The 121,896-nt window shown below is 45.7% G+C and overlaps 2 protein-coding genes across 18 annotated transcripts; both read right to left on the reverse strand.

Annotated features, from left to right (window-relative positions):
• Positions 1 to 21,520: 21,520 nt before the first annotated feature.
• LOC140845888 (uncharacterized) lies at positions 21,521 to 100,676 on the reverse strand. 17 transcript variants are annotated; one of them, XM_073221058.1, is made up of 14 exons: positions 83,582 to 84,800; positions 79,241 to 79,339; positions 73,689 to 73,911; positions 68,098 to 68,118; positions 63,239 to 63,325; positions 60,516 to 60,590; positions 59,336 to 59,447; positions 51,446 to 51,519; positions 50,286 to 50,397; positions 42,374 to 42,447; positions 41,214 to 41,325; positions 33,292 to 33,441; positions 32,208 to 32,319; positions 21,521 to 22,806 (listed from the first exon to the last, which is right to left on the reverse strand). In XM_073221058.1, the coding sequence occupies exons 8-14, from the start codon at positions 51,477 to 51,479 to the stop codon at positions 22,705 to 22,707; spliced, it is 696 nt and encodes a 231-aa protein (XP_073077159.1). In that variant the 5' UTR covers positions 51,480 to 51,519; positions 59,336 to 59,447; positions 60,516 to 60,590; positions 63,239 to 63,325; positions 68,098 to 68,118; positions 73,689 to 73,911; positions 79,241 to 79,339; positions 83,582 to 84,800; the 3' UTR covers positions 21,521 to 22,704. The 17 variants fall into 17 exon arrangements, 16 of the variants coding, with proteins under 16 accessions (XP_073077159.1, XP_073077158.1, XP_073077152.1 ...); XM_073221057.1 differs by lacking the exon at positions 63,239 to 63,325 and adding an exon at positions 69,141 to 69,234; XM_073221051.1 differs by lacking the exons at positions 59,336 to 59,447; positions 60,516 to 60,590; positions 63,239 to 63,325 and adding exons at positions 99,730 to 99,838; positions 100,659 to 100,676 and having other exon boundaries at positions 83,582 to 83,747.
• A 187-nt stretch (positions 100,677 to 100,863) lies between these two features.
• LOC140845374 (uncharacterized) lies at positions 100,864 to 119,943 on the reverse strand. The gene is made up of 5 exons (XM_073219454.1): positions 119,600 to 119,943; positions 116,064 to 116,236; positions 114,669 to 114,796; positions 114,178 to 114,539; positions 100,864 to 101,647 (listed from the first exon to the last, which is right to left on the reverse strand). The coding sequence occupies exons 1-5, from the start codon at positions 119,941 to 119,943 to the stop codon at positions 100,864 to 100,866; spliced, it is 1,791 nt and encodes a 596-aa protein (XP_073075555.1).
• Between the last annotated feature and the right edge of the window lie 1,953 nt (positions 119,944 to 121,896).

A 121,896-nucleotide genomic window follows, 5' to 3' on the forward strand; every position in this document is an offset into this window, starting at 1 on the left:
AGAAAGCCCTTAACAAAAGGAACCCAAGGAAGACAATGCCAAGATATAGTAATATTTAATATGACAAAGAGTAAGAATAATAAAAGGTTATTGAAAGCAGCCAGGGAGAAAAAGGGATTACTTATAAGGGAAACCCCATCAGGCTATCAGCAGATTTCTCAGCAAAAAACTTTACAGACCAGAAGGGAGTGGAATGAAATATTTAATGTACTGAAACAAAGGATCTTCAACCAATAATCCTCTACCCAGCATGATTATCATTCAAATTTGAAGTACAGTTAAATAATTCCCAGATAAATGAAGGTTCAAGGAATTTATAACCACTAAACCAACATTATAGAATATGTTAGGGGAACTTCTGTAGATGGAAATGTTCTTAAGCCAAATTTATTTCATCAGTGAAAATAAACCCACAGTAAAGGTAAAAGACCAATTACACACCAAGCAAATACAAAATTAAAACAAAACAAAACTTAGTAAAACCAACTACACACAAAATCATTTAAGGGATACACCAAAAAAAATACAGATTATGATTATATAATAACATAAAGTGTGGAAGAGAAAGAAGAAAAAAGTACTTTTAGATTGTGTTTTAAACAGAGCAATCATCAACTTAATGCAGACTTATGTAGTTAGGAAGTTATCCTTAAACCTTATGCTAAGCACAAACCTAAAGCCTGTAATAGATAAAAAAAAAAAAGTCAAAAAAGAGTAATCCAACCACAACACTAAGAATTACCATCAAGTAACAAGAGAAAAGTATAATAACAGAATGAAGGAACAGAGAGGAACTACAAAAACAACCAGAAAACAATTAATAAAATGACAATAAGTACATACCATCTATGGTTACCTTAAATGTAAATGGATTGAATGCAACAATCAAAATATGTAGAGTGGCAGAATGGATAAAGAAACAAGACCTGTCTATATGTTGCCTACAAGACACACATTTCAGAACCAAAGACATACTCAGATTGAAGGTGAAGGGATGGAAAAAGATATTTCATGCAAACAATATGGAGAAAAAAGCATGAGTAACAGTACTTGTATCAGACACAACAGACTTCAAAACAAAGTAACAAGAGACAAAGAAAGACATTCCATAATAATTAAGGGATCAGCCCAACAAGATGATATAACCATTATTAATATCTATGTACTCAACATAGAAGCACCTAAATATGTAAAACAAATACTAACAGAATTAAATAGAGAAATAGATTGCAACACATTCATTTTAGGAGATGTAAACATACCGCTCACACCAATAGAGCAACCTAACAGAAAATAAATAAGGAAAAAGAGGCACTGAACAACACATTACATCAGATGAACTTACCAGATAACTACAGAACATTCCACCCAAAAGCAGCAGGGTACACATTTTTCTCAAGTGTACATTACTATTTTTCAGAATAAATCACATTCTAGGCAACAAAAAGAGCCTCAATAAATTAAAAAAGATTAAAATTGTATCAAGCAACTTCTCAGACCACATGGTATGAAGCTACAAATAAATTACACAAAGAAAACAAGAAAGCCAACAACACATGGAGCCTAAACAACATGCTTCTAAATAATCAATCAAACAATGAGCAAATCAACATGGAAACTAATGACAAATGAAACAAAAATACAATGGTCCAAAATGTGGAGAATGCCACGAAAGCAGTTCCAAGAGAGAAGTACATAATAACACAGGCCTACCTGAAGAAACAAAAACAATCCCAAATAAAGTCTGAACTCACAATTAAAGAAACAAGAAAATGAAGAACAAATGAAATTCAAAGTTAGAAAGAGGAACATAGTAAAGATCTGAGTTGAATAATAAAATAAAGAAGAAAACAATAGAAAAAAATTAATGAAACCAGGAACTGGTTCTTTGAGGAAATGAACAAAATAGAATAACCCCTAGCCAGACTTATCAAGAAATAAAGAGGGAGTATACTAATAAACTAAATCAGAAATGAAAAAGGAATAGTCACAATGGATACCACCAAAATAAAGAGAATTATTAGAGATTTCTATGGAACATGATATGCCAATACATTGGACAACCTGGAAGAAATGGACAAATTCCTAGTGAAGTACAACCTTCCAAGACTGACCCAGGAAGAAACAGAAAATCTGAACAGGCCAATTACCAGTAACAAAATTGAATTGATAATCAAAAAACTCCTGAAAAACAAAATACCATGACCAGAGAGCTTGACAGCTGAATTCTACCAAACATTTAAAAAAGACTTAATATCCATCTTTCTTAAAGTATTTGAAAAAGTAGGAGGGAATACTTCCAAACTCATTCTGAAGTAGCATCCCTCTAATAACAAAACCAGACAAAGACACTACAAAAAAAAGAGAGAAAAATCCAAGACCAATATCCCTGATGAACACAGATGCCAAAATCCTCAACAAAATATTAGCAAAGTGGATTCAAAAATACAAAAGGATCATCTATCATGACCAGGTGGTATTTATTCCAGGGATGCAAGGATGGTATAATATTTGTAAATCAATCAACATCATGCACCACATTAACTAAAAGAAGATAAAAAAACCACATGATCATATAGATGCTGAAAAGACATTTGATAAAATTCAATATCCTTTCATGATAAAAATTGTCAATTTTTGATCTCACTGATTCCACAGTGAACTTTCCCAGGGCTGAAACCCAGAGGCTAGACAAATGTGATCCCTATCAAAATACCAACAGCATTTTTCAATGAACTAGATCCTAAAATTCATACAGAACCACAAAAGACCCCCCAAAACCAAAGCCATCCTGAAAAAGAAGAACAAAGCTGAGGGTATTACATGCTCTGAGTTCAAGCTATACTACAAAACTACAGTAATCAAAACTAATTGGTACTGACACAAGAACAGACCCATAGATCATTGGAACAGAATAGAGTGCTCAGATATAAACACACACATATATTGTCAGTTAATGTATGATAATGGAGCCATAAGTAGACAATGGAGAGAAGACAGGAATTAATATTGGAAGACCGGAATTAATAGGAAGAATTAATATTGTCAAAATGGCCATCCTACCTAAAGCAATCTACAGATTCAGTGCAATTCCTGTGAAAATACTGATGGCATTCTTCAACAAACTAGAACAAATAGTTCTAAAATTCATATGGAACCACAACAGCCCCTGAATAGCCAAAGTAATTCTGAGAAGGAAGAATAAAGCTGGGGGGATTACACTTCCTGACTTCAAGTTCTACTACAAAGCCACAGTAATCAAGACAATTTGGTACTGGCACAAGAATAGACCCATAGAGGAATGGATCAGAATAGAGAACCCAGATAAAAACCCAAACATATATGGTCAATTAATATACAATAAAGCAGCCAGGGACATACAATGGGGAAATAACAGCCTCTTCAACAATTGGTGTTGGCAAAACTGGACAGCTTCAAGCAAGAGAATGAAACTGGATTATTGTCCAACTCCATACACAAAAATAAACTCAAAATGGATAAAACACCTGAATGCAAGACAAGAAACCATAAAACTCTTAGAAGAAAACATAAGCAAAAATATATGGAACATAAGCATGAACAATTTTTTCCTGGCCACCTCTCCTTGGACAAGGGAAACAAAATAAAAAAAAAATGAACAAGTTGGACTACATCAAACTAAAAAGTGTTTGAACAGCAAAGGACACCAACAGCAGAACAAAAAGCCACTTATAGTATGGGAGAATGTATTCATAAATGATTCATTCAATAAGGAGTTAATTTCCAAAATATATAAAGAAGTCATATGCTCAACACCCAAAAAACAAATAACCTGATTAAAAAAATGGGTGCAGGACCTGAATAGACATTTCTCCAAAGAAGACATACAGATGGCCAATAGGCACATGAAAAGGTGCTCCAGATTACTAATCATCAGGGAAGTGCAAATCAAAACCACAGTGAGGTATCACTTCACACCAGTCAGAATGGCCACTATATACAAAAGACAAGAAACAGCAAGTGTTGGCAAGGATGTGGAGAAACTTGAACTCGCCTACACTGTTGGGGATGTGCAGTGGTACATCCTGCTGCTACAAAATTGGTACAACTGCTATGGAAAGCAGTATGGAGGTTCCTCAGAAAACAAAAAATAGAAATACCACATGACCCAGTCATTCTACTTCTAGGAATTACCCAAAGAAAACAAAATCCTTGATTCAAAAAGATATATGCACCCCTATGTTTGATCACCTCATATTTACGATAACAAAGATATGCACACAACTTAAGTGTCCATTAATAGATGAATGGATAATGAACAGGTGGTACCTAAACACAATAAAATATTACTCAGCCATAAAAAAAAAAAGAGAAATCCTGCCATTTGTAACATGGATGGATCTAGAGGATATTATGCTCAGTGAAATAAGCCAAGTGGAGAACAACACTGCCATATGATTTCACTTATTTGTGGAATATAAAAACAAAGCAAAAAAGAATTAACAAAACAGCAGTAGACTCATAGATACTGGGAAGTGACTAGTGGTTACCATGGGGGAGGGTTTGGGGTGGGTGAGTAGGGAGTGTGAGGAGGATAAAGGGGCACAAAAATTCTCATAATATAATTTAGTCACAGGGAGGAAAGTGCGGCATGGAGAATATAGCCAATGATTCTGTAACATCTTTCTATGTTGACAGATAGTAACTGCAGTAGTGGGAGGTGAACATTTAATAATATGGGTTAACTGTTGAGCCATTGTGTTGTATATTTTGGCCAACATAAGATGGTATATCAATGACACTTCGATAAAAAAAAGAGTAATACATAAAAAAATTAAATGGAGATATCAGTTGTAAACAGTAAGAAGTGCCACAAAGAGAGGCAAAATAGGAACAAATAATGTCTTGAGATGCTTGCCATGAACTGGGGTGATAGGTGCTGTTAACCATCCTTGTTTCTGATGAGCATAGGAAGCCTGGGAAAAGGTACATAATTCATTTTAAGTGACACAGATTTAAGTGATGAGTGAAATTCTAACATATATACTGTGGGTAAAATTGCAATATTTCCAGAATCTCTCACCTGGCCTTCTCATCTCCATATCAATAGGTGTTTTCAATGGTGGAGGGAAGTAGTCCATCTCCATATCAATAGGCGATTACAAGGGTGGGGGGAGTGAAGGTATATCTGGACTGAAGAAGTTGGATGGGGTCCCTTTTTGGAGCTGTGTGGTGAGAGACACAGGCGAGCAGAAGTGGACGACTGCTTATAAGCAATAAATGGGTTTCTCCCACTTTATTTCTCCCTTTGGCTGATTTTGGTTTTAAAGGTAATTTGCCCCAGGCTGGGAGGAAGATTCCCCACCCCACCCCCTGGACTTACACCTGGTGGTAGTCAGCAGGGCCTCTGAACATGAAATCCATTTTCATGGGTGCGACCCTCAGGCAGGCTGCCCCTGTGGATGGTGGGGAGGCCCCAGTGGCTGCAGTGGTGGAGGGGGTGGCTCCACCCAGGAGCCCCCTACACATGGAGCTTCCTCTTGGGGAGTCCCTAGTGGGACAGTGGGTAAAACTTTCTAGACAGGTGGGGTCTTCCCCAGAATTGGGGAAGGGTGGAGACACTGGAAACTGTGGAGTCATCCCTCTTTGATATAGAAGATTGCTTAGAAGCCCTGAGTGGCCATATAGCAGCCGGACTGTAGGTTGTTTGTTGAAATAGTAGAAAGGGTTATCAAAGAGCAGACACACTTTGGCAGGAGAGAGACACTTGTGCATTGGTGGAAGAGCTGGGTGATGACCTATGGGATGCCCTTAAGAAAGCGACAGTTATTGAGAAGGTGGGCTCTGATCCTGAAAGATATGTTACCAGTGAGGGAGAAGGCACCAGGAGAATCCGGGTTGCAGGAGGCCATGAGGGAGCGGGAGGAAAGAGCAGTACCTTCAGCCCCAGAGATGGTAGAGATGTTGGGAGAGGATGAGGAGTGGAGCCAACAGCACACCTGTTGCTGAGCAAGGCGCCAACTTCTCCCATATTAAAGGCCCAACTGGTTGTAATTAAGAAAGTAAAAATGGATTAACTGCAGGCTCCTCAGGGGAACGAGCCACAAACCCCCTAAGTTATGAAGCACTCCATGCTTCACCCCTATACCCAGGATGAGCTGGTGGACATGATAACCTGGTTTTGGCAAAAGCCATGAGAACCTCGGCCTACATGGCATCTGTGTCTCATTGTTATGTCAGGTTCTGAAATGGATAGACTGGCTTCCCTGATGACTCATCCTTCCCTCTGGCAGTGGTTGAAAAGTGCCCATCACACCTCAGAGAATCAGGTGCTTCTGGATTGGCTGACAACAGCCATCAGGGCAATTTGGCCTCATCAGGGTGATTTACCATACTTACCCACTAGCTGGAAAGCCTATGCAGAGCTCCAGCAGGTGTTACAGGAGTTGGATATGAGAAATATCATCTATAATATGGACCCATGTGACCCCAATGAGGAGTTGTTCACCATAGGAATGAGAAACCTGGTGCTGCATACAGCTCCCCCCACCTCTCTTTGGGTCCCTAGTGACTCTTCTTGGCCCCCACATAGGGCAAACCCATTAAGTAAGGCTACTTGTGCTTTAGCAGATCTGGGGGAGGTTGAAACAATAAGAGCATGGAGGGAAGTATGGGCTATGATTGAAAGGAGAGGTGGGAAGGGCCCTGTGAAGGTCTCAAGGACCCAGACATGGGTTGATTTGATAAAGGCTGGGATAGTGAGAGAAAAACTTGGATGTAGAGCCCAATAGGATCTTATTAGAACTATGGCACCAATTAAAGCCAGAGCAGCAGTTCCAGCCCTGAGGTCCAGGACATGGAAACTGGAGGCAAAGCCCTGTGTCCAGCCTGTGTTCCTGCAAGACTTCCTGGGGGACAGCACTCAGGCTCCGCCTGGCCCCTCACCCCCATAGAAGGACGATTGGGTGTTGCAGTTTGACCCAACTGGGGTTCAAGGCCCCCACCTTGGGGGATGTGGTAGGGTCAGAGGCCACATGTAGAATTAGCAATCATTGCTCCCCGATGAATGTACAACATGTCCTGGCACTGGTGGGCACAGAAGCTGAGTATTCTCTGATTTATGGCAACCCTGAGCATTTTCCTGGGACCCCTGCTGTGATAAATGGCTGTGGGGGTAAGGCAATCAGAGTGAAGAAAGCCCAAATCCCAATGGGGATAGGGCGTTTATCCCAAAAATGTATACTGTGTACAATTCTCCCATCCCTGAATATATTTTAGGGGTAGATATCCGGCAGATCCTGTAGTTACATACCACTGTAGGTGAGTTCAGACTGAGGATATGTGTGGTAAAGTCAGTTCTGAGGGGACATGCTAAACACCCACCTGTAGCTCTGCCTGTACCTTAGTGGGTGACAAATACTAAGCAGTATAAATTGCCTGGGGAACACAAGGAAATTGGAGAACCTCTACAGGAGTTGGAGAAGGTGGGCATCATAAAGCCCATTCATAGTCCTTTTAATTTCCTGGTGTGGCCAGTTAAAAAGCCAGATGGCTCCAGGCATATGACCATGGACTACAGTGAATTGAATAAAGTCACACCCCCCTTTGCATGCTGCTGTCCCCTCAGTAGCAGCCCTTATGGACACACTAAGTCATGAACTAGGGATGTATCATTATGTTGTGGACCTTGATAATGCTTTCTTCTCTACTGACATAGCACAGGAAAGTTTGCCTTCATATGGGAAGGCTGGCAGTGGACATTCAGTCCTGCCACAGGGATACCTCCACGGTCCCACCATTTGTCACATAATTGGAGCCCAGGACTTGACCACAAGGAAGAAACCACAAACAGTTCAGCTGTATCACTACATTGATGATATTATACTCATTATACTCATGTCTGATTCTCTTGCTGATTTAGAAGAGATAATTCCTAGACTGCTGCAACATCTACAGGAGAAAGGATGGGCTGTGAACAGCCCCACGGTTCAGGGACCTGGTTTGTCCATAAAGTACTTGGGGGTTGTCAGTCTTTAAAACTAAAGTTATTCCTGAAGCAGTCATAGACAAAGCCCAGGCTTCCCTACCCTTACCCTTGTGGCAGTATTATAAGAGGTTTTGGGTCCCTTGGGCTACTGGAGTGTGTTCATACCACTTTGGCACAAATTCTGAAGTGCTTTTATTGGTTGGTATGAGAGGACACCAGGTGGGACTGGAATGAAACATGTGCAGCTGCTTTTACTGCTGCTAATAAAGTAGACAAGGCCTTATAGGCCTTGAGTGTAAAGGACTCATCAAGGCCCTGTGAGCTAGATGTTCACATAACCAAAGATGGTTATGGATGGGGCCTTTGGCAGCAACTTGAATGGATGTGCCAACCTATTGGATTCTGGTCACAACTATGGAAAGGAGCGGAGGTCCAGTACACCTTGATAGAGAAGCAACTGGCTGCTGGGTACCACGCCTTGCTTGCTATGGAGCCCATTAACAGAACAGTTCTGACCAAGGTAATAACCACCTATCCCAATGTGGGATGGGTGCAAAACTGGATCCAAAGGCCTGGCACAGCCACCTACACTGGCCATATGGGGCACATACTTACAGCAGTGTAGCATCCTTTCCAATAGCCTCTTAAGTGGGTACCTCCAATGCTTATCGGGGCCAGTGACCTATACCAGTGGAAAGCAGGAAGAACTTGCTTTTGAACCATTGGTAGGTGAGAGTCCTTGTCAGGAGGGAAAACCCCCTATACCTGAAGGTGGCTCTAGTCATGAGCATCCCCTGAAGTGGAGGGCTGTGGCTTTCCATTTAAGACTAAGACAATATGGATGGAGAGGGGAAGAACAGCCAGTGGGCTGAGTTGCGGGCAGTATGGCTTATGATCACTCAGGAGCCCTCCCCCATAGTTGTCTGCACTGAAAGCTAGGCCTTCTATCAGGGCTTGACCCTGTGGCTACTGACATGGTACCACACCAACTGGATGGCTGGTCACCAGCCCCTTTGGGGGCAAGAGCTGTGGCAAGACCTATGGGCCTCTGGTCAGATGGTCAGACTAAGACAGTTACTGTAGATCAAGTAACTGGCCATTTGCCTTTGGCTTCCCCAGGGAATGATGAAGCCAACACATTGGTCCAGGTGCATTGGCTAGAAGGAAAGCCTGCCTCTGATGTAGCCAATGGTTATATCAGCATTTGTTGCACGTGGGACAAAAGACAATGTGGGCTATAGCCTGTTGTTGGAGCTTGCCACTGACCTTTGAAGAAGTCAGAAGAGCCCGGAAGGAGTGCCTTGTGTGCTCTAAGAGGGACTTACACCGAGTCCCACAGTAACATGGGACAATAGTAAAGGGGCCGATACCCCTTGTCAGGTGGCAGATAGACTACATTGGGCTTCTGCCCATGTCAGAAGTATATCAGTATCTCATGACATGTGGACACAGCTACTAGACTGTCAATTGCTTTTCCTCCATATTGTGCAGATCAGCAAACAACCAAAAGATTCCTAGAGCATCTCTTTGCAAACTTTGCCTGGCCACAGGTGATTGAAAGTAATCAAGGCACCAACTTTACTGGACATACATTACAAGATGGGTGCAGCAATTAGGAATAAAGTGGAAGTTTCATGTAACATGTAAACACTACCAGGGCAGGCAAGATAGAGAGGTACAATGGTTTGTTGAAATCTGGCCTGAAGTCAGACACCAATAGTCTACAGGGCTAGTCAGTTTGCTTATGGACAGTGCTGTGCCCCAAAAAGGAGTCTTGAGCCCTGTGGACATGCTAACACACACTGCTGCCTCTCATGTACAACTGTATGTGCAAGCCAAAGAGGAGTTACTGAAGCCAGGATATGGCCAGCAGAGCAACATCCTGCTGCCAGCCCCATCTGCATTAAACCCTGGAGACTGTCGAGTGGACATGGCCCTGGACATTTCAACACATGGACCAGCGATGGCCAGCCATTCTGGCACCTTGGGGAAAAGGCCTGGAAGCTGGCCTCCTCTGTGTTCCTGGAGTAACAGCAGAATGGCCCCTAAAGTTCATAGTAGTGTACCTAAAACATCCAGGAGGTAAGAACATCTTATGGGGAAGTTTTGTTTTATCTTTATGGCCAGTGCATATACCTTCAGTAGCCTTCTATGTTGACCCATCTGTAACTCTCACAGGGAGGGGTTGAAGGTCTGGTATACTAGACCAGGACGAGATCCCATTCCTGCCACTGTCCTATCACAGGACCACTGTCTTGCATGCATTCTGCCTGATGGACCAGATTTGCCTATGCTGGGGTCATTAAAACATGTATCTTATCGCCCTTAAGGTTATTTTCTTCTACAGTCCCTGTGGCCTGGAGCCCCCTGGCTGCAGGTGCCATGTGATGATTGCTCTGAACTCCCTTCCTGTTCAGCTACTGGGCACCTGTGATACGGGTGAGCTGTACACTTAATCTACATAGGACTTTGAACCTAGCTGAATCCTGCAGCTTGAGGATTATCATTTTATTGCTGTTGTTATTGGATATTAGTCTGGTTACAGTGCTCCAGTTTTTTTGCACAGGGGCCATTGTGCAAGATGGGGATTGAGTAGACTGTGAGGCGAGACTTCTGGAGGGGTGGGCTGTGGGTAAAACTGCAGTATTTCTAAAACCTCTCATCAGGCCTTGTGCATCTCCGTATCAATAGGTGCTTCTAAGTAAGTAGCCTATCTCCACATCAATAGGTGACTGCAAGGGTGGGGGTAGCAGGGGCATCACTGGACTGGAGAAGTTTGGTGGGATCCCTCATTTGCAGCCAGGTGGTAAGAGACACAGGTGAGCAGAAGTGGACGACTGCTTGTAAGCAATAAATGAGTTTCTCCTGCTTTATTTCTCCCTTTGACTGATTTTGTTTTCAAAGGTAATTTGCTCCAGGCTGGGAGGAAGATTTTCTCCCCCAGATTTACATATGTACTTGACACAAAAGTTTTCTGTTACTGGGGTATTCAAACAGAAGCTAGAGAACTTGGTTTTTGGAGGAAGGTTCAAGTAGGTGATGCCTAAAAGCTCTTCGAACTTCCATCCTTTTGCAGTAAACTATGTACAACGCGGGTTGAGAACTATGAGGAACTTGACTAAGAAGTCAAAGTCAATGGTGTTTGTGTGTGTGTGTGTGTGTGCGTCTTGTCCATGGAGGGGGAAGAGTTACAGAACTTCAGTGAATAAGGATCTCACTGCATAACATGGGGAAAAAAAAGAGCAGATGATTTGAAGCCAAATTTTGTAGAATATTTCCATTTAGGGACAGGAAGAGAAAATAGCACTAACCAAGGGAACCTAGGAGTAAGAGTAACAGGAGAAAAGGCAAATATTTATGGATAAACAAGACTCAAAGAAGCATGGTTAACTGTACATGAATGGAAATGTCAGACATCCTTATTAACCAACTTCAGAAATCTTACCACATCATTATCTAATTAAGTCACAATAATCTAAATTCCAAATGAAAGTCTTTCCATTTGTAGAATTATCAAGTCATAAATCAGAATGCCTCAGTTTCTGTTCTTTCTAAGGCTTGGAGCTTTTAGGAAGGATTTGCCCTGGAGTTTTAAATCTTTTGTTCTCATTTCCTCTTTTTACATATGAATTCTGAACTTGCATGACAAAAGCAGCCTGTCTTTTGAATTTGATTGTCTTTATTTTGTGGTCAATTTGAGGCTAAGATTTAGTGTTGTGTATTGTCTGAATGAACATATCTGCTTGCCTCTGAAGTACATGTATCCTCTTAAATATCTTTATAACCCATAATTAAATTTTGAATCTTCTATTCATTTTAACCTATCTAATTTCCCCAAGGTATGTTTTTTTTAATGAATATGAATTACTATAACTCTGGAAATAATTATTCAATTACTCCAAGTATAAAATGGATGGCTTGGGGGTTTAGGCTCCCAGGGGCATCAAGGATTAATGACAGATCCCAAAGAAAAGCAAAAGAAATGGCAAAATGTCCGTGTAAGTTTGAGCTCAACATCCCTGTATTGAAAGAGCAAACTGTCTGAAAGCCTCTTCTTGGTAAATCTGAACATTGCTAGGACGACTTCCAGAGCTGTATGGTGAACGGGCCCAGGATTGATCAGCTTGTAAATGTTTTCTCAAACCTCGGTGCTGACTGATTACCATTTCTGAATCATGAAAGGACAGAAACCCAAGTGAATCTTTTGAGGAAGTCATAAACTTGTGATTTTTCTGCACGTAACACTGTTACTGGATTCTATCTCAGTACATACAACAGTGAAGCTTCATCGACCCAAAGCACTGGGGAAAGTGGTCCTGCACCAGATCAGAGTGTCTAACGAATGGAAGCTTACTTCTTTAGGCAAGATGCCATTCGAATCATTCTTGTTAGAAATCCTTTTAAATGCCTTCATCAATGCCCTACCTTACTAAACAGAAAATGCTGCGCATCATTTGACCTTTTCTTAATACTGTGGGCCATCCTATGAGAATTGTTATTGTGATGCATACTTTGCTATGTGAAGGTGCCTATAAAAGCTACCAGGGAATGGACAGCCACCTTCCTGGGTTGAGTGGCTTCTATATTTCTTCTGACTCCACTGTCTGCCATGATGTGTCTGCTGCTATATCTCATCCTTCCTGTTTTCAAATTGCTCTTTATACTGTGTAGAGTTCTGAGGTAACTACACAAAGGCCTACTGAGGATCATAATAAATAGTGATTTTTTTATTAAATAACAGTTTACCACTAATGGTATGTTTATTTGTAGGATCAAGTCTTTGTTCCAAAGAAACTGAGTTACCAGAAATTCAAAGTCCAAGAAATTATCCTAATTTTTCTTTTCCATAATGTAGCTTCTCTATCACCATTCTTGTCATTGAAATAGGCCAAGGAATTAGAACATACCAAGGTCATGAAACACCAAAATTATGCCTTATGGTTTTGTAAGCAGAATTAGCTTTTATGAGGGACTGATCTTGTAATGAGCACTTAGTATATACCAGGTGTGATAAGTCCTTTACTGTATGAGCCCTTTGAGGGCAAAGATTACGTGCCACCTTTAATATTCTATTCAGTGTTAAGCACAATAGATTAGAAACATGTATAAAATAATAAATGATAGAATTACAATAATTATTTTGTCAAAGAGAAAACTGGACTTAAAAAGGTGATTTGCACTGGTTATTATAGTGTGTGGCAGAATCATTATTTTAACTCAGATGCTTTATTTCCAAATCTTTCATATACCATCTGGCCTATGAAATTAACCTGTATTTATTTAAAAATACCTGTATTTATTATTTATTAAAATAATATTAACTAATATTCACATTAAGCTACTATAATAAACCCTAATATACAGTAATTTAAGTAAGATATAAATTTATTTCTGTCATGTACCTCATGAATGGTGGTTGCAAGAGGTGGCCTGCACTCCTTGATACGCTGCTTTCAGGGGGGTTCGCTGCATTCCAGAGGGCTGCTCCACTTAGGGCATCTCTCAGCCAACAGGAGAAGAGAAGGAGTCTAGTGAAATGTAACTGATCTCCTTTCAAAGGGTATGGCGCAGAAATTATCTGCTCACATCTAATTGTCCATAATCTATCCACTTTGGTAACACTAAACTGGGACTGTGTAGCCAGCTGAAACATGGGTACTGCATTTTCAAAAAAGGAGAAAATGAAGACAGTGGGATATCTAGCAGTCTTTGCCATCTACCAACCACCTACGCATAGTTGATAACTGGCCAAACTTCTCCTTTCTGCTGTTTGTCCCTCTGATTTTTCATTCTGCACTTATAGCAAGGGTAGGAGGCAGAAATTAAACTTAAATCAGTTCATTTCTTCAGGACTAGCAGCTCTGACTAAAAGAAGTTTTGGAGGATTGTCTGAAAACTATTCAATTCTGTCCTTCATTACTATGCATAATTAAGAAACAAGACCAAGTTCACCATGAAGGACACATACTTTTATCTTCCTGCCTCCCCAAACCCCCTGGAAATGCAGAAATGAAAAGATTCCTGGAAAACAGAGGATGTTGCCATAGCTAACCAACAATGTTAAAATATTCATGGAATACAGAGGGCAGATAAGATAGGGTTACAAAGAATGAAGGCAAAACACTAACAAAAGTGCTTAGGAGTGCCACGACAGCTGACAGCCCTTCTGGCCAAGCTTGGCACTGATGGGGAAGGAAATGGGGAATCATCAGGATATTAAGCATTGCCTTCTGGGTAAGTGGGTTGACTATGGTATTTGCCCCCAAAATAAAGCGGTGAAAATCACCTTCCAAAAAAAGAGAGTGATGACTGAAATGTAGAGTTTGGGTTTTTGTGCTAGAAGGACTCTATAATCAGTACAAAAAATAAAAATAAAGGTAACTCCAACCAGGAATATAATGTAAAAGCTTCCCTCCCTCCCTTCCTCCCAGTCCCTCAGTGATTAACTACACTGCTCTCATAAACTATAAAAGGAAACTTCCTTTTATTGGCACATTGGGCCCACTTACCCAGAGCTGACAAATCAGTCTTTTAATTTAGGGGAAAGTTCTTAGCAAAAAAATTGCTTTGGAAAACCCATACCAGCAACCTATAATCATAAACTTAGTCCTTCATTTATAAATATGAATGGGTGATCAATGATCAATACATATTTGAGGTGATAGACATGTTAACTATAAACAGAGCAAAGAGCAATTTTACTTAAGTAAAAACATGAGTTTACTGGGAAGAGCAGAGGAAACACAATTTGGGACAAGCAAATTATGGCAAACCATAGGTAAGTCCAAAGAAACAAAGGGAAGGTCAACTTTTATGAGGCATTAGGAGGAAATTGGGGAGGGTTGTTTTGAACAAGTTTATTGAAGAAGTACAAGAGTTCCAGGTTGTGGGGTTTCTCACTGGCTGCAAGTGATGATTAGTGCATGGCTGCTACGGCACAAAGGAATCGTCCTTCCTTTTTTTAAAAGCAGAAGATAAAATTCCTATGTAAAATGTTATCCCTTGTAGGAATAATTCTTATCTTCTTTTTTCCTGTTGGTTATGTAGGCTGCAAGGAGCGGTACATGAGCAAGAGCCTGCCCCAGGGATTTCTGACTCCATTTTATTTAATTTTTTATTTGAAGTATAGTCGACATACAATATCATACTGTGTGTTTATATTAGTTTCAGGTATACAACAAAGTGATTTGACAATTTTATGCAGTACAAAATGCTCACCATAAGTCCATCTGTCATCTTAGTTATTATATTATTGACTATATTCCCTGTGCTGTACTTTTCATCCCTGACTTATTTACTTTATAATTGGAAGTTTTTACTTCTTTATTGCCTTCACCTGTTTGCCCATCCACCCACCCCCACCCCTGTGGCAACCACCAGTTTGTTCCCTGTATTATGAGTCTATTACTAATTTATTTGTTTTATTTTATTCTTGGATTCTACATGTTAAATCATATGGTATTTGTGTTTCCCTGTATGACTTCTTTCACCTAGCTTAATACCTTCTAGGTGCATCCACGTTGTCACAAGTGGAAAGATTTCATTCTTTTTTATGGCTGAGTAATAGTCCATTATATCACATCATCTTTACCCATTCATCTATGAATGGACACTTAGGCTGCTTCCTTATCTTGGCTACTGTAAATAATGTGGCAATAAACACAGGAATGTCTAGATCTTTTCTAATTTGTTTTGTTTTCTTTTGCTAAATATACAGACGTGGAATTGCTGGGTTGTGTGGTGCTTCTATTTTTGGCTTTTGAGAAACCTCCATGTTTTCCATAGTGGCTATACCCAGTGTTGTACATTCTCACTAACAGTGCACAGGGGTTCCCATTTCTCCACATCCATACCAACTCGTTACCTTTTGTTGCTTGATACTCACCATTCTAACCAGTGTGAAGCGGTATCTGTGGGTTTGATCTGCGTTTCCCTGGTAGTTAACGATGCTGAGGGCCTTTTCATGTACCTGCTAGCCATCTGTATGTTTTCTTTGGAAAAATGTCTGTTCAGATCCTCCGCCCATTTTTAATTGGATTATGTGGGTTCTTTGCTGTTTTCTTTTGGTGTTGAGCTGTACGAGTCCAGGTGGCACACTCAGGAGAGGTAAGCACCCCTCTCCCAGCACTGAGCAGCCCAGAGAAGGGCGGGGAGTGGGCTGGAACAGGCAAGCCAAATGCCATCTAATTCGTATTTAAGTGTCAGAGCTCCCTGTGCCCCGGGCTCAGGCCCTCTCCGCTCCCCTGGGCTCGGGCCCCCTCCACTCCCCTGCGCCCCGGCCTCGGGCCCCTTCCGCTCCCCTGTGCCCCGGGCTCGGGCCCCTCCGCTCCCCTACGCCACAGGCTCAGGCCCCCTCCGCTCCCCTACGCCACAGGCTCAGGCCCCCTCCGCTCCCCTACGCCACAGGCTCAGGCCCCCTCCGCTGCCCTGCGCCCCAGGCTCGGGCCTCCTCCACTCCCCTGCGCCCCAGCCTCAGGTCCTCCGCTCGGGCTCCGCTGGGTCAGTCTCACCTGTGCTCACGACTTCAATTTCTATCTATAATCAAATAGCCCTCAAACGTGTACCTCTTTCCCAACCTCTCCTCTTGAGTTCCACACTGGAAAAGTGATTTGAATTCATGTGGATATGTTAAAAGAACTAAGTCTCCTCAGATTAAGCATTTCAAAATGATGTCTTGTCTACTCCCCGCTGCCTGCCACCTCCCACACAATGTGGCACCCAGTTCTTCCTCTGGTATCTTCTCTTGAATGGCACTACTGCACATTTAGTAACTCAAGCCAGAAGCCCAGGAATCATCCTTGGGACTTCCCTGTCCCTGGCTCCCCACATCTGATCGAATTGATTTTATTTGTCTACTTCCTTCCATCTCAGTACTGAGTCTTCCTGCAGGAGCTTCCCACCTGAACTACTGTAATAACTCATAGCTGTAATTACCAGTCATTTTCTATCTAGTCTTAATGCTCATAATCCACTATTCACAGTCACATTGATTTTTCAATATGTCAGTCATGCCACTATCACTTCCATCCTATCCCTACTTCAGCTGAAAACCTTTCTCATTGCTCTTAGAATAAAAATCTGACATATTAACATAACCTACAAGGTCTTATGAAGTGTAACCCTACCTTTCTCCCTCTCCCCAATACCTTCAGCTCCCTAGCTGCACTGACCTTACCTGAAATCTGTAAATACACTACTTTTCCATACCACAGCGCTTTTGTACATCTCTTCCCTCCTTCTGAACACTGTTCCCTTACTCGTCTAACTTTAACTTAGCTTCCAGATATCAACAGATTTTACTCTTCATGGAAGCTTCCCCTAATTCCCCAGAGAGAATCCATTCCTCCTCTATATACTTTCTTAGTACCATGTTCCTATCCTCTATAACATTTATTTGACGTACATTCATAATTTGCATGATAATTCAATTAATCACTGTTTGCTCCTATACTAAATACCTATTTCTGAGAAAGTAGTGGCTTAGAGCAATGATGATTGTAATTTTTCATGATTCTAGGATGTACCTGAGGATTCTTCATGCTGCTTCACTCAGCTGTTGGGTAGCTTAGGCACTAAGCTTACCTAGGATAGCTGGAAGAGCTGAAATGCTCTCCCCATGCGATCTTTCATTTCCAAAAACTTAAAATGGGCTTCGTCACAAGGTGGCAAAAGTGTTCTATGAAGGTAAGAGCAGAAGCTCCTCTACAGAAGCAGCAGAAGTCCTATAACATCACGTAAGTCACATTCTGCTGGTCAGAGTAAGTCACAAAGCCAACCCAGATCCTAGGTGAGGGAAAACAGATTCTACCTGTTGTTGGGAGGAGATGCAATTTGTGTGCCCATGTTTAATAGCCCACAGCACCTCTAGAATGCCACCCCCACAAGGACAGGGAATGTGTCCCTCTTGCTCACTGCTGGATCCCTGTCCATTTATTCAAAATGTATTTGTGGAGTGTTTGCTATATATCAGGAACTATGCACATAGTAGGCACTCGAAAGTATTTTTGGTAGAGAGAAGAGAGTGGGAGGAAGGAACCTTCACACACACACACACACACACACACACACACACGCAGCTCTGTTGTTTCTGACCAAAAAATCTTTTATAAAACAAACATAAATGCGAACACTGACTTCATCTGTATCTTACTAAAACTAGACTTAATGTGATATCAGGAAATAGCTCAAAGCCAGAAGTATGAGAACCAGGCTACAAATACAATTCTCCCCCTAATTAGCTGTGTGATTTTAAACATGTGACCATTCTGGAACTCAGCCCTTCTGGGCTAACATGGAAGTGAGGTTGAGATTTTTTTGTCTGCTTTATTCACTGACATAGGCCCGTCCCCAGAACAGTGCCTGATACATACCAGTCAACCAATAAACATTTGTTTAATAAATGAACAGATGAGTTAGAGAGAAAATACTCTCCAACCCCCAGTCCAAGTCTAATATTTTATAATTCTAGTCCCTAGAATTCTTATAATTCTTTCATGGTATTTTACTATCAAACATTTTCTACCTCTGACCACAGAAACAGCTAAACTTATTTGCTGCTGTAATCTCAAAATACAAAGCTGTAAATCCCTAAACTTCTCCAGCTGAAAAATAAAAGATTTCCACCATGACCAGATTGACCAACCAGAATCTTTAGTGTGGCCTATTTATGCTCAGTGCGGCTGCTCCCGTCCACCCTTCCTTATAGATGACATTGTGATATGACCCTGGCTGACACTTCCACAAGATGACAGAACCAGAGATCTCAGCCACAGTGGCAAGTGCCTCAACAAACACCAGGATCAGGCACCCAGAGCCCTTGGTAGCATAGAAGACATCTTCAGCTTCCAGGACCTGAATGTGTGTCCCACCCTACCTCATGCCCATCTGCCAACATAGTTCAACAGCACCTTGTCTCAGAAGGTACCCACTGTCAGTTGCTGTTGCCTTGGTTACTTTATTTCAGATCTTCTTGGCACAGAAGCACAGTGCGAAGGGGAATGGTCTGTGAATCAGGCAGACTTGGTTCCGATGCTTACAGAGCCATGTGACCTTGGATAAAGTCTGCAGAATAGGTGTGTGGGTTCCAGCTTGAAGAGACTGAAGCAAGAACTTCTGCTTTGCCTGTTTGGATGTTGAACAACCACTGTTTCGTTGCTGCTGTTTTTGATTGCCAAGTAGTACATACAGCTATCACTGCCTATTGCTCCATCCTGAGCACAACCCCTATGATGAAGTTTTTCTATTTTATTTATTTTTGTGTAATTTATATTTTTATAATTATTTTTATCCTTTTCCAAAGATAAAATAATATTACATACTGGATATCCTTTTTAAAATCTGACATGACCTTCTAGGAGCAATGAGATTCAAGGCTTATTTTTCAACTGGAAATCAAAGTTTTCATTTTTACATAATGTGCTTATTAATTTAAAACCACTGAGTCTGACCATATTGAGTGTTCAGGGAGAAATCTGAAACTGTGAGATACACAGGAGCTAATTCTCAGAATGAATAGATGCGTTTTTTGGGATGACTGATGGCAAGAGAAGGCTTTTGTGTTTAGCAAGTGTGGTTAAAGGCATAAACTCTGCTTCTGCGTGATTTTGAGTGAAAGGACGTCTATCCTGCACTCCTGCCTGAACCCATTTCAAGACTGGGATTTGGTAACGGGCTGTGGCTAAGACATAGAATGAGAGTGTCAGTGACTTGTTAATAAAGCAAGCTGAAAATATCATGGCTTTTGCTACTATGTTGCCTCCAAATAGCTATATCAAAACAGCTACATCAGACCAGCTCAACCAAAATGTCCAGCACCCTTCTGGACAGTGCACACACAGCACCATTTATATGCTGGGGCATATAGTATGTGCTCAGTAAATGGTGGCTCTCAGTGTCACTTTGTAGTATATAAAATTCTGGACTCCTGTACTGGCCTAACACCTGCAGAAGCAGACAGACTCCTTGGGCTGACCAGGCTACATCCATGGCACCCTGTCCTCACACTCGGCTCCCAGTCTGGCCCCTCCTGTCTTTTCATTTATTAGACCATGTGTTATCAGTTGAGTTAATGTTTCGGAAATTAGTTCATTTGCCTCTAAGACAAGAAGTCAATGGGCTCATTGAAAGTATTACATGTGACACAGAACATTTCCCAGACTGGTCAAAGCATGCAAACCTAAGCAAGGACAACTGAGGTCATGAAAAGAGTTGCTGAGGGTTTCAGTCTGACTCTGAGGAACTGCAACACAACCCATGCTTCCTCTGCAAATTCCACGGCTGCTGATAGAAATACGTGACATATTTAACCAAATAAAGACCAGAAGACTAATAAGCAAAAATAAGGAACTGCTTGCTCTTTCAGATCATGATTTTAAAGAGTACTGTAAGCACCCATACTTAAGAATTGAATTTCTGAAAAAAATATTTAAGTCTCTATTTAAACCTTAGTCCATCAAGTAAACTCACTTGGTAAAATCAGGTATGTTCTTAAATAATAATGTTCCCATCACAGAGTAGAAAAAATTGTGAATTGTGGCTTGCATCTTAGACTTGGTAAAGGAGAACTTACGTTAATTACCTGAAACTAGTAAAACTTTGGAATCTGTTGGTCTTACTAGGGCAGGGCCTCTCCCATTATCCTATATTCCATATTTTAAAGCTCTCAATGGGATAATATGGAAAAAGCATTATATTTTTTAGAAATTTAAGTAATTTTAGAGTATTATTTTAAAAATGCATTGTATAATAAACCTAGTTAATTATATAATGAATTTTTTAATATACTTTCCAGCATGAAGTCTTTATTTAAATGAGGATAAACTAATAATTTTGGACAAGGGGATGACAGAATGTAGGTTAAGATAAAGAATATTAATAGTTCACACATTTAAAAAGTCTACTGCTTCAGCTATATTTGTGCTGTTGAGAGACTGTTTTTCCCTAATTAACAAATTTGCGGAGTGAGAACATTTTTCAACAACCATCAAGACTGAAAAATTTCTTTGTCAAAGGGAATTATTGAGAGACTTGCTGTATTAGTTTTCTAGGGCTGTCATAACAAAATACCACAGACTGGGTGGCTTTAATGACAGAAATTTGTTTCTTCACAGTTCTGGAGGCTGGTAGTCCAAGATCTGGGTGTCCACTGGTTTGATTTCTCTGGCCTCTCTCCTTGGCTTGGGGACAGCTGCCTTTTTGCTGTATCCTCACATAGTCTTTCTTCTGTGTGCATACGTTCCCAGTGTCTGTGTGTCCAAATTTCCTCTTCTTATGAGGACGTCGGCCATATTGGATTAAGGTCCAACCCAATGGCCTCATTTTAACTTAATCACCTCTTTCATCTTTATACCTTCAAAATCTATTTGTAGAAATACATTCCAAAATGGATGAGGATGATGAAATCTTTTATAATACATACATTCTGATATTTAATTTAGAATAAAGATTAGAATAACTTAATGGGTAGAGTCTCAGCATAAATCTCTTATCTCCAAACCTAGTCACATTCAGACTTCAACATATGAATTCTGGAGGGACACGTTTCAGCCCATACACTTGTGAAGAGATGTTTCAAAATTTATTATTAACCAAGTTGAGTTTCTCCAAGACAGGGGAAACGGTACACCAGCAGTTCCAATACTATTATCATGGTAAATTCTCCAAAATAACCTGAGAGGTCAGTCTTGAGACCCCAAAGGTCACAAAGCACCTTCCAGTGTTGATTTTGCTTGTGCCACTCTCAGAGAACACCCTAATTCACAGTGCCTTCTCAAGCTCTTTACATTCATTAAAACTGCTGTTACCTCTTTATACCTTCAAAATCTATTTGTAGAAATACATTCCAAAATGGACGAGGAGGATGAAATCTTTTATGACACAAGCATTCTGATATTTAATTTAGAATAAAGATTAGAATAACTTAATGGGTACAGAGTCTCAGCATAAATCCTTTCTAAACAACTTTAGACCATGTCCTTACAGATTTTAAGTGTATGTAACATAATCTGAAAAGAAATGAAGCAGGCTATTAAAACTTCTCACATTATTCAACAATAAAAATGTATGACCAAAAAAAGAAAAAGCCTTAGTTAAGAAAAACAAATGAGATAAAGTATTATCAGTAATGCAGACAGAAAGTAAATATACTAATAAATTGTCATAAATCAAAATTAGTAATGATCACACAAAGGAAATACCACATTTATGAAAAACAATTAAAATAATATATAAAATATACATAGTAAAATAAAACCCTAAATATATGGAAAGTGACATAGAGTCACCAATAAATCAACTAAAAATTATTTGCACTCCAGAACAAAAAGTAAAATTATTCTAAAAGACTTAAGGGACAAGCCATCAGGAATTTTAAATTACAATTGATGCACATATAAAACAGTAGAAATAAACTGAAAAATAATACAAATATGACTAGTAAGTAAAATAGATTTTCTTTTCTCTTTAAAATAAGTTCTTGAAGAGATTTTGGTGAAAAAAATCAAATAAAACAAGTAAAGGAAAATATAGCATTAAAGCCTATGTCAGCAAAGATATGTATTTGTTGAATTCACTGGAAAACAAAGAATAATGCCTTCCTTAAATGCATAGTTTGGTCAAACTATGCTTTTAAATCACTGTGGAAAAATATAGTATAGTCAGAACAAAACACAAAAAAATCTAAGATTTAGAATCTTGCAAACAGTATCATAAAATAAATTTCTTGAAAAAGTTAAAAAATTTTACTCGTCAGTACATAAAATGATTTCAATGTTGACATTTTTGTTTCTCTGCCAATGAAAGACAGCAACCAGATGCCCCTTCCAAAAGTAGGAAGTACTTTTCTGAAACAAAAGAACAAAAAGAAATGAGAATGGAGTTCTTACATTTAGCAATCCAATGTTCGCTAAACTATGATCTGACAGGCTTTGTGCTAGGCATATATAGCAATAATTACAGTAGCAAGTATTTACTCTTTGCTATGTGCTTGGCACTCTGCTAAACACTTATATTCATTATCTCATTAAATTTTCACAAAAAAAGCCTATGAGCTTACTATTATGACCAAAGGCAAGGACAGATGAGTGACAAAGCTAGAACTTGAACCTGAGACATCTGACTCCAGGCATAAACTCTTCAATATCAACGCCAAGATGCAGAAGACCCAGGGCCAGCTCCTAGAAGAGTCATAGATGATTGCTAGCCTGCTAGGAATATTAATGATAAAGTGAAGGCCATAGTGAGCATGCCATTCCTTTATTCATTTAACAAATGTTTATTGAATAGCTGTTCTAGGTATCAAGGACCCAGCAATGGACAAACCAAACTCCTTGTCCCCATGGACTGTACATTCACTTTAAGAAACACACAATAAAGTGAACAATTTCACTTCGTGGTAGCTGTAAAGAAGAAATACACAGCATTTCTGAGAAGTCCTGTCTGAGGAGGAGACACCTGGACAGCAACCTGAATCCCAGTGGTGTGAGGGCACAAGCATTGCAGACAGTCAGGGGGAGCCTTCCAAGGAGAGGGAAAAGTAGGTATAAAATCCCTAAAACCGGAACAAGTTTGGTGTATTCCAGGCCACAGGGAGAAGGAAAGAGTGAACATCAGACACAGCATTAGTCAGAGAGCTAGTGGGAGCAAAGTAAGAAAGGCCTTGTAGGACACAGTTAACATTACTTTTTTTACTCCTTTTACTTAGAGATAATTTCAAACTTACAAAAACTTGAAATAATAATAGCACAAATAAGATCTATATGCCTTTCATCTGGATTTGCCTATTTAACATTTCACTCCATTTACTTCATTACTTGTGGGGTATGTATGTGTGTGTGTGTGTGTGCACAATTTTTTTCAACCATTTGATAGTAAGTTGCATGCACTATGGCCCTTCAATATGTACTTCCTAAGAATGAGAATGTTCTCCAAGAATGTTCTCTTACATAACAACCAAATAGTAATCAACTTCAATAAAGTTAGCACTAATACAATATTTCTACCAAATCTCCTACTCATGATCCAGTTTTATCAATTGACCTGATAATGTCCTTTACAGCCTTTTTCCCACTCCATTACAGAATACATTACCTGTCATATACCAAACAAAAAATTTTTGTGGCCTAGAATGTGATCTATTCTGGAGAATATTCCATGTACACTTGAGAAGAATGTGTATCCTGCTGCTTTTGGGTGGACTGTTCTATAGATACCTGTTAAGTCCACCTGATCTAAAGAATTGTTCACTGCCTCTGTTTCCTTGTTTATTTTCTGTCTGGTCCATCTATCTACTGATGTGAGTGGTGTGTTAAAGTCTCCTAAAATGAGTTGCAATCTATTTCCCCCTTTAATTCTGTTAGTATTTGTTTTACATATGTTGGTGCTCCTATGTGAGGTGCATAGTATTTACAATGGTTATATCCTCTTGTGGGTCTCATCCTTTAAAATTATGGAATGTCCTTCTTTGTCTCTTGTTACTTTCTTTGTTTTGAAGTCCATTTGTCTGATACAAAACCTGAAACACCTGCTTTTTTCTCCCTATTATTTGTCTGAAATAACTTCTTCCATCAATTCACTTTCAGACAAAACCAACAGCTGGTCCTTTGACAAAATAAACAAAATAGATAAACCCCTAGCCAGACTTATTAAGAGAAAAAGAAATTCCACACACATAAACAAAATAAGAAATGAGAAAGGAAAAATCATAAGACTCCACAGAAATACAAAGAAGTATTAGAGAATACTATGAAAATCTATATGTTAACAAGCTGGATAACCTAGAAGAAATGGACAACTTCCTAGAAAAATACAACCTTCCAAGACTAACCAGGGAAGAAACAGAAAATCTAAACAGACCAATTAACAGCAATAAAATCAAATTCATAATCAAAAAACTACCCAAGAACAAAACCCCAGGGCCAGATGGATTCACCACTAAATTTTATCAGACATTTGACAAGATATAATACCCATTCTCCTTAAAGTTTTCCAAAAAACAGAAGAGGAGGGAATACTCCCAAACTCATTCTATAAAGCCAGCATCACTCCAATACCAAAACCTGGCAGAGAACCCAAAAAAAAGAAAATTACAGACCAATATTCCTGATGAACATAGATGAAAAATACTCAACGAAATAATATCAAACCAAATTAAAAAATACATAAAGAGGATTACACACCATGATCAAGTGGGATTCATTCCAGCGATTCAACATGGTACATTTGAAAATCCATCAACATCATCCACCACATCAACAAAAAGAAGGACAAAAAGCACATGATCACCTCCATAGATGCTGAAAAAGCACTCGACAAAACTCAACATCCATTCATGATAAAAACTCTCAACAAAATGGGTATAGAGGGCAATACCTCAACATAATAAAGGCCATGTATGACAAACCCACAGCCAATATCATACTGAAGAGAGGCTGAAAGCTTTTCACCTAAGATCTGGAACAAGACAGGGATGCCCACTCTCTCTACTGTTATTCAACATAGTACTGGAGGTCCTAGCCACGTCAATCAGACAAAACAAAGAAAAACAAAGCATCCAGATTGGTAAAGAAGAAGTCAAACTGTCACTATCTGCAGATTATATGATACTGTAAATAAAAAACCCTAAAGAATCCACTCCCAAACTACTAGAACTAATATCTGAATTCAGCAAAGTTGCAGGATACAAAATTACTACACAGAACTATGTTGCATTCCTATACATGAATGATGAACTAGCAGAAAGAGAAATCAGGAAAACAATTCCATTCACAATTGCATCAAAATGAATAAAATACCTAGGAATAAACCTAACCAAGGAAGTGAAAGACCTATACCCTGAAAAATACAAGACACTCTTAAGAGAAATTAAAGATGACTCTAAGAAATGGAACTTCATCTCATGCTCTTGGGTACGAAGAATATTGTCAAAACGGCTATTCTGCCTAAAGTAATAAACAGATTCAATGCAATCTCTATAAAAAAAACCAACAGCATTCTTCAATGAAATGGAACAAATAGTTCAAAAATTCATATGGAACCACCAAAGATACCAAATATCCAAAGCATTCCTAAGAAGGAAGAACAAAGCAGGCGGATCTCATTTTCAACTTCAAACTCTACTACAAAGCCACGTAATCAAGACAATTTGGTATTGGCACAAGAACAGACCCACAGACCAGTGGAACAGAATAGAGAGTCCAGACATTAACCCAAACATATATGGTCAATTAATATAAGATAAAGGAGCCATGGACATACAATAGGGAAATGACAGCCTCTTCAACAACTGGTGTTGGCAAAACTGGACAGCTACATGCTAGAGAATGAAACTGAATTACTGTCTACCCCATACAAAAAATTAAACTGCAAATGGATCAAAGATCTGAATGTAAGTCAGGAAACAATAAAACTCTTAGAAAAAAACATAGGCAAAAATCTCTTGAACATAAACATGAGGAACTTCTTCATGAACATATCTCCCCGGCCAAGGAAAACAAGCAAAAATGAACAAGTGGGACTCTATCAATCTAAAAAGCTTCTGTACAGCAAAGGACACGATCAATAGAACAAAAAGACATCCTATAGTATGGGAGAATATATTCATAAATGACATATCTGGTAAAGGGCTGACATCCAAAATATACAAAGAACTCATGCACCTCAAAAAACAAAAAGCAAATAATCTAACAAAAAAATGGACAGAGGATCTGAACACAAACGTCTCCAAAGAAGAAACTCAGGTGGCCAACAGGCACATGAAAAGATGCTCCACATCGCTAATCATCAGAGACATGCAAATTAAAACCACCATGAGATATCACCTCACACCAGTCAGGATGGCCACCATCGGGAAGACGCACAACAACAGACGTTGGCGAGGATGTGGAGAAAGGGGACCCCTCCGACACTGCTGGTGGGAATGTAAATCTCAGTTCAACCATTGTGGAAAGCAGTATGGAGGTTCCTCAAAAAACAAAAAAGTACAAATACCACTTGACCCAGGAATTCCACTCACAACAATTTACCCTAAGAATGCAGGAGCCTAGGTTGAAAAAGACATATGCACCCCTATGTCTATCGCAGTGCTATGTAGAATAGCCAAGGAATGGAAGCAACCTGAGTGTCCATCAGCAGATGAATGGATAAAGAAGACGTGGTACATATTATAAACAATGGAATATCATTCAGCCTTAAGAAGAAAAGAAATCCTACTGTTGGCAACAACATGGATGGAGCTAGAGGGTATTATTACTATGCTCAGTGGAATAAGCCAGGCGGAGAAGGACAAGTACCAAGTGATTTCACTCATATGTGGAGTATAAGAACAAAGAGAAACTGAAGGAAGAAAACAGCAGCAGAATCACAGAACCCAAGAATGGAACCCAAGGGAAAGGGACTGGGGAGGATGGGTGGGAAGGGAGGGATAAGGGTGGGGAAAAAGAAAGGGGGCCTTACGATCATTAGCATGTATAATGTGGGGCGGGGGTGGGGGGCAGTGCGCATAGGGAGGACTGTGCCACACCGAGAAGACAAGTAGTGATTCTACAGCATCTTACTACACCGATGGACAGTGACTGTCACGGGGTTTGTGGGGGGGACTTGGTGAAGGGGGGAGTCTAGACAACATAATGTTCTGCATATAACTGCAGATTAATGGTAACAAAATGAATAAACATAAAAAAGTAAAAGTAAGAAAATAAAAAGTGTTTCCCAGTTTACTGTGTTGTGTTACTCGTACACCAGACACAGGCCCCAAAACGAGACCAAAGAGAAAATCTGGGCTGCCTGCCTGGCTCAGTCAGAACGTCGCATGTTGCTATGCTGAAACCTGGTGGTCCCTGACCTACGCTTTCTGGGAAGCGAAGAAAGAACCTGCCTGCTGGCCAGAAAGGGAAGTCACGCGGACGGTCCCCTCCTTGGAATCTGTCACCCGCCTGGCTGGCCGTGGCGGAGAAAGCATGTCTGGCTCCAGGCCTCCCAGAGAAGATGGGAAGGCCCGGGGCGAGGGCGGGTGGCGCCCCGGCCTCAGGGACCGCAGGGGCGCAGCATTGGCCGCCGCACCCCGGGTGCTGAGCGCGTGCAGAGCTGACACCCGGGCGGGCCTAGCTCTGACAGACGCGGGCACTGCGGCCCTGAACGTTCTGCATGGTGGTCTCGCTGGCCCAAACACCTGCACGGCCCTCGGCGGGCAGTCCCAGGGGCTAGGGACTCAACTGGGGTTGGCGTTGGGGCCACGCCCTGTGACACTGGGCCAGGGTCTCCTCTAGGTGGGGCTGGTGTGCTCACGGCAGTGGGGGCTCCTAGATGCGTCCCCCCTGGGTGACATCACGGTTGCCCGGGCGGCTGCTCTGTGATGCGTCCGCTGGCTGACCTATCAGAGGCTGCCCTAGCTGGGCAGCTGAGGGTGCGCCCGGCCTGAGAAGGAGCTGGAGGCTCTCCCTAGCTTCGTGCCCTATTCTCATGCCTGCCTCAAACGAAGGACCTATGGACACCACGCCGCTGGGGCCGGACTCTGATGCGGAGGGCGAGGCTATGAACACCACGCCGCCTCCGTGGGCCGCCGGCGTGGGTACGGACACTGACACGGAGGGCGAGCGTATGGATACCACGCCGCCCCTGTGGGCCAACGGCCTGGGGCCAGAATCTGACACGGAGGGCGAGCCTACGAACACCACGCCGCCCCCGTGGACCGCCGGCCTGGGGCCGGACTCTGACACGGAGGGCGAGGGTATGGACACTACGCCGCCCCCGTGGGCCAACGGCCTGGGGCCAGAATCTGACACGGAGGGCGAGCCTACGAACACCACGCCGCCCCCGTGGACCGCCGGCCTGGGGCCGGACTCTGACACGGAGGGTGAGGGTATGGACACTACGCCGCCCCCGTGGGCCAACGGCCTGGGGCCAGAAACTGACACGGAGGGTGAGCCTATGAATACCACGCCACCCCCGTGGGCCGCCGGCCTGGGGCCGGACTCTGACACGGAGGGCGAGCGTATGGACACCACGCCGCCCCCGTGGAACAACGGCCTGGGGCCAGAAACTGACACGGAGGGCGAGCCTATGGACACCACGCCACCCCGGTGGGCCGCTGCCCTGGGGCCGGACTCTGACACGGAGGGCGAGCCTATGGACACCACGCCGCCCCCGTGGGCCACCGCCCTGGGGCCAGACTCGGACACGGAGGGCGAGCCTATGGACACCAGCCCGCTCCCGTGGGCCGCCGCCCTGGGGCCGGACTCTGACACGGAGGGCGAGCCTATGGACACCACGCCGCCCCCGTGGGCCACCGCCCTGGGGCCAGACTCGGACACGGAGGGCGAGCCTATGGACATCACGCCGCCCCCGTGGGCCGCCGGCCTGGGGCCGAACTCTGACCTGAACGGCTTCCGGTCCCCACGGGCTCGATGCCACAAGTGGCACAACTGCCGGACTCAGCCCTACCCCCGACGACGGTGACGCGGTGGACACGCCGCCACCCTTGCGGCCGTCTACCGGTCTCCCCCAGCCCCGTACAAGGCCCATGTCCTTTTGTAGGGGCTTCCTATCCTCCCTGCTATCCATTAAAGAAAGACTTCCCCTGTTCTTGCTAATATGCCTCTGGCTGTCTTTACTCTTTCACTCTGCTACAGAGGAAGAACTCACATACACGAGTGATAATGTTTTGAGCCACACCTAACAATGTAACATGCCCCATGCCCCAGTGACTGGAATGTGGAAGTAGCCGCGTTTTATGACTGCGTGCTCAACGCGAGGTCTGCGTGCTGAGTGCGTAAGGGATGACAGCCCAGGGGGAGGCAAGTCCAGAGGAGGGAGACCGGGTTGGCTAACGAGGCCCCTTCCGCTTCCCTCTTCTCTGCCACTGCTGAGCTCGCCGCAGGCTAGGGAATCCCCGCTGTGACACAGAAAACCACACAGAAAACCACTCTTTTCATTTTGGTTTTTAAACATGTTTAATTCTGTGTGTGTGTGTGTGTGTGTGTGTGTGTGTGTGTGTGTGTGTGTGTGTGTGTATGTGTGTGTGTATGTGAGTGAGTGTGTGTGCCACTGCCCCTATCGGTCTAAAAGTAACACAGAAATGCGCGATAGAGCGAACAACTTGCAGTGACCAGAAAGAGTAAACTTTTCCACTAGCCTCTGGGGATATAGATATCCCAAGTGTTTCTATGCAATTGTAGAAAGATTTTGCTGGGAATGTCGCTGGGACCGCTCTGAATCTGAACCATCACGTTAGTTAAGGCAATAAGCCAGGACAGGAGAGCAGCAAAGAGCACCCACGCTGCGTCTCCTACGTATAAGGCCAAGGGGTACAGGCTTTAATTCTACTACCTCACTTCATCTCACCATGACTGGCGTGGGGTGACCTTACGCACCACCTACATACATGAGGAAAAAGTTACTTCAGAATCACTTCCCTTAACGGAAAATAAATAAATGCAAGGACATAAACATTCCTACAATTCCTGCCACCGCCACCCAACTCTTTATGCTCAGCACCCTTTCCACACGAAAGGAAAACATAGCTCTAAATGCTACTATTCCATTTCAGATAGACCTCACTCACATCTAAATGCCTAAATGCACTGAAACTCCACCTCCACCTTCACAACAGAGGGGAGCAGTTTCCCCGCAAGCTAGCTGGCCTGCCACCTCAGCAAGCCCACGGCCCACTAGCCCACACCAGCCCCGCGTGTCCCCAAAAAGGCGGCTCACTGAACCTGTGACTACACATGCTCTCTGGAGATGGGCAGACAGCCAAGCAGGGCCACCGAGACGACATCGGCGCGAGGGCACAAAGACCTACTACTGGGCGTGCACCTGCCTCGGCCCCAGCAGGCCAGCCGGGGTGCTCCCTTTGTGGGGCCTCGGATCTGCCCCGCAGCTCACGCAGCCGCCCCGGCAGGGCCAGCCCCAGGGCAGAGCACCCGGAGGGCCCCAGCCCGCACTGGTTAGAGAGTCCAGCCGGCCATCTACACCCAGCGGACTCGGGCCACCTACCCAGGTGTTCCAACCCACGGCCACTCCTCTCAAGACCCAAAGACACAGCTAACTCACAGAAACAAACACAAGGAATCAAGAATGAGAAGGAGACAGAGGAATGACTGTGCGCCTAGTGACGGTACGTTGACAGAAATGGACAAACTAAATAGATAGCTAGATAGCTAGCTAGATAGATAGATAGGTAGATAGGTAGATACATTAGATAGATGGATAGATTAGATTAGATTGATAGACTGAAAGATAAGATAGAGTACATAGAACATGTAGATACATATAGAGAGATTAGATAGAATAGGCAGACAGATTAGATAGATGATACATGATAGATCAGGTGGACAGATTAGACAGACACCTATAGATACACATAGATAGATGACAGGTAGATAGATTCATAAGATGATAGACTAGACAGATGATATAGATGGATAAGGATTAGGTAGACACATTGATATAGATACATATAGATGACAGATTGACAGATAACAGACAGATAGGTGATAGATTAGTTTGGATAGATAGACACATAGATGACAGTAGACAGATGAGAGTAGAGAGATCAGACAGATAAGATAGATAGATAGACAGACAGACAGACAGGAAAGCATAATACTAAACAAAGCTATCGCTCATAACCAGGAGAGCCACGATGAAAGCACAGAGAAGAACTATGAGCAAAAAGAAGAGAGAGATCAAGTTGAAGAAGTGCAATAAGGACACCGCTATCAATTATCACAGTAAAGGGAAAGACTTTAAATGCTCCAAACAAAAGACACAAGGTTGAATGAACGGATGAAAACTCAAGACCGCCTACGTGCTCCCTTACAGGAGGCTCACTTGAGATCCAAGCACACAGACAAACTACAAGTTGAAGGGGTGGGAAAAGATACCCTACACAAGTGAAACTGAAAAAGAAAAAAAAAATTAAAGATGGCTTGGTGGGATTAAAGACGGCAGTGTGAGAGGGGAGGCAGAAACCTCCTCCGAAGACCACATACATACATACAATGTGGAAATACTAACAACTACACCAGATCCTGGAAGACAAGCAGGAGAGAAGGCTGCCGCGGCAGGCCGTCACCGCAAGGTGAAGGGTGACGTACCAAAGCCGTGATCCAGGGGGACCCGGCAGGCCCTTCCCGCGCCCGAGCTCACCGGAGGGAGGAAGAGAAATGGAAACGGGGAGGCGGGTGGAGGCCTAGGACTGCTGAACACCCAGCCCTGGAGATCTGCTCTGGGAGCACGAACCTACCTTACGTGATGCTCTGGAGGATCGGTGGGGCTGGAAACCAAAGACGGGCGGAGTACTTGGAGAGACTTGAGATTCCTGCCACTTGCGGAACACAGGGATCCACATCCGGCTGCTGTGGGATGAAAGAAAGGCAGGCAGTCTGAGAGACCTCCTAACGGCGGGAGAGCTGCTAAAGGGGCAAGGGTTGCACAGAGCTTGCCGCTCAGGAGAAAGCACAGGTGCGCAAAACTGTCCGGGAGCAGTCTGCCCAGCAGGTGGGGGAACTTTTAGGAGCTCTGGGTCCTACGCAGCTCCAAGGACCCCCACCGTGATGTGACTGATACACAACATGGCCTGCTGCACCTTCCTCCCCTGCCAGCACCAGCTCGCAAACCGGCTGCCCCCTCCATCGCGCCAGGCCAGCGACAGGACGGCCCCACCTACGGCAGCTACGGGTGCAAAGCACAGAGGCTTCTCCCTGCGTGCCCCGCAAACGGGCCCTGGCGGTGGAGACGGGCACTGTGGCCGGGAAGCAGGAAAGACCTCTTTCCTCCCGCGGGCACCAGTGCCGCTCCCGTGACCCCTGCCTGCCATCACCCCAAGGGCTGAGCAGCTCCAGAGAGAAAAGCTCCTGGGCGCTACAGGGCGCCACCTACAAATACGAAACGTCAAAGTCAAAGGAACCTGGTAACTGGACTCGATCAATCTTTGTGAAAGGGATCTCAGCATAAAAATCAGAAACATGCTCACGGAGCTCCAGCAAAATGTTGCCCCTGCCTCTTGGGCATAATAATTCTCTCTCTCTGTCTGTCTCTGTCTCTCTCTCTCTCTATGTCCCTCTCTCTGTCTCTCTACCAGGAGCATTTTGGAGGCCTTGTTCTGAGAGGGACGCTGGGACAGCCCAGCAGGAACGGGCAGAGCTCTGAGATCCACCCCGGCTAGTGCCAGGGCAGCCCCACACGGGGTCTGACCGAACTGCAACGGGGGGACGCCGCACGTGTAACTCCGCAGGAAATAACAGTGCCGCACGCCAGCCTTCCCATTAATGCCTAGTGGCTAGGTGGCTCCACCGATAATGAGGTGATGTCCACATCCCGGGCCTTACCTCCGTGGCAACCTTTTTTCCCTGTGAACCTTGAAAGCAGCACATGGAAAGATACTACCAGTCTCCACCATCTCACCTCTCAGTTTAGGCTCGATGTTCCTGTACCACATCTTCCTCTCTTCGTTCCAGTTTTCTTGGAGGGTTGGTGTTCTGAGGAAAAAAAAAAAAAAATTGACTCAGAAATGGAATGAAATGGCAGGGGGTATAAGATTCTGTTTAAACACCATCAGTAAAACAAAGACATCCGACAGAATGGGAGAACAGATTCATAGATGGCATATCCGAGAAGAGGATGACATCTAAAATACGTATTAAGTGCCCAAGCACCTCCACACACAAAAAAGCAAATAACCCGATCAAAAAATGGGCAGAGGATCTGAACAGACACTTCTCCAAAGAAGAAATTCAGGTGGAGCGCGCGCGCGCGCACACACACACACACACACAGACACGGCAAGGTCCCAAGTAAAGGAGCTTCTATCCTCCTGGGACTTGGGGCCTGGCATGGTGGCATGTGCAGGCGACCTGGTTCCCCAAGCATGGAAGCTCTGACAGAGAAGCAGGAGATGTGAGAGAGAGAGAGAGAGATGTGCTCTTCTCATAGGGTTTTGTGAGGGCTTCACTGCAGAACCATGAGTGACTAAATCGCTGGCCATTGGTGATTCAACCTCCAGCCCTCATCCCTTTCCTCTTCCTTCCCTGGGGGCTGGGGGCTGAAAGTTCCCACCCTCTAACCACAAGCCTGGTGCCCCCGGCAACCAGCCTCTACCCTGGGCTAGGGCCCCAAAGCCTCTGCATTAACCTAACAAGACACCCATTGGACAGTTACGGCTCAGAAGGATTCTCAGGAACTGTGGATGAGGAGCAAAAATACCTAGGAAATGAACAAAATATTAGCAAACCAAATTCAAAAATACATCAAGAGGATCAAACACCATGATCAAGTGGGATTCATCCCAGGGATGCAAGGATGGTAACAACATTCCAAAGTCCATCCACACCATCCACCACATAAACAGAAAGACAGACCAAAAACCACATGATCATCTCCACAGATGCTGAAAAAGCATTCGACAGAATTCGACATCCATTCACGATAAAAACCCTCAACAAAATGGGTATACGGGGCGAGTACCTCAACATAACAAAGGCCACATATGATAAAACCCACAGCCAACATCATACTGAACAGCGAGAGGCTGGAAGCTGTTCCTCTGAGATGGGGAACAAGACAGGGATGCCCACTCTCCCCACTGTTATTCAACATAGTACTGGAGGTCCTAGCCACGGCAGTTAGACAAAACAAAGAAATACAAGGAATCCAAACAGGTAAAGAAGAAGCTAAGCGGTCACTATCTGCAGATGACATGATACTGCACATAAAAAAACCCTAAAGACTCCACTCCAAAACTGCTAGAACTGATATCGGAATACAGCAGAGTTGCAGGATACAAAACCAACACGCAGAAATCTGTGGCTTTCCTATACACTAACAATGAACCAATAGAAAGGGAAGTCGGGAAAACAATTCCATTCACAATTGCATCAAAAAGAATAAAATACCTAGGAATAAACCTAACCAAGGAAGCGAAAGACCTATACCCTGAAAACTGTAAGACACTCTTTGAGAGAAATTAAAGAGGACACTAACGAATGGAAACTCATCCCACGCTCTTGGCTAGGGAGAATTAATATCGTCAAAATGGCCATCCTGCCCAAAGCAATCTACAGATTGGGTGCAGTCCCTATCAAATTACCAACAGCATTCTTCCACGAACTGGAACAAACAGTTCAAAAATTCATATGGAAACACCAAAGATCCCGAATAGCCAAAGCAATCCTGAGAAGGAAGAAGAAAGTGTGTCTGTGTGTGTGCTGGGTGGGGGCGGTATCTCGCTCCCCAACCTCAAGCTCTACTACAAAGCCACAGTCATCAAGACAGTTTGCTACTGGCACTAGAACAGAGCCACGGACCGGTGGAACAGAACAGAGACTCCAGACATTAACCCAAACATACGTGGGTCAATTGCTATATGATAAGGCAGCCAGGGACATACAATGGGGAAATGACACTCTCTTCAACAGATGGTGCTGGCAAAACTGGACAGCTACACGTAAGAGAATGAAACTGGATCACTGTCTAACCCCATACAGAAAAGTAAATTCGAAATGGAGCCAAGACCTGAATGTGAGTCATGAGACCATAAAACTCTCAGAGAAAAACATAGGCACAAATCTCCTGGACATAAGCATGAGCGACCTCTTCAAGAACAGACCTCCCCGGGCACGGGAAACAAAAGCAAAAATGAACTGGTGGGACTACATCAAGCCGAAAAGCTTCTGTACAGCAAAGGACACCACCAATGGAACAAAAAGGTACCCTACAGTATATGCGAGAATATATTCATAAATGACAGATCCGATAAAGGGTCGACATCCAAAATACATAAGGAGCTCACGCACCTCCACACACAAGAAAAGCAAATAATCCGATCAAAACATGGGCAGAGGATCTGAACAGACACTTCTCCAAAGAAGAAATTCAGGTGGCCAACAGGCACATGAAAAGATGCTCCACATCGCTAATCGTCAGAGACATGCAAATTAAAACCACCATGAGATATCACCTCACACCAGTCAGGACGGCCACCATCGGGAAGACACACAGCAACAGACGTTGGCGAGGATGTGGAGAAAGAAAGGGGAACCCTCCGACACTGCTGGTGGGAATGTAAATCTCAGTTCAACCACTGTGGAGAGCAGTATGGAGGTTCCTCAAAAAGCTCAAAATAGAAAGACCACTTGACCCGGGAATTCCACTTCCAGGAATTTACCCTAAGAATGCAGCAGCCCAGTTTGAAAAAGACAGATGCAGCCCTATGTTTGTCGCAGCGCTATTTACAATAGCCACGAAATGGAAGCAACCTGAGTGTCCATCAGCAGATGAATGGATAAAGAAGACGTGGTACATATTATAAACAATGGAATATCATTCAGCCTTAAGAAGAAAAGAAATCCTACTGTTGGCAACAACATGGATGGAGCTAGAGGGTATTATTACTATGCTCAGTGGAATAAGCCAGGCGGAGAAGGACAAGTACCAAGTGATTTCACTCATATGTGGAGTATAAGAACAAAGAGAAACTGAAGGAAGAAAACAGCAGCAGAATCACAGAACCCAAGAATGGAACCCAAGGGAAAGGGACTGGGGAGGATGGGTGGGAAGGGAGGGATAAGGGTGGGGAAAAAGAAAGGGGGCCTTACGATCATTAGCATGTATAATGTGGGGCGGGGGTGGGGGGCAGTGCGCATAGGGAGGACTGTGCCACACCGAGAAGACAAGTAGTGATTCTACAGCATCTTACTACACCGATGGACAGTGACTGTCACGGGGTTTGTGGGGGGGACTTGGTGAAGGGGGGAGTCTAGACAACATAATGTTCTGCATATAACTGCAGATTAGTGGTAACAAAATGAATAAACATAAAAAAGTAAAAGTAAGAAAATAAAAAGTGTTTCCCAGTTTACTGTGTTGTGTTACTCGTACACCAGACACAGGCCCCAAAACGAGACCAAAGAGAAAATCTGGGCTGCCTGCCTGGCTCAGTCAGAACGTCGCATGTTGCTATGCTGAAACCTGGTGGTCCCTGACCTACGCTTTCTGGGAAGCGAAGAAAGAACCTGCCTGCTGGCCAGAAAGGGAAGTCACGCGGACGGTCCCCTCCTTGGAATCTGTCACCCGCCTGGCTGGCCGTGGCGGAGAAAGCATGTCTGGCTCCAGGCCTCCCAGAGAAGATGGGAAGGCCCGGGGCGAGGGCGGGTGGCGCCCCGGCCTCAGGGACCGCAGGGGCGCAGCATTGGCCGCCGCACCCCGGGTGCTGAGCGCGTGCAGAGCTGACACCCGGGCGGGCCTAGCTCTGACAGACGCGGGCACTGCGGCCCTGAACGTTCTGCATGGTGGTCTCGCTGGCCCAAACACCTGCACGGCCCTCGGCGGGCAGTCCCAGGGGCTAGGGACTCAACTGGGGTTGGCGTTGGGGCCACGCCCTGTGACACTGGGCCAGGGTCTCCTCTAGGTGGGGCTGGTGTGCTCACGGCAGTGGGGGCTCCTAGATGCGTCCCCCCTGGGTGACATCACGGTTGCCCGGGCGGCTGCTCTGTGATGCGTCCGCTGGCTGACCTATCAGAGGCTGCCCTAGCTGGGCAGCTGAGGGTGCGCCCGGCCTGAGAAGGAGCTGGAGGCTCTCCCTAGCTTCGTGCCCTATTCTCATGCCTGCCTCAAACGAAGGACCTATGGACACCACGCCGCTGGGGCCGGACTCTGATGCGGAGGGCGAGGCTATGAACACCACGCCGCCTCCGTGGGCCGCCGGCGTGGGTACGGACACTGACACGGAGGGCGAGCGTATGGATACCACGCCGCCCCTGTGGGCCAACGGCCTGGGGCCAGAATCTGACACGGAGGGCGAGCCTACGAACACCACGCCGCCCCCGTGGACCGCCGGCCTGGGGCCGGACTCTGACACGGAGGGTGAGGGTATGGACACTACGCCGCCCCCGTGGGCCAACGGCCTGGGGCCAGAAACTGACACGGAGGGTGAGCCTATGAATACCACGCCACCCCCGTGGGCCGCCGGCCTGGGGCCGGACTCTGACACGGAGGGCGAGCGTATGGACACCACGCCGCCCCCGTGGAACAACGGCCTGGGGCCAGAAACTGACACGGAGGGTGAGCCTATGGACACCACGCCACCCCCGTGGGCCGCCGCCCTGGGGCCGGACTCTGACACGGAGGGCGAGCCTATGGACACCACGCCGCCCCCGTGGGCCACCGCCCTGGGGCCAGACTCGGACACGGAGGGCGAGCCTATGGACATCACGCCGCCCCCGTGGGCCGCCGCCCTGGGGCCGGACTCTGACACGGAGGGCGAGCCTATGGACACCACGCCGCCCCCGTGGGCCGCAGCCCTGGGGCCAGACTCGGACACGGAGGGCGAGCCTATGGACATCACGCCGCCCCCGTGGGCCGCCGGCCTGGGGCCGAACTCTGACCTGAACGGCTTCCGGTCCCCACGGGCTCGATGCCACAAGTGGCACAACTGCCGGACTCAGCCCTACCCCCGACGACGGTGACGCGGTGGACACGCCGCCACCCTTGCGGCCGTCTACCGGTCTCCCCCAGCCCCGTACAAGGCCCATGTCCTTTTGTAGGGGCTTCCTATCCTCCCTGCTATCCATTAAAGAAAGACTTCCCCTGTTCTTGCTAATATGCCTCTGGCTGTCTTTACTCTTTCACTCTGCTACAGAGGAAGAACTCACATACACGAGTGATAATGTTTTGAGCCACACCTAACAATGTAACATGCCCCATGCCCCAGTGACTGGAATGTGGAAGTAGCCGCGTTTTATGACTGCGTGCTCAACGCGAGGTCTGCGTGCTGAGTGCGTAAGGGATGACAGCCCAGGGGGAGGCAAGTCCAGAGGAGGGAGACCGGGTTGGCTAACGAGGCCCCTTCCGCTTCCCTCTTCTCTGCCACTGCTGAGCTCGCCGCAGGCTAGGGAATCCCCGCTGTGACACAGAAAACCACACAGAAAACCACTCTTTTCATTTTGGTTTTTAAACATGTTTAATTCTGTGTGTGTGTGTGTGTGTGTGTGTGTGTGTGTGTGTGTGTGTGTGTGTGTATGTGTGTGTGTATGTGAGTGAGTGTGTGTGCCACTGCCCCTATCGGTCTAAAAGTAACACAGAAATGCGCGATAGAGCGAACAACTTGCAGTGACCAGAAAGAGTAAACTTTTCCACTAGCCTCTGGGGATATAGATATCCCAAGTGTTTCTATGCAATTGTAGAAAGATTTTGCTGGGAATGTCGCTGGGACCGCTCTGAATCTGAACCATCACGTTAGTTAAGGCAATAAGCCAGGACAGGAGAGCAGCAAAGAGCACCCACGCTGCGTCTCCTACGTATAAGGCCAAGGGGTACAGGCTTTAATTCTACTACCTCACTTCATCTCACCATGACTGGCGTGGGGTGACCTTACGCACCACCTACATACATGAGGAAAAAGTTACTTCAGAATCACTTCCCTTAACGGAAAATAAATAAATGCAAGGACATAAACATTCCTACAATTCCTGCCACCGCCACCCAACTCTTTATGCTCAGCACCCTTTCCACACGAAAGGAAAACATAGCTCTAAATGCTACTATTCCATTTCAGATAGACCTCACTCACATCTAAATGCCTAAATGCACTGAAACTCCACCTCCACCTTCACAACAGAGGGGAGCAGTTTCCCCGCAAGCTAGCTGGCCTGCCACCTCAGCAAGCCCACGGCCCACTAGCCCACACCAGCCCCGCGTGTCCCCAAAAAGGCGGCTCACTGAACCTGTGACTACACATGCTCTCTGGAGATGGGCAGACAGCCAAGCAGGGCCACCGAGACGACATCGGCGCGAGGGCACAAAGACCTACTACTGGGCGTGCACCTGCCTCGGCCCCAGCAGGCCAGCCGGGGTGCTCCCTTTGTGGGGCCTCGGATCTGCCCCGCAGCTCACGCAGCCGCCCCGGCAGGGCCAGCCCCAGGGCAGAGCACCCGGAGGGCCCCAGCCCGCACTGGTTAGAGAGTCCAGCCGGCCATCTACACCCAGCGGACTCGGGCCACCTACCCAGGTGTTCCAACCCACGGCCACTCCTCTCAAGACCCAAAGACACAGCTAACTCACAGAAACAAACACAAGGAATCAAGAATGAGAAGGAGACAGAGGAATGACTGTGCGCCTAGTGACGGTACGTTGACAGAAATGGACAAACTAAATAGATAGCTAGATAGCTAGCTAGATAGATAGATAGGTAGATAGGTAGATACATTAGATAGATGGATAGATTAGATTAGATTGATAGACTGAAAGATAAGATAGAGTACATAGAACATGTAGATACATATAGAGAGATTAGATAGAATAGGCAGACAGATTAGATAGATGATACATGATAGATCAGGTGGACAGATTAGACAGACACCTATAGATACACATAGATAGATGACAGGTAGATAGATTCATAAGATGATAGACTAGACAGATGATATAGATGGATAAGGATTAGGTAGACACATTGATATAGATACATATAGATGACAGATTGACAGATAACAGACAGATAGGTGATAGATTAGTTTGGATAGATAGACACATAGATGACAGTAGACAGATGAGAGTAGAGAGATCAGACAGATAAGATAGATAGATAGACAGACAGACAGACAGGAAAGCATAATACTAAACAAAGCTATCGCTCATAACCAGGAGAGCCACGATGAAAGCACAGAGAAGAACTATGAGCAAAAAGAAGAGAGAGATCAAGTTGAAGAAGTGCAATAAGGACACCGCTATCAATTATCACAGTAAAGGGAAAGACTTTAAATGCTCCAAACAAAAGACACAAGGTTGAATGAACGGATGAAAACTCAAGACCGCCTACGTGCTCCCTTACAGGAGGCTCACTTGAGATCCAAGCACACAGACAAACTACAAGTTGAAGGGGTGGGAAAAGATACCCTACACAAGTGAAACTGAAAAAGAAAAAAAAAATTAAAGATGGCTTGGTGGGATTAAAGACGGCAGTGTGAGAGGGGAGGCAGAAACCTCCTCCGAAGACCACATACATACATACAATGTGGAAATACTAACAACTACACCAGATCCTGGAAGACAAGCAGGAGAGAAGGCTGCCGCGGCAGGCCGTCACCGCAAGGTGAAGGGTGACGTACCAAAGCCGTGATCCAGGGGGACCCGGCAGGCCCTTCCCGCGCCCGAGCTCACCGGAGGGAGGAAGAGAAATGGAAACGGGGAGGCGGGTGGAGGCCTAGGACTGCTGAACACCCAGCCCTGGAGATCTGCTCTGGGAGCACGAACCTACCTTACGTGATGCTCTGGAGGATCGGTGGGGCTGGAAACCAAAGACGGGCGGAGTACTTGGAGAGACTTGAGATTCCTGCCACTTGCGGAACACAGGGATCCACATCCGGCTGCTGTGGGATGAAAGAAAGGCAGGCAGTCTGAGAGACCTCCTAACGGCGGGAGAGCTGCTAAAGGGGCAAGGGTTGCACAGAGCTTGCCGCTCAGGAGAAAGCACAGGTGCGCAAAACTGTCCGGGAGCAGTCTGCCCAGCAGGTGGGGGAACTTTTAGGAGCTCTGGGTCCTACGCAGCTCCAAGGACCCCCACCGTGATGTGACTGATACACAACATGGCCTGCTGCACCTTCCTCCCCTGCCAGCACCAGCTCGCAAACCGGCTGCCCCCTCCATCGCGCCAGGCCAGCGACAGGACGGCCCCACCTACGGCAGCTACGGGTGCAAAGCACAGAGGCTTCTCCCTGCGTGCCCCGCAAACGGGCCCTGGCGGTGGAGACGGGCACTGTGGCCGGGAAGCAGGAAAGACCTCTTTCCTCCCGCGGGCACCAGTGCCGCTCCCGTGACCCCTGCCTGCCATCACCCCAAGGGCTGAGCAGCTCCAGAGAGAAAAGCTCCTGGGCGCTACAGGGCGCCACCTACAAATACGAAACGTCAAAGTCAAAGGAACCTGGTAACTGGACTCGATCAATCTTTGTGAAAGGGATCTCAGCATAAAAATCAGAAACATGCTCACGGAGCTCCAGCAAAATGTTGCCCCTGCCTCTTGGGCATAATAATTCTCTCTCTCTGTCTGTCTCTGTCTCTCTCTCTCTCTATGTCCCTCTCTCTGTCTCTCTACCAGGAGCATTTTGGAGGCCTTGTTCTGAGAGGGACGCTGGGACAGCCCAGCAGGAACGGGCAGAGCTCTGAGATCCACCCCGGCTAGTGCCAGGGCAGCCCCACACGGGGTCTGACCGAACTGCAACGGGGGGACGCCGCACGTGTAACTCCGCAGGAAATAACAGTGCCGCACGCCAGCCTTCCCATTAATGCCTAGTGGCTAGGTGGCTCCACCGATAATGAGGTGATGTCCACATCCCGGGCCTTACCTCCGTGGCAACCTTTTTTCCCTGTGAACCTTGAAAGCAGCACATGGAAAGATACTACCAGTCTCCACCATCTCACCTCTCAGTTTAGGCTCGATGTTCCTGTACCACATCTTCCTCTCTTCGTTCCAGTTTTCTTGGAGGGTTGGTGTTCTGAGGAAAAAAAAAAAAAAATTGACTCAGAAATGGAATGAAATGGCAGGGGGTATAAGATTCTGTTTAAACACCATCAGTAAAACAAAGACATCCGACAGAATGGGAGAACAGATTCATAGATGGCATATCCGAGAAGAGGATGACATCTAAAATACGTATTAAGTGCCCAAGCACCTCCACACACAAAAAAGCAAATAACCCGATCAAAAAATGGGCAGAGGATCTGAACAGACACTTCTCCAAAGAAGAAATTCAGGTGGAGCGCGCGCGCGCGCACACACACACACACACACACACACACAGACACGGCAAGGTCCCAAGTAAAGGAGCTTCTATCCTCCTGGGACTTGGGGCCTGGCATGGTGGCATGTGCAGGCGACCTGGTTCCCCAAGCATGGAAGCTCTGACAGAGAAGCAGGAGATGTGAGAGAGAGAGAGAGAGATGTGCTCTTCTCATAGGGTTTTGTGAGGGCTTCACTGCAGAACCATGAGTGACTAAATCGCTGGCCATTGGTGATTCAACCTCCAGCCCTCATCCCTTTCCTCTTCCTTCCCTGGGGGCTGGGGGCTGAAAGTTCCCACCCTCTAACCACAAGCCTGGTGCCCCCGGCAACCAGCCTCTACCCTGGGCTAGGGCCCCAAAGCCTCTGCATTAACCTAACAAGACACCCATTGGACAGTTACGGCTCAGAAGGATTCTCAGGAACTGTGGATGAGGAGCAAAAATACCTAGGAAATGAACAAAATATTAGCAAACCAAATTCAAAAATACATCAAGAGGATCAAACACCATGATCAAGTGGGATTCATCCCAGGGATGCAAGGATGGTAACAACATTCCAAAGTCCATCCACACCATCCACCACATAAACAGAAAGAAAGACCAAAAACCACATGATCATCTCCACAGATGCTGAAAAAGCATTCGACAGAATTCGACATCCATTCACGATAAAAACCCTCAACAAAATGGGTATACGGGGCGAGTACCTCAACATAACAAAGGCCACATATGATAAAACCCACAGCCAACATCATACTGAACAGCGAGAGGCTGGAAGCTGTTCCTCTGAGATGGGGAACAAGACAGGGATGCCCACTCTCCCCACTGTTATTCAACATAGTACTGGAGGTCCTAGCCACGGCAGTTAGACAAAACAAAGAAATACAAGGAATCCAAACAGGTAAAGAAGAAGCTAAGCGGTCACTATCTGCAGATGACATGATACTGCACATAAAAAAACCCTAAAGACTCCACTCCAAAACTGCTAGAACTGATATCGGAATACAGCAGAGTTGCAGGATACAAAACCAACACGCAGAAATCTGTGGCTTTCCTATACACTAACAATGAACCAATAGAAAGGGAAGTCGGGAAAACAATTCCATTCACAATTGCATCAAAAAGAATAAAATACCTAGGAATAAACCTAACCAAGGAAGCGAAAGACCTATACCCTGAAAACTGTAAGACACTCTTTGAGAGAAATTAAAGAGGACACTAACGAATGGAAACTCATCCCACGCTCTTGGCTAGGGAGAATTAATATCGTCAAAATGGCCATCCTGCCCAAAGCAATCTACAGATTGGGTGCAGTCCCTATCAAATTACCAACAGCATTCTTCCACGAACTGGAACAAACAGTTCAAAAATTCATATGGAAACACCAAAGATCCCGAATAGCCAAAGCAATCCTGAGAAGGAAGAAGAAAGTGTGTCTGTGTGTGTGCTGGGTGGGGGCGGTATCTCGCTCCCCAACCTCAAGCTCTACTACAAAGCCACAGTCATCAAGACAGTTTGCTACTGGCACTAGAACAGAGCCACGGACCGGTGGAACAGAACAGAGACTCCAGACATTAACCCAAACATACGTGGGTCAATTGCTATATGATAAGGCAGCCAGGGACATACAATGGGGAAATGACACTCTCTTCAACAGATGGTGCTGGCAAAACTGGACAGCTACACGTAAGAGAATGAAACTGGATCACTGTCTAACCCCATACAGAAAAGTAAATTCGAAATGGAGCCAAGACCTGAATGTGAGTCATGAGACCATAAAACTCTCAGAGAAAAACATAGGCACAAATCTCCTGGACATAAGCATGAGCGACCTCTTCAAGAACAGACCTCCCCGGGCACGGGAAACAAAAGCAAAAATGAACTGGTGGGACTACATCAAGCCGAAAAGCTTCTGTACAGCAAAGGACACCACCAATGGAACAAAAAGGTACCCTACAGTATATGCGAGAATATATTCATAAATGACAGATCCGATAAAGGGTCGACATCCAAAATACATAAGGAGCTCACGCACCTCCACACACAAGAAAAGCAAATAATCCGATCAAAACATGGGCAGAGGATCTGAACAGACACTTCTCCAAAGAAGAAATTCAGGTGGCCAACAGGCACATGAAAAGATGCTCCACATCGCTAATCGTCAGAGACATGCAAATTAAAACCACCATGAGATATCACCTCACACCAGTCAGGACGGCCACCATCGGGAAGACACACAGCAACAGACGTTGGTGAGGATGTGGAGAAAGAAAGGGGAACCCTCCGACACTGCTGGTGGGAATGTAAATCTCAGTTCAACCACTGTGGAGAGCAGTATGGAGGTTCCTCAAAAAGCTCAAAATAGAAAGACCACTTGACCCGGGAATTCCACTTCCAGGAATTTACCCTAAGAATGCAGCAGCCCAGTTTGAAAAAGACAGATGCAGCCCTATGTTTGTCGCAGCGCTATTTACAATAGCCACGAAATGGAAGCAACCTGAGTGTCCATCAGCAGATGAATGGATAAAGAAGACGTGGTACATATTATAAACAATGGAATATCATTCAGCCTTAAGAAGAAAAGAAATCCTACTGTTGGCAACAACATGGATGGAGCTAGAGGGTATTATTACTATGCTCAGTGGAATAAGCCAGGCGGAGAAGGACAAGTACCAAGTGATTTCACTCATATGTGGAGTATAAGAACAAAGAGAAACTGAAGGAAGAAAACAGCAGCAGAATCACAGAACCCAAGAATGGAACCCAAGGGAAAGGGACTGGGGAGGATGGGTGGGAAGGGAGGGATAAGGGTGGGGAAAAAGAAAGGGGGCCTTACGATCATTAGCATGTATAATGTGGGGCGGGGGTGGGGGGCAGTGCGCATAGGGAGGACTGTGCCACACCGAGAAGACAAGTAGTGATTCTACAGCATCTTACTACACCGATGGACAGTGACTGTCACGGGGTTTGTGGGGGGGACTTGGTGAAGGGGGGAGTCTAGACAACATAATGTTCTGCATATAACTGCAGATTAGTGGTAACAAAATGAATAAACATAAAAAAGTAAAAGTAAGAAAATAAAAAGTGTTTCCCAGTTTACTGTGTTGTGTTACTCGTACACCAGACACAGGCCCCAAAACGAGACCAAAGAGAAAATCTGGGCTGCCTGCCTGGCTCAGTCAGAACGTCGCATGTTGCTATGCTGAAACCTGGTGGTCCCTGACCTACGCTTTCTGGGAAGCGAAGAAAGAACCTGCCTGCTGGCCAGAAAGGGAAGTCACGCGGACGGTCCCCTCCTTGGAATCTGTCACCCGCCTGGCTGGCCGTGGCGGAGAAAGCATGTCTGGCTCCAGGCCTCCCAGAGAAGATGGGAAGGCCCGGGGCGAGGGCGGGTGGCGCCCCGGCCTCGGGGACCGCAGGGGCGCAGCATTGGCCGCCGCACCCCGGGTGCTGAGCGCGTGCAGAGCTGACACCCGGGCGGGCCTAGCTCTGACAGACGCGGGCACTGCGGCCCTGAACGTTCTGCATGGTGGTCTCGCTGGCCCAAACACCTGCACGGCCCTCGGCGGGCAGTCCCAGGGGCTAGGGACTCAACTGGGGTTGGCGTTGGGGCCACGCCCTGTGACACTGGGCCAGGGTCTCCTCTAGGTGGGGCTGGTGTGCTCACGGCAGTGGGGGCTCCTAGATGCGTCCCCCCTGGGTGACATCACGGTTGCCCGGGCGGCTGCTCTGTGATGCGTCCGCTGGCTGACCTATCAGAGGCTGCCCTAGCTGGGCAGCTGAGGGTGCGCCCGGCCTGAGAAGGAGCTGGAGGCTCTCCCTAGCTTCGTGCCCTATTCTCATGCCTGCCTCAAACGAAGGACCTATGGACACCACGCCGCTGGGGCCGGACTCTGATGCGGAGGGCGAGGCTATGAACACCACGCCGCCTCCGTGGGCCGCCGGCGTGGGTACGGACACTGACACGGAGGGCGAGCGTATGGATACCACGCCGCCCCTGTGGGCCAACGGCCTGGGGCCAGAATCTGACACGGAGGGCGAGCCTACGAACACCACGCCGCCCCCGTGGACCGCCGGCCTGGGGCCGGACTCTGACACGGAGGGCGAGGGTATGGACACTACGCCGCCCCCGTGGGCCAACGGCCTGGGGCCAGAATCTGACACGGAGGGCGAGCCTACGAACACCACGCCGCCCCCGTGGACCGCCGGCCTGGGGCCGGACTCTGACACGGAGGGTGAGGGTATGGACACTACGCCGCCCCCGTGGGCCAACGGCCTGGGGCCAGAAACTGACACGGAGGGTGAGCCTATGAATACCACGCCACCCCCGTGGGCCGCCGGCCTGGGGCCGGACTCTGACACGGAGGGCGAGCGTATGGACACCACGCCGCCCCCGTGGAACAACGGCCTGGGGCCAGAAACTGACACGGAGGGTGAGCCTATGGACACCACGCCACCCCCGTGGGCCGCCGCCCTGGGGCCGGACTCTGACACGGAGGGCGAGCCTATGGACACCACGCCGCCCCCGTGGGCCACCGCCCTGGGGCCAGACTCGGACACGGAGGGCGAGCCTATGGACATCACGCCGCCCCCGTGGGCCGCCGCCCTGGGGCCGGACTCTGACACGGAGGGCGAGCCTATGGACACGCCGCCCCCGTGGGCCACGCCACCCCCGTGGGCCGCCGGCCTGGGGCCGAACTCTGACCTGAACGGCTTCCGGTCCCCACGGGCTCGATGCCACAAGTGGCACAACTGCCGGACTCAGCCCTACCCCCGACGACGGTGACGCGGTGGACACGCCGCCACCCTTGCGGCCGTCTACCGGTCTCCCCCAGCCCCGTACAAGGCCCATGTCCTTTTGTAGGGGCTTCCTATCCTCCCTGCTATCCATTAAAGAAAGACTTCCCCTGTTCTTGCTAATATGCCTCTGGCTGTCTTTACTCTTTCACTCTGCTACAGAGGAAGAACTCACATACACGAGTGATAATGTTTTGAGCCACACCTAACAATGTAACATGCCCCATGCCCCAGTGACTGGAATGTGGAAGTAGCCGCGTTTTATGACTGCGTGCTCAACGCGAGGTCTGCGTGCTGAGTGCGTAAGGGATGACAGCCCAGGGGGAGGCAAGTCCAGAGGAGGGAGACCGGGTTGGCTAACGAGGCCCCTTCCGCTTCCCTCTTCTCTGCCACTGCTGAGCTCGCCGCAGGCTAGGGAATCCCCGCTGTGACACAGAAAACCACACAGAAAACCACTCTTTTCATTTTGGTTTTTAAACATGTTTAATTCTGTGTGTGTGTGTGTGTGTGTGTGTGTGTGTGTGTATGTGTGTGTGTATGTGAGTGAGTGTGTGTGCCACTGCCCCTATCGGTCTAAAAGTAACACAGAAATGCGCGATAGAGCGAACAACTTGCAGTGACCAGAAAGAGTAAACTTTTCCACTAGCCTCTGGGGATATAGATATCCCAAGTGTTTCTATGCAATTGTAGAAAGATTTTGCTGGGAATGTCGCTGGGACCGCTCTGAATCTGAACCATCACGTTAGTTAAGGCAATAAGCCAGGACAGGAGAGCAGCAAAGAGCACCCACGCTGCGTCTCCTACGTATAAGGCCAAGGGGTACAGGCTTTAATTCTACTACCTCACTTCATCTCACCATGACTGGCGTGGGGTGACCTTACGCACCACCTACATACATGAGGAAAAAGTTACTTCAGAATCACTTCCCTTAACGGAAAATAAATAAATGCAAGGACATAAACATTCCTACAATTCCTGCCACCGCCACCCAACTCTTTATGCTCAGCACCCTTTCCACACGAAAGGAAAACATAGCTCTAAATGCTACTATTCCATTTCAGATAGACCTCACTCACATCTAAATGCCTAAATGCACTGAAACTCCACCTCCACCTTCACAACAGAGGGGAGCAGTTTCCCCGCAAGCTAGCTGGCCTGCCACCTCAGCAAGCCCACTAGCCCACACCAGCCCCACGTGTCCCCAAAAAGGCGGCTCACTGAACCTGTGACTACACATGCTCTCTGGAGATGGGCAGACAGCCAAGCAGGGCCACCGAGACGACATCGGCGCGAGGGCACAAAGACCTACTACTGGGCGTGCACCTGCCTCGGCCCCAGCAGGCCAGCCGGGGTGCTCCCTTTGTGGGGCCTCGGATCTGCCCCGCAGCTCACGCAGCCGCCCCGGCAGGGCCAGCCCCAGGGCAGAGCACCCGGAGGGCCCCAGCCCGCACTGGTTAGAGAGTCCAGCCGGCCATCTACACCCAGCGGACTCGGGCCACCTACCCAGGTGTTCCAACCCACGGCCACTCCTCTCAAGACCCAAAGACACAGCTAACTCACAGAAACAAACACAAGGAATCAAGAATGAGAAGGAGACAGAGGAATGACTGTGCGCCTAGTGACGGTACGTTGACAGAAATGGACAAACTAAATAGATAGCTAGATAGCTAGCTAGATAGATAGATAGGTAGATAGGTAGATACATTAGATAGATGGATAGATTAGATTAGATTGATAGACTGAAAGATAAGATAGAGTACATAGAACATGTAGATACATATAGAGAGATTAGATAGAATAGGCAGACAGATTAGATAGATGATACATGATAGATCAGGTGGACAGATTAGACAGACACCTATAGATACACATAGATAGATGACAGGTAGATAGATTCATAAGATGATAGACTAGACAGATGATATAGATGGATAAGGATTAGGTAGACACATTGATATAGATACATATAGATGACAGATTGACAGATAACAGACAGATAGGTGATAGATTAGTTTGGATAGATAGACACATAGATGACAGTAGACAGATGAGAGTAGAGAGATCAGACAGATAAGATAGATAGATAGACAGACAGACAGACAGGAAAGCATAATACTAAACAAAGCTATCGCTCATAACCAGGAGAGCCACGATGAAAGCACAGAGAAGAACTATGAGCAAAAAGAAGAGAGAGATCAAGTTGAAGAAGTGCAATAAGGACACCGCTATCAATTATCACAGTAAAGGGAAAGACTTTAAATGCTCCAAACAAAAGACACAAGGTTGAATGAACGGATGAAAACTCAAGACCGCCTACGTGCTCCCTTACAGGAGGCTCACTTGAGATCCAAGCACACAGACAAACTACAAGTTGAAGGGGTGGGAAAAGATACCCTACACAAGTGAAACTGAAAAAGAAAAAAAAAATTAAAGATGGCTTGGTGGGATTAAAGACGGCAGTGTGAGAGGGGAGGCAGAAACCTCCTCCGAAGACCACATACATACATACAATGTGGAAATACTAACAACTACACCAGATCCTGGAAGACAAGCAGGAGAGAAGGCTGCCGCGGCAGGCCGTCACCGCAAGGTGAAGGGTGACGTACCAAAGCCGTGATCCAGGGGGACCCGGCAGGCCCTTCCCGCGCCCGAGCTCACCGGAGGGAGGAAGAGAAATGGAAACGGGGAGGCGGGTGGAGGCCTAGGACTGCTGAACACCCAGCCCTGGAGATCTGCTCTGGGAGCACGAACCTACCTTACGTGATGCTCTGGAGGATCGGTGGGGCTGGAAACCAAAGACGGGCGGAGTACTTGGAGAGACTTGAGATTCCTGCCACTTGCGGAACACAGGGATCCACATCCGGCTGCTGTGGGATGAAAGAAAGGCAGGCAGTCTGAGAGACCTCCTAACGGCGGGAGAGCTGCTAAAGGGGCAAGGGTTGCACAGAGCTTGCCGCTCAGGAGAAAGCACAGGTGCGCAAAACTGTCCGGGAGCAGTCTGCCCAGCAGGTGGGGGAACTTTTAGGAGCTCTGGGTCCTACGCAGCTCCAAGGACCCCCACCGTGATGTGACTGATACACAACATGGCCTGCTGCACCTTCCTCCCCTGCCAGCACCAGCTCGCAAACCGGCTGCCCCCTCCATCGCGCCAGGCCAGCGACAGGACGGCCCCACCTACGGCAGCTACGGGTGCAAAGCACAGAGGCTTCTCCCTGCGTGCCCCGCAAACGGGCCCTGGCGGTGGAGACGGGCACTGTGGCCGGGAAGCAGGAAAGACCTCTTTCCTCCCGCGGGCACCAGTGCCGCTCCCGTGACCCCTGCCTGCCATCACCCCAAGGGCTGAGCAGCTCCAGAGAGAAAAGCTCCTGGGCGCTACAGGGCGCCACCTACAAATACGAAACGTCAAAGTCAAAGGAACCTGGTAACTGGACTCGATCAATCTTTGTGAAAGGGATCTCAGCATAAAAATCAGAAACATGCTCACGGAGCTCCAGCAAAATGTTGCCCCTGCCTCTTGGGCATAATAATTCTCTCTCTCTGTCTGTCTCTGTCTCTCTCTCTCTCTATGTCCCTCTCTCTGTCTCTCTACCAGGAGCATTTTGGAGGCCTTGTTCTGAGAGGGACGCTGGGACAGCCCAGCAGGAACGGGCAGAGCTCTGAGATCCACCCCGGCTAGTGCCAGGGCAGCCCCACACGGGGTCTGACCGAACTGCAACGGGGGGACGCCGCACGTGTAACTCCGCAGGAAATAACAGTGCCGCACGCCAGCCTTCCCATTAATGCCTAGTGGCTAGGTGGCTCCACCGATAATGAGGTGATGTCCACATCCCGGGCCTTACCTCCGTGGCAACCTTTTTTCCCTGTGAACCTTGAAAGCAGCACATGGAAAGATACTACCAGTCTCCACCATCTCACCTCTCAGTTTAGGCTCGATGTTCCTGTACCACATCTTCCTCTCTTCGTTCCAGTTTTCTTGGAGGGTTGGTGTTCTGAGGAAAAAAAAAAAAAAATTGACTCAGAAATGGAATGAAATGGCAGGGGGTATAAGATTCTGTTTAAACACCATCAGTAAAACAAAGACATCCGACAGAATGGGAGAACAGATTCATAGATGGCATATCCGAGAAGAGGATGACATCTAAAATACGTATTAAGTGCCCAAGCACCTCCACACACAAAAAAGCAAATAACCCGATCAAAAAATGGGCAGAGGATCTGAACAGACACTTCTCCAAAGAAGAAATTCAGGTGGAGCGCGCGCGCGCGCACACACACACACACACACACACACACACACAGACACGGCAAGGTCCCAAGTAAAGGAGCTTCTATCCTCCTGGGACTTGGGGCCTGGCATGGTGGCATGTGCAGGCGACCTGGTTCCCCAAGCATGGAAGCTCTGACAGAGAAGCAGGAGATGTGAGAGAGAGAGAGAGAGATGTGCTCTTCTCATAGGGTTTTGTGAGGGCTTCACTGCAGAACCATGAGTGACTAAATCGCTGGCCATTGGTGATTCAACCTCCAGCCCTCATCCCTTTCCTCTTCCTTCCCTGGGGGCTGGGGGCTGAAAGTTCCCACCCTCTAACCACAAGCCTGGTGCCCCCGGCAACCAGCCTCTACCCTGGGCTAGGGCCCCAAAGCCTCTGCATTAACCTAACAAGACACCCATTGGACAGTTACGGCTCAGAAGGATTCTCAGGAACTGTGGATGAGGAGCAAAAATACCTAGGAAATGAACAAAATATTAGCAAACCAAATTCAAAAATACATCAAGAGGATCAAACACCATGATCAAGTGGGATTCATCCCAGGGATGCAAGGATGGTAACAACATTCCAAAGTCCATCCACACCATCCACCACATAAACAGAAAGACAGACCAAAAACCACATGATCATCTCCACAGATGCTGAAAAAGCATTCGACAGAATTCGACATCCATTCACGATAAAAACCCTCAACAAAATGGGTATACGGGGCGAGTACCTCAACATAACAAAGGCCACATATGATAAAACCCACAGCCAACATCATACTGAACAGCGAGAGGCTGGAAGCTGTTCCTCTGAGATGGGGAACAAGACAGGGATGCCCACTCTCCCCACTGTTATTCAACATAGTACTGGAGGTCCTAGCCACGGCAGTTAGACAAAACAAAGAAATACAAGGAATCCAAACAGGTAAAGAAGAAGCTAAGCGGTCACTATCTGCAGATGACATGATACTGCACATAAAAAAACCCTAAAGACTCCACTCCAAAACTGCTAGAACTGATATCGGAATACAGCAGAGTTGCAGGATACAAAACCAACACGCAGAAATCTGTGGCTTTCCTATACACTAACAATGAACCAATAGAAAGGGAAGTCGGGAAAACAATTCCATTCACAATTGCATCAAAAAGAATAAAATACCTAGGAATAAACCTAACCAAGGAAGCGAAAGACCTATACCCTGAAAACTGTAAGACACTCTTTGAGAGAAATTAAAGAGGACACTAACGAATGGAAACTCATCCCACGCTCTTGGCTAGGGAGAATTAATATCGTCAAAATGGCCATCCTGCCCAAAGCAATCTACAGATTGGGTGCAGTCCCTATCAAATTACCAACAGCATTCTTCCACGAACTGGAACAAACAGTTCAAAAATTCATATGGAAACACCAAAGATCCCGAATAGCCAAAGCAATCCTGAGAAGGAAGAAGAAAGTGTGTCTGTGTGTGTGCTGGGTGGGGGCGGTATCTCGCTCCCCAACCTCAAGCTCTACTACAAAGCCACAGTCATCAAGACAGTTTGCTACTGGCACTAGAACAGAGCCACGGACCGGTGGAACAGAACAGAGACTCCAGACATTAACCCAAACATACGTGGGTCAATTGCTATATGATAAGGCAGCCAGGGACATACAATGGGGAAATGACACTCTCTTCAACAGATGGTGCTGGCAAAACTGGACAGCTACACGTAAGAGAATGAAACTGGATCACTGTCTAACCCCATACAGAAAAGTAAATTCGAAATGGAGCCAAGACCTGAATGTGAGTCATGAGACCATAAAACTCTCAGAGAAAAACATAGGCACAAATCTCCTGGACATAAGCATGAGCGACCTCTTCAAGAACAGACCTCCCCGGGCACGGGAAACAAAAGCAAAAATGAACTGGTGGGACTACATCAAGCCGAAAAGCTTCTGTACAGCAAAGGACACCACCAATGGAACAAAAAGGTACCCTACAGTATATGCGAGAATATATTCATAAATGACAGATCCGATAAAGGGTCGACATCCAAAATACATAAGGAGCTCACGCACCTCCACACACAAGAAAAGCAAATAATCCGATCAAAACATGGGCAGAGGATCTGAACAGACACTTCTCCAAAGAAGAAATTCAGGTGGCCAACAGGCACATGAAAAGATGCTCCACATCGCTAATCGTCAGAGACATGCAAATTAAAACCACCATGAGATATCACCTCACACCAGTCAGGACGGCCACCATCGGGAAGACACACAGCAACAGACGTTGGCGAGGATGTGGAGAAAGAAAGGGGAACCCTCCGACACTGCTGGTGGGAATGTAAATCTCAGTTCAACCACTGTGGAGAGCAGTATGGAGGTTCCTCAAAAAGCTCAAAATAGAAAGACCACTTGACCCGGGAATTCCACTTCCAGGAATTTACCCTAAGAATGCAGCAGCCCAGTTTGAAAAAGACAGATGCAGCCCTATGTTTGTCGCAGCGCTATTTACAATAGCCACGAAATGGAAGCAACCTGAGTGTCCATCAGCAGATGAATGGATAAAGAAGACGTGGTACATATTATAAACAATGGAATATCATTCAGCCTTAAGAAGAAAAGAAATCCTACTGTTGGCAACAACATGGATGGAGCTAGAGGGTATTATTACTATGCTCAGTGGAATAAGCCAGGCGGAGAAGGACAAGTACCAAGTGATTTCACTCATATGTGGAGTATAAGAACAAAGAGAAACTGAAGGAAGAAAACAGCAGCAGAATCACAGAACCCAAGAATGGAACCCAAGGGAAAGGGACTGGGGAGGATGGGTGGGAAGGGAGGGATAAGGGTGGGGAAAAAGAAAGGGGGCCTTACGATCATTAGCATGTATAATGTGGGGCGGGGGTGGGGGGCGGTGCGCATAGGGAGGACTGTGCCACACCGAGAAGACAAGTAGTGATTCTACAGCATCTTACTACACCGATGGACAGTGACTGTCACGGGGTTTGTGGGGGGGACTTGGTGAAGGGGGGAGTCTAGACAACATAATGTTCTGCATATAACTGCAGATTAATGGTAACAAAATGAATAAACATAAAAAAGTAAAAGTAAGAAAATAAAAAGTGTTTCCCAGTTTACTGTGTTGTGTTACTCGTACACCAGACACAGGCCCCAAAACGAGACCAAAGAGAAAATCTGGGCTGCCTGCCTGGCTCAGTCAGAACGTCGCATGTTGCTATGCTGAAACCTGGTGGTCCCTGACCTACGCTTTCTGGGAAGCGAAGAAAGAACCTGCCTGCTGGCCAGAAAGGGAAGTCACGCGGACGGTCCCCTCCTTGGAATCTGTCACCCGCCTGGCTGGCCGTGGCGGAGAAAGCATGTCTGGCTCCAGGCCTCCCAGAGAAGATGGGAAGGCCCGGGGCGAGGGCGGGTGGCGCCCCGGCCTCGGGGACCGCAGGGGCGCAGCATTGGCCGCCGCACCCCGGGTGCTGAGCGCGTGCAGAGCTGACACCCGGGCGGGCCTAGCTCTGACAGACGCGGGCACTGCGGCCCTGAACGTTCTGCATGGTGGTCTCGCTGGCCCAAACACCTGCACGGCCCTCGGCGGGCAGTCCCAGGGGCTAGGGACTCAACTGGGGTTGGCGTTGGGGCCACGCCCTGTGACACTGGGCCAGGGTCTCCTCTAGGTGGGGCTGGTGTGCTCACGGCAGTGGGGGCTCCTAGATGCGTCCCCCCTGGGTGACATCACGGTTGCCCGGGCGGCTGCTCTGTGATGCGTCCGCTGGCTGACCTATCAGAGGCTGCCCTAGCTGGGCAGCTGAGGGTGCGCCCGGCCTGAGAAGGAGCTGGAGGCTCTCCCTAGCTTCGTGCCCTATTCTCATGCCTGCCTCAAACGAAGGACCTATGGACACCACGCCGCTGGGGCCGGACTCTGATGCGGAGGGCGAGGCTATGAACACCACGCCGCCTCCGTGGGCCGCCGGCGTGGGTACGGACACTGACACGGAGGGCGAGCGTATGGATACCACGCCGCCCCTGTGGGCCAACGGCCTGGGGCCAGAATCTGACACGGAGGGCGAGCCTACGAACACCACGCCGCCCCCGTGGACCGCCGGCCTGGGGCCGGACTCTGACACGGAGGGCGAGGGTATGGACGCCGCCCCCGTGGGGGTATGGACACTACCCCGCCCCCGTGCGCCAACGGCCTGGGGCCGGACTCTGACACGGAGGGTGAGGGTATGGACACTACGCCGCCCCCGTGGGCCAACGGCCTGGGGCCAGAAACTGACACGGAGGGTGAGCCTATGAATACCACGCCACACCCGTGGGCCGCCGGCCTGGGGCCGGACTCTGACACGGAGGGCGAGCGTATGGACACCACGCCGCCCCCGTGGAACAACGGCCTTGGGCCAGAAACTGACACGGAGGGTGAGCCTATGGACACCACGCCACCCCCGTGGGCCGCCGCCCTGTGGCCGGACTCTGACACGGAGGGCGAGCCTATGGACACCACGCCGCCCCCGTGGGCCACCGCCCTGGGGCCAGACTTGGACACGGAGGGCGAGCCTATGGACATCACACCGCCCCCATGGGCCGCCGCCCTGGGGCCGGACTCTGACACGGAGGGCGAGCCTATGGACACCACGCCGCCCCCGTGGGCCACCGCCCTGGGGCCAGACTCGGACACGGAGGGTGAGCCTATGGACATCACGCCGCCCCCGTGGCCCGCCGGCCTGGGGCCGAACTCTGACCTGAACGGCTTCCGGTCCCCACGGGCTCGATGCCACAAGTGGCACAACTGCCGGACTCAGCCCTACCCACGACGACGGTGACGCGGTGGACACGCCGCCACCCTTGCGGCCGTCTACCGGTCTCCCCCAGCCCCGTACAAGGCCCATGTCCTTTTGTAGGGGCTTCCTATCCTCCCTGCTATCCATTAAAGAAAGACTTCCCCTGTTCTTGCTAATATGCCTCTGGCTGTCTTTACTCTTTCACTCTGCTACAGAGGAAGAACTCACATACACGAGTGATAATGTTTTGAGCCACACCTAACGATGTAACATTCCCCATGCCCCAGTGACTGGGATGTGAAAGTAGCCGCGTTTTATAACTGTGCGTGTTCAACGCGAGGTCTGCGTGCTGCGCGTTTAAGGGAAAACAGCCCAGGGGGAGGCAAGTCCAGAGGAGGGAGACCGGGTTGGCTAACGAGGCCCCTTCCCTCTTCTCTGACACTGCTCTGAGCTCGCCGCAGGCTAGGGAATCCCTGCTGTGACACAGAAAACCACTGTTTTCATTTTGGTTTTTAAACATGTTTAATTCTATGTGTGTGTGTGTGTGTGTGTGTGTGTGTGTACCGCTGCCCCTGTCGGTCTAAAAGTAACAAAGAAATGCACGATAGTGCGAAAAACTTGCAGTGACCAGAAGGAGTAAGCTTTTCCACTAGCCTCTGGGGATATAGATATCCCAAGGGTTTCTATGCAATTGTAGAAAGATTTTGCTGGAAATGTCGCTGGGACCACTCTGAACCATCACGTTAGTTAAGGCAATAAGCCAGGACAGGCAAGCAGCAAAGAGCACCCACGGTGCGTCTCCTACGTATAAGGCCAAGGGGTACAGGCTTTAATTCTACTACCTCACTTCATCTCACCATGACTGACGTGGGGTGACCTTACGCACCACCTTCATACAGGAGCAAAAAGTTACTTCAGAATCACTTCCCTTAACGGAAAACAAATAAATGCAAGGACATAAACATTCCTACAATTCCTGCCACCGCCACCCAACTCTTTATGCTCAGCACCCTTCCCATACGAACAGAAAACATAGCTCTAAATGCTACTATTCCATTTCAGATAGACCTCACTCACATCTAAATGCCTAAATGCACTGAAATTCCACCTCCACCTTGACAACAGAGGGGAGCAGTTTCCCCACGAGCTAGCTGGCCTGCCACCTCAGCAAGCCCACGGGCCACTAGCCCACACCAGCCCCGCGTGTCTCCAAAAAGGCGGCTCACTGAACCTGTGACTACACATGCTCTCTGGAGATGGGCAGGCAGCCAAGCAGGGCCACCAAGGTGACATCGGCGCGCAGGCACAAAGACCTACTACTGGGCGTGCACCTGCCTCGGCCCCAGCAGGCCAGCCGGGGTGCTCCCTGTGTGGGGCCTCAGATCTGCCCCGCAGCTCATGCAGCCGCCCCCGGCAGGGCCAGCCCCAGGGCAGAGCACCCGGAGGGCCCCAGCCCGCACTGGTCAGAGTCCAGCCGGCCATCTACACCCAGAGGACTCGGGCCACCTACCCAGGTGTTCCAACCCATGGCCACTCCTCTCAAGACCCAAAGACACAGCTAACTCACAGAAACAAACACAAGGAATCAAGAATGAGAAGGAGACAGAGGAATGACTGTGCGCCTAGTGACGGTACGTTCACAAAAATGGACAAAATAGATAGACAGATAGATAGATAGATAGATAGGTAGATAGATACATAGGCAGATACATTAGATAGATGGATAGATTAGATTAGATTGATAGACTGATAGATAAGATAGATTACATAGATCATATAGATACATATAGAGAGATTAGATAGAATAGGCAGACAGACAGATTAGATAGATGATACATGATAGATCAGGTGGACAGATTAGACAGACACCTATAGATACACATAGATAGATGACAGGTAGATTGATAAGATGATAGACTAGATAGACGATATAGATACATATAGATTAGATAGACACATTGATATAGATACATATAGATGACAGATAACAGATAGGTGATAGATTAGTTTGGATAGATAGACACATAGATGACAGTAGATAGATGAGAGTGGAGAGATCAGACAGATAAGTTAGATAGATAGATAGACAGACAGACAGACAGACAGACAGACAGGAAAGCATTATACTAAACAATGCTATCGCTCATAACCAGGAGAGCAAGGATGAAAAAGCACAGAGAAGAACTATGAGCAAAAAGAAGAGAGAGATCAAGTTGAAGAAGTGCAATAAGGACACCGCTATCAATTATCACAGTAAAGGGAAAGACTTTAAATGCTCCAAACAAAAGACACAGGGTTGACTGAATGCATGAAAACTCACGACCGCCTACGTGCTCCCTTACAGGAGGCTCACTGAAGATCCAGATCCAAGCACACAGACAAACTACAAGTTGAAGGGGTGGGAAAAGATAGCCTACACAAGTGAAACTGAAAAAGAAAAAAAAAATTAAAGATGGCTTGGTGGGATTAAAGACGGCAGTGTGAGAGGGGAGGCAGAAACCTCCTCCGAAGACCACATACATACATACAATGTGGAAATACTAACAACTACACCAGATCTTGGAAGAGAAGCAGGAGAGAAGGCTGCCGCGGCAAGCTATCACCTCAAGGTGAAGGGTGACATACCAAAGCCGTGATCCAGAGGGACCCGGTAGGCCCTTCCCGCACCCGAGCTCACCGGAGGGAGGAAGAGAAATGGAAACGGGGAGGCGGGTGGAGGCCTAGGACTGCTGAACACCCAGCCCTGGAGATCTGCTTTGGGAGCACGAACCTACCTTACATGATGCTCTGGAGGATCGGTGTGGTTGGAAAGCAAAGAAAGGCGGAGTACGTGGAGAGACTTGAGATTCCTGCCACTTGCGGAACACAGGGATCCACATCCGGCTGCTGTGGGATGAAAGAGAGGCGGGCAGTCTGAGAGACCTCCTAACGGCGGGAGAGCTGCTAAAGGGGCAAGGATTGCGCAGAGAGCTTGCCGCTCAGGAGAAAGCACAGGTGCGCAAAACTGTCCGGGTGTAGTCTGCCCAGCAGGTGGGGGAACTTTTAGGAGCTCTGGGCGCTCCACCCCCCTGGCTGCCTACGCAGCTCCAAGGCCCACCACCGTGATGTGACTGATACACAACACGGCCTGCTGCACCTTCCCCCACCGCCAGCACCGGCTCGCAAACCGGCTGCCCCCACCATCGCGCCAGGCCAGCGACAGGACGGCCCCACCTACGGCAGCTATGGGTGCAAAGCACAGAGGCTTCTCCCTGCGTGCCCCACAAACTGTCCCTGGCAGTAGAGACGGGCACTGCGGCCGGGAAGCAGGAAAGACCTCTTTCCTCCCGCGGGCACCATCGCCGCTCCCGTGACCCCTGCCTGCCATCACCCCAAGGGCTGAGCAGCTCCAGAGAGGAAAGCTTCTGGGTGCTACAGGGCGCCACCTACAAATACGAAACGTCAAAGTCAAAGGAACCTGGTTAACTGGACTCAATCAATCTTTGTGAAAGGGATCTCAACATAAAAATCAGAAACATGCTCACGGAGCTCCAGCAAAAAGTTGCCCCTGCCTCTTGGGCATGATTCTCTCTCTCTGTCTGTCTCTGTCCCTCTCTCTCTCTCTCTCTCTCTCTCTCTGTCTCTCTACCAGCAGCACTTTGGAGGCCTTGATCTGAGAGGGACGCTGGGACAGCCCAGCCGGAACGGGCAGAGCTCTCAGATCCAACCCAGCCAGTGCCAGGGCAGCCCCACACGGGGTCTGACCGAACTGCAATGGGGGGACGCCACACGTGTAACTCCGCAGGAAATAACAGTGAGGCATGCCAGCCTGCCCATTAATGGCTAGTGGCTAGGTGGCTCCACCGATAACCAGGTGATGTCCACATCCCAGGCCTTAACTCCGTGGCAACCTTTTTTCCCTGTGAACCTTGAAAGCAGCACATGGAAAGATACTACCAGTCTCCACCATCTCACCTCTCAGTTTAGGCTCGATGTTCCTGTATCACATCTTCTCCTCTTCGTTTCAGTTTTCTTGGTGGGTTGGGTATTCTGAGGAAAAAAAAAAAAAAAATTGACTCAGAATTGGAATGAAATGGCAGGGGGTATAACATTCTGTTTAACCACCATCAGTAGAACAAAGACATCCGACAGTATGGGAGGACAGATTCATAGATGGCATATCCGATAAGGGGTTGACATCTAAAATACGTATTAAGTGCCCACGCATCTCCACACACAAAAAGCAAATAATCCAATTAAAAAATGGGCAGAGGATCTGAACAGACACTTCTCCAAAGAAGAAATTCAGGTGGCCAACAGGCACATGAAAAGATGCTCCACATCGCTAATCATCAGAGACATGCAAATTAAAACCACCATGAGATATCACCTCACACCAGTCAGGACGGCCACCATCGGGAAGAGACACAACAGACGTTGGTGAGGATGCGGAGAAAGGGGAACCCTCCGACACTGCTGGTGGGAATGTAAATCTCAGTTCAACCACTGTGGAGAGCAGTATGGAGGTTCCTCAAAAAGCTTAAAATAGAAATACCACTTGACCCGGGAATTCCACTTCCAGGAATTCACCCTAAGAATGCAGCAGCCCCGTTGGTACATATTATATACAGTGGAATATTATTCAGCCATAAGAAGAAAACAAATCCTACCATTTGCAACAACATGGACGGACCTAGATGGTATTATGCTCAGTGAAATAACCTAAGCGGAGAAAGACAAGTCCCAAGTGATTTCACTCATATGTGGAGTATAAGAACAAAGAAAAAGCTGAAGGAGCGCAACAGCAGCAGACTCACAGAACCCAAGAATGGACTAACAGTTACCAAAGGGAAAGGGACAGGGGAGGATGGGTGGGAAAGAAGGGATAAGGGCGGGGGAAGAAAGGGGGCATTATGTTTAGCATGTATGATGCGTGGGGTGGCGGGGCATGGGGAGTGCTGTGCAACACAGAGAAGACAAGTAGTCATTCTACAACATCTTACTACACCTGTAATGGGGTATGTGGGGGGAACTCGGTGATAGGGAGTGTCTAGTAAACATAATGTTCCTCATGTAATTGTAGATTAATGATATCAAAATAAAAAAATTAAAAAAAAAAGATACTGGCTTTGAAAAGGTTTAAAGATGGCAGTGAGAAAAATGAGGCAGTAACCTACTCTCAAAAAGCAATTTAAGACGAAAATACAGCAAAAACAACTAATCCTGACAGAGTGACACAAAGATGGCAGAACAGACTGCTTACATCTGGGGAAAAGAGAAAATCTCACAGAAAAGGGTAAAGTACCAAAGCCATGATCCAGAGGGACCCAAGCCCTTTCCCCATCCCAGCTCACAGGCAGGAGGAAGAAAACGGAGCAGGGAGGGAGTAGAAGCCCATGACTGCTAAACACCCAGCCCTGGAGACCTGCTCTGGGAGCATGAACCCGCTACATGGTGCTCTGGAGATTAGGGTGGTTGGAAAGCAAATACAGGCAGAGTTCTCAGAGAGACTGCGATTCCCGGCCACTTGTGAAGAATAGGTGTGCACAAACGGCAGCTCCAGGACAAAAGAAGAGCGGGAATTTTGAATGACTTCCCAACAGTGAGAGGGGCGCTAAAGGGGCAAAGGATACACAGAACTTGCTGAAAAGGACAGGTGGACAAAATCATCCCGGCACACTCCGCGCAGCATGTTGGAAACTTTCAGGAGCTTCAGATGCTCCAACCCCCTGGCTGGCAATGCAGTCCCAAGGCCCCCGAACTGCGGTATGCAGCCAGCCGCTCCTTCCTCCAGGCAGACACCGATTCGCACAGCTGCTACCCCATCTAACACGCCAGGCCGCCCAGAGGGTGGCCCCACCTATAGCAGATACAGGTGCGTAACACAGAAGCTCCTACCAGCACGCTTGGCCCAGTGGCCCTGGTAGTGGAGGCAGGCACAGCAGCCAGGAAGCAGGAAAGAGCTCTTTCCTCCCGGCAGGCACCGGTACCACTTGCCTGCGACCCCCACCCTCACTGTAGGTGCAGGGCAGCTCCAGAGAGTAGAGCTTCTGGGCACTAGAAAAATGAAATGGCAAAATAATTTTGTACAAAGAAAGAATCAGAAGAAGCCAGAAAGAGGGCTAAATGAAACTGAATCTCCAATCTTTTGATAAAGATTTCAAAATCAAAATCAAAAACATGCTCATGGAGATACAAAAAATATATTCACGATCTCACGGAGGACATCAGGAAAGAGATAGAAACTTTGAAATATACAGTACATGAAATGAAACATACAATGGAGGGATTTCAAAGTAGATTAGGTAAGGTAGAGGAGATGGTAAATGAAATAGAAATTAGAGAAAAGGAACACAAAGAAGCTGAGGCACAGAGAGGAAAGGATTTCTAGGAATCAAAGAATACTGAGAGAACTGTATGGCCAACCCAAGCAGAAAAATATTCGCAGTATAGGGTTACCAGTAGAAGAAGAGAGAGAATAAGGGATAGAAAGTCTCTTTGAGGAAATAATTGCTGAAAAATCCCCCAGTCTGGGAAAGAAAATAGTGTCTCATGTCATGAAAGTGCACAAATCTCCCAACACAAGGAACCCTAGGAAGACAACACCAAGACATATAATAATTAAAATGCAAGATCATCATTGAATTTGAAGCGGGGATTAAACAATTTCCAAATAAGCAAAAGTTGAGAGAACTTACCCCTTAGAAACCAACTCTACAAAGTATTTTAAAGAGACTGCTGCAGATGGAAGTGCTCCTAAGGCAAAGTAGCTGTCACGAGGGAAACTGAAACCACAGTAAAAGAGGTAGACCAATTAATTACTAAGCAAATACAAAATTAAATCAGCTACCGAAAAACTCACTCAATGGATACACAAAGAGTATAGAATGATATCTAACATATAAAGAGTGGGAGAGGAAGAAAAAGAAGGGACCAAAAAAAAATGACCTTTAGATTCTGTTTGTAATAGCATAATAAACGAGTTAAGTCAGACTGTTAGACAGTAAAGAAGCCGACCTTGAACCTTTGGTAACCACGAATCTAAAGCCTGCTATGGCACTAAGTACATACCTATCAATAATCACCCTAGATGTAAATGGACCGAATGCACCAACCAAAAGACATACAGAATGGATAAAAAAAACAAGACCCTTCTATATGCTGCCTACAAGAGACTCACTTCAACCCCAAAGATAGACACAAACTAAAAGTGAAGGGATGGAACACGTATTTCATGCAAATAACGGAGGGAAAAAACAGGAGTTGCAGTACTTGTATCTGACAAAATTGATTTCAAAACAAAGAAAGCTGCAAGAGACAAAGAACGACAACACATAATGATAAAGGGGTCAGTCCAACAAGAGGATACAACCATTATAAGTATCTATTCACCCAATATAGGTGCACCCAAATACGTACAACACATACTAACAGAATTCAAGGGGGAAACAGAACGCAACACATTCATTCTAGGAGAGTTCAACACACCACTCACGCCAAAAGACAGATCAACTGGACAGAAAATAAGTAAGGAGACAGATCCATCGGTTCTACTGTGTTGTTCATTGCTGTTAACAGACAGCTACGGAACACTCCACCGAAAAGCTGCGGAACACAAATTATTCTCAAGTGTACATTAAATGTTCTCCAGAATACATCAGATACTAGTCCACAAAATGAGTCTCAGTAAATTCAGAAACACTGAAATTGTGCCAACCAGCTTCTTAGACCACAAAGGTATCAAACTAGAAATGAATTCTACAAAGAAAAGAAAAAACAGCACAAACACAGGGAGCCTTAACAACATGCTCCTAAACAATCAGTGGATCAGAGACCAAATTGAAACAAGATCAAGCAATATATGGGGACAAATAAAAACAACTCCACAGCCCCAAACCTGTGGGATGCAGTGAAAGCACTTCAAAAAGGAAAGTATATTGCAAATACAGGCTTACCTCAAGAAAGAAAAAAAAATCCCAAAAGAACAGTCTAAACTCACAGTTAATGAAACTAGGAAAAGAACGAATGAGGCCCAAAGTAGATGAAGGGACATAATAAACATCAGAGCAGAAATAAATAAAATTGAGAAGAATAAAACAATAGAAAAAAAAAATCAATGAAACCAAGAGCTAGTTCTTCAAGAAAATAAACAAAATAGATAAAACCCTAGGTAGACTTATCAAGAAAAAAAGAGTCTACACACATAAACAGAATCAGAAATGAGAAAGGAAAAATCACTGTGGACACCACAGAAACACAAAGAATTATTAGACAATACTATGAAAAATTATATGCTAACAAGCTGGATAACCTACAAGAAATGGACAACTTTCTAGAAAAATACAACCTTCTAAGGCTGACCCAGGAAGAAACAGGAGAATCTCAACAGATAAATTACCAGCAATGAAATTGAAATGGTAATCAAAAAACTACCTAAGAACAAAACTCATGGACCAGATGGCTTTATTGCTGTATTTTATCAAACATTCAGAGAAGACCTAAGACTCCTTAAAGTTTTCCAAAAAGTAGAAGAGGAGGGAATAATTCCAAACTTCACTCTAATACCCAAACCAGGCAAAGACACCAGAAAAAAAAAAAAGAAAATTACAGACCAATATCCCTGATGAACAGAGATGAAAAAATACTCAACGAAATATTAGCAAACTGAACTAAAAAATACATAAAAAAGATCATTCATCCTGACCAAGTGGGATTTACTCCTGGGAGGCAAGGATGGTAAAAATTCGAATATCCATCAACATCATACATCGCATCAAATTAAAGGAGGACGAAAATCACATGATGATCTCTATAGATGCTGGAAAAGCATTTGACAATATTTAACATTCATTCATGATAAAAACTCTCAACAAAATGGGTATACAGGGCAAGTACCTCAACACAATAGAGGCCATTTACAACAAACCCACGGCCAACATCATACTTAACAGTGAAAAGTTGAAAGCTTTTCCTTCAGGATCAGGAACGAGACAAGGATGCCCACTCTCCCAACTTTTATTCAACATAGTACTGGAGGTCCTAGCCATGGCAATCAGACGACACAAAGAAATAAAAGGCATCTAAATTGGTAAGGAAGAAGTTAAACTGTCACTGTTTGCAGATGACATGATATTATACATAAAAAACCCTAAACTAAAGAATCTACCCCAAAACTACTAAAACTAATAAGTAAGCAAAGTTGTACGATACAAAATTAATACACAGAAATCTGTTGCATTCCTATATACTATTAATGAATTAGCAAAAAGAGAAATCAGGAAAACAATTCCATTTACAATTGCAACCAAAAGAATAAAATACCCAGGAATAAACCTAATCAAGGAGAAAGACCTATACCCTGAAGATTATAAGAAACTCATGACAGAAATTCAACACACCATTAATAAATAGAAATACATCCCATGCTCATGAATAGGAGGAATTAGTGTTGTCAAAATGGCCATACTGCCTAAAGCCGTCTATAGATTCAATGCAAGCACTATCAAAATACAAACAGCATTCTGCAACAAACTAGAACAAATAGTTCTAAAATTCATATGGAAAGACAAAAGAGCAATCCTCAGAGGGAAGAACAAAGCTGGGGAGATGATGCTCCCTAACTTTAAGCTCTACTACAAAGCCACAGAATTCAAAACAATTGGTACGGGCACAAGAAAAGACACATAGATCAATGGAAGAGAACAGATACCCAAGATACAAACTCACACATACATAGCCAACTAATATACAATAAAGGAGCCATGGATATGCAGTGGGGAAATGACAGCCTGTTCAACAGCTGGTGTTGGCAAAACTGGACAGATACATGAAAGAGAATGAAACTGATTTATTGGCTAACTCCACACACAAAAGTAAACTTGAAATGTATCAAAGACCTGAAGAAAAGTCTTGAAACCATAAACCTCATAGATGAAAACTTAGACATAAACATGAGCAACCTTTTCCTGAACACATCTCCTCAGGCAAGGGAAACAGAAGCAAAAATGAACTGGTGGGACTACATCAAGCTGAAAAGCTTCTGTACAGCAAAGCATACCATCAATAGAACAAAAAGACCTCCTACAGTATGGGAGAATATATTTGTAAACAGCTTATCCAATACTGGGTTAACATCCAAAGTATATAAAGAGCTCACAATCCTCAACACCCAAAAACCAAATAACCCGATTAAATAATGAGCAGAGAATCTTAAGAGGCACTTCTCCGAGGAGGAAGTTCAAATGGCCAAAAGGCACATGAAAAGATGCTTCATATCGCTAATTATCAGTGAAATGTAAATTACAACCACAATGAGATATCACCTTACACCAGTTAGGATAGCCAACATCCAGAAGACTAGGAACAACATACGCTGGCAAAGATGTGGAAAAAGGGGAACCCTCCTACACTGCTGGTGGGAATGTAAATTAGTTCAACCATTGTGGAAAGCAATATGGAGGTTCCTCAAAAAACTCAAAACAGAAATACCATTTGACCTGGGAATTCCACTCCTAGGAATTTACCCAAGAAGACAACTTCTCAGATTCAAAAAGACATATGCACCCCTATGGTTATCACAGCACTATTTACAATAGCCAAGAAATGGAAGCAACCTAAGTGTTCGTCAATACATAAATAGATAAAGATGTGATACATACATACAATGGAATATTATTCAGCCATAAAAAGAAAAATCCTACCATATGTAAGAACATGGATGGAGCTTTAGGGTATTATGCTCAATGAAATAAGCCTGGAGGGAAAAAAAAGTACCAAATGATTTCATTCATTTGTGGAATATAACAACAAAGCAAAACTGAAGGAACAAAACAGCAGCAGACTTCACAGACTCCAAGAATGGACTAGCAGTTAACAAAGGGAAGGGGTTTGAAAGGGTAGGTGGGGAGGGAAGAAGAAGGGGATTAAAGGGCATTATCATCGGCACACACAATATACCTAGGTCATAGGGAAGGCCGTATAGCATGGCGAAGACAAATAATGACTCTACAGCATCTTACTATGTTGATGGACAGTGACTGCAATGGGATCTGTGGGGGAGTTGACAATATGGATGAATACTGAAACCACAATATTGCTCATGTGAAACCTTCATAAGATTGCAGTATCAATGATACCTTAATTAAAAAAAAAGATGTTGGTTTCATACTCAAATACCAGTAACATAATGTACATCTTCATGCTTTAAATTAAAATATTTAAGATGCAAATATATCACTTGTTAATGATTCCCCCCATGATATCCTGTTTTCTTTGATTCCCTAACTCAATTTTGAATTTCATAAAAGGGCAAATACAATATGGAAGAGAGTAGTTTATAACTCCAGGGGTTAAAGCTAGGAGCAAGAACGACTTTAGTTTAATACAAGATAGGACTTTCCCTTTCTAATAAAGAAATGCTGCACAATTAGCATCATTTGATGCCTGTTAAGGATATTAAGAACTGATTCTTTCAACATACATTTTCTAAAAGTCTGCTATGAATCAGGCATTGCACTGGCACAAAATATTAATATAATTCCTTCTCTCAAATACTCACATTCCAGTAGGAGACACAGACCTACAAACAAATAAAAAGAACCGTATTACAAATGCTCATAACAGAGTAGTGGTTATAAATTCTCAGGGAGCAGGGTGGGTAGCGCAGACCCCTTTGAAAATTTGATGAAAGCTTTAACCCTTTTTTTCAAACATACATTCCCACATAAACTCTGCATAGTACTTAAAGGAATTCATGGATTAGCAATACCGATCCATGAATTCACAGCAGTATAAACATTGTTAGGGGGTAAAGTGTTCACGGACTTCAGAGAGGCAGTAACATCTCAGCTGACCTCTGGAGGAGCTCTCTAGGCAATGAAACGAACTAAAGGGCTCCTGGGTGGAGGAAACCATATGAAGTGGGCATCATATCTGTCTAAGCTGCCACTGTACTCCTTGTGTCTGGCACAGAGCTGGACTCATAATGTAAGCTCTTAAATATTTGTTAAAGGACTGAACAAGCATGTTCTGACAACTGTAACACACAAGGCCCCTAGTCGGGTCTGCTGCATACTGACATGAAAGAGATAGCAAGCCTTTTCCACTGCTGCTTTAGAATGTGACCTTTGGTTTAACCACCTAGCTCTGTTACCCTGGAAACCACGTAGATGGCAGGTGTCAATTATATTGCTAGGCAACAGTGCTTATGGTAAAAATGATCCTGACAGGTAAATTGCATCTGGACCGGGAAGAAGTATGAATAAGCTGTAAATACTTGATAAGGATTCATGTTTGGGACTTCCCTGCATGCAGGCCTGTGTGGAGAACCCTAGGAACTATGCCAAAGAATCACAAGGATACTGGCTGGTCAGGGGATGGGACTGCTTCTCAGCATAGCTCTTGCACCAGCCTGATGCGGATCTGGAGCAGTGTACCTGGAACCGTGTCACACAGGGAGACAAGAGTCCACAGACGAACATGTGAGCTGTCATGGCTCGAAGTGCGACAGGACTCCTACCAAGAGGAATTCCCGAGCTGTCTGACTGGCAAGCTGGCGAGACATGCGACCTGTGTTAGTGTCACACACCCACACACCCATACCTTTGGTTGCTCAAGCAGACCTCTGGTGGGCACCACACACATCCAATTCCATCTATGCTCACTACAGCTGTGTGAGGTAAGAGTTTCCATTCCCCTGTTACAGAGGAAGAAAGGTAGGCTCAGAAATGTGAAATGATCTACATAAGTTCACAGAGCCAGAGGGCATGAGTGAAGGCAGGATCTTAACCCAGGTGTTTCTGGCTCCAAAACTATAAACTCTCATTTGGAACATATTTCCTCCCCTGGCAACCAGAATGCCAGTAAAGGAGCCTGGGTGCTGGCAAACAGTGTGGGGTACTATATGTGCCAACCTAAGGGGCAGGCATGTGGTTCTACAGGTGGGTGGGATGTGTTACAGAATTTTAAGCAGGAAGTTATAGGTCACATTTGAATTTTTACAAAGAAGAGGAAGAAGGAAAAGAAAAGTGCCTGTTTAGAGTGGGAGGTAGGCCTAAAAAAGGCTCCTAGATCTTCTCCATTACTAAGAGTATCTTGTGACATTTTGCATGTAGTGCCAATAGATTCTCAAAACAGTGCAAAAGACAGTAATGCCAAAATCTCATACATGATCAGAGATATGAAAGTGCATCAAAATTAACAGAGATCTGGGAGACTTGACGCATGTTAGCACAAAATGCGTTATTTCAAACTTAACTTGAGCCTGTATCACAGTGAATAAAAGTTTTAACATATCCCATAAGTATCGACATAAGACATCAGGAGCAAGAAAGTGCCTAATTCACAAATCACTGCAAAGATCAAAGTGTCTTAATAGCAGAAAGAAATGTTTCTGATGATTTGAAAAAACATAAAATCTTTAAGAACAGAAGATTACTTTAATCACAGGTCTACTGAAAGTAACTACTGAAAACGCTAAAACTTTGATATAATCTACTTCCCAAGAGAACTTTCAAAATAGAAAACATTTTTTTCAAGGTAGTGTTTAGGTAAAAAGCTCATAAAAAAGAGTCAAATGATTTCTTGAATTTTCTTTCAGCTTAGGATTCTATGACAAACAGCAACATGTTTATAATAAATTGAAATTTGCTAGTTATTTTTAATGAATGGTAAGTATAAGCTTTTGAGAAAAATAATGTAAAATGTACTTCTTAGCAATGCTATTAATTATGCTTATTTAAAACTTTAAGGTAGAGACAAGAAAATGAAATGCCCCTTAACTTTAAAATCAATTACTGAAAACAGTGGTAATAACATGAAGTTCTTATAGATTGGATAATAACCTACTGGACATTAAGAATTTTAAGGATATCAAATATCAAAAGCTCAAAATATGGCTGCTGGAATTTAGATAAATTGAGCTGACATTATCCAACTGGTGAGCCACAAATCCTATGAACTTGGCTTTGCATTTTATTAACATTGTGTACATAGTATCATTAGACCCATAAAAGTATAATGATTTTATTCCAAAAGTTTGTACAGTGTTGCCAACAATCCTTATTCACCTCTTTGTTCTCTTTCACAGCAAAGATTATATTCAGGGGAATAGTTACTTCCAGAGACTACAATTACAGCTGGTCTGTCAAGTGGATACATTCTGACATGTCCTATGTTTCCAGAAAGCCCATTCTGCTCATTTCCTTCTAGAGTTACAATGCCCTCAGAGCTTCTGGGCTGATTCCTAGCTCAGCTGGTGTACGCAGAATGGGGAGGCCTGTCCAGAGACCTCAGGAAACTTCTCAGATGGAGTGAAAATCAAAAGCCTTGCTTCAAAGTCTGGCAACTGATGTAATTCAAATCTGACATGAATTTATTCCTAGGAGACATAACAAATTCCAACACAATGACTATTTAAATGTTTCTGAGACTATTCACAAAGTAGATTTTGTTATTATTGTTGCTTAATATTAGAGCCTGCATAATCATAAACTATATATGTTCAGATAATTTTTGTAGAAAAACTCCGCTAAACTGATAAAATGTAAACTGGAGAGTTTTGTAATAAAGAAGCATTATTTATTTTCAAATAACCAAAACAAATAGGCAAGAGCATGTGGTTCTAAATTAGCAAAAAAAGAGTGTTGTAATTAGCAGATTTCTTACACCCTGGTACTAAAAAGTATTAAAAGCCACTAATGAGTCTTAATAAACAGTCCCCCACACCTTATTTCTATAATTTGCCTGACAAATTTTATTTTGTTAAAAAAAGAGGAACAAGCATTCGTCTTGCATTACCCAAACAATCATGAATCACAGAACCTAAGGTACAACTTCATGATTCACCAGTCACAGAATTTCCACGCCAACAGGGCTCACAGGCTTACCTAATCTATCCTCCTCACTTTACACATGAAAAACACTGGAGCCTAAGGAATTAAAGTGACTTGTTCCCACATAACAAGGCTAGTCAGCAAGTAGATTCTAACTCTGCTCCATGGCTGCTATTTGAGGAGCTCCCAGTACAGATAAACCAACATATTCCTAGGTACTCTCCTGGGAAAATGGCTTACAATTAGTTGATTTTGATTATAGCACCTACAAGGCTCTTCTGGAATAGCTTTGTTTTATTTTCTATTCAGTAAGCACAGATGTCCTTACCACCCGCATAAAACAGATAACTGAGGGAGGAGTGAGAAGACCACCAGGCTAATGAAAACAGTCAAGATAAAATCCTTGTGCAGATACTGCAGGATGCTTTTTTTCCCATAAAATAGTCACGGGGTATGCTGCCTAAGAGGGAAGCGTACGCAAAGCCTCCGATCACTTACTAAGGGATTTTCTGCATTGGTCAAGAGGCAGTCACATGCCAGACACACAGGTGTGACAGGAAAAGGCGTGCGGTAAGTCTTGCCTACTTGAGGCAAGGGCTAAGTCAACTCCACAATTTGTCTTCTCAGTAAGAAAAAGGGGGAAAGGTAGGTCATTTCCCTGACACACTTGAAAAATAGAGTTCTGAATCATAAGATTTGAAATACTAACAAACAAGATAATGTTAGTCTGCTAATAAAACCAATTTGGAAAAGGGATTGGAAGGCATCTCTAAAACCAATTAAGAGACTGTTAAGCATTTACTATTACACATGTTACAGACTTAAACTTTTCTGGCAAGTTTGGAAAACAGGCCTGCCTTACTGTGCTTACTTAAGAGGCTGGGCAGCATATGGACGAGGCTCCCCGGCTACTAAGTATAAAGCTGGAGGTCACTCCCCATTCCTGCCTCACACCACATGGTCTCCTGATGGCCTGGGTCAGGGAGAGGGAAACTGTCCTTGGTGTTGGCCTCTAAGAGCCTTACTAGTTATCAAATCCATAATCATAAGAAGAATTTTTGTGTCAACAAAACAAGATACAGTTCCTGAATAGGAAAAATGGGGGCTACACATAATGACTTCACATCACTCTTTTCCAAAGAAACACAAATTTCATGAATGAGCCTATCATTTACTGTAAGAAGCACCAGGAAATACTGTTATGCTGAACGTAACTTGTTCCTACTGTATCTCTTGGGTAACCTTATTTGTAGTATAGACGTGCATGTTTCAGCAACTTTATATGAGAGTTAAACCAAAGCCTGAAGTGGACTGGGAAAAGGAAAAATCTCCTGGTTAAATGACTATGTACATTAGGATCCCTTGGACATTTCAGGCTATGGTGGGCCTTCCACAGAGAACATACTCTACAGCAACTTCCGCCCTCAGGTAATCTGAGCAAGGATGTTCTCCTCTCCTTTACAGCTGCTGTTACCTCATTTCTTATCCAAGATAACCATTCAGAGGATATGCTGTTCACAACGCCCTACCGGGGTAACTTTCCGTGATCTCACCTACCTGGGACATTGCCAGGAATTACAAAGCAGGCATAAGAGGTTGTTGGAGGGCCAAAATAAACACCCTCACATTTACTCAATTCAAACCAGCAATAACTCATTGTGAGTGTGCTGTTCACGATCTGCCCAACGCTGGAGATGATGAAGATGGTGATAGTGATGATAATAAGAATAATAATCGTAGCAGTGGCTATCACATCGCTCACCATGTGCCAGGCACTGTTACAAACACTTAAAAACTCATTGGATTCTCCTAGCAAGCCTATAAGGTAGCTCCTATTGTTACCTATATTTTTATAGCCGTCAGCAAAAATCCTGTCAGTCAGAAGCTTACCCCACCTGCCTTAACACTGATGTTTCCTCTTAGTAATTTCCAACTACTGATCTCCTTAAATATAAATTCCTACTTTTCCTTGTATTCAGTGCCAAGCCCAATCTCTCTCCCCTGCAAAGCCCCATTGCAGTGGTTCCTAAATCTATCCCAGCAGTCCCCCTGAATAAATTACCTTACTGTCTTTAACAAGTGTCCTGAATAACTTTAACAGAATTACATTATTTTTCTTTAAAACAATCAATAAACATGGAGAAAAAGTATAACATGTTGAGTCTCAAACCTCAATATTCTCAAATTCCCTTTCTAAAGCTTCTTCACTATGCATATTGACTCTACAAATATAGAAAATATCTGGTATGTATATGTATATACCAGATATACATTTAGCACGTTATGTGTACCGGAAGATTAAGTGGAATTTACTTACTCCTTCATTCTTCATCTCTGGCTCCTTCCCATTTGACTGATGTTCTGGTCATCCTTCCCTTGCCCCCACCTCTCTTCAATGGCAGGGTATTGTGGGGATGTAAGAACCTCAGCCCCTCCTCTCTGCCAAGCCCGTGTTTCTGACCCTGTCCCATCACTTGGATCTTCTGCTGAGGACTTCTCTCATGGCTCCAGATTCTCTGGTTTGGAATGGTATCTTCAGCCTGCCATTCAGACAAAAAATGGTATGGGATTCATGCTGGTAGACTTCCTATGGCCTCATCGTCACCCTGTTGTTGAAAAAGATAACTATATTTATTGGAGTGCGGTGGTTTTACTTATCAGATATTTGCTTATCAATACAGGCATCATTACTTAAAATGGCCAAGGGCAAGCCTAGGCGAGCCTTAGGAAGGATCTGACACGGGAGGCCCGTCTGGCTTCCAGATCCCTCGGCCTTTCTAGATCCTTGTAAAGGGCAGGATGCAATTCCCTTGCAGCTCAAGCTTAACTCAGATTTATCTCTGATTGTGAATTTAGCTAGAATGTTTCCTTCCTTTCCTTTTCTTTATTCTTTTCCCTGGTCATTAGTTTAGTGTGTCTGTTAGATACTCTCAGTGATGTCACTGTTTTCAATTTCCAAGTAATTGTAATGTAATTCCACCTGCTTAATACAAATAGATTTATACTTATTTCCTATCTCTACCCTCAGTTTTTTATTTCTTTTGAGTACAATGAGAATGTAATCACACTTCAGAAATTTCTTTTATCTTGTTTATCTAGTGGCTTATCTTACAGTGACAAGAAGAATCTGTTTTTGCCTGGACTACTCATTTTGATGAAATTTCTAAATGTATTAGATTTCTGAATAGATATTTCCATTCACTATAAATTCCTAGTAGGAAAAGTATTTGGGAATATCAGCAAGTTGCAAATGATTATACAATAATACGTTGCTCATTAGCAGAGCCAAACTCATAGTCCTTACCTTGTGTTTCATTTTCTCTTCAGTTTCTAAAACTTGCCATTTTAAGTAATGATGTCTATATTTACAAATGTCTGGGTCAGAAAAACTACCACAGAATTTTGGAGCAGAAAAAGGTGAAGGAGCAATTTATGTGGGGTGGGAGGGGGTTCCATGTTTTTCTCTCATTTTCTTGCAACTTTCCCCTCATGGGTGGGCCTAATCTTGGAGTTAAGTAGCAGTGGTGGTACCAGAGAATAAAAACCCACAGAAACTTTCTCTTTCTATCCAAAGAATAGGCAGCAGGGCCTCTTTTTGTGCGAAAAAACTGTTTGTGTTGAGGGCAGAATCCTGTTGTTTTTCCACCTTTCCTTCTGCACCTTTACTGGGCCACCAGTAACAGAGGTCCTCATGGCAATGGTATGCCCATCTAAACTCTAAAAGAAACTACAACTGTCAGGCCAGAGTACCTAGCAAAAAATGACCATCACGGGCTTGAGAATGATAGTAAAATTTCAGAGAGGAAAAAGCTCTAAAGAGTGCCAGTAATCTTTTATGTGGACCTTCACGAGTCTGGGGATCAGCCCTGAGCTGAGCATGTGGGAGAGACCCAAAGTATCACAACAAAGGCACTGGGAGATTTCAGCCTCTCTGTGAATGTCATGTGTGCGTGACAGACCGAAGCAGCAGAGCCACTGCCAGCACTTGAGAAAGGTTAAAACCACCACTCCGAAAAGGGAGAGAGAGAACTCATGGTCTGAAAAGCTAGTGTTTTGATTGTCTGAAAACAAAACAAATCAAATCAGGAAATGAGCAATTATAACTCCATAAGTGGACCAACTATGCTCCATGAGTTTAAAATTTTAAAAATTAGTAATAAATTGAGGAAAATTCTCAGCAGCCAAGTAAAAACCACAGCAAATAATCAGATGGGAATTTTAGAGCTGAAAAATACAATATCTGAATTAAAAAACTTATTGGCTAGGCTCATTAGCAGAATGGAGATGACAGAGGAGACAGTGAACTTGAACAATGAAAGGATTCATTCTGAAGATCAGAGAGAAACGGGAAAGTAACAAAAGGTCTAACACCTGTGTCATTTTGAGTCCAAAAGAAGAGTAGAGATTGCTGCAGAATAAATATTAGGGAAAGTGGCTGCAAACTTCCCAAATTTGGTGGAAGATCCACTTATAAAACCGAGAAAGCCAGCAAATGTCAAACAAAATAAACTCAAAATCATGTTTAGATACAGCATAAACACCTGAGAGCTAAAGGTAAAATATATAGACAGACATACAGATCTAGATTAGATAAATAATATTTATATGTAATATGTATTTCTTTATATCATTCTAAATGTACATCTGTGTACATGAATGTATCTTGAGAGCTCCTAGAGGAAAATGTCACTTTATATAAAGGAATACAGTGATTTGAATGACTGAACAGTTTTTTTAAATCCAGTATGGCACCTGGAGACTGTAAAAAACATTTTTGATGTTCTGGAATAAAATACATGCAACAATCAACAAAAAATATCTACCCATAATTTTATGTCTAATGAAAATACATTCAAGAATTAAGGCTACAAAACACATTTGCAGAGGATGGAAAACTAATGAAATTACTCACCAGCATGCTTGCTGTTAAAGAAATCTAAGGCAATAACTGGAGAATGAAAAGAAATTATAACAAAGGGAAACTTGGAACTCCAGGAATGCATAAAGATCAGTAGAAAGTATACAAATCTGAGTGTGTATAAAAAAATTAATTCTTCCTTCTTCAGTTTTAAAAAATAAGTCTGAAAACTGTATCAATTCAACATATTAATTACACATTAAATGTAAACTATACATTTTCTGTTAGCAATAGTGTAATATATATGTTTAGCTCTGTTGCAACTGATCAACTTTGCCACTAAAGTTCACAGCAGTCATAAACAATATGGAAGTGCATGGATGTGATCAGGTTGGTCTGCAGTAAGCTGGATTTGACTCACAGGCTGTAGTTACTATCCTAGGTCTAAGCATAACAAAGAAAACACAGGTGTTGACACATTACATAAAAAACACAATACTCAGTTATGCTCTCTACAAGAAACTTGTCACAAATATAAATAAATAGATTAAATGATGATCAGTTGCAAACAAAATCAGAAGCTGGAGTGGCTATACTGATAACAGACAATATACACTGCAGAACAAGGAATATTTCTAGAGACAAATCATCATGATAACAAAAGATTCAATTTACCAAATACTCGTAACACACTAAATGTGTATACAACTAAGAGCAGATCTTCAAACCAAAAGCTAATAGAACTGAAAGGGGAAAACAGACATGATTGCAATCATAATTGGGAACTTTTGTCTTCTTCTCTCAGCAATAAAGAGAACAAGTAGAAAGAAAATCAGCAATACAAGAGAAAAACCGAACAAACCTTAATAAGCTTGACGTAATTGACATTTATAGAACATTCTATCCAACTACAGCAGAATGCACATGTATATAAATCATCTCGATGTTCAGCCTAACAAGTTGTAAAAAGAAAAGCAAATCAAAAGAAGCAGAGGAAGGATAAAAAGTGATAAAGTACCAATAAAATCGAAATGAAAAAACAATAGAGAAAAACAACTAAACCCTTTGAAAAAGATCAATAACATCGATAAAACTTTAGTCAGACTGATCAATTAAAAAAAGGAAAGACCATAAATACAAATACAGGAATGAGAGAGGATATAACTACAGACTCTAAAGCCACAAGAAGGAAAATAAGGGATATGACAAACAACTTTTTGCCTTTAAACTTGACTTACATGAGCTAGACTAATACCTTGAATGACACAAACCCTCAAAGCCCACTATTTAAAGAAAACCTCATTATTTCTAACTCAATTTTAAAAACTGAATTTAGAGTTAAAACCCTTGCAACAGTAACAAAGAAAACAAATCTTAGCCTCAGCTATGTTACTGGCATCCACTGCCAAACACTTCAGGGGGAAATAACAATTCTACATAAATTCTTCCAGAAAAGGGAAGAATCAGAGACACATTCCAACTCATTTTATGAGGCTCTGTTCTTGTGGTTCCAAAACTTGACAAAAATATTACAAAAACTGAAAACTAAAAACCAATTGCCATCATGAAGAGATGCAGAATGCTTTAAAATATTAGCAAATCTAATCAGTAATATATAAAAAAGGATAAAAATATGGTGGCAAAATGCTGCTTATCGTGAAGAAGCTAGGCTGGTTTGATTCAACATTACAAAATTAACCGATGTAATTTATTACATCAAAAGACTAAGAAGAAAAAGCATATGATCATGTTAGTTCATGCAGAAAAAGCATGTCACACAACTTAATACCCACTTATGAGAAAACTCTGACTAGAAAGGAATTATTAAACATGACACTGAACATCTACAAAAAAACCTACACCTACTATGGTATTTAAAACCAGTGTCGTCCTTAATAGTGCTTTTCCTCTAAGGCTGGAAACGAGGCAAGGATGTTTATTCAGCCTTATACCGGGGATCCCAGCCAATGCAATAAGGTGATAAAAAGGAATTAAAAAATAAAGATAGGAAAATAATAAATAAAATGCCTCTATTTTTATTTATTATTGCAGACCACATGATCCCTAAGTAAAATAACCCAAAAAAATTTACAAAAGAAAAGAACAAAACAAAGTGACTAGAACAAATAAGTGAGTATAGCAAGGTTTCAGGATAGAAGGAATAAAAATAAATTGTATTTTTAAGCACTAATAATAATAAAAAATTTAAATACAAGTGTCATTTTTAAAAGCTAAAGAAAAGAAAATAATAAATGTGTTGTACTTTGTTATACACCTAACAAGTGTGAAGGATCAGGATGCTGAAAAATACTCCAGCAGGCAGGCAATTAGCTTGGCTTCACTATGCACAGATTTCAAGTATCATGACTTGGTTTAATAATGCCAGTACCCGCCAAACACTGTCAGATTCATTTGCCACAGTGTATCAACAGTGACTAATTGCATAAAGTATAAACTTTACTGCTACTTCTTTAGTCCACAAATTACTGTGTAAATACAGATCTGCAGCATGATCAGCGACCGATGATGTCATCTTTCAAACTCTGTTCATGATTGGTCCCTGTGCATCTGTTATTTAGTTCACACTCAGCAAAATGTATAGTTGTTTTATCTCCTTGTCTCCCCGTGATAAACCCACATGACATTTTACAAAAATAAATAATCAAAAGACGGAGTGCCCAAAAGAGGGCAAGTGCAGCAAAGGATCAAAAAGTGATCATGCTGGAGGTGAGGTTATACTCAAGCATGAATGGAGTTACAGGAGTAGCCAAGGAGAATGCTGACAGTACCGTCTGAGAACCTCTACCTAAGCAGCTGGGGGAACTCAAAACAAAACTTACCAACATAAAAGAAAGAAGAACATAGTGAAAAAGATGAAGACATCCCAGAGGAAGTAATGTTGACAAGAAACTTCCTATCAAGGGAACTCTTGAGAGAGATTGTATACACCATAAGTACCAAATACAACGATGGAAGCCAATCCAAGCTTACAAAGAAATGTGACAACTCACGAAAGCACAGAAAAGATGCTTGCTCCGTATCGTTACTGATATGAGAAGAAGTAGGCATGGATGTTCAAACATCTCCAAAATTGTGGCAAGAACATAAATCTGTAAAAGTAAACATGAAAAGTAATGCAGCTTGCTAAATAAAATAAGATTGCTACTTACCTTTGCCATACCATGCTCACTGACTTTTCTATAGTATTCCTCACATTTTTACACTTATTTTATGTGATTATCAATTAAAGTGATATAATTAATTATTTCTTGTTTGTTTACTGAGCAAAGCACCATGGTCAGTGAAATGTGTTTAATTTATTGCAATAAACTTCAGCAGAATATGAGTTCAGAATAATTTTATCAAATCTGATAATGAAATTCTTTTTTATAAATTACTTTCTTTTCCTTCATGGTTTAAACCATCAGTACCACTACAAATCTACAAACTGTAACAAAAGTTAGAAGAATCTTACAAAAGATGTAATTTTAAATATCAATAGACTACACTTTATTTTTTCTCCCATTATAATTCTACAATATTTTATCTTCTTTTTACTAAAATCAAACTCTGAAGAAAAAATCAGGAGCAGTTCTTTATAAATACTCATTTCTCTGATAATATTCTCCCCTGCTATCTGTGGAAAGGTCCTTTAATGGTTTCCACAAACCTCAAGGAATGGTTTTAGTTCAAATAATTCATCTGATAGATGAATCTAATGGTAGATACCATTAGAAATATTCTTTTGATGGTTTTAAAATTCATTTACAAAAAGGACAGTATTTTTAATTCATTTATTAACTTTGGCATTCATCATAGTTGAGAACCATTTTCAGTTCCTATTGATTTCTTTATTTTGAGGCAACCAACTACTGTGTGTGTGACAATATTTGGCATATTCAGACACCATGGAAGGGGAATACTTCATTCTTTCAAAGCCATCAACAGAAGTTATCACCACCACCATTACCACGAAATGTGCTTGTTTCCTATTATTATTTTCTTATAGGCCTTGGCCTAAGCACTTCAGAAATTTTAACTCCCTGAATCCATACAAAAGGAACTGTTATTATTTGCCCCAGTCTACAGATGATAAGACAGAGGCACAGAGAATCTAATTGCTCACTGTAGCACAGGCAGTGGGGAAGCCAAGAGTCAGACCTAAGATTTGGAATCAGAATTCATGATCCTATCCACCACACCAAACTGACTTAGGACAAGTCTTGGGAGGAAGTCCAGTGCAGTTAAAATGTATTTTCTCTGCCACTGACATCAGTGTGATCTCAGACCGAAGTGTCTGCTCTCAGTCAAGTTCATTTCCTATAAAGTGTGATGTTGGACTGAAGCACTATTGATGACTTTAACAGCTATTCTTTTACTTCTAGATGATTCTGTTTATTGTGGCTGGTTTGAAGTTTCTTTTGAGCAGGTCATGCTATACAGACCTCGCAGACTATCTTGCAAGCTAACGGTTAAGCACTTCATGTTTATTTTCTCGAAACCAGAAGGATGAGTAGATAGGAGTGCACAAGAATCTGGATGATCTTCACTTATTCAATGATGAAATCATGTGGTTGAACTGATGAAATATGAAAATATTTCTCTCAGCACTATGCTCTCACCCATCCTGTCAACTAGGATTGGAGAAACCCTTACTATACTTTGCAATGCATATGTATATACACATACTGAAAACCCACATGAAATCAAGCATAAACACAGAAAATTATATAAGAGCCATACAAAATTTTATCAGTTTATGGAAGACATCTGTAGCTAAGGGAACTATGTCAAAGAAACATTTATTTTTCTGATGGTGTCTCCTTAAGACTTCTCTTAGGGACAGATCAACTACCAGATGAGGGTGTCCTTAATAGAGGTGCAGTTGGAGCATATGACCCCAAAATTCTACTTAATGTAGAAAATATAGTTTATTGGTCAAGCCATGTCAGTTGTGTAAGTATGAATGAGTCAAATCAATGTCACCTTCACAAAGTAGTCAAACAAGGTGGCTGGCATTCTGTTCCCTTATTTTCCCTAGGCCAAGCACTTCTGTGTAGGGCAAATACCGTGCAAACACATTTGACAGCTCTAATCAAGATTAAAGGGCACGCTGTTACACTGGCCCCAATATCAAGAGTTCTTTTTAATTTTTTTTTAACAATTTCAAAAGTGAACGGAGTAGCAGCAAGCAGATATCCATCTGTGACTTCAATCAATAGAGACCAATTCCTGTAACACACAGGTGACATGGCAAAGGTCAGTGAGGTCTTATCAATCAATTTGCTGAAAGAAGCTATAGTCAAGCAGGGCCAGGACCTAAACCATTCGCTAACATTTGAGAAGAATTATAGAATGTTAGAGCAGGAAAACTCTTATATATGATCATATGTGGCCCTTTATTATTAAAAAGATGAAGGAAATTGAACTTAAATACGTCTGGAAACTTTCCCTAAGATCAACTGTACCACAAAGGCCTTGCAAATGACTGATCCAAGTAAACTGTAGAGAATGCATGGAAGATATACTATAGAAACATGAGTAAATTTATTTAGTATCTTAAATCTTTCCCCTTTTGTGGCAACAGTAGTCAGTTTTTTCTGCAAATAAGAGATGCAACAAATGTGAGTAGTGGTTTCACTTACTGATAGATATTTAGTAAGTGCTTACCAGCCCATTCACCTTGCTTTTTATACTGTAGATACCACTTTAAGAAAAAGGAATCACCAGCTAAAGATTGGCCATGTTGATTATACAATATAAGCCTTCTGCCAACACAATCGAGCTTATCTGTGCAATATAGTGCAGTTGGTTAATATATGGCCTTATTCGTCTGTTCCCACCCTTATTTCTCTTTCTTCACAATACAGCATAGCATCTAGAACATTGTATCTCTCATCATTTTCTGGTCTTCCTTCAGAGTCAAAATTGACCAAGATTCAGCTATTTCTAGACTCAGGGAGCTCTGTCAGTGCTCTTTCTAGACCATATCCTAAGTCAGATCAGTGTTATTACAACCATTACATTTTTCTAGTAACTATGCTAACCTACAGCATACTTGAAGAGAGACTGTAAGTATTCCCCTTCATTTAAGCTTGATCACGAGGTTTCCTTATCTCAGAATATTTTTCATTTCCTTTTCTACTTTTCAATTCCTAAAAATAAAATTATTTTTGAGCTGTGGGCGGAAGAACTAATCTTTAGCATATGGTCTCCTCACAGACTGTGATAGTGTTATTTCTCTGAATCAACCAAGGCTCAGTAATTACTCCTTCCATGAGTTTGATTCTCTGTAGGGAACTAGAATGAAGGAAAATTTGAGGTGCGTATTGGCAGTAAGCAAAGATGCCAGAGTGATCAGAATCTTTAGCTTTCCCAAACTTCAATCTTTAGTCCAATATTAATCTCTGATTGAGCCATCCTTTGTCCTGTTCTTTTTCAGACTTCGGAAGCTTTGCTGACTAGGTGCTAGACTGACACTTTTGCAGAGAAAGAGGCATCGTTTCCTCTTGCCTCTGGCATCTTCGAATGTCTATCTGTACTATGTGAGGATATTCAGTAACTGACCACCAAGGAACTACTTAAAAGTGCACAGCATGCCACTTTTGGAGGATCTGCCTCGTGGTCCCCACAGGGCTTTGGCTTTGGAGTCTCTGCCCTGGGAGCCCCTGCACCTTGTCTCTCCAGTCTTTGAGCCAGTGGTTTGACTGGTGTCCTCCTCTTTAATGTACCAAGTAGAGTTTTTATTTTTCAATCTGTTCAGCTTTCTACTTGCTGTTAGGACAAAGTGGCAACTTTCATGCTCCTTACATATAGAATCAGAAACCAGAAGTCATTATAAGCATTTTTAATTCATTTTAGAGTGAATTAAAAACATAATACTTCTTTCAAACTATTTCTACTGCAGTTTATGTCATTTTATGTTCATATATATTATAAACAATACAATTTATTCAAATTTATAACTTTTTAATAGATTAAAACAACTTCCAATTTATCACTGCCTCTTTTGTTCTTAGTGGTAAAGATCCCTTTATCTGGCTATTAATCGAATTAATATATATCATAGCTTACTTTCTTTTTCAGTGAAGAGTTGGCATTTTGACAGAATTCTACTTAAAACTATTGCATTTAGCTTTTCAAAACTTGTAATTGCTAAGGTAATAGTGGATTAGCAAATACTAGATGATTAAGACAATGCCACTGTCAGATGCTATGGGGACAACACATAAGCAAAGGCAAGCATTAGCATTTGGTGTCTCTCCCATTGATCGTCTCCATAGTTTCCGCGTGATTTTGCTTTTTTTTTCTGCAGTAGATGCTGCTTCCCTCTCTGGTTGTTCCATTCTTACCTCATTCTGTAGTTTTCTTTCAGTGAGACTGACTGAGAACATCACAACTGTATGCATCTGAAGTCAGTAGACCGAAGGCCAGGGGCACAGGTATGGCCGTCCGTGTCAAGCTGTCATCTCTGCGATATGACAGACTGGCTGAAAGGTCCATAGTCTTCAACACAGACTTTAAAGAATGAGGAGAAAAGAAGACCACAATAATACAAACCAATTCTATTATTCACAGAATACTGCACACATATAAATAATAATTAAGTTCATAATCATGATGATATAGGTAATAATAACAAGAAGAAAGAGTGGGAAGCTTGGCTCCACAATTAACTGGCTACAAAATGATAAAAAGGAGGAAAATCAATCCAATGATAATTAAATTATAAGGGAATTGGTCAAGAGGTAAAATAAGCATTCAAAAAAGTATGTGAGATACCCCCTAGCTTCAAGCATCCCTAACCTTCCCTGCAGGAGCTCATCCCCTAGGCTCCCCAACGAGTCAGCCTCCCCCTACCAAAAAAAAAAAAAAAAAAATTATGTGAGAGCCTGGACGGCAGAGACAGAGCAGGATGCTGAACCAGACAGTGATACTGGCTTTGGATTCTCACTCCGTTCAGTTACTGCCCAGGGTAAGGAGGTTTGTTAAGTATTTATTATGCCTTGCATTTATATAGTACCTTACAATTTACAAAGCATTTTCATTTTTTTGGCACATTATATTCTCATTTTGCATATTAAAGCATATTAAAAAGAGAGAGATATAGGTTACATTTTGGTCTAAAATTCATTGCTAGTGACAGAGGTGGGCCAAGACCTCAGGATATTTGACTGTGCCCAACATCTGTTACAGTACACATCATAATTTTATGCCTAATTCTTCCTATTTATCCCCACCCATCGCAGTCCTTCAGTAAATTCACCTCCTATTAAAGGCAGCTGTTTAGAAAGGATCTGGGCACTTGTAAAGCAATCTGGATCCACTGCCTCTTTCTCACCCTCCTTGTCATCTGTGAAAGAATTCTGATACCATGCAATCAGTGCTTGCTGCTGATAGTTTTGACATTACTTCTGAACAGGAAAATTTATATGCTATTGAGTATCTTGAATAATTTTTTATACTAGTAAATTCTTCATATCTAGTAGCTAAAATGCGGAATAATTATTTTTACTATCTTTAACAGATTCTTGGTAGATAGAAATTTAAATTGGGGTTTCAGAGACTAACATATCTTTATACATACAGAATTGCTAATCTAGCATAAAGTGTGCATATAAATTCAGCTAAAAATTAAGGTAAGTATTAAATCATTAGACTCAAACACCTTCTTCACTATTCCTCACACATCTTTAAAAGAGTTAATAAAATACTAAGTGTCATCATAGCAATTTTTTATTCAAGGACAGAAATGACTAGAACAATCTGTATTCCCCGGTCCCTAATTATCAAACTAAGACGAAAAATCTTTTTTAAACTCATAACACTCTTCCATTAATTATTTTTAATAAATACTTACTTTTGGCATTTAAAAAATCATTTTAACTCACTACAGTTTTAAACAAACCATAATTTTATTTGTAATTACTAGTCTTGTGAGTCAAACAGGGCCACCAAAGTATAATTTACTGACAGACTGTTTTCTAAAGACACAGAAGAGTTTCAGATTAAGCAGAGTAATGAGAAGACTCTAAAGTAAAGTAGGCATAATACACTGGCTGCAGACACAAACACTTTTCCATATACTATCATAACACTCAGATAACACAGGGGAAAAAAATCTTAGAGGGGTAGGACTATAGTCACATTTTGAGTTTTAATAGATGGGGCATAACTTATAAACAGCAATTACTTTTGAAAAGAAAAGTAATAGCCAAAGTTAATTTTGGCATTACTATGGACTTTTTCAACTATTCAAAGTATACTGCATTACAGAAATCAGGAAACAGACATATGTAATTCATCAGTATATTAAAGAGAAATCAAAATGGTTTTACGTGATAGCTTTAGTACCTTTACAATCTCATATAAAATGTTTACCAATGTCACAAGATTGGAATCTGCTGAAATAGAAAATAAAATATCATTATATTATACTTTAGAAGGAGTACCTCAATAGCATATTTAAAATGCTAGTTTCTCTGGGTCTTAAAAAAGATTTCCAAACTTCCCAAAGACTGTTTCTGGAAATCACACTGTAACATATTTGTACTTAAAGGACTAATTTCAAATAATATGTTATGATAGCAGCTCTGAAATCTAGGAACATAATAAGAAGGCAAAACTCATCTCATCATGACATATTAAGATCTAATCCTAATATATACGTGGGAATATCTTCTTAACATCCTTGTCAGCTGTCCAAGGAGTCTTCCAGCTTTGAAAGACCCACGTAGGAAAATGCATCTCTGGTTATTAATTTATGATTACATAAAAGCTTTTGCCTAAAGACGGTTTTGTGGGCAGTAAATGAGTATCTCGAAATTTATAGGTATGATTATATAATGGTGTACCCTGAATGTCCAAGTGAAGTAACCGAAATTAAAAAAAATAATAATAATAATTCAGTAGACGTGAAATATGCAAACTCTTTATAAAAAAAATTTTTATGACATAGTAAGTATATAATATAATGGAAATAATACGAATAATAAACAGTACATAGAAATACATTTTTAAAAGTAGTAAGAATTTTCTCAATTGTAAATATTACAAAATTTGACTAGAAACGTAAGAGAAATCTAGATGAATTATAATTATGTACCAGTGTATTCATGGATAGGCAAGCCTCACTACTGTTAAGAAGTTTATTCACAAAATAATAAAGAATATTTTGAGGGCAATAGGATTTGTATCCCACTAAGACTAGTGTGTCTATGTTATACTATTTATTTATTTATTTACCTGCTGAATTGCATTGTAGCTGTAGAATGTCTCAGCTGTACTTTCAGAAAAGGGTCTTCCCCACTGGAGATTAAAGCCTTAGAAACTCATTTAAGGGTAAAAAGAACAAACTCCTAAGTCAAAACAAGAATCACTGCTACAAGATAGTGCAGCTACTCGCGAACTTATACCCACTTAAAATTTCTTTATGAGGATAGGGGTGGAGCCAAGATGACAGCGAGAGTAGAGCAGCAGCAATCTCCTCCCAAAAACATATATATGTTTGAAGATGCAACAAATACAACTAAATTCCAAAAAGACAGACCAGAAGATACAGGACAAGAGCCAGACTACATCTACACCTGCGAGAAACCAGCACCTCGCAAAGGGGGTAAGATACAAGCTGCAGCCCGGCAGGACCTGAGCGCCCCTTACCACAGCTCCTGGCCGGAGGAGAGGAGTTGGAGCGGGGAGGGAGAGGGAGGCCAGGCCTATTAAACACCCAGCCCTAGCCATCTGCACCAGAGTGCAGACACACAGTGAGTGGGGTGCTGGATATTACGGGAACGGGGCAGTAAAATCTGCAAGCGGGTCCCCGCAGCTAGCACCCCTGAGACAAAGAAGAAAGAGTGCCCTTTGAAAGTCTTAAAGGACGGAGGACGGAGGACGGAGGCATCCCGGCACAATCAGCTCAGCAGCTGGGAACCCGGGGAACTCCAGGTACCCTAAACCCCTGGGCGGCAGCACAGCTCCGAGGACCCTCACGGTGATAAACAGCCTCCCACCTGTTCCCGCTCTGGCGCGACCTCGCCATAACAGAGACCACAGCAAGCGCAAGCGGAGCTTCCTGCACAGCGGCCAGGCAGGAATCAGAGACCCCATTTGCGCACAGCTGGCCAGGACAAGCCGCTAGGGGTGGCTGTTCTCCCAGGAGAGGAAGGCCACAAACTAGCAAGAAGGGACATTCTCCCCACTGACACGTGCCAACTACCCATGACTATCTCTATCGCCATGAAAAGGCAGAAGAATTTGATACAGACCAGATTAACCCCGACAGTCTCCCTTGAAAAGAAATCTGGGGAGATAGACCTAACCAATCTTCCTGAAAAAGAATTTAAAAGTAAGGTCATAACCATGCTGATAGACTTGCAGAGAAACACGCAAGAGCTAAGGAAGGAGAATACAGAAATAAAACAATCTTTGGACGGATTTAAAAGCAGAATGGATGAGATGCAAGAGGCCACTGATGGATTAGAAACCAGAGAACAGGAACGCATAGAAGTTGACGAAGAGAGAGATAAAAGGATCTCCAGAATTGGAACAACATTAAGAGAACTGTGTGACCAAATCAAAAGGAGCAATATCCGCATTATAGGGGTGCCAGAAGAAGAAGAGACAGAAAAAGGGATACAAAGTGTATTTGAAGAAATAATTGCTGAAAACTTCCTGAAACTGGGGGAGGAAATAGTCGCTCAGACCACAGAAGTACTCAGAACCCCCAACAGAAGGGATGCAAAGAGGACAACACCAAGACACATAATAATTAAAATAGCAAAGATCAAGGACAAGGACAGAATTTTAAAGGCAGCTAGAGAGAGGAAAAAGGTCACCTACAAAGGAAAACCCATCAGGCTATCATCAGACTTCCCAACAGAAACCTTACGGGCCAGAAGAGAATGGCATGATATATTTAATGCAATGATACAGAAGGGCCTTAAATAGAGAACTCTGTATTCAGCACAATTATCATTTAAATACGAAGGAGGGATTCAACAATTCCCAGACAAGCAAAAGTTGAGGGAATTTGCCTCCCACAAACCACCTCTACAGGGTATGTTAGAGGGACTGCTCCAGATGGAAGCACTCCTAAGGCGAAATAGATGTCACCAGAGAAAATAAAAACACAGCAGAGAAAGCAGACCAACCAACTACTAACTAAAGGCAAAAAATAAAATCAACTACCCACAAAAGCAGTCAAAGAAAACACAAAAGAGCACAGAATAAAACACCCAACATATAAAGAATGGAGGAGGAGGAATAAGAAGGGAAACAAATAAAGAATAATCAGACAGTATTTATAATAGGTCAATAAGCAAGTTAAGTTAGACAGGAAGATATTAAAGAAGCTAACCTTGAACCTTTGGTAACCACGAATCTAAAGCCTGCAATGGCAATAAGTACATACCTTTCAATAATCACCCTAAATGTAAATGGACTGAATGCACCAATCAAAAGACACAGAGTAACAGAATGGATAAAAAAGCAAGACCCATCCATATGCTGCTTACAAGAGACTCACCTCAAATCCAAAGACATGCACAGACTAAAAGTCAAGGGATGGAAAAAGATATTTCAGGCAAACAATGAGGAAAAAGAAGGTGTTGCAGCACTAGTATCAGACAAGCTAGACTTCAAAACAAAGAAAGTAACAAGAGATAAAGGACATTACATAACGATAAAGGGCTCAGTCCAACAAGAGGATATAACCATTATAAATGCACCTAACACAGGAGCACCAGCATATGTGAAACAAATACTAACAAAACTAAAGTAGGAAATAGAATGCAATGCACTCATTTTAGGAGACTTCAACACAACCCTCATGCCAAAGCATAGATCCACCAGACAGAAAGTAAGGACACAGAAGCACTGAACAACAAACACACTAGAACAGATGGACCTAATAGACATCTATAGAACTCTACATACAAAAGCAACGGGATATACATTCTCAAGTGCACATGGAACATTCTCCAGAATAGATCACATACTGGGCCACAAAAAGAGCCTCAGTAAATTTAAAAAGACTGAAATTCTACCAACCAACTTCTTGGACCACAAAGGTATAAAACTAGAAATAAATTGTACGAAGAAAGCAAAAAGGCTCACAACCACATGAAGGCTTAACAACATGCTCCTAAATAATCAACGGTCAATGACCAAATTAAAATAGAGATCAAGCAATATATGGAAACAAATGACAACAACAACACAAAGCCGCAACTTCGTGGGATGGAACTAAAGCAGTCTTAAGAGGAATATATATACAGCAATCCAAGCCTATTTAAAGAAGGAAGAACAATCCCAAATGTATAGTATAACGTCACAAGTATCAAAATTGGAAAAAGAAGAACAAATGAGGCCTAAACTCAGCAGAAGGAGGGACATAATAAAGATCAGAGAAGAAATAAAATTGAGAAAAATAAAACAATAGAAAAAAATTAATGAAGCCAAGAGCTGGTTCTTTGGGAAAATAAACAGAATAGATAAGATTCTAGCCACTTATTAAAAGAAAAAGAGAATCAACACATCAACAGAATCAGAAACAAGAAAGGAAAAATCACAACAGACCCCACAGAAACACAAAGATGAGAGAATACCATGAATACCCATACGGTACAAGCTGGAAAACCTAGAAGAAATGGACAACTTCCTAGAAAAATACAACTCCAAGACTGACCAAGTAAGAAAAAGAAAATCTAAACAAATCAATTACCAGCAAAGAAATTGAATCGGTAATCCAAAAACTACCCAAGAACAAAACCCCTGGACCAGATGATTTACCTCGGAATTTTATCAGACATACAGAGAAGATATAATTCCCATCCTTCTTAAAGTTTTCCGAAAAACAGAAGAGGAGGGAATACTCCCAAACTCATTCTATGAAGCCAACATCACCTTAATACCAAAATCAGGTTAAGACACCAACAAAAAAGAAAATTATAGACGAATATCCCTGATGAATGTTGATGCCAAAATACTCAACAAAATATTAGCAAACCAAATTCAAAAATACATCAAGAGGATCAAACACCATGATCAAGTGGGAATCATCTCAGGGATGCAAGGATGGTACAACGTTCAAAAATCCATCATCATCGTCCACCACATCAACAAACAGAAGGACAAAAACCACACATTCATCTCCACAGATGCTAGAAAAAGCATTCAACAAAATTCAACATCCATTCATGATAAAAACTCTCAACAAAATGGGAACAGAAGGCAAGTACCTCAACATAATAAAGGCCGTATATGACAACCCCACAGCCAACATCATACTGAACAGTGAGAAGCTAAAAGCTTTTCCTCTGAGATCAGGAACAAGACAGGGATGCTCACTCTCCCCACTGTTATTCAACATAGTACTGGACGTACTAGCCACGGCAATTAGACAAAACTAAGAAATACAAGGAATCCAAACTGGTAAAGAAGAAGTTAAACGGTCACTATTTGCAGATTACATGATATTGTACATAAAAAGCTCTAAAGACTCCACTCTAAAACTACTAGAATTCATATTGGAATACAGCAAAGTGGCAGGAAACAAAATCCACACACAGGAATCTGCGGCTTTCCTATACACTAACAATAAACTAATAGAAAGGGAAATCAGGAAAACAATTCCATTCACAATTGCATAAAAAGAATAAAATACCTAGGAATAAACCTAACCAAGGAAGTGAAAGACCTGTACCCTGAAAACTGTAAGACACTCTTAAGATGAAATTAAAGAGGACACTAACAAATGGAAACTCATCCCACGCTCTTGGCTAGGAAGAATTACTATCGTCAAAATGACCATCCTGTCCAAAGCAATCTACAGATTGGATGCAATCCCTATCAAATTACCAACAGCATTCTCCCACGAACTGGAACAAATAGTTCAAAAATTCATATGGAAACACCAAAGATCCCGAACAGCCAAAGCAATCCTGAGAAGGAAGACAAAAGTGTGTCTGTGTGTGTGGGTAGGTGCGGTATCTCGCTCCCCAACATCAAGCTCTACTACAAAGCCACAGTCATCCAGACAGTTTGCTACTGCACAGACCAGTGGAACACAATAGAGACTCCAGACATTAACCCAAACATATGTGGTCAATTGCTATATGATAAGGCAACCAGGGACATACAATGGGGAAATGACACTCTCTTCAACAGATGGTGCTGACAAAACTGGACAGCTACACGTAAGAGAATGAAACTGGATCACTGTCCAACCCCATACAGAAAAGTAAATTCAAAATGGATCCAAGACCTGAATGTAAATCATGAAACCATAAAACTCTCAGAAGAAAACATAGGCACAAATCTCCTGGGCATAAATATGAGCGACTTCTTCAAGAACATACCTCCCCAGGCAAGGGAAACAAGAGTAAAAATGAACAAGTGGGACTATATCAAGCTGAAAAGTTTCTCTACAGCAAAGGACACCATCAATAGAACAAAAAGGTACCTTACAGTATATGCAAGAATATATTCATAAATGGCAGATCCGATAAAGGGCTGACATCCAAAATATATAAAGAGCTCACACACTTCAACAAACAAGAAAAGCAAATAATCCAATTAAAAAATGGGCAGAGGAGCGGAACAGACAGTTCTCCAAAGAAGAAATTCAGATGGCCAACAGACACATGAAAAGATGCTCCACATCGCTAGTCATCAGAGAAATGAAAATTAAAACCACAATGAGATATCACCTCACACCAGTAAGGATTGCCACCATCCAAAAGACAAACAACAACAAATGTTGGTGGGGTTGCGGATAAAGGGGAACCCTCCTACACTGCTGGTGGGAATGTAAATTAGTTCAACCATTGTGGAAAGGAGTATGGAGGTTCCTCAGAAAGCTCAAAATAGAAATACCACTTGACCTGGGAATTCCACTTCCAGGAATTTACCCTAAGAATGCAGCAGCCCAGTTTGAAAAAGACAGATGCACCCCTATGTTTATCACAGCACTATTTAAAATAGCCTAGAAATGGAAGCAACCTAAGTGTCTATCAGCAGATGAATGGATAAAGAAGATGAGGTACATATTATACACAATGGAATATTATTCAGCCATAAAAAGAAAACAAATCCTACCATTTGCAACCACACAGATGGAGCTATAGGGTATTATTATTACGCTCAGTGAAATAAGCCAGGCAGAGAAAGACAAGTACAAAGTGATTTCACTCATATGTGGAGTATAAGAACAAAGGAAAAACTGAAGGAACAAAACAGCAGCAGACTCACAGAACCCAAGAGTGGACTGACAGTTACCAAGTGGAAAAGCACTGGGGAGGATAGGTGGGAAGGGAGGGATAAGGGGGAAAAGGGGGCATTCCAATTACCACACATAATGTTGGGGGGGCGGGGGAGTGTTGGCACGCAGGGAAGGCATTACAACACAGAGAAGACAAGTTGTGATTCTATAGCATCTGAGTACGCTGATGGACAGTGACTGTAATGGGGTATGCGGTGGCGACTTGAAATGGGGGGGAGTCTAGTCACCATAATGTTGCTCATGTAATTTGTACATTAATGATAACAAAAAAAAAAATTCACAACAAACTATCACCTCACACCAGTCGGAATGGCTTGTACCAAAAAACAAGAAATAACAAACGTTGATGAGGATGTGGAGAAAAGGGAACCCTCGTGCTTTGTTGGGTGACCTTGTAAATTGGTGCAGCTATTGTGGAAAACAGTGTGGAGGTGCCTAAAAATATTCATAACAGTATCATATGACCCAGCGTTCTTTTTCATACACAGCACTGGAACTCCTTTCAGGATACTGGACCTGTTTCCAATGCATATAACACCAAGCAATTCTCGAACACCAGTAGGGTGTCTGAGAACTCAACTCTGAGGAAATCTGCCTGGACGCAGCACCAGATTCCCCAGGGTAAGGTTTCTATTCTCAAGACTGCCCTCCACTCCAACTCCAGAGCCCAGTTGCCTGGCCCACGCAATTATCCTGTGCTTCCCACCTAACAGGCTATGATTGGAGGTTCCAACGACCTCCCCCTTAGGTCTGCCCAAGTTGCTAGGGTGCCTCAGAAGCTAAGGGAACACGTTTACCAGTTCAACAAAGAGTACATACCATAGGCACACAACAGCCAGATGAACACACACATACGGCAAGGTCCCAAATAAAGCAGCTTCTATCCTCCAGGTGCTTGGGGCCTGGCATGGTGGCCTGTGCAGGCGACCTGGTTTCCCAAGCATGGAAGCTCTGATAGAGATGCAAAAGTTGAGAGAGAGATGTGCTTTTCTCATGGGCTTTTCTGAGGGCTTCACTGCAGAGTCATGACTGACTAAATCGCTGGCCATTGCTGATTCAGCCTCCAGCCCTCATCCCTTTCCTATTCTTCCCTGGGGGCTGGAGGCTGAAAGTTCCCACCCTCTAACCACAAGCCTGGTGCCCCTGGCAACCAGCCTCTACCCTGGGCTAGGGCCCCAAAGCCTCTGCATTAACCTAACAAGACACCCATTGGACAGTTATGGCTCAGCAGGATTTTCACGAACTGTGGATGAGGAGCAAAAATACCTAGAAAATGTATTTTGGTCATCTGAATTACCAAATATTTACTTCTTATCAATCATTACATCACAACAGGTGTCTCCACATACCCATAATGCCTGCAGGAACCTCTCTCTCCCCGAGAGGAGGCACAGAGCTCCCCACTTCCACTATTATTTCCTTCCTTCTTGTGTCATTGATCTGCACCAAAGACGATCCCTTTCAGGAGAATAAAGTCAAGGCTTCCGGCATATGCCAAGGCCCAGGCCCTCCTCCCCAGGGACATGAGCAGAGAGATGGGAGAAATGGCTTCAGGAGTCTGTTTTCCTGTCAGCTGCTCTCCCCTCCCACAGCCGTCACCTCACCACCCAGCCTTACACACAGGGGCCTATGAAGAACAAAATCTTGGAGTCAGAGCAGCTGAACAGCTGCCGTGTGTGCTCAGCTTTGCAGTGCAAGGGGCTCCGCTCCTCTCAGGGTTCAGATTGGAAAAACCCGACAGGGAAGAGGAGGTGGCCCAGCGACTCCCCGTCGCCATGTGGAATGGGGCAGCGCAAGCTCCACCTCCGCTGGAGATGCTTCCTGGCTGTCTGAGCACTTGCAAGGCAGCACGATAGGGTGTAGTTAGGGGGGGGAATTTCCCAAACCTAGAATTTTAATTTCCTGACTATGAGCAGACTTTATGCTGCTCTGACTACAATGGAGCACAAAGAATGTCTAAGCAGCAGGTCCCACTTCTGAGTGACAGCACCCACGTCACCCATTCGCAGCTGCCTCGGGTGACCAAGATGAGAACTAACTGGATGTTACTGGGAAGTTTTGACTGTCAAAGAAAGTGCAGAAGTTTTTGAGACACCTTCTCAATCCACGCTCTGCATTCGCAGTGACACAGAGCAGGGAAATGGGATGAGGGTCGTGCCACTGTAAAATACACTCAGCCTAAAAAAAGCCCACTTTATACTTTAACTTCATCTACATGCTGTTCTGCTTCTTCCAGCCCCTCTATCAATTAAGGAACATTGTAACCACGATGGGAGAGACCTGAGAAGGGCAAATGAACCTAGGGGGATAAAAAATGCTGAGAAATGGATCAACACAGTCCCCTGAATAACTCTACTCTTAAGACAAAACTTCAAAGGAATTAGGAATCAGCTGTATGCAGCATGCCTTACGCCCAGAGCTACCCAAAAGGCCCTTAACTGCGCCTCCTCTCTCAGGTCACCTCCACTCCCATCTGGGTGTGTACATTGTCTGACAGTAAATGAACCTTCTTGTTGCACAAGCCAACTGGACTTGGCTCTGAACTATTTACCCTAAGACAAAAACCCTCTGACCTCCACGTCCAGAGCTAAATGTCTCTGTCACTTTGCTACTTTATCCAGCTTTCTAGTTTTATAATCCTTTCTCTCTCCCTGTTTTATTTAAGGCCAATGGGGAAGCAGTAGTTCTTAGGACATAATCTCACTCCATCCAGTGCTCCATGGCTCCCCAAATTCTGGGACTGTAGGGATATAATTCTCACGCCATGCAGATCAAGTGGACACCGGATGCCAGGAGTTGCCAAGGAATATGCCCTGTGCCAAGCAGCAATTCAGTGAACTTTTTTTTCTCCCTCTGTTCTGCCCTGCTCTCTACTGCCTGCACAGCTGCTGACATTCGCTTTCTACTCTTGCTTTAATGAATTCCTTTCTTCCTGGCGCACATTTGACCTGGTCGAGAATTCTTTCCCTATCAGAGTCGAGAACTGTCCCTGATTCGGGGTGAGGTTTCACCTAGTACCCAGGGAGAGACGTGCCCAGCAACACCAGCATTCAGCTGCTGCTGTATAAGAGAGGGACCCACATGGGCTGAGTCCACACCCACAGCCACGTACCTGGAAAAGCACGTGAGGCCAGGCTTCCACTCCTAACCCAGGGCCTTGGGCTCCTGAATTCTATCCAATTCCCCTTTCCCGTCCGTCCCTGGACAGTGTCTGCCACTGCCACACCTTCTATAGCACTGCAGTCCATCTGGCTCTCTCCAGGTCTCCCCCAAGGACTCCAAATAAAAATACTTGCTATATTTCCTATTTTAATGAAAAAATTCAATCCACTATCTATAGAGGCAACAACAAAATATTTCCTAGTACGAGCTACCGCCCGCATCTATATCACTAATGCTAGCCATCACTACCAATCTCATATTCTGTGGACAATGAGCTATTACAAAAATGTATGATACCATGGCATCTATCATCATTACCATCGCCATAGCCATAAAACTGGGAATAGCCCCAATCCACTTCTGAGTTCCAGAAGTAGCACAAGGAACCCTGCTGTCATAGGGCATATTACTATTAACCCGACAAAAAAATCACACCCATCTCAGTTCTGTGTCAAATTTCACCCACAGTTAACATAAACTTAACACTCTCAATTTTAATTGGAGGCTGAGTGGGTGTAAACCAAACACAATTACAAAAAATTACAGCTTACTCCTCAATTGCCCACACAGCTTGAATAATAACAACAACATAAAACCCAACCCTATTACTATTCTAAATCTCCTAATGTATATTATAATGACCCTATCAGTATTTGTAATGCTAGTACACAACTCATCGACAACAACCTTATCTTTGTCTCACCTATCAAGTAAGACACTGCTAACTACAACCATTATGCTCACAATCCTAACTATCACTTGGAGGCCTTCCACCATTATCCAGATTTTTACCAAAGTGCATGATCATTCAAGAACTTAGCAGAAACAACAACATAATATTGCCACTAATAGCAGCAAATAGCTCTACTAAACTTATATTTTTATACGCGCTGACTTACTCCACAACACTAACAATATTCCCAATAACCAACAACATAAAAGTGACAATTTGAAACTATGAAACACATAAAAATTAGCCCCACCCCTAATTATTCTATCCACAATAAATACTTCCACCAATTCCGACCATATCAATTCTAAACTAGAAATTGAGATTACACAGACCAAGACCCTTCAAAGCTCTAAGCAAGTATAAAAAACACTTAATTTCTGAACCTAAGGACTGTAAGACTCTATCCTACATCACTTGAATGCAAATCAAACACTTTGATTAAGCTAAATCCTCACTAGATTGATGGGATACAAACCCATGGAACTTTAGTTAACAGCTAAAAAACCCTAATCAGCTGGCTTCAATCCATTTCTCCCGCCATAAAAAAAAAAAAAAGGTGGCGAGAGAAGTCCCGGCAGAATTGAAGCTTCTTCTCTCAATTTTCAATTCAGTATGTAAAACACCTCAGGACTTGGCAAGAAGAGGACTTTACCTCTATCTTTAGATTTACAGTCTAATACTTATTCAGCCACCTTACCCATGTTCATCAATCGTTGATTATTTTCAACTAATCACAAAGACGTCGGCACATTATACCTTCTTTTTAGCACTTGACCTGGAATAGTGGGGACCCACTCTAAGCCTCCTTACAGTGCTGAACTAGGCCAGCCTGGGACCCTCTTAGGTAGTTGACCACATCTGTAACGTAAGCATAACCGTGCACGCCTTTTTAATCATTTTTCTTTATGGTGGTACCTATTATAATAGGGGGGCTTTGGAAACTGACTAGTGCCTTGAATAATTAGTGCCCCAGACATAGCATTTCCCCATATAAATAATAACATAAGCTTTTGACTCCTCCCTCCCTCCTTTCTTCTTCTCCTAGCATCCTCTACAGTCGAAACAGGAGCTGGAACCCAGTGAACCATATATGCCCCCCTTAACAGGTAATTTAGCACATGCAAGTGCCTCAGTGGATTTAACCTTTTTTTTCTCTTCACTTAGCAGGTGTCAATTCTAGGGGCTTTAGTAACTGCATCACAACTATTATTAACACAAAACCGCCCACTATAAGCCAATATCAAACTCCACTACTTGTGTGATCAGTTCTAGTTACAGCCGTACTCCTAACTAGTGTCTCTACCGTGTTCTAGCTGCCAGCATTACTATGCTTTAACAGATCTCAACCTAAACACATTTTTTGATCCTGCTGGGGGAGGGGATCCAATTTTATATCAACACTTATTCTGATTTTTGGTTACCCTGAAGTATATATTTTAATCCTTCCTGGCTTTGGAATCATCTCTCATATTGTAACCTACTATTCTGGGAAAAAATAACCTTTTGGGTATATGGGCATAGTCTGGGCAATAATGTCCATTGGTTTTCTAGGCTTCATTATATGAGCATACACATTTACAGTAGGCATAGATGTTGATACACAAGCCTGTTTTACATCCGCCACTATAATTATTGCAATTCCAACAGGTGTGAAAGTATTCAGTTGATTAGCAACTCTGCACGGTGGAAATGTAAAATGATCCCCGGCCATATTATGGGCCCTGAGCTTTATTTTCTTGCTTACAGTAGGGGGCTTAACTGGTATTGTACTACTTAATTCACCATTAGATATTATTCTTTATGATACTTACTATGTGGTACATTTTATTTATGTGCTCTCCATAGGTGTGGTTTTTGCTATTATGGGGGGATTTGTACATTGATTTCCTCTATTTTCAGGATATACCTTCAACCCTACATGAGCAAAGATTCACTTTACAATTATATTTGTAGGTGTTAATATAATTTTTCCCCCCTCAACATTTTCTCAGACTTTCAGGAATACCACATTATTCTGATTACCCAGATGCTTACACAAGATGAAATACTGTGTCGCCCAGAGGATCCTTTATTTCACTAACTGCCGTTAAAGTTTTCATAATCTGAGAAGCTCTAGCTTCTAAATGAGAAGTGCACATAGTAGAACTAATACCAACCTTGAATGATTACACAGCTGCTCCCCACCTTACCATACATTTGAGGAGCCTGCCTTTGTCAACTTAAGCAAACAAGAAATCAAACCACCAAAAAATGCTTTCAAGCCAATGTCATGACCTCTTTTCTCAACTACTGAAGTATTAGTAAAATTTACGTAACTTTTTCAATGTTAAATTATAGGTCTAAGTCCTTCATACTTCCATAGCATGCCCCTTTCAACTCAGGCTAAGGCCTTGGGAGCCACAAGCCTAGAGGGAGAATGAACTCGATGCTACCTGACATTTACCCCAGGAAACTGACCCTCTGGCTGGGCTTCCGGTACTCATCAGGGTCTGTAAGTAACGCCAAGGAGAGGGGGGCCAGGAGTTTATGTGTGCTTCAGGCCTCCTCACCTCCTCTGTCCAAAAGCTACCCTCTGTTTTGATAGCACCATGGGACAAAATTTTAACTCCTATACTGTACTTCATTATTTATTAATTTTCTAATAGCATGTACCAGAGTGGGTTGCATCAGCAAGCAGGAATGACCACTTCACTAAGTAGACTGCCTAGACAGCTGCACGACGGAAACTACCCACTTCTACACCCATGGATGCATGTATAGTAGAGCAGCCCAAGTTCACCTCCACAGAGTGCCACAATACACAGTGTATCTCTCCAACACTGACCCTTGTCAAAGGACCTTAATTTTTGTTCTTAAAAAAACTTTACACCAAAATACATACAATAAAATGCACAAATCGCAAAGCTCGATGAAGTCTGATGTATGTACATACATCACCATCACCTAGATCAAGATATCAAATATTCTCATTTTCTCACCCCTCATCTACTTCAAAGACATTTTTGCCAAGGAGGCATACAGATGGCCAACAGACATAAAAAGATGCTCAACATCACTCATCATCAGGGAAATGCAAGATTAAATCTTATGAGATGTCACGTCGCATTAGTCAGACTGTCCAAAATCCAAGAGACAAAAAATTACAGGTGTTGGCAAGGATGTGGAGACAACGGAATGCTGGTGGGACAACGGCTGCAAGTTGATGCAGCCACCACAGAAAGCAGGAGGGAAGTTTCTCAGAGAACAGCTGTGCTCTCTGTAATGCTATGGGATGAGGAAGGACAATGAATGGTGGCTTGCTAAGGATGCTAAAAGGACTTACCTACCTGCCTCCTGTGACCCTGAAGGTAGGGAACAGCAGATGTTTGCAGAAATGGATCAAGTAGAACTTTCATGAGTTGACTTCAGACAGACGAAGTTGTTCCCTGTGGAAACCTTATAGGGAAAACAAAAATGTCACTAAGAGGGTGAACCTCACCCACTGGGCTTCCCCACTAAGAAGGGACAGTCCACTACCAGATGGCTTTTTCGAAGGCAGGGGCAGTGGGTCACAGGGGAAGCCCTGATTTGCAGGCAACCTGCCAGGTGGAAGGGGGTGAGGAAGGATGCTCTCACCTATGACTATGCATGCTCCAGGGGCCTCCCTGCTGAGGCCAATCTCCCCAGCAGCCCGCCCCAGTCTCCCCACCTGACTTCTCTGCTAGGCAGTTATGGAAAACCAGCTGCCTTCCTCAAGCTCTCCTAGTGCACAGGCACCCAGACACACAAACACTGTCCCAGGCCGCACAGTGCTCTCACACAACACCACACGTGCAAGAGCTACCGCACACACAGCAGACACCACATCGACACATTCACCAGTGGGCCAAGCTGCCACCACGCAGCCACAGGTACCTTGACACACTCCCTGGACTACTGGCCTACTCCCGCGCTGACCCGTTTGGGAGCACAGGAGACCCCCCGAACCCCGCAGATGCACCCTCGCAGCAGCCATGCCCGCGTACCCACGGACCAGACATCCGCAGCCATGCCCGCGTACCCACGGACCAGACATCCGAACCATTACCCGAAGTCAGAGAAGCTGGCGGGCCTGCGGAGCTCCTGGCTGAGATCCAGTCACCTTCCTCGCTGGGTAGGTGCATGCGCTGCCCATTGCTTTCCAATGCCCACCCACAGCTTTCCACTTTCTTCCCAAGGACCATGCAACACCCCCAAACTCCCTGATAGAAAAGCCAACATGGGGGTGGCTACTTACTATGAACTGAGGTTGCTGCAAGGCGGCGAGGCCTGCATAGGAACCAGGGAGCCGGGTCCCTGGCGGGCGGGCCCCTGCTGGAGGTGTTACCAGTCTGAGGGATCTCGCAGTGGAGGGCCATGAGCGCTGGCGAAGGCAGCAACGTCGGCATCAGCGGAAGAAGTCATTGGAGGGCGGTGGTAGCGGCAGGCATCTAGGGCGGGTGTCAGCGGGAGGCGCCGGCAGGCAGGGCAGGAGAGAGGCGGGCTCCAGGACGGGTGGCTGCGCTTTGGTGGAGAGAAGCGGCCATGGAGGCCAGTGGCTTTGCCTGGCGCGGGGGGAGGGGGGGGGCATGCTGGGCGTTGGCTGCGGGACAACTCCGCCCCCAGAACCGACACCATCGCCAGCCATGGACGCTGCCCTCCCACTGCCAACGCCCCCGTCGCCTTGCTCTCGTCTCTGGCTGTACACCTGCCGACGGCAGTCTCGGATGTCCGCCTCGGGCACAGACACCCGGCCAGCGGACGCCACGGCCCACCATGGAGCGCAGCCTGTCCACGCTGCCGCCCACTGGAGACCCTGCTCCCCGCCACCGCCTCTGCCACCTCTCACGGCGCACCTGCAGCCGGTGGGCTGGACTCCGCCCCGGCCGCAGACCCCGCCGCCGAGAAGCAACAGCCTGCAGCTTCCCGCAGCGGACTCCTTCCCCGCCCCATCCTTCCCCAACCCGAAGACGCCTGCCCCCTCGGGATGGCTGCTTACGGTGAGCTGCCGCTGCGAGGCCAGGCCTGTGTAAGGGCGCAGGGACCCTGGCAAGGTGGGGCCCTGGAGCCGGCGGTCGGCAGCCGCTGTTGGAGGGCTCCGGCCGGCGGTGCAGGGCTTTGGCGAGCGACGGCGACATCAGCGGGAGGAGGTCTTGGCCGGCAGGGACGGTATGAGCGGGGGGCACTGGCGAGCGGCAGGCGCGATCAGGCAGGAAGCTTCCTTCTCTGCAGCAGGTGATGGCGCAGCTGGAAGGACACGTGCCGGGCAGGGAAGTAGGTGGCGCTGGCCAGCGGGAGGAGCGTGAGCAGCAGGCACTGGAAGTGGGCGGTGCTGGAAGGCGGGAAGAGCGTGCGCAGCCTTGGTTGCGGGCAGACCCCGCCCCCCTCGGGCGCTGCCCCCAAACCCCAACGACAGAGCACGCGCATCAATCCCACACTCCCCTTTCTGTGCAGCATCCATGTAAAATAAAAGATGGTACTCACAGAACCCAAGAATGGACTACAGTTGCCAAAGGGAAAGGGACTGGGGAGGATGGGTGGGAAGGGAGGGATAAGGGGGAAAAGGGGGCATTACTATTAGCAGACATAATGTAGAGAGGGGCATGGGGAGGGTTGTACAACACAAAGACAAGTAGTGATTCTATAGCATCTTACTATGCTGATGGACAGTGACTGTAATGGAGTATGCGGGGGGGACCTGGTGATAGGGGGAGTCTAGTAAGCAATGTTCCTCATGTACATTGTAGATTAATGACACCGAAATTAAAAAAACAAAGACGGCATACAACAAAAATTCAGGAGCTCAAAATAAGTTAGCAGAAACAATATTCTGGGAAAATCTTGGTAGCCAGAGTCCAAGCTTCATGCCAAAGCCTCCTCACCATGTCTATATATATGGAGAAGCTGGAAGGACAGGGTGGGAGGGTAAAATATGGGAACAGGAGGCAGTACTTGCACTGAGCTGACGGAATAGACAAGTATACTGGACACACACACACACACACACACACACACACACACACACACACACTTCCCCTAGAGAAACGTAGTCAACAAAAAAGAAAGGTAACTTAAAGGCCATTAGCTTGGGGTTGGTTTGGCCCGTCCCCACAGCTCAGCAAGGCAGGACGTGGCTCTAATAGGGCAGGGGGATGTTATCAGGCCAGCCCAGAAGGCTTGGGAACAGCTCTCTCAGGAAGCCAGCTCCACTCAGACAAGGCACGCGGACGCGCACACATGTCAACAAGCATCCCTCAGAGACTTCAAGACCCAGTTCAGTCCCTGCCCTCGGAAAGTATGATCTACAGGGAGAAGTCTCAAGTCCTGACCTGGGGTGTGGACAGGCCACCAGGAATCTCAGAAGGGTGTCAGAAGGAAGTGAGGTCTGAGCCGGGATTGAGGAATTTCTCCAAGTGAGACTCCAGGCAGAAGGGAGCCTGGACACAAGTGGTGTGTGTGTGGTGGGGCAGGAGCAGAGGCTACCACAGGACGTGGGCAGCTGTGAAGGGACTGAGGGACCCACTTTCAGAGGCCTCCTAGCCCAAGAGCGGACTCCCTTGGCCCAGTGGACAACAGGAAGGGAGTGGTATTTACTGCACACCCCTGGCTTGGCACCACCAGCAGTCACCTCACTGAGTTGGACGCTCCCCCCTACACCCAGCTGCCTTGGCAGAAAACACTGCTTCCTTGTTAGGCTGGATCCGACAAGGGTCAGAGAGGGCAGGTCTCAGGGAGAAGGCCTCACAGCAAAGCGGCTGAGCCACCCATATGTGAGGAGAGCAGGGCAGGAATGGTCAGCAGAACATAGGAGGCCCAGAACACCCCTGAGAAAGGCCGCTCAGCAAGGGTGCACCCCACAGTGCACAAAAGACATGGGGAGAGAACGTCGCAGGCATTCAGTCAGCCCAAATAGCAATCCATCAGCCACTCAGCCCCAGGAGGGCAGGGCCCCACACAGTCCCCCTAGGGATGACACAGGGAGAGTCCTAGCATCTCGGGTGACCCCACAGCCCTTGTCCTCTACCACTGCAAGCCCTGACCACATCCATGTATGCCCAGCCTCGGTGTCCTAGACTTGAGCATAAGGATGGTCTTCGTGATCACTGCATTCCAGGTCCTCAGGACAGGGGCTGACACACAGTGGGGGCCCAGCAGGTATCTGATGAGTAAATGAACCCAAGTTAACTTCTTAAAGGCTGAGGCTGAGTTGTTCCTTTAACAATTAATTGAGAACCCACTGTGTGCCAGACATGTTATTGGTGCTTGCTACATAACCATGAGCAAAAGAGCACAAGAGCCCTGCCCTCCTGGGGCTGACAGCCCAGTGGCCACATTCACCTTTGTGTCCGCATCACAGCACATGTCAGAGCATCCCCACCCCCTATGCCAGGCTCACTGAAGCAGAATGAATGGACTGTGGGAGGCGGGGTGTCCCAGAACTGGGTTGAAGCCCTGGCTCTGCACTGACTGGTTCTGAGCCCAGCTAACACCAACTGTCATCAGACGCAGGCGGTAAGCAGCATGCAGTGCACCAGAAGCCCCATCCGCATCCACACTCCCCCACCCCCACCCCCCCCTGCGGGCCACTGCTGCCCTGCCGGCTTCCTCCCCCTGTACAGGGACTGAGTATCTGGACCTTTCCATCAGTCAGGCTGCTTCAGACAACACTGATACCCAAAACATGGCTCTCTCAGGAAGCCAGCTCCACTCAAGACAAGGCACACAGGACACCCACACATATCAATAAGCATCTCTTGGAGACTTCAAGCCCCAGTTCAGTCCCTGCCCTCGCAAAGTATGATCTACAGGGAGAGAAGTCTCAACAAGAGAACCTTACCCCCCCAGGAACCCAGCTGCACCCTGCAGTCCTGGTAAACGATGCTGTCATTGCTCTCCTCAAGGAGACATTCTGTCCCACCACTTGGACAGTCATGTTCACAGTCTAGTCCTGGAACTCCCGGAGCCACAACCACCTGGAAGCTAGTTAACAATCCTGCTTCCTGAACTCCAGCCGCACAAAGACCTCCCAAAGCAGAAGACCACCCTCCACAGGCCAGCCTCACTCCTAGGCCAGGTGCCCTCATGGCCACGAGATGGCTGCAGCTCCAGGCCTCAAAAGTGAACAACATTCTCAGAGGAAAATGACCATCCTTCTTCCCTCTTAGGCATGTACGGTGCCCACTCCTACCACCAATGCCTCTAATGTCTCATTGGCAGGAACTAAGTCACTCAACATGCTCATACCTCAGCCAATCCCAGGCAAGGGAGCAGACCCACGAAGCCAGAGCCCAGGGCCACTGTCTCAACAATGGGTTTCAACCCCGGGCAAGTTTGCTATGGATTCAGTGTGACCAAAGAAAATGACAGCAAAACGTTCTTGGGGTGAAAAGGTTATACCCAACTTTATTTCCAGGTGGCAAGTCAGTCACTAAAATCCTGTTCACTCAGACCGAGGCTGCATGCTGCAAGCTGGTCTCTGCCTCTGGGCCCCTCTGTCCACACAGCTGTCCACTGGGCCCCTCTGTCCTCACAGCCATCCTCAGGGCCACTCTGTCCGCACAGCCATCCTGCACAGCCGTCCTCAGGGCCCCTCTGTCCACACAGCCATCCCACACAGCCATCCTCCGGGCCTCTCTGCACAGTCGTCCCACACACAGCTGTTCTCTGGGCCTCTGTCCTCGGCACTGCCACCACTCCAGCCTCTGGCTCTGCTCTCCTGCAGCCTTGAAGCCCTGCCACCATGTCGCACCCAGAGCACAATACATAGAGTCAACAGCCATGTATTGCCCACAGGTGTGCAGTGAGCTTAGTCAACAAGGGCCAGGTGAGAATCCTGGCCACAGGAACTCTCATTTTATCCACAGCCACCAACAGTGAAGCAGAAGGCAGGCAACTGGAGAGGCTGAGAACTGAGCAAACCTGGGCTAGTCTGGAAAACAGTGAGTGCAGTGGAAAATGCTGGACTGACAACCAGGGGGCCCCTCGATGTCCCCAGGCCACCTGACAACAGCAGCCCCAGAAGTAAATACCAGTCCTCGCAGGACACCACTTCTCAGGGACAGCCACCACCTGTACTTTGGCCCTCACTTCCATTCCAGAAGGCCCTTGGCCTCACTTCTCTAAGCCTGTTCCGACTGCTGAGGCCCCTAGAGAAAGTCCTGTGGGCCAGTTCAGAAATGGCACACCAAGTGTGAGCCTGACAGCTCATGACCACACAAACACAGACCTCTGTCCTCTCGACACCAACCACCTGGGTGAGGAGACAAGGTGCGCACTGAGATGGACAGTGTCAGGGAGAAACAGCCCTGAACTGGGAGATGGGGGAGGGGACGACAACACCCGCCAGAGACAGTGGCTGAAGGCTCACCCCGCACGGGCATCTGACCTGCACTTACAGGCGGGGGTGCTGGTTGGGGTTTTTCCTTCCCTGTCATCTGGCCTTAACCCTAGAAGTTTGGCACTATTATTACAGGTTCATGATCCCTTATCCATAATTTTTTAAATCCAGAACTCTCTAAAAACCAAAAGCTGATTTTGTTGTTAATTGATTGGGCAGCAGAGCTTCAACTGAACCAACACAAGACTATGACCTATCTACCCCTTCTGCAATGACTGCTCATACGTTTTGAATCAGAAATAGTGACATGTTTTACGCAGTGTTGCCCCTAAACCCCACCAGCAGCACCATATAATCCAGTATATGTTCCACATTCTGAAAAGTTCTGCATTCAGAAACACATCTGGCCCCAAGGGTTTCAGAACAGGGACTGGGGGTGTGTATTACTACTCTACACAAGATAAAGTAACTCTCTTAGGAAAAAGCAGAACCGCACTTGGAACTAAGCAACTCAACTCACAGGCCAGAGCTATGACCCACTGTGCTTCCATCACTCACCCACTGGTGATTTTAAGGAAGACACCCCCCCCCACCCCACCCCGTAGACCTCATCTGGTCTTCTCATCCATAAAATGGGGAGCTTGGACTAGATCAGCAGGTTTCAAATGTGGTTTAAAGCCGATTGGCCCTTCCTTCAAGGACACCTTAAGGAAAAGTGTCACTGCTCCAGTGAGCATGTTCGCAGCAGGGTTCCTCAACAGCACAGTTTGAAAACTGCTATGCAGTGATCTTTTAGGGCCATCTGGTTCTAACATTATATGGTTGTCCTCTCGAGGCAAACAGCCTTTCCCATGAACGAAGGATACCTGGAAAGAACTTGAACCAGACCCTGACGAACAGATGGGCTTCTGACCTGCAGAGAGGACTCCAGAGCCAAGCAGCATGCATGCAGGTCAGAAGACCATAAGTAAGGTGTGTGAGAGGTTCCGGGAAGCTAGGCCAGCCAAGGGGGTTCCTGGGCAAAGGTGACAGGACGACGTACATGCTGGAAAGGTTGGCTGATCAGCCAGATGAGTGTCAGGAATCCTCTTCCCTACCCCCTCGGAGCCTGAAATTCCTCCAAACAGGAGGCCAGGGGACAAGTTGGGCAGTCCCGGCCCCACTGTGTGCAACCACAAATTCACAGTCCTGTCCTCACTATAGCAACCAAGAGCCTCAAAGCTTAGCTCACAGCCATCAATATGTTATTGTCAAATAAGTGACTCTTGTGATTCCAAAAATAAGAGCATATGATCTGCCACAAAGACACATCCTTCAGAGGACAACAGGACAGAGTAAGAGCAGGACGGCGGCCCTGGGCAGGCCAGAATGGAGGGTCACCAAGGTCCCACTGGTGTCCTTCCCACTGTCTAGGGGCAGTATGACTCCCAGGAGTCTGTAGCAGCCCAGGAAAGTCCACAAGCCATTCTAAACAACAGTGCCGCCTTCTCGCCTCGGCCCTGCAGACTCTCAGGCTGTTTCCAAAGAGGCCCTTCAGGCCAGTGGGCAGCCCCCCTGTCCACCATTAACTCTTCCCTCTCTGGGAAGGCTCCAGAGGCCTTACTGAGACCACTACCACATTCCCGTCCCCCATTTCTGGGTGCCATTCTTCCTGCTTTACAGACAGAGGGAACAAGACTCGGCTTCCTAGGTCGCTTGGTAACTTGTCTTAGGGCAAGAGAAGCCCAGAGGCTATGAATATCTGTAACAGTGGGGCTGTGGGGCCCAAGGAGAGGCAGAAAGGCTTCCTGGAGGGATGGAGCAGAGGTTATCTACCCTAGACTTACCTGATTCCCAAATCCATGCTTTCTCTAGCCCCACAAATTAGAATACATCTAGAAAGGAGTAAGAGGTCAGCAGAACTGCAGACCTACAAGAAGTCCAAGACATGGGGCCTGGAAGAGGCAAAAAGTCAGACAGAATGGAGCCACTGTGACCCTGAAGGTGGGCTCTCTGCAGACCATGTGAATGGGAATGAGACCGGGTGGGGGATATGCGGGAAGGAACAAGAGGCTGTAAGCACCGATCATGTGTTTGAGAAGAGTGGCCAGGAAAGGAAGGAGGAAAATGCTTAGGCGTAGTGGGTTTGTGTGGGGGGGCTTTACTTTTTTGTTCAGTTATAAGTTTTTTTGGAAGAGTAAGAAGGGTATGAGAAATTGATAGTATCCAAAAACAGGACTGTTTTCCTGACCAAAGATCAGAATGGAATAATCACAGGCTCCTGGCAGAGGGTGAGGAGGGAGGAACTTACTTGGCAGGGTGCTCACCCAAGTGAGAAAGGCGGGTTTGAAACTGATATTTGAGGGAGAGGCAGGAAAAACCTTGACTAAAAAAGAGGAGTCAAATGCTGTGGAGACTGAGTAGATAAGGAAATGGAAGCACCGCCAGGATAGCAGCCTGGAAGCCTCTACAGGAAAGAGTAGGATTAAATCTCATGGCTCCGTATTACTCTGTAATATGGCTATCACAGAGAATAGCCAAAATTCAAATAATTGTATTTGATAAATACAACATCTATTACTATTGAGTATTTCCTAAGTGCAAGCTTACATGTATTACCTTTCTGCATGGCATTCAAATGAAATGAAACTGAAGTTTCAGGGAAATTAAGTTAATTTACTCAATTCATACAAGTTTGCATAACCAGAAAGTTGCAGTCGAAACTCAAACCCAAGTTTGTCCATTTCCTGAACCATCAGCCCTACTGAGTCTTCAGGCTGGCAGAGATGACCTCAGGGAACATATCTGGATGGAAAAGATGAATATCAATAAGAATTCCTTTCTGAAAGGCAGTAACCAACAGAAGCAGTAGAGAATGAACTTGGGACGTCTGGGAAGAGGTATATCTGAGTGGGGATTCATACCCTTGGGGACAGAGGTTGGGTGGTGAGTCACTGGACAGGAACTCATCATAGGAGAAGCTACAGGTTACAGGTTCTTGGCCCTTGAACACTGTGGATAGGGAAGATGTGGCTTTCCTAACATGGATCTCAAAGCTGGTCTAATAGAGGCAAGACAGAATAGTTTCTTCTACCATCTCCTGAGCAGTAAAAATCTCATGTACTATACTATAAAGCAGAGCTTCAGATTATTTCTTGAGTTTCTCAGTAGACAATTCGATCTCCCGAAGAATACAGACGGCAGCAAAAGAAAATCCCATCTTGCGCTGAATTCAGCTACTTCAAAAAGAACTAGTTGTGAAGTGGAAGGAAAGGAACTTTGGGGAAATGAGTTACTTCATATGAGCCAGGCAGATCATACATAAACCTGGACATTAAGAAGGCATATTAAAAAGCAGAGAAGATTTAGGCCAGAGACTGTAAAGAGAGGATAGCTTGAGACCAAAAAGTTCACAAAAGCAAAGTTGTGAAGACACAACCACAATCAATAGGCAGAAATAAGTAGAATAAGGAGAAAATGGACATGCTGGCATATGTATTAGTAGTTTTTCAGTCACTCGGAAATGGCAGTTGTATAGTGGTCAAGTTATTGAAGATCAGAGATGGATTTCCAAGGGACAGGCACAATGAGGGAGCTCTGGAACACAGGCAAGATTATGACATGATTCCTAGCTCTGAGTTGTATATAAAAGTGTCTCTCTCAGTACTTAAAACAGAGTAAGGACACAAAAAGTGTTCAAATCAGCTTGGGGAAGAACCAAGTGAAATTCTATAAATCGATTTTATTGTGTTGAATCTGATAAAAAGATATTGTCAGTATTACAATAGCCATCATTTATTAAGTGGATCCCACATGCTAGGCATCGTTTGAACTATTTTCCATGCATTTAATATTTACAATAACCCCAAGAACTAGGTGTTATTAATATCCATATTTTATCCTCATATGACGATAGAGTTGATTAACTTGTCCTGTAGAAGGTGGTTTACGGTCATTACTGTAAGTGAAAGTGTTACCTTCACCAAAGGCTGATTCTCTTTGAATGATATTCAGGAATCCTACTGGAAGGGATTTCATTATGGTGGTTTCTGTGTCTGTTACTGCATCATATGGATCCTGCTTTACTCATGGTGAGACACATATCCTGTTAGAAGAGAAATTCTGCTTCCCAGATTTGTTCTCATTCTTGAGTCAGTCGACTTTGATGCTGAGCTTCTATGCTGTAATTGTTCCTGGGGATCTGAACAGTGCAGCTGAGGCACAGTGGTCCTGGAGCAGGAAGACCTGGCATACAGGGCCTGCCCTAGAGCTTGGACAGGTCACCTGCCACCATGGAGACAGTCAGCAGCAAGCTGAGGTCAGGACTTTGGTTCATGGTTAGTTCTCTCTCTCAGATGGTTGAATGACTGTGCAAGTTAATGTCAGCAACACAACCCCACTGCTATGGGCTGGACTGTATCCCCCTAATTCATATGTTGAAGCCTTAACACCCAGTGTGACTATAATTGGAGTTTGGGCCTACAGGGAGGTCCTTAAGGTTAAATGAGGTCATAAGCGTGGAGCCTCATCCAATATAACTGATGTCTTTCTAAGAAGAGGAAGATAAATTAGAGATCTCTCTCTCCATACATGCACAGAGAAGAGGCCATGTGAAGACACAGCGAGAAGGCAGCCACCTACAAGCCCAGAAGAGAGGCAGGCCTCACTGATAATCAACTTGAATGGCACCTTGATCTTGGCCTTCCAGCCTCCTGAACAGTGAGAAGATAAATCTGTTGTTTGAACTATCCAGTCTCTGGTATTTTGTTATGGCAGCTCTAGATGATTAACACACCTGCCAAGTCTGCTTTCCTACCAGGTGGGGATTAATGATAATACATACTCATAGCCCCTGTCTGCACCTGTGGTCTAAGAAAGGCCATGTAAAAAGCTGAAGGTAGTGCCTTGTGCACAGTAAGAGCTTGATGATTTTCAGTTATGTTATTAATACTGAAATACAGTTCCTTCTCCAGTATCCTGGACATGACAGTCCTACTTCCCGCACAATAGTTATGGGGATGCAATGAGATGTGTTTCTTAAGTCTTCCTTCCCTGACAACAGTCCAACAGGAGACAGTGCACATACACACCTGGGGACAGGAGCGTGACAAGAAACGTCTACTGGAATGATTTTTGGTCTCATGTTTTATCTTAAAAACATATATGCATCTTGCACTTTAATTCATATATAGTCATGTTTGCTTTAATTCGTAAGATGTTTGCCGTTATTTATCAGGTAGACAACTTATGATCTAGACAGATAACTTGGTCTTGTACACCTCACCCACATGACCACTTCATTCAAATTTTAAGAAGGCCTTTGCAAGTCACAAAGAACTGTCCTGGTGTGAGGATTTAGTTATTATTTTTGAAGAATCAACATTGCAATTAATTAATTTGGGGGGACCCATAAGGTGTGTTTCATATTACTAATTAACTAACTGAACCAACCACTGTTAGTGAGCTTCTACTATGTGCCAGCAGAGCAACCACACAGATCCATTCCCAGCCTTCCATTAGCTTACAGTCAGGCAGGCGGGTGGACACCAAACACACAGTCCAATAACTAACTGTTAAGAGTTATGGCACATCATGACAAAAGCTGTGAAGGAAGAATGCTAGGAAAGCCTGCAGCAGCAAGGGAGATGGTAAGAGCCCTATAACATTCTGAGTATGAACAGATTCCTGGGAAGTCCAGATTCCTAAGGAGAATGCTCTGGAGGCAGCCTCCTGAAGTGAGGTGTCAATTATTACGCTTTTAAAGCTCAGTTATTGTCACCCTTGGTTTGTCTAAGGAGGATATTGTTTCCACAAGTCTGGGAAGGCTAGGTATGAATTTTTATACTGGGGACCAGACAGGGTGGTATTTGACAACTTTCAGGGAGGTGACGGACTTGGGGACAGTGCTCTTTGCCTTAGATGTACGGTATGATGTTGGAGGTGGGAAAGTAGGCTTGAGGGACATTAGAGGTGCCTCCTTTCTCTTCCTGTTTTTCTTCCCTAGTGAGCATGTATGCACTTTGCAGACTTGTCCAGGAGTCACTTAACACATAAGAACTGCTTGACAGATCACAGTCTTAGTACCCGAACAGCCAAACAGAAGAAGCCCCATCCATTTCCTGCCTGCCCTTTCACGCCCTGAAAGGAGGAGGTGTTTGCAGTATTTTGTTGGGAGTGGGGGGGGAGGGACGTTGTCGCCAACATATTGGACTGGAAGCCAGGGGTTCCCTACAGAACTCCTGCCGCCTGGCTTTGCCTGTACTAGGAGTGCAGGGAAGCTTATGCCAAATCCCGCTCATGTGCTCATCCCTGTCACCAGCCCTCCTGTAACTTCCACATCCCCGGTCAGTGCGTGTTTCCTTCCTGGGGGCCTCAGCACAGCAGAGAGGCAGATGGAAGAAAGGTGTAAAATTAATGTAGGGAGGGGGAGGGACTTTCACAACATTTGGCAACAATGCTTCAGTATGTTGGCACAGCACTCTACAACTTACAAGTACATTCACACCTGCTTTCTGTCTGGCTCTCAGAGGTGGGCGCTGATCCCCAGCCTTAGATTCTGCCTCCCATTTCTTTACAGACACATGCCCTTTGAGATGTCTAGGTCTTTTCTAGACCACGGTCCCAGAGGAAGAATGAATTCTTTCCTCATGTCAATTCCAATTTCTGCAAGCCCTCACCACTTCTGTGAAACTTCTATCAAACACATTTCTGAAAGAGTAGGGGCAGGAAGGGGCTGCAGAGACTATCTAATCCAACTTAGTCATTAGCACAAAGAAGAAAAGTGACTGAGCTAAGGCCCCACAGCCTGTCAGGAACCCAGCAGGGCTCAGACACCTGAAGGTAGACATGCACACATACACTGCCCCCATTCTCCCAATGCCTTACATAGCTGCAAACTTCGCCCTCCTGGGGCTTCTCATGGGCGCACAGTGGGTGCTTCCTAAGTCGGGGTGTTTGGGAGTGTAACCTGTCAACCTTATTTTACCCTTCCTGAGGGGAATGGGGTGGGAGGAGCTCGCCATTTTCAGGGATCCTGTAGGGAATTCTTTTACAAAATGAAGACTCTAGTATGAAAACTGGTTTTGCACCCAAGAGGCGACTCAGTCCTGGGACTGAGGGACTGATACACACGCGGGCTGCCCTAGCAGGAGGCACCTGTAAACACAGCATCCGGTCTTCCAAACCCTGATCGCGCGACCCCTCTGAACGCTGCTCAGCCCCCACCCCACTGCCACCTCTCCCCTCCACCTCCACCTCTCCAGACGGTTTTCCCAAGGTGGGCTGAGGTCTTAAACGTCTGTTTGCTGAACAGTAAGTTAAGAATCTTACTTCTTAACTTCCTGGGTGTTAAAATGCAATCTTATCTTTAAGATGGGATCCATTCTGCCTTTTACTATATATTGTTTGTGGCTGGGCTTACTTGCTATATTAATTGCCCAGGTTATATATTACTTGATTAGGGGCTGGAGGAGGAAGAGCAGCATCTAGGCAAAGTTAAAGATAAACTGGGACTTTTAGCAGGCTAAAGTAAATTTTACAATAGCCTCATTTAATTGACACAATGCAGACATGGGCTACGCTGAGGTATTTTCTTATCTGGGGGATGTTCAAACATTCCAGGCCAGGTTACTCCTGGCTTTTTAGTTTTAACTAATCTCCACGGAAGAATGCTTATACGACCAGTTTGATATTTTACTTTAGAGAATTAATGTGACTCTGACTCTGCTGAATTGTTTAATACGGAGTTTTGGTAAGGGTCTTTTTCCAGAGGCCCCCACCCTACTCTGACTACACCCATGGTCCCTGTCTCAGAATCCCTGTGGCTAGTTATAAGTTAGTTACTCAGCTGCAGATTTCAAACCTAAATGACAGAAAGATACTAATTTCTAAATACAAGAAAATGCACTGTCAGTTCCCAGATCAAAGTAAAGAAACTTCGTTACCAAATAAAAATTACAAGAGATACCTAATGAAAGAGATTTTAATTTTAAAGGCGCTGCTTCCGGGCGGCCTCTCCCCGGGCGCGGGTCACACTTGAATTTCAGCCGGCCCGGCCCTCGCCGAAAAAACCCACACACGGCAAAACGCCCGCCGGCCTCCCCGTCTGCGCGGCCCCGGCCCGGGCGGCGGGAGCAGGACGGGGGCGCGACCCCGGGCCGAGCGGACGCGCGCCGCGGGACCGAGCAGCCACCCTCACAACCCGGGCCGGGACGGAGGAGCGGCGGCTCCGGCGGGCCCCTCCCCCCTGCCACGGCGAACTTGCACTGGGCGCACCTGCACCGCACCCTCCCTCCACGGGCGGCCCCTCCGGCGGAGCGCGTCAACTCCCGGCCCCGGCCGGACCCCACGAGCCCACCACCCACGTCGGCCCCTTCCCGGCCCCGTGGGCCACGCGCTGCCCGCCGAGCCAACTGCACGGCCGCCCCCTCGTCCGGCTCCACCGCGCCCCGCGGCCACGTACCTTCCAGCCCGCAGGGCTGTCGCCGTCGCCTTCACCCCTGAAGTAGGGCCCGCTCTGGACCCTCCACTGCAGATCTGCGACAGCGGGAGCCGCTTCTCGGCCGAGCTCTCTGAAGTCCGTCCGGGGCAGCGGCTCCAAGTCCGGGTCGAGCGCAGCCCTCCGCCCGCCGCGGGAGACCCGAGAAAGGCGAGTACCGCACCGGGAGCCCAGCGGGCGCGAGGCGGCGATCCGAGAACGGGGCACGAGGTCGGTGCCGCTCCCGCATGCGCGCCGGGAGGATGGCGCAGCCGAGCACGGCGCGGGTCCATCAACATCTGGTCTTCGCAGGGCCCGCTGCGCGGACAGGACGGCACGAGACGCTCCTGCCCGGGCCAGCGGACGAAAGCACGGAGAGAGCAGCCGAAGCTGCCTCGCCCGCTGCGCTCGAGACGCTACTGACTTGAATATAGCGGTAGCGGAGGCTACAGCTACTACGCAGCCGCAGGACTTACGCGCCTGCGACCAATGACTGTCCGCCCCCGACTGACGGCCCTTTCTACCAATGAGCGCGAGGCGCCGCGGCGCAGGCCCGCCTCCGACTGACGGCCCTCACAGCCAATGAGCGCGCGGCGCCGCGGCGCTGGAAGACAGGTGTGTCTATTCCCTACTGCTACCTTGGCCAACCCTCCCTTCCAGGACCCACCGAGACCTGGGGACCCCTGTGAATCAGGCACTCAGGGGCTGCGATTTCCTTGTGCGGTTCCAGCCTTGCTCTAAATAACACCACACATTACCAGGCAGGAAGACAGGCCCTTCTACCTACCACGTGGTATGAACTCCATTAACATCTGCTCTGACCTGCGCTGATTCCATCGTTAGCCGTACATACATCTCAAAATCTCCCTAATGACAAAAAGCAGTAATGGGCGTCTGCTGTGCTTGTTTATTGAGTCGTAAATGAGCCAGTGGGACAATGTTTCTTCCCATCCAGCCCCCAGCTAAGTAATGGCCAGGAACTGGAAGAAGGGCAAGATGCACCAGACAGTAGCTCAAAGCGTTGGCTCTTCTAAGCACAACTGATTAAAAGGCAAAAATATTGACATGCACATACTGTTTTCCATTACCTTAAAAAAATCTCAGTAATTACTTCTCCATCATCATTTTGGGAGAATGTTAACAACATTGATCTTTGATCCTTTAACTATGGTAAGCCCTGATAGGAGGATCCTAGGGGCTGGCTCCTCCCCACCTCCGCTCCTCTACTCAGACCGGCCTCCCTGCCTCACCTGTGTCGGGCTTCCCTCTGCGGTCCCCACTCCCCAAGGCCGTTCCAGCTCAGCAGGGATCCCCTGACCTGAACTCCTTTCATGTCTTATATTTTAGCAAATGCTGACTTTTTGTGAAAGAGAAATTTGAGAAGAAAACACACCCATAATTCTTTTACTGTACAAATTCGTGCTCCCATTTGCACACATCCACTACCATTTTCATTACTAATGTGGACGTTTTACGTGGTCTCTCCCTAGTGCACATATCAAATTGTTTTCATATCTACTCGGCACTATTTTCTCAAGATCTAGGTCTCTGAAAACGACCACTGTATGAACTGCATCATATCCCAGCACCCTTGGAGCCATCATTCATCTTCCATCCCACAGGTGCAGACATGGTTCTTCTCCCCCCATGTGAGCACTCACAGGTAAAGCCACCAGGGTCTCCAGGACCTCTTGTTGTTATTACTAAGCTTTCCTTTGTTTCTACAGTTGATTTCCTCGTGGGGTCCATGGGGATGAATAGCTTTGTGGGTCTTGATTCCCAAGGAGGCCATGCAGATCTGCCATGACACCTGTGGCACCTGGGTGGGTTTCCCAAGGACAGAGTTGGACGGAGCCAGGTGACAGGCTCACAACAGGTGACTCGCAGGGCTCTGTGTCGGATAGGGTCCCCTCCCTTGTGCGTGGCCAGGCCCTGGGGACTGAGTTCTAATAGGCGGGTGACAGGACAACGGCTCTTCCTGGGGCATTCCATGTCTCTCTCCCACCCTCCGCTGCTCCGGGGCCACTGCAGCTCCTTTGTCAGGCTGTGTGACAGACAGCGAGTCTCAGAGTGCTGGCACGAGCCACTAGCCTCCCTGCCTCAGGCCTCTGACCATGCAGCCCACTGAGAATCTACCATCTGGGGCCTGATGCACATCCCTGTTCCTCATGGCCCATGACTTCCTAGTTCTCTGTGTCCCAGACTCAGGGCAGGCCAGGCTCCTCAAAGGCCTTCTAGGATGGCTGCTTAGTGAGCTTAGGGTCAGGGAACCAGATGCAAGGCCACCGTGAGCCCCAGAGGATTACTCCCAGGGGCCCACAGTGCTGCCAAGGGTGGCCAGGAGCTGGTGGGTGTGGGATCTGCGGGCAGGCTTGCCCCCAGTGGGTCACTGGCCATCCTGCTGCTGTGCCCCTCCCATCTGCTTTCCAAGGGTCCAGAAACTTGGCTCTGCCTGGAGCCACACGATAGCTTTGAGACCTAGTAGGGGGAAGAGAAGAGGTGCTTGGTGGAGACAGCCCTTTCCTGAGCCGTACTCCAGTGACCTGGGACCCGCCCAGGTGGTTCTGAGCCAGGCAGGAAGAGCCCTGCAGTTCTGTCCTCTCCGTTATTCATCTCCGTGCAGCGGCTCCAGGTGGGGGCTGACGCCCAGCCTCATGCGGTGGGAGGAGCCGGGGTCTGGCTGGGGCCTCCAGACCCATCCAGAGAAGTCCTGTTCCTCCGGGCCTGGGGACATGGCATGTACATACATATATAGTTCACATGTACACACACACATATGCACAAAAGAGACTCCCAGGTGTGTCCCTCATCTCTCAGCTCTCCCCCCACAGGGCTCATCCTAGCTTCTTTGTGCAGGGGTCATGTCTAAGTTCTGAGCTCTCCGAGTATGCTCCAGAAGGCACCTTAAGGAGCTGGGGCACCCGTCGGGGCAGTCCTGTTCCTTCCCCCTGAAATCAGGCTCTCTGCAGCCAGGTCTCCCTTCTGGGCCTGCATTTCAGAAGGACCAGTGCCCACTGTTCTGAGGCCTCTCTCCATGTGTGACCCTGGCATGTGCCTGCCCTGGCTTGCCTTAGTTTACCCACTGGTGCAGTGAGCAGGTGAATCAGAGCATCGCCAGGGGCTACTGTAGCCTTGCTGGTGGAGGACTTAATGCCGCATTGCCCCAGTCCTGGCCAGTTCTCCCCACATCCTGCAGTTTTCTGACAGTGGGGGGCATGTAGCACTTGAAGTGTTGTCACATCCTGCTATTTTTGCAAGAGGCCTGAACACAGTTGTTAAAAATAGAAATAATGAGGGAAAACAGCCACTTCTGACCTTGAGTCATGAGGCAAGGACAGGATCCCAGTATCCTCTCTGGCTCCTGATGATAAATGATCATCGCACTGTGTCTGTCCTTAGCTAATTTATCCTTGGCCCAGAGAGAAGTTTCTGCATTTTTTTTTTTAGAAAGCTGGGAGTTTCTCAAAGCCTAACAGCTTCACCTGCTCTATTCTGTGTGTTCTTTGCTGGAATGCCATGAGGAGCCTGTTCCCTCTGCTCTGGGGCATTGCCAGAAGCCAGCATGGTCTGGCAGACCTGAATGTGCTGGGGTGATGCCCCTGCTCCTTCAGTTGTGTCTGGCACCCTGCAAAGGGGCCCAGGAGGCAGGGCCTTCAGCACCCTCGGGGAGACTGCGTCAGAAGAGCTGCCAGGGCAGGGTACATGGTGTTCCAGGCCCCCATCCTCTGGCTACTGTGTGTACAGTGTCTCTTGAAGATGCAGAAGTCCGCACCTAAAAAGCCCTTACCATCTGCCCCAGGTGGCTCCTCCTGAATCCAGGAGGATTCAGGTGTTGGTGTCTCTTTTAACTCCCCACACACACACTGCCACTCTCTGCGCTGTGCTGTCGCTCTTCTGATCAAGAGGAACCCCAAGTGCCCAGGACCCTCAGAGTGTGGAGGAGGTCATCAGAGAGGCTGGCACCCACTTCCAAGGCACCCAGAAGTGAGGGCAACACTGCCTCCCCTGGCCTTGGGCTCATGGTCTGCACTGATATCAGCTTCAATTTTTAAATTCCAGGTTGAGCTCACAATGGTGCCTTCTGTCTTCAGAGTGCTAACCCAGGAGAGACTCAGGAGGAGACAGACTAAGACTCTCCTGGAAGTTACAGGGAATGCATGCACAGCTGGGCAGCAAGAGGTATGTCCCTGGTCCACAGGGGTGCCTGGCCCGTGTTAGCGCCCCAGTGTGTTTGGAGAGGGGGCAGGTTAGCCTTTTGTTCTTTATAGTTTACTTCCAAGGGAGGTTTTGGGTCCATGACAGGAGCTACCTAAACAGTTGCTTCTGCCCATCTGCTGTGTCTGCTGGGACATGGACATGGATGTCAGCCTGCTGTCATACCTGCCTTGCATTTGTGTCCATTCACAGTTCTCAGTGTAGTTCCTGCTGGTGCAAAGAGTGGGTGTGGAGCTGTACATATATGTGAGTACACAAACAAGTGCATGCACATATATGTTGACATACATGCACACGTGTGTGACATACATGCATGTGTGTACCTACCTATCTCCTGTGTGCACATAGGCACATGCCAGGTGTGGAAAGGCATGTGCAGATGTGTGTGTACATCTGCCCAGCCACTCAGTAACACTCTGCCCTAATTCCCTGGGGCCTTGCAGTTGACAGCTGGCTGGTAAGCCCTGGTGAGCCTGTCCTTGGCTGGCTCGTCCTGCTGCTATGACAGAGTAGCTCTTATACTAGATGAGTAGGAGCTGAACTGCCTACTGGGGATTCCCAGGGTTTCTTCTGGTCCACCAGGAAGATGACAGCATCGAGACAACCTCATACAACAGTGATGCCTAACATTTGCATAATCTTTCATGTAATTCAAAATAATGTAAAAATAGCGCAGAAGATTAAAGGGCTAGCCCAAAGTCACACAGCAACTCAGCAATACAGCTGCTCCCAGGAAGCCTGCCCTCACTGCACAATTTAACTGGCCAGCTTTCAGAGAACTTGTGACTCCGACAGAGGCCCAGGGAAACACATCCTGTGCCAGTGAATTCCTCCATGTTCCAGAAAATGATGCACAGCTGTAGACTCAGCAGCTTCCCAGGTAGGGTATAACATGCACCCCCAGAGCCCGAGGGTGGGTGACCTGGCTGCCAGTGGGCTCGAGGGATAAGGGGAGGTTAGAGGGCCCAGGGGTCTTGCTTTGAAACCAGCATCAGCCACTCAAGATGGACAGGAAGGTGGTGCCAGGTGGGTTCAGAGGAAGACAAAAGCCTGCAGTCCTTGTGGGGCTGAGAGTCTGTGACGTGACCCCAGTGAAAACTGCTCTGTGCTTTGTGCCCGGCCAACCCTCCTGTCTGACTCCACAACCACCACGCCAGAACAGCACATCGAGAGCACACACGACCACACGCGCCTGGGCCCAGCCAGCCTCATGGGCAGTGCCCAGTGCTCTGTCTCCACTGGGCTCTCTGGGAGGGCCGCTCCCTGAGGGCTCACAGGCAGACGTGGTCCAAGGGAGGGTGGGCCTGAGTGGCCTTCAGCAGCATGGGCTGGGTACTCCCGGGAGTGTCCAGGGCCTGACACTGTCACCACGTTAGCTCCTGCCTTTCCTCCTCGGGACAGGGAGGCCCCACCTGAGGCCCTACGGCTACTAGACACCCCTGCTATGCTGCCTTCACTGGTTTCCTCACTTTCAAAACCTCTCCACTTCCAGAGCACAGCCCAGCCACCCTTCACGGGCTCCTCTAACGTGGCCATGCCTCCCATGGGCAGGAACCCTGTTCTGAGCACCTTTGGGCATGCCACACTTCACACACCTGCTCTCCAGGCCTGCTTAGCTTGTCATTTCCTCCTGTGCCCTAAAGAGGAAACTGAAACTTTGTGCCACAGAGCTGAGCTGTAGGGTCTGGGGTCCCCTTACTGCCCAGGACTCCAGGTAGCCTCAGAGAAATGCCAAGATTGGCTGTCCCACAGGCCACGCACCTGTTCCCTCCATCCATCCACGGCAGAACCTGCAGCACCAGGCCAGTACAGGCTGGCACATAGGTGGCAGCAGAGGGATGTGAGGAGAGCCCTGGCAGAGGGGCAGTGGGCACACGGGCACACGCCTGGGTGTGAATCCCAGCAGCAGCAGCATGCACAGATTTTAAAAACGGGCAGATTTGTTGGGATGAAACCCCCACATTGCTCCTCACTGTAACTGTGAAGATTCTGAGGATGGGGGGCCAATGCTCTTCCCCTCCGCAAAGGTCAGCCAGTGAAGAAGGGTCTGCCACTCACCCTCCTCATCGCCTGGACCCACCTTGTGGTGTCTCTGCTTCCACACCTCCTGCTGGGGATGGGGCCCACCTGTGGGTGTCGTGGTGATGAAATGCAGTGGGGGACTCCTCGCACCAACACTCAGCATGTGCTCGGTTGCACTAACTCCTGGGTCCCCAAGTCCCCGGCCTCCATGACCCTGGCCCCCACAGTCCCTCTGCCGGCACCTTTCCGAGGCTTGAGCCCTTCTCCAGCACTGCTGGTCTCAGCTCCCTTGTGAAGAGGCCAGGCCAAACCACGCCCAAGTGAAGATGGTGGGCCACCCGAACAGTCAGAGAGAGTGGGGAGGCAGGAGCAAGAGGAGCAGGGAAAATCAGGCCCTGCAGGGAGGGGTCCCAGGAGCAGGGGCACTAGAGAGGTCTTGAGGCATGTGTAGGAGCTCACAGGAAGAGGGCCAGTGTGTCCCCAAGAGGACTGGGTCTGCTTTGGCATCCTACCAGGATGCTTTCCCGAAGCTCTTGCACCAGTAGTTCAGCAAATTCACCCTTTATGATTTTTCTATTTCTAGTGGCCAGAGCTACAGGGTTGTTAGGCTTTCAGAAATATGGTGCTTTAAAGCCCATGTGCCAGATCAGTGTCCTCCAGAGAGCAGGCCTGTCTGTGTGGACGAGGGAGATCCTGGCTGTGGTGCTGAGAGGGCCCAGCCATACGGGAAATGCCACCCCCAGCCCACCCCAGGGAGGGAAGGGGCAGGGAGAGAAGTAGGACAGACCCCCAGGTCAGGGGCAAACCCAAATGGCCCGAAGAGCCCCCCTGAGCACACTGTCCCTCTTTACTCTGCTGAGGCCCCGCAGAGCCCTGAGTCAGCAGCACTGGGAAGGCCCCAGCTCCAATGCCTGCATGTGGGTGCCCTTGAGCAGCCGAGGCCCTGGGTTTCTGAGGAGCAGGCACAGCTCTTGATATGAGACCCAGAGTGAGCAGGGTTTGACCTGGAAAACCACTGCTGCTGACACATGCAGCACCCTGGGCCCGAGGGACCTCATGCTTGACTGGTGGCCCCCTCCCTGGCCTTGGTGGTCTCTGGGGGTTCCAGGGTGGTCTCCTCACCACAGCAGGAGTGGCCAGAGGCTTGCAGATGGTGCAGGGTGGGCGACTGTCCCTTTCCTGGGTGGGGCACCGGCAGGGGTGTGGGGCGGCAGGGTGGGGGTGTGGCCCGCAGTGCTCTCATCCTGCAGGAGACTCCTCTGGGGTGCCCTCTGCATTCTCCCTCTGACTCCCAGCCTCCCTGTTACCCTGTCCTGCTGTCCTGGGTCTGGGTGCTTCCGTCCCTCATGCTGTTTACATAGTGGGTGATCAGGATGCGGCCAGTCAGGCAGGGCCAGTCCCCTTCTAATTTATGGTGGATTTGGGCCCTGGGATGAGATTTGACCCCAGAACATTTCCTGCACCACT

The sequence above is a fragment of the Manis javanica genome, chromosome 13, assembly GCF_040802235.1.
Source record: "Manis javanica isolate MJ-LG chromosome 13, MJ_LKY, whole genome shotgun sequence".
NCBI classification, from domain to species: domain Eukaryota; kingdom Metazoa; phylum Chordata; class Mammalia; order Pholidota; family Manidae; genus Manis; species Manis javanica.

Coding starts and splice junctions, on each gene's coding strand:
- LOC140845888 (XM_073221051.1), bottom strand. Junction 50,398..51,445: donor CATCGAGCCTAAACTGAGAG/GTGAGATGGTGG, acceptor TTCATCCCACAG/CAGCCGGATGTGGATCCCTG. Junction 32,320..33,291: donor GAAAAAAGGTTGCCACGGAG/GTAAGGCCCGGG, acceptor TTCATCCCACAG/CAGCCGGATGTGGATCCCTG.
- LOC140845374 (XM_073219454.1), bottom strand. CDS start 119,943: ATGGCCACGTTAGAGGAGCCCGTGAAGGGTGGCTGGGCTGTGCTCTGG. Junction 114,540..114,668: donor CAGTCATTGGTCGCAGGCGC/GTAAGTCCTGCG, acceptor TGGCCCGGGCAG/GAGCGTCTCGTGCCGTCCTG. Junction 101,648..114,177: donor ACAGCCCTGCGGGCTGGAAG/GTACGTGGCCGC, acceptor GTGTCCTTCCAG/CTGCGCCATCACCTGCTGCA.